Raw genomic sequence first — 144,179 nt, 5'->3', positions numbered from 1 at the left:
AAATGCTGATTCTGAATGCCATACTTTTTTTCTTGTGTAGAGAAACTGAAAAAGCTGTTACTGAAAAAGCAGCAATGAGAGGGCGTCGGCAGCGATTTAAACCTAATGTAGTAGGAGCATCTGGGAAGAGAGAAGCTCCTGTCCAAGGTGAAGGAAAGAACAAAACTCCTCAAGAGCCTGAGGGAGCAATTGAAAAGGTATTTAACAGAACAAAACTAACTGGAAATGATAAACATTTGTATTTTGTCAAGTGGCTTGAAAAATAAGCCTCTATACCTAATCATGTTGTTGTTTGTCCTTTTGTTGCTGAGTGTAACCAGAAGTCTCAATCAACAATCCGTGTAATGGATTTTTGTTCTACATTTATCACTTATATTGTGGTAGAACCTAGAGACCAAAATCAGGTTGCGAGCTTGATTGTGCTAGGCACTGTACAAACTTACAGTAAGTGACGGTCCCTGCCCCAAAGAGCATACCATCTAAAAGGGTAGATGTTGGCCTGTTGGACATAGTTCCCATTAGCTTTCACAGTGCAGTGGCCTCAAGATGTCTTCTGTGACTGATATGAAGACATCTCTAAGGTCCTCTGCTGTGTAGGACATATCCACACCTTAACCTACAAACCTGGTATCTTTTAGGCTCAGCTATTATCAGTTCTAACACGATTGTTTATTACATCTTTTATATAGCTATGAAAAAGTTTAAATTTCTTCATTTTAATTTTCTGCTCTTCAGCAGAGTACTGACCAAGGTAACACACCTGACAGTACCAGAGGGGAAACTACAGAAAAAGATGGGAGGATCTCAGAGACTGAATCTCAGTAAGTATGTACAGAGCAGGGAGACGTATCCTGCTATTTTCAGCTCTTTCCCTGCCTTCTCCTTTCTGATAGTGTTGCATAGAATGGTGAATATAAAAGCTTTTGCTCTTAAGTTATATTTTTGGCAGTCTTTTCCAACTTGCATTTTTATAAGTGGAACAGATAGTGTCACTGCTATTCAGATGAAATTTCGTGGACTGTTTACAAGGTGCAGGTAAGATAAATGCCAAACAGTTAAAGGAAAAGCTAGTCCCTTCAAAGAAAACAAATTGAATTGCTAAGTGTAAAGCAAGTTACAATAATGGATTTCTTATATTTTTATATGACAGAAAATAACAGGATTTGACATTTACAAGTGTAAGAAAATTCACACGTAAAGTAACATATTATCTGGCATAACTCCTCGTGTTTCAAGGCACAAGCTAACTGCAAACTATCTAGGGCTGGGAAGAAATGTCCTATAGTGTGGGCAGGTTATTCTTTTTTTTTTTTTTTTTTTTTTTAAACATAGTTTCTTGCACTTTTCTTCCTCAGCCAAAATCATGATGTGTGTAATGTGTCTCCTGTGTGGTGGTGTATGTTGTAGGAAGAGTGTAAAGTAGTAAAAAAATGAAACAAATTCTTAAGACTCAATAAGGGATATGGAGACTTGAAGAGATGAGAAGGTGAATAAATAAATTGTAGCAGGAAGAAATATTCAAACTTTTTGTCAGAGAAGTGAAAATCTGTCTAGGGTATATAATGATGATAATTATACACGTTAGTTGCTTTTTAAAACTATACTCTCTGTAAAACTATGCATCAATCTTATTATACTAATGTAATCATGTGCTTGGAGTAAGGATGTAAGAAGGCTTATTGCTGGCTAAAAATATGTAACTCTCTCATAATGGCAGGGCAGAGGATGGAGTTTATCCATGCATTCTATAAAAATGTTTGCAATTGAACATTTCCAACTTAAATTTTAGTAGAGTCAAATGTCGTTTTAGTCTAGAGTATATAATTCTAACTTTCATTAAATTTGCAATAAATAATATGTCTGTGTGCCCGTGGTTGTTAACAAACTGAAGAACAGTTTGCTATTAGATTTGAAGGCCCCCCTTTAGCTTTCAGAAATCTGGGACATTGTTATTTTGAATGTGTGCCTTTTCAGGTCTAAAGAAATATCCTGTTTTCAAGAAGGTGGCAAACAGAGTGTACTTAAACCAGCACCACTAATGAGGGGTCGAATGCAGAGGCCAAAACCAAATGTAGGAAGGGCAGCTGGAAGGCAAGAAGTATCAGCAACCAAAAAAAATGTAGAAGATGAAAAAATGGAAGTTGGAGAAGCAGTGAAGAGTTTGATACATTGTGAAAACAAAAGTGGTGTACTCCTCACCACAGGGGTAAGTTTCTTTCATCTGATCTCTAAGACTTCTTTGCAGCTGCATGGGCAGAATTCTTGTGGTAGCTTGTAGCCACCTTGCCTTTTTAAAGGTGACCTGAAACTTGTTAGGATCCGAATTCAAGGACTTGGAGATTCTGTGTTTCTACCGGAGCAGTAGATTACATCCCAAGAATCTAAAGTGCTGCGAGTTGCATTCCTTACCTTGTCTGTGATAACAGCTTAAAATGGGAAATACAGAATCCAAACTCCTATCTTTCAGAGACATGAAAGACAATTTGTAATATTTTAAATCTAAACAAATATTAAGGGTTTGGAATCTTAAATAGTTTTCTTTATTTTACAAATACCTAGTGATAGTATTTGATGTGTCTCTGAGTGAGGGGAGGCTTGTTTAAGGGTATGTTAAATGTTAAATTGCTTTTGCAAAACATATGTTATTTTTCATTACTTTCCTTCCTACAAAGAAGAGCTTTTTCAAATCTTTTTAATGAGTGAAATTGTTGTTCCTTTTAGGATGCAACAGGTAATGAAGACATCCTGCTGTGTTCTGAGATATCAGAAAAAGAAACCACCGCAGGAGCTGAGAAGGTGGTCTCAGTGCATGTAAAACAGCGTTCCCAAGAGAAACTCTTGGGATCTGAGAGTTGTGAACAAGAAAAGGAGTCATTTTCTGTGGATGATTTGGAAGATGGTTTGGATTTTGGTACAGGGTAAGATTAAGTGAAGGAAAGGGAAAATGCAGAAGCATTGGGTGTCTCCACAGAACTAACACATTAATCTTCAAATTCAGCACTCACATTTAGCATCATCAAAGTAAACATTAAACTGATTTTTAACCGAGCATATCTAACAGATCACTTTAATGTTGGATTTTTAAAAGTAAACCTGAAAGCAGTAGGATTTCAGACAAGATGGCTAATAACTAGTTCCCCTTTTATACATTTTATTTCTTTTTAAAGCCTAAAAATTCTTTGAATAGCCCTTTTTAAAGTGTAAATGCTATAAAAAAGGATCTTAGATTGTGAGTCCAATTTTCAAACTTAAATATGTTTATAGGATGCCCGGAACCTGTAGGTGTAGACTTCAAAACAGTTCTTACCTATGAATACTTAAGTACTCATTTGAACTCTTAAAATATGGAATTTGAACTTGCTTTTAAGATTGAGGTGCCACATTTTGAAAATTGGGTTTAGATCTTATATGAGGTTTTAGATGCTGTGAGACAGTTAAACTTGTAGTGAATGACACATTCCTCATAAAATAAGACTCAGGACTGTATTAATCCAAAAGTTGCTGCTTTTAGCAAGACACCTCTTTGCTTGCCCACCCATTATTTTATACTTTTGTGATGTGCTTGCTTCCTTTTCATATCCCTATTAACTAAGTAATTGGAAGCTGCGGATTGCATGCTTAGCTACTATATTGAGGAATGCTTGTTTTATAGAGGGTCATGTGTTAGTTTTAGTTGCACTGTTGAGTGCTTTACCATGTGTGGGACCTAGGCTATATGGTTGTCGCCTGTATTGCTTCTTTACATATTTTCTTTGGTCTAACAGAGACGCCAGTTCTCAGCAAGAAGAAGAAGTGGCTGTTCAGACAACACATCTATTGAGGAATCAATTTCAGAGGCCAAAATCAAATTTAGGAAAGGAAGCTGGAGGAGGGGAAGTGCCAGGACTGAATAAAGATGTGTCAGAGGACAGCACTGAAAAAGACAACAGTTTGATACAGTGTGACAGTAAATGCAGCATGCTTCCTGACCTAGATGTAAGTTTGGATTTTTTAAATTAGAGCTGAGACTTTGGGGGTGTCTTTGAAAAGTTGCATTTATGTGCATTATTGTAGGTGCAACTGAGGAAAAACATTGGTAGAATTTTTACATAGAAGTTTATCCTTGTTGAACCAGGAAACCTGTAAAAGCTTAAAAAAATAAAAATTTCCATTTAGTGCTGTATGAAAATGTACTGTGAAGAACAAGCCTACTGTGGCAGAGTAATAGTTCAAATAGTCAATTATTTTCCATCATTAGCAGTCCAGGTATCTGTCTTCATTCTCGCCATTCCTTCTGCTCAGAAGTCCACTTAGCTCAGAAACAAAAGTGCTATCATAAAATATCAAAGAAATAATCCACAGTAATCTCCAGTTCAGTTTTAAAGCAGACATGGGTCATTCCCCTGAAGTACAGGACTCTAATATTAAGCTGTTGTGTTGGGCCCCATGCCAGTTCTTGCTGACAGACATTTAAATTTCTGTATGTCTCAGTATTGGGCAAAAATTGGGGCTCTTCATTTGTGGACACTGGACAGCCATGGAAAAATTTAGACAATGTTTAATAGTAATCTTAATGAACTTTGTGTCTCTTCTGCTTAAATTATAAGTATATATTTTTTCAATTGTGTAGCATAATATATTTGAGTGTTTTAGTTCAGATGTTTACACTCTTAATGTGTCTTTTAGAAAGCAGCAAAATGTGAAGTCATGCCATCCTGGCAGTCATTAGAAAAAGAAGACCCTGCAGACTCTCAGGAAGTATTTGCAACCCCAATAAGCCTTCAGTCCCCTAAGAAGCTTTCAGGATCTGAGAGTGGTGAACAAAATGTGTCTCCTCTATCTGCAGATAACCAGGAGAAGACTTCAGCTGTTGCTGCCAGGTAAAGGTTCTGTTCCTTTGTTTTATTTCCTGAAAATAATAGTGAGGGAGTTACAAAACGAAATCAGTCTCCAGGTTTTCAACTGGCTAAGAAAATTAGCTAGAAGTACCTCTTTACATCGAACTTCTTTATTTTTACATAGTAAATGCTGAACAGTCTACTAATTGAATTATTTCTACCCTAAACTTAGAATGAGTATATATTAACTTCAGGGTGGTAAATGTGATATCTTCAGTGGAATGACTTACCTCAGCATTTTCATGAAAATTGGATGTACAGTAGAACCTCAGAGTTATGAACACCAGAGTTATGAAGTGACTTGTCAACCACATATCTCATTTGGAACTGGAAATATGTAGTCAGGCAGCAGGGACCAAAAAAAAGCAAAGTACAGTACTGTGTTAAACATAAAGTACTTAAAAAAAAAAAAAGTTTAATTTTTTGTTGTTGTTGGACAAAGTAAGGAAATGGTTTCTGTGCTTGTTTCATAAGAAAATAGGAATGGCCATACTAGGTCAGACCAAAGGTCCATATAGTCCAGTATCCTGTCTTCTGACAGTGGCCAGTGCCAGGTGCCCCAGAGGGAATGAACAGAACAGGTAATCATCAAGCGATCCATCCCCTGTCACTCATTCCCAGCTTCTGGCAAACAGAGGCTAGGGACGCCATTCCTGCTCATCCTGGTTAATAGCCATTGATGGACCTATCCTCCATGAATTTATCTAGATCTTTTTTGAACCCTGTTATGGTCTTGACCTTCATAATATCCTCTGGCAAGGAGTTCCACAGGTTGACTGTGCGTTGTGTGAAGAAATACTTCCTTTTATTTATTTTAAACCTGCTGCCTATTAATTTCATTTGGTGACCCCTAGTTCTTGTGTTATGAGAAGTAGTAAACAACACTTCCTTATCTACTTTCTCTACACCAGTCATGATTTTATGGACCTCAATCATATCTCCCCTTAGCCGTCTCTTTTCCAAGCTGAAAAGTCCAAGTCTTGTTAATCTCTCCTCATACGGAAGCCGTTCCATACATTTTTGTTGCCCTTTTCTGAACCTTTTCCAATTCCAATATATCTTTTTTGAGATGGGGTGACCATATCTGAACACAGTATTCAAGATGTGGGCATACCATGGATTTATATAGAGGCAACATGATATTTTCCGTCCTCTTATCGATCCCTTTCTTAATTATTCCCAGCATTCTGTTCGCTTTTTTGACTGCCGCTGCACATTGAGTGGATGTTTTCAGAGAACTATCCACAATGACTCCAAGATCTCTTTCTTGAGTGGTAACAGCTAATTTAGACCCCATCATTTTATATGTATATAGGTGGGATTATGCTTTCCAATGTGCATTACTTTGCATTTATCAACATCTGTCATTTTGTTTCCCGGTCACCCAATTTTGAGAGATCCTTTTGTAGCTCTTCGCTGTCTGCCTGGGTCTTAACTATCTTTAATAATTTTGTATCATCTGCAAATTTTGCCACCTCACTGTTTACCCCTTTTCCCAGATCATTTATGAATATGTTGAATAGGACTGATCCCAGTACAGACCCCTGGGGGACACCACTATTTACCTTTCTCCATTCTGAAAACTGATCATTTATACCTATCCTTCGTTTCCTATCTTTTAACCAATCCATGAGAGTAAGGAATGGTGTCCCTAGCCTCTGTTTGTCAGAGGATGGGGATGGATGGCAGGGGAGAGATCACTTGATCACTGCCTGTTGGCCCACTCCCTCTGGGGCACCTGGCATTGGCCACTGTCGGTAGACAGGATACTGGGCTAGATGGACCTTTGGTCTAACCCGGTACGGCCGTTCTTATGTTCTTCCCTCTTATCCCGTGGCAGCTTACTTTCCGTAAGAGCCTTTGGTGAGCGACCTTGTCAAAGGCTTTCTGAAAATCTAAGTACACTGTATCCACTGGATCCCCTTGGTCCACATACTTGTTGACCCCCTCAAAGAATTCTAGTAGATTAGCGAGGCATGATTTCCCTTTACTAAAACCATGTTGACTCTTCCTCAACAAATTATGTTCATCTATATGTCTGACAATATTGTTCTTTATTATAGTTTCAACCAGTTTGCCCGGTACAGGCCTGTAATTGCTGGGATCACCTCTGGAGCCCTTTGTAAAAATTGGCATCAGATTAGCTATCCTCCAGTCATCTGGTACAGGAACTGATTTAAATGATAGGTTACAGACTACAGTTAGTAGTTCTGCAATTTCACATCTGAGTTCTATCAGAACTCTTGGATGAATACCATCTGGTCCTGGTGACTTATTGGTGTTTAATGTTTCATTTTGTTCCAAAACCTCCTCTAATTGATACCCCAATCTGGGACAGTTCCTGAGATCTGACACCTAAAAAGAATGGCTCAGGTTTGGGAATCTCCCTCAGATCCTCAGCCATGAAGACCGATGCAAAAAATTCATTTAGTTTCTCCGCAATGGCCTTATTGTCCTTGAGTGCTCCTTTAGCACCTCGATCATCCAGTGGCCCCACTGGTTGTTTAGCAGGCTTCCTGCTTCTGATGTACTTAAAAAAAAAAAAAATTTTTTTTTGCTATTACTTTTTGAGTCCTTCACTAACTGTTCCTCAAATTCTTTTTTGGCCTTCCTAATTGTATTTTTACACTTCGTTTGTCAGTGTTTATGCTCCTTTCTATTTTCCTCACTAGGATTTGACTTCCACTTTTTAAAGGATGCCTTTTTTCCTCTCGCTCCTTCTTTTACTTTGTTGTTTAGCCATGGTGGCTCTTTTTTGGTTCTCTTACTATGTTTTTTTAATTTGGGGTATACATTTAAGTTGAGTCTCTATTATGGTGTCTTTTTAAAAAGTTTCCACGCAGTTTGCAGAGATTTCACTTTTGGCACTGTACCCTTTAATTTCTGTTTAACTAACCTCCTCATTTTTGGGTAGTTCCCTTTTCTGAAATTAAATGCTAGTGTTGGGCCGCTGTGGTGTTTTTCCTGCCACAGAGATATTAAATTTGATTATATTATGGTCACTATTACCAAGTGGTCCAGCTATATTCACCCTCTTGGACCAGATCCTGTGCTCCACTTAGGACTAAATCAAGAATTGCCTCTCCTTTGGTGGGTTCCAGGACCAGCTGCTCCAAGAAGCAGTCATTTAATGTGTCAAGAAACTTTCTCTGCATCCCATCCTGAGGTGACGTACTCAGTCAATATGGGGATAATTGAAATCCCCCATTATTATTATTTTTTTTTATTTTAATAGCCTCTCTAATCTCCCTGAGCATTTCATAGTCACTATCACCATCCTGGTCAGGTGGTTGGTAATATATCCCTACTGCTATATTCTTATTATTAGAGCATGGAATTTCTATCTATAGAGATTCTATGGTACAGTTTGATTCATTTACGATTTTTCTTCATTGAGTCTATGCTTTCTTTCACATACACCTTTACCCCGATATAACGCGACCCGATATAACATGAATTCGGATATAATGCGGTAAAGCATTGCTCCGGCGGGGGCGGGCTGCGCGCTCCGGCGGATCAAAGCAAGTTCGATATAATGCAGTTTCACCTATAACGCAGTAAGATTTTTTTGGCTCCCGAGGACAGCGTTATATCTGGGTAGAGGTGTATAATGCCTCTCCCCCACCAGCACAACCTGTTTTGTCCTTCCAATATATTTTGTACCCTGGTATTACTGTATCCCATTGATTATCCTCATTCCGCCAAGTTTCTGTGATGCCTGTTATATCAATATCCTCATTTAATACGAGGCACTCTGGTTCACCCATTTTATTATTTAGACTTCTAGCATTGGTATATAAGCACTTTAAAAACTTGTCTCCTTTTAGCCATCTGCCATTGCACAATGTAATTGAACGGGGCTCTTTTTTATTTGGCTGTTTCTGATTAGACCCTGCCTGTATTTTATCATTTTCCATCCTTTCGTCCTCACTAGGACATAAAGATTTTCTGTTAATGGCTCCTCCCCTAAGGGATGTCCGAACCACGTGCTCCTCTGCAGCTGTCGGCTTTCCCCCAGCTCTTAGTTTAAAAAACTGCTCTACGACCTTTTTAATGTTAAGTGCCAGCAATCTGGTTCCATTTTGGTTTAGGTGGAGCCCATCCTTCTTGTATAGGCTCCCCCTTTCTCAAAAGTTTCCCCAGTTCCTAATAATTCTAAACTCCTACACCATTGTCTCATCCACACATTGAGACTCTGCAGTTCTGCCTGTCTAACTGGCCCTGTGTGTGGAACTGGGAACATCTCAGAGAATGCTACCATGGACGTCCTGGATTTCAGTCTCTTACATAGCAGCCTAAATTTGGCCTCCAGGATCTCTCTCCTATCCTTCCTTATGTCGTTGGTACCCTACATGTACCATGACCACCGGCTCCTCCCCAGCACTACACATAAGTCTATCTAGATGTCTCGAGAGATCTGCAACCTTTGCACCAGGCAGGCAAGTCACCATGCGGTTCTCCCGGTCATCGGAAACCCAGCTATCTATGTTTCTAATGATCGAATCACCCATTACTAATGCCTGTCTCTTTCTAATAGCTGGAGTTCCCGCCCCCAGAGAAGTATCCTCACTGCGAGAGGATACCACAACATCATCTGGAAAGAGGGTCCCAATTATGGGATTGTTTCCCTCTGCTCCAGTTAGATGCTCTCCTTCCCTGGGACTTTCATCCTCCTCAACAGAACAGAGGCTGTCAGACTGGGGGTGGGACCGTTCTACTGTGTCCTGGAAAGTCTTATCTATGTGCCTCTCTGTCTCCCTCAGCTCCTCCAGTTCAGCCACTCTGGTCTCCAAAGCCCATACACGGTCTCTGAGGGCCAGGAGCTCCTTGCACCGAATGCACACGTACGCCACCTGCCCATAGGGCAGGTAATCATACATGCTGCATTGGGTGCAATAAACTGGGTAGCCCCCACTCTGTTGCTGGACTTCTGCCTGCATTCTCTTTTTACTCCTGCAGCTGGTTCCTTTGTTGTTGTTTTGTTTATATCAAGGGGGTGTTTTTGGCTTTTAAGTTTAAAGAATGTTGCGTTCTAGCCACTGCTCACACTCCCCCGGAGAACTCCCTTGCAAAACTCCCCTGTTAGCCGCTCCAGTTCATTTAAATTAAAATGGTTAAAAGCAGCATTTTTCTTCCTGCATAATAAAGTTTCAAGCTGTATTAAGTTAATGTTCAGTTGCAATCTTTTGAAAGAACAACCATAATGTTTTGTTCAGAGTTATGAACATTTCAGACTTATGAACACCCTCCATTTCTGAGCACTTAAGCTATAACAGAAACTCACTAATTTGCTTTTGTATTGGAGACCTGTTGAAAATCACTACAAACAAAGCTAATACCTAAGACAACTTAATTCTATAATGGATGCATGGAGGTAATGAGGCTTCTCTAATGCTCTTCTGCAAAATTTCTGCTGAGGTGAGGAGAAACTGCAATTTTTTTTGTTCAAATTACTATCTGCTATGGCAGAGGTTCACAACCTTTTTCTTTCTGAGGCCCCCCAACATGCTATAAAAACTCCACGGCCCACCTGTGCCACAATAACTGGTTTTCTGCATATAAAAGCCAGGGCCGGCGTTAGGGGATAGCAAGCCGGGTAATTGCCTGGTGCCCTATGCCACAGGGGCTCCTGCAAAGTTACATTGCTCAGGCTTCAGCTTCAGCCCCGCATGGCGGTGCTCAGGGCCATGGGCTTCAGCCCCATGCAGTGGGGCTTCGGCTTTCTACCCAGGGCCCCAGCAAGTCTAATGCTGGCCCTGCTTGGTGGCCCCCTGAAACCTGTTCACGGCCCCGCAGTTGAGAACCACTGTGCTATCGTATTTGTTTAAAATTTAACATCTGCACTGTTAGAGAAAAACAGAACAGAAAGACTTTATTGATACAGATGTAACTGACCTATGAATACTAGTATTATGTCTCTGCGTTACAGAGGATTTCAGATATCATGTTGCTTTTTTCGCAGGCTCCACAGCAAACTCATCTCTCAAGGAGAAAGTAAACCAGCCTTTCTTCAGCCAGCCCAGCTAGTGAGGAGCCGATTCCAGAGGCCCAAGCCAAACATAGGAAGGGCAGTTGGAAGGAAAGAAACACGAGCAACAGAAAAGGATGAAACTGAAAAAAAAACTGAAGTTGAGCAATCAGCTCTGCAAAAAGATGAATCTGCTGGCATCCCCTACACTGTAGTAAGTTGTAGTACAAGTAAACCACTTCAAGGCATTTTCTTTAATATTTCTCAAAAAGGAGTATAATGCAGCAGTTAAGTAGTGAACAGATTGAAGCTTAGAGGGTATAATATGGTAAACCCTTACCAGGTTGAGCCATTACAGACATTACAACAATGAACTCTTTAAAATCTATTTATTTTTAATAAATAAAAGCCTTATTATGGAAAACGAAGGGTATGGTTTTGGTTGGATTTGCAATAGAAGGAAAGATTAGGCACAATCAAGTAACTCCTGGCTGGGCTCATATCAACTACTTAAAAATAAGGGTTTTGCATCATCCTTCCTGATTAAATAAACTCCATGTTGGGGAAACTAAGTGAGGGAGGCCAGAAGGGCAAGGAAGGAACAGCAGGAAACAATCAGTTCTTACATACAAAGCTACATTCTATTTTTTAAGCTTTTTGTGGCACAGCACTACTGCCATAGAAGTAAGACTATGCCGGCTGACTTTATTATAAGCTGGTTAACCTTAGGCAAGTCACTTAGCACCTTCCTACCTCTGTTTAAGCATCTGTAAAATAGAGGATATTTAGCTGCATTTTGTTTACTGATTCTTAGGTTTTGTAACTTGCAATGAAATACTCTGAAAGGCACTATGTGCAAAACAGCATGCCCCAAACTTTCAAACTTGGGTGTCTATAGTTAAGCTTTTAAATCCCCTAAGGTGCCTAAATATGGATTTAGATGCCTACCTGTGGGCACTCAGATTTTAAAATTCTGTCCTATGATTGTTTTTCTGCCTGCCCATTAATGGAATTACATGTTCAAATAGTTTTCATTTTCATATTTACAGAGAGCCTTAGTTTCTGTGATTTTATAAAATGCAATCCTATTTTAAAACATGGGACATTTTAGTACTTGTTTGCAGTACATGACCACTATTGATGATAGTTATATTTTCAGCACAAGCCAAAGGGTGAAAATGAAGCTGTCTCTTCTGAAGCTTCAGGAGATAAGTTGTTGGGCTGTGAGAAACAGACACCAGAAGGAGAATCTCCAGTGCCTGATATTTACCAAAATGTGTCAGATGAACAAAGCAGGTGAGCTGAAGTTTAGGAAACAAGTTTGAAAGCTTTTCATGCAAACATTTACCTATTGTACAAATGAGATCCCTGTGCATGTATCAGTACCTTTCTTCCCAATGTTTTCCAACTCTCTCTGGTCCTTTATTTCAGTGCTAGCATCTAACATTTTTATTCTGTGGCTTTCTTTAGTTGAGCCCAGGTGCTTGATATTGTTTCTCTGTGGGGCTGTCTTGAATATATTTGAGTTCAAAGTTCTTTCCTACCAAGTTTTGTCTTCCTGGGGGTAGTTTTTTCCAAATGCATATAAATGTCTAATACATTAATACTTGCATGTTTTTTCAGATAAGATTTCCAGTATTGTTAATGGCAAAGTCCTTATTTGTTTCCTCTGACCCAGTGTATTCTTATGTTGTTAGTCTAGGTGAATGCAAGTACTAAGTATGTGTTTGGTTACTGGTTTCCCTGATGTTATTAGTGTTGCTAGCAACAGAAAAACTAAAGTTCCTGATTACATAAATAACTAAAATAGCTAGATCTCCAACAATTTTATGCCTCTTATAGAAAAAGAATACCTCCAAAAATACTTACTTTAAATAGATCTTTTTTCAAACCACAAGAAATTCTACAAACTTTTTTAACATTGCAGAAACACTAATTCTTTAAAACAACTTCTTAGCCTTTGCCAGCACTTGCAAGGCAACACATTCTATCCTTGGAGCCAGGGAACAATGCATGTGGCTGTTCCTTTTGGGGATTCCAGAGGAAGTCACATTTTTCCAGTACCCACAGGCAAGGGGAATCTGTTGGCTTGACACATGTATCTTGATTGGGGGAGATGGGAGGGAAGTAAAGTAGTAATGGTGGGATTCTAGAGACCCACCATCTTTCAAATACTTTGCTCCTGCCCTTAATTATTACTCCTTTGTTATCTCTTCTCTTTTATTTATAAGAAATTCAGAAAGATTGAAAACCTAATCTGAGTACCCCTGGAACCAGAGTAGCTATAATGAAATGCCCTCACTTTCCCTTCTTGTTATTGATGCACCTCTATGTTAAAAATGAAATAACAGGGCACTAATTAACCTGAGGTATTGGGGTTCTTAGCTCCTGACCAATTACAAGCAAAGGGGTTGGACTAACAAAATAAATTTTGGAGTGCTTCTTTCATTGTGGTGCTTTTTAAATCATTGCACAATTTCAAACATTCTAAATTTTTATTGGCAATATTGCAACCTTTCTCATCACAGAAGCAATACGTGGATTTGTTTACATCTTATTTTTAAATTAAGACGCATAAGGCACATGTTAGTTTCTATTTACAATTGCAACTTAATGTTGTTAGTATTCATTATGAATTAACATGAAGTATTGTTAGTGTCACAATTTAAGACCAAGTTATGAGGCCTTCTCACCCATAACCCTTAGAATCAAAAAAGGGTTTGCATATAACTGATACATTCAGGTAGAAGTATTGTCACACAAGCATGGCCAGGATTTAAATATTTAAATTCTGGAAATTAGGTATCTAGAAAGCCAGAATTTGTTGATTCCCTTCACACCGCTTCTTTTCAGCTTGGGCTACTTCCTAGTAGTATGAAAATAGCTAGCAGTGATGTGTATGACACACAGCAGAAAAATAATAGCAAGAAAAATCTTGACACTGGGCTTTGGCTATGTTACATGTTCAGAGTTACTCCCCAAATGCTGAAAACTAGAAACTGTAAATGCTAAAGGAGCACATTTTCCTGATCTTAAACCAAAAGGCACAGCATGGAAAAAAATTGTAACTCTTTTGTATAAGTATTGATTTTAAAAAATCTGTTAACAATGAGTGCAGTAACAGGTTCCATTAATTGTAACCATGTGACATTTTCTGTTTTTAAATCATTGGCACTGAAAAATCCAGTTCCCAAGAAGATAAGCCATGTGCTATCAAACCAGCACAGCTAATGAGGAGTTGGTTCCAGAGGGCTAGATCAAACCTGGGAAGGGCATATGGCAAGAAAGAAGAGCCAGTGGCAGAAAAAGTTACTGCTCCAGTTGAAGGGGAAACAGGAAAAGCAGAGGAGAGCCCTTTACCACATAGGGATTCTGATGTACATCTCTCTCCAAAAGTGAGAATTTTACTGAGATCTTTTTGTTTATGCTTATTGATACCTGTCTTTTACCTGCAGCTTTTATGAAGAAACTGCTTAAGTAGGCTAATAAACCCACATACTAGGCATGAATTAAATCATTTTTTTATCCTTATGCGTGATACTTACAATTTAATATAAACCACTCAGGAACACAGAACAAATGCCTAGATGTTTATTAGGCAAATGGTAAGATTTATCCTGTTTCTTTACCTAAAAACTAAAGACATTTTGAAATTTCAGATATTTTCATGACACTCGATGTTTAAAATGCACAGGCATTTTAAATGCATTACAGACTATTCGTTATTGCCATGTTTTTATTCAGAGACCTCTAGTAACTGATCAAAAAGGAGAGTACTGGATGTTTTTTATTTTCCCCAGTGGTTCTCAAACTTTTGTATTGGTGACCCCCTTTCATACAGCAAGCCTCTGAGTGCGACCCCCCACCCCCCAATACATCAAAAACACATTTAAAAAAAAAAATTTAACACTATTATAAATGCTGGAGGCGAAGTGGGGTTTGGGAGTGGAGGCTGACAGCTCGCAACCCCCATGTAATGACCTCACAACCCCCTGAGGGGTCACGACCCCTAGTTTGAGAACGCCTGTCCTAGACGTTGCCTTGTCTTTATTGAAGGAATAGCAGCAATGACTAGTTACCATAAGATGCTTAAAGCCTTTAGAAAGAAGTTCTGATTCAGATTAATTTATGGATAATAACTCAGAACAGGGCCGGCTCTAGGCACCAGCAAAACAAGCTGGTGCTTGGAGCAGCACATTTTTAGGGGCGGCATGGCCGGCGCCAGAATGCCGCCCCTAAAAATGTGCCCCGGCCGCCCTAGCTCACCTCCGCTGCTGCCGCTCGTGCGCCATGGCGCGCGAAACAGCTGATTTGCATGCCGCTGCTCGCCCTCCCTCCCAGGCTCTCAAACCTGGGAGGGAGGGGGAGATCCCGAGCGGCTGCGGCGCGCGAAACAGCTGATCTGCGCGCCGCTGCTCACCCTCCCTCCCAGGTTTGAGAGCCTGGGAGGGAGGGGGAGACTCCGAGTGGCTGTAGCACGTGCGCCGCTTCTCCCTCTCCCTCCTAGGCTTGAGAGCCTGGGGGGGAGGAGGCAGGGCTGGGGATTTGGGGAAGGGGCGGAGCTGAGGCGGGGCCGGGGGTGGGGTAAGAAAAAAACGGGGGGGCGGGAGGGGGCGGCCAAAATTGTTTCCACTTGGGGCGGCAAAAATCCTAGAGCCATCCCTGACTCAGAATGCTTTTTTGTTCTTTACAAATACCATATGTAATATTAATATTTTTGCTATTCTAAAATAATTTAAAGGCTGAAGTGGATTTGGCCCAAAAAGATGGTTCAGATTCCTGTGGGGTCACCTCACCAAAAAGAAGCATTCAATCAGAAAAACTTTGCTCCCTTGAGAAATCTTTGAGCTGCAACAATCAGAGCGATCAAAGAAAGAGTTGTATGTCTACAGATGTTGAGAGCAGGCTTCCGAATTATTCTGAAAGGTAACGTTCATATTTCATAAATGAATGGTCTTTAAAACACTGTTGTACTAATCCATTCACGTTTAAAAATTGTAAGTATTATAAAGCTTTATCAGTAATATATAACTTTTGTTATGGCAGGGATCACCAGGTGGCACCATTACATAGTCTTAAAGTTTGTTTTCTTGCTGTGCGAGCACATTTTTAATCTTGGAAGAAAATTGCCCTGATAATATTGTTTAGCTTTGGTTTGGTTTTGTTTGTTTTTTCCCTGTATGTGTCCCTTTGGTGGAGCTGTGGCAAGCAGCAAGGGAGTTTATTCTCTGCCTCGATGTCACCAACTAGTCCACTTTTTGAGGCATAGTTATTCTGTGGGAACCAGGCATGGATGTTTAGGCTTAGGCCTTTGAAAGTTGGGACTGTCTGCATGCCATTTGTGCCCACCTCTGATCAAGGACTGTGTATGTATAAAAAGAACAAGTCGTATTCATGCTATATCCAGATTCACTTATTTCTTCTCTTATGGGATGTTGACCTGCAAAGCCCTGACATCTGCTACCATTGCTATTACATTAATTTTGCCAACCTCCTTGACTAGTTTAAGGATTTATTCCTTGTGTTTGAAGAGGCATTTGTAATCTGTATAGTTCTTAATATAGCCAGACTGAAGGACCACTTCTTGGCAGCCTCTTGGCCATAGTGAAAGCAACAAAATCAGAGGTAGGGATGAATGCCAACCCTTCATTTTATCCAGTTCATCAGATTTCTCATAACCTGATTTGATTACATTCTGAATTCCTGCAATGTTATCCTGCTTCTGTTTGCCATAAAATATTACTCCACTGGCCAGTGTTGTTTGCTTTAAGTCATTAGACAGTGCATCATGCCAAGATGCGATTTTTCTCTACATCAGTAACACGTACCTCCGTATTAATTTGGCCAGACCTTGGATTCTTTCTTTTTCTAATTGCAGAAACTTTCCAATCTTCAGAACCCTCAAATCAATTTTATGGAATAAGTTCAGACTCTTCATTACCAATACCCTAGTATCAGAGAAGACTTTCCCCTCTTCTGTCCCAAGAGAAACAAATGATGATAATAGGACATCTTTTCATCCGCTATCTATTTGTTCGGGGGGGGGGGGGAAAATTCGACTTGCACTTGGGTTAGCTTTGGGCACCTTGAGCCCACAGTGGCTTGTCCTCTCCTGCACCCCCCCCCCCCCAAACATTCCCCTTCCCCTCAAAAAACCCAGTACTGCCACAAAGAAAACTGAAACATCCACCACTGAAAATGATGTGCAGGCAATTTCCCTTTTCATATCTTCCTTTTTCCCTGAGTGGACCTCTTAAAATACTGTATGCGATTAACATTTATGGGAGTCGACTTTTTTTTCCTGGTTCACATTGTGCAGATGTTACATATAGTTAGGCTAGTACAGTAGATTTGCAAAAGCTATTTTAATGGTCGGTGACTACTAATATGTACAATCATAATATTTTCCTAGGTCCAGTTCTGGAGAAGAAAGTAAACCAAGTGCTATAAAACCTGCACAGCTAGTGAGGGGCCATTTACGGAGGCCAAAGCCAAACCTAGTTAGAGCAACAAGAAAGAAAGAAGCCCTTGAAGAGGGAGAAAACACAACTGAGGAAAAGACTGAAGCTACAAATACGGAAGAAGGTCTGGTATCATGTGGTATAAAATCAGAAAACCTAACCTCATTACTGGTAAGTACTGAACATCAGATCTAGGTCAGCCTATTACGTCAGTGAATGAATTCTTTTCTTCTGCTTTCTTCTTCTTATGACCTATGGATTTTGGAGAATCTACTTTCTGGATATCAGAGGTTAAATTGGTTCTTTGAATCTCATTGCCAGTGGTGAATTGATGTAAAAATAACGAGCACAAAGCCTACGTAGTTTAGAAGTATTTTAAAAGAAAATGTTTCATCTTTTATGTTTTACTGCATTACATTTTGATTTGCCATCAGTGACTTCATTCACTTAAATATTCCGTAATTTCATTACCTGCAAATGTAAATAAGTGTCTTTTACACACTCAACAATACAAATAAAGGCAGCTGTTCATAACCACAACTGCTTAAAATCTGTATGTATGCACACAAGGTCTTTTGTGGCTTATATATTAAATACTAGTGAATGTGGAACTACATAATTCAGGCAACCTGTTGAGGCTTTTATTTTTTATTTTTATTTCCGGGATAGCACTGAGCTGACATAGGTAGGGTTACCATACGTCCGGTTTTTCCCGGACATGTCCGGCTTTTTGGTAATCAAACCCCCGTCCGGGGGGAATTGCCAAAAAGACGAACATGTCCGGGAAAAATACCGCCGGCCGGGCACTTCCCCTCCCGCGGCTGCTGTGCTCCTCCCCTGACTCTTCGGCTCTGTTTAAAGCCGAGCTGCCCGAGCGCTACCGGCTTCAGGCAGCCCCCGTTCTTCCGGACCCTGAACCGCCGGCCGGGCACTTCCCCTCCCGGGCTCCGGGGGCGCAGGGTCCAGAGGCATGGGGGCTGCCCGAAGCCCGAGCGCTACCGGCTTCACGTTTTGCCGGGCAGCCTCCAGACCCTGCGCCCTCGGTTGGGCGCTTCCCCTCCCGGGCTCCAGCTGCGCTGGGGAAGCACCGGCTGGGGGCGCAGGGTCTGGGGGCTGTCCGGCAAACCATGGAGCCGGTAGCGCTCGGGCAGCCCTTTTCGCGTGGCTGGGAGGGAGGAGGGGGAGTTAGGGCGGGGACTTTGGAGAAGGGGCGGAGTTGGGGCGGGGCCGGGGGTGGGAAAGGGGCGGGGCCAGGGCCCCGTGGAGTGTCCTCTTTTTTTATTTTTTAAATATGGTAACCCTAGACATAGGATGCTTCACTCTATTTCTGTTGTCTGCAATGTACAACTCAGACTTTTTTTATTTCCTCCTCAGTATATGATTCTGTCACAGCATGGCTTGCCCTTGTAACTGAAATAGGTCCGGTGCTTCTGTGCCAGTTGGGCCAATTAAGGGGGCAGGGCTGCATCTGGGTCTATAAAGGGTCAGCGAGAGATCGGGGGGATGGGGTGTCAAACTGGCTGAGAGAGCTAGGAAGCAGCAGAATTGCTAGAGTCCCCTGGAATGGGAGACAGTGAGAGCCTGAGATGTAAAGGGTGAGCTGAGTGCGGGACTGTTTTGATACATTTGGACAATAAAACTGTGTTAAAAGAGACTGTGGGCATGGCAGAGAGTCCTTAGCAAGCTGAAGAGAAGCCCTGCCGTCTGACAGATTCACTAAATATTTTGGGCCTGTAAATTATTCCAGCCAAAGGCCTGTAGCTGATGATGTACAATTATTGATACATATTTAAAAAGTGAGATGTTCTTACTGAACTGAACCAACCGATGACTAGTTGAGATTGTGATTTACTGGATAAAGTGAAGATTATTCTTTCACCCCCTAATAATTTTCTGGGTTTTATGGTGGAGGTTTCTCAGGGAACTTCAATGGCTAATGGGTTTTTGCCATCATCTCGGAAGAACAAGTTCAAGGGTTCTATGTCAGCAGAGCTCCTGAAGGAAACAGCAACAACAAAATGCTAGGAGTGGCCACTTAATGTAGGGATCTCTCTGCTCTAGGCAAACTTTCTGGTATGTCTGAATGAGGAAAGGTTTTAAAAAAACAAAAACAAACAAACAAAAAAACCTGGGCATGTTTAGTCTTCAGAAAAGAAGACTGAGGGGGATCCTGATAAGTCTTCAAATACGTTAAGTGCTGTAATAAAGAGGACTGTGATCATTTGTTCTCCGTGCCACTGAACGTAAGACCAAAAGTAATGGACTTAATCTGCAGCCAGGGAGATTTAGGTTAGATATTGGGAGAAACTTTCTAACTATCAAGGTATTCCAGGTATTAACTAGGCTTCCAAGGGAATCCCCATCAGTGGAGGATTTAAGAACAGTTTGGACAAATAACTGTCAGGGATGGTCTAGGTTTACTTGGCCCTGCCCCTTTATAGGGGGCTAGGCCTGATGATTTCATGAGGTCCCTTCCAGCCCTCCGTTTCTGTGATTCTACTGTTCTGTTTAAGTCACTTCATCTAAATTGCTGTAGCATTCTCTCTTCATTTCATGCAAGGGCAGAGAAGAAACCATCCTTCATTCTCCTAATCCCACTGTCTTTGCTTTGTCAGAAAATACAAGCAGTTTCCTCTTCCTAGGTGGATCTAGAACAGGGGTAGGCAACCTATGGCACGCGTGCCAAAGGTGGCATGCAAGCTGATTTTCAGTGGCACTCACACTGCCTGGGTCCTGGCCACTGGTCCGAGGGGCTCTGCATTTTAATTTAATTTTAAATGAAGCTTCTTAAACATTTTAAAAACCTTATTTACTTTACATACAACAATAGTTTGTTATATACTATAGACTTATAGAAAGAGACCTTCTAAAAACGTTAAAATATATGACTGGCACGTGAAACCTTAAATCAGAGTGAATAAATGAAGACTCGGCACATCACTTCTGAAAGGTTGCTGACCCCTGATCTAGAAAGTGTGTAGGCCCTGAGTGTCAATCTTCCTGATTGCTGTAATTTGGCATGGGCCACCACAGGTGTGGCAATTAGCAGCAGTAACATGAAGTTGAGTACGAAGGGTTATACGGCTGTACAAAAAAACCTAAAACACAACTGGGAGCAGTAGTCAATAGTTATTTCAAGTGCTCTTCTGGTTCAGCTGGGCAGCCAGGTTAGCTTAGAAAAAGGTTGTCTAAGAAAGAAGCAGAGGTTACAGTTTTGGATTGTGTTCAAGAATTTGACTAATGCTTTTTTTTTTTTTTTTGGAAAGGATCTATTTAGAGATAATGGAAAACTCTTAATACCATTAGTATAGCATTGTCCACTATCAAATATAAACTTACTTTGGCAGTCATTGTCTTCATGTCTATTTAGCACACATCTGGTAACTTAGTAGAAGTTGCATCCTCCACAGAGGTTCCACGGAAAAAAGAGTCTGCAGACAGTATTGAGGCAGTGCCTCCTAAAAGGAGCAGGCAGTCCTGTAAATTCCAGTCTCCAGAGAGATTGTCGGAGAGTGAAAGTCAAATAGAACAAGAGGAAGATTCTCAGCCTCTTTATGCTCAGGAGAAGACCTCAGACAAACTGATAAGGTGAAGTAACTAAGGGTTTAATAATGATACTAGCCCAACTAAGATCCCATAGTTAAGTTTCTCACTTTTTCTGTCTGCCCACTCTTCTGATGTGGGGTGGATGGGGGTGTGTGGGCATGCGCACTCATACTTATTCCCCAGATGTTTTTTCATGGATGGAATTCTCATCTTAAAACTCTTGACCACTTCTGTCACCCAACTGTACTTGAGTCTTTCTCCTGCAAAGTCAGTGTGGAGAATAGGCTCTTTCTTGACTAAGCTGCCTGCTGAAGGGTTCACAGATTGTAAAATACACATGCGCGCACGCACTCTTGATTCTCCAAAATAAAAAGGAAACAATCCCCTCCTCGCTATTGCCATAAATTACCAGGTCCTTTAAATTTCACTGCACAGCACAGTTTTCCAGTATTTCTGCCTGAAGTTAAAAGATAAGGAAACTAATTATATCCACAATACAATATCAGTACTTGGAACATTCACAAAGGAATGGGAATGCTGACCAAGGAAAGTACTGATTTTATTTTTCCCAGTGTATGATCGTAATTAATTATCATGTCTCAACACTGGTCATAATACCAATTACCACATGAGTTCACTGCGACTGTAACATTAATTCCTTTTTATGTTTAATATTGCTATTTTACTAAAAAGTGAATTTCTTTTTTTATATCCATTTAGAAGGCAGCCTAGAAGGTCATCCGAACAGGCAGGCCTGCCAAAACGTGTATCTGAGCTAAGAACTTCTTCTGCCTCTGAATGTGAAGTTGATCGCTGTGAAAAGGGAAAACCACGTCGAAAGATTAAACCAACTATTACCAAAGGCAAAGGCTTGAAAACGGCCCACAGCAAGAGATCTGGGAAAGAACATGGGAGTTCAAAGGTAACCTTGGTGACCCTCCGAGCTTCTCAAGAGGAGGATGAAGATGATGCAGATGAATTTGAGCTGGATGATGAAGATGAATGTTTTTCACCAGAAGAAGTAAACAAAGCTCCAGTGTTTGTTCCTGTAGGTCTTCGATCTCCAAAACCTATTCCTGTCCAGATTGAGGAAACCATGGAAGAGGTATGACATGTTGACTTGTTTTGTAGAGTTCTGGTGTTTTGGAGTGTAGTCTTTCCTTTTGCCACCAGCTTTTCTCACACTTGCCTTCGCTTGAGTTGTAGTAACAATAGCAATTTATTTTACAAACATGTTGTGGGTCAGCAGTTTTTCTGTTTTGTTTAATTGACAAATGGACTGGTGGTGGAGTGGCATTAATATTTGTGGCATGTGTTCTTGGTTCAGGCTGCTCAAGGAACTTAGCCTAAAGCCCAGTCCTGCAATGAGTATTGTGTGGGAGGCTCTGGGTGAGTCCTGTTTCATTCAATGGGGCTCTCTGTGAGCACAGGAATCCACCTTTGCAGAGTACATTGCAAGCTTGCGGCCTAAGACAGAATGGATGCAAACGTTTCAATTTCATGTTTGAGTGTCAGAATCAGAGCAACCTGTGTTCTTCTGTTTGCTCTCTCAAGAAACATACCTGACCATAACAATCTTGTCTCATGACATTATACATATTTACATTCTAATTAATGTATGTATTGCACTCAAAAAACTGTTAAAAGAATGTTAAGGTTGCAAAGTGAAGCACCCAAAATTAGAAAATGCTAGAATTAAAGTTGCCTGTGCAGTCTGAATTTGGGCCCCTTGAGTAAGTTCACCATAATCATCTTTAATTACATGACCACATATTATTTTTTCTAGGCTTTTTTAAAAAAAAACCCACAGAAAACAAATTCTATCATGTCAAACCATTGACACTCACATGGGTCATGAGCTGGGTTGGAACCTTTAGGGCCACATCATAACTCTCTGCCACTTGAGCTAAGAGTAACTGGTAGCAGTAGTAAGCTGTCATTCTCCGTGGACCAACCACTAGAGGGAGATGAGACAGAGAGACACTTTGCCACTGGGTTTCACGTGTACTTACTGACATCAGAAGAATGTTGAGACTCAAAAATCTTTTTGGTTCCATTCTAGGTTCTGGAGGGAAGTATGCTTCTGTGGTCATGGACCTTTCTGCCCCACTCCCTCATTGACCCCTTCAAGTTTGTCCCTTCCACCCTGTCCTTATCTCAGTCCCGTTTCTCCTCCTCCCCTGCCTCTTCATCCTAGTCTCTTTGCTCAGTTTCCAGTCTTGCTCCCTTGCTCCTTGTCCTGGTCCCAGGTTCCTTGCCCAGCCACTCCCAGACTTGACCCCCAGCTCCTTCTCCCAGTCAGTCATCTTTCCACCACAGCTGCCAATCGTTTTGCTCTGCAAGTCAAGTCTTCTTCCTTCTTCTCCTCACTTCCTTGGCTTCTTGCACCCCCACCCTCCTTCCAAAAAAATGAAAACAGACCCACAAAAAATAAGCCACCACTTTGACTCTTGTTCCCTCTGCATTCAAGTCAGATGTTTCCTTCTCCAAGTTGCCTGGGAGTAGGAGCAGTAAGAGCATAGGAGAGACTCTCTTAGCTCTCAGTTGTGTAGCCCAGAGAAGCAATTGCAGAGAGAGCCCTGCTCAGTCCCTGCAACACTGGGCTGGAGCATTCTCAGCTGCTTTGTGGGGATGGTGGATGCATGGTCCGGTTGGCGCACAAGAACTCTGAGGGGATGGAGCATGCTCAGTGCAGACAGAACATTCAGAGAAATTACCTGCCAGATTCTAGCAAGTGTCTACTGAGCCTGTGCAGATGGAAATTTTTCTTAAGTTTATAGCTTGGCCAAATTGAGCAGGTTTTCAGTACAACAGCAAAAAGCCTTTCCCTGACTCAAAGGCAGTCCTTGCCAAATTTCAAATCCCTGCTTCAAAGTGTGGAGGTATAAGAGCTTCTCAACAAAATGGTTATTTTTTTTTAACCTGTCAAAACTGTGTTTTTCCCAAATCTCATTCTCTGAAATGTCTGAATTATTTTTGCTGAAACTTGAAAAATCTAAATAAATGTCAGCCTGGGGCAGGCACCTAGCATGGAAAATTTCAGCTGGAACAGTTACGTTTAGCTGAGTTATAAGCCACTGAAAACCGGGTCTTATAATGGGAAATTTTGGACAGTCTTAATAATAGGCGGTTCTACCAGCTCCATCTCTAGTACATAGTACTGTTGCCCCTTATCAACTCAAGTAACTAGTCAAAGTTTTGGGGCCCTGCGAATGTTCCATTTTGGAGTAGAAATTGGTTTTGGGTATTTTTTTATGCAGTTTTGTTTATTTACAGAAAATGCACAAATTCCTGTTTCTCTGAACACAGGAGGAACCAAGAACAAAAGAAGTAGTTTCTTAGGCTTTGTCTACACTACCGCTTTTGTCAGCAAAACTTTTGTTGGTCAGGGGTGTGAAAAAACTGACTGACATAAGTTACACCAACAAAAGTGCCAGTGTGGAAAGTACTGTGTTGGTGGGAGATGCTCTCCAGCCGCCATAGCTACCGCCTCTTGTTGGGGGTGGTTTAATTATGCCAATGGGAGAGCACTCTCCTGCTGGCATAGAGCAGCTACACAGGAGACCTTATGCCGATGCAGCTGCAGCGGTACAGTTGTCTGCTGTAAGGTCCGTAGCATAGACATAACCTTAGTTTACAGCCGCAAGCCTCTTTAGCCAACGCCAGACCCAAAAGTGCTCTCTCTAGTGTTTCCCAGTCTCACTGTGCTTACTGGCTGCTGCTTGTCTGTGTCCCTCTCCACCCCTCCTTGGGTGAAAAAACACACCCCTGAGCAATGCAAGTTTCAGCGCTGTAAAGTGGCAGTGTAGATAGTGCTACAGTGCTGGGAGCTGTGCTCCTAGTGCTGGTGGCTATTCCCCTCGTGGGGGTGGTCTCTCCCAGCGCTGGAGCCGCGACTACCCAGCCACATTCAAGCGCTGCCGCGGTAGTGCTTTAACATCGGCTGTGTAGACATACCTTCAGTTTCTGTGCATTCTGCCTTTCCACCACCCCATCTCACCCACCCACCTGGACACAATGCCCAGTGGAACCCCCCTTGCCCACATGGTGCTTGTTTCTATTAGGCCTTGTTGTAGGTGTGGTCCCGTAGTTGTAAGAAACACTTATCTTAAGAGAAGAGTGGGTACACGCATCAGTTTCGACAAAGGTTTTAACTCAGTCCATAACAAGATTTCATCCAGCTCATAACAGTATTTTTCCCTTTCAAGTCAACTGGTAAATTCCAGCGGGTTAGGAATTTTTCAACTAAATGTTTTTTTGTTGTTGTTGTTGGAAAATGCTGATTTGTCAAAACTGAAACTTTTTGAGGAATCGTATTAGTTTTGGGAAAACTTTTTTGTCAGGAAGGTTTCTCAGATGCAGGATTAGTGAGAGAGAACACCCCCTGAATAGCCTAATTCAGAGCAGGGTCTGGAACCTGTGTCTCCTACATCCATATTTAATATGTTGTCGAGTTCAAGTCCATGCACTGAATTTTTGGGCAGTCTGAATTGATTCAGATCAGGGACTTGAACCTGGTACTCACCTGGGATGTGGGTTTCCTCTTGATCTTTTCTTATTCCATATACATTCTAACATCCTTTGTATTCCTGCTAGGGTTTTATCTGAGATAATCTCAGAAAGATTTTGAAACAAGAAAGAGACTATTGGCAAAATGTTCATTTTCACTCTGGCTGTTTTTCCCAACCAAGAAATTGCATACTTCCACCAGCATCCCAGATCGTTTGTCATTTGCTGATGTTGTGATTTGACATTAAAATCCTAGAGCTCTTCTAGGTTATTTGAAATTTGAATTCACAGGAATCGTATAGAATTTGTTGCCCATTTGTACCCAAGTGTTTTCTGGAGGAATGACTTTTCAGAGTCTGGCAAATTTGCAGCTAGCATTTCAGATTTGGCATAATTTACTTTAAATCCAGACACTTTCCCAAAATCATAGATTACTTTAGATACTAATTTTAATATTTGGTTTAGAAGAAAATAGTATTACATCATGTGCATATACAGCCATTTTCTTATGTGTTCCTGCAAGTTTTAGACAGCTTTCTTTTTTGAATAAATAGGAATAACTTTGATTTTTGCAGCTTGAAATATCTGTGAATGTCCCAGATGTGCCCTGCATTACTACTGCTGAATATCTGTCTCATGATTTAAATGTGGTTGTCCAGCCTGTGATGCAGAGAGATGAAAATCTGAATGCCTCACAAATTGTAAGCATTCCTTTTTAGTAATATGCTTATGGTTATATAGTATGTTTAATTTTTATAGTGTTAAACATCAGAGCACATGTAAGATAGTAATTGTATGGCATAGTATAGTATAATAGACGGGCATGGCATGAGCAGGAAGTGTGCAAGTTTTCTTTAGATGGCTTTGTCAGTCCAATGTTGATGCTGTACAACCCCATTCAATCAGAGCAGATTGCTCATGCTGAACTTTGCAGTCGAGAATTGGCCATTGGGGACTAAGTTAACATTGAAGATTAATTTTATTTGGGATTTTGGCTGTATTTGACAGATCATTTATATCTTTTCTTTAAGGAAGTGACTACACATGAAAATCCAGAGACTGACACAGGTAAATACAAGAGACACTTATTTTTGGTTGTCCCTCTGTCTTAACATAGACCAAGCCAGCCAACCGTGAGTTGATGAGGTCTTATACATAGTTTTGGAGGAGCTGAGCTAACTGACTACTTCTTCAGTGAAGTCCATCAGACAAACCAAGAGTTACAAGGCTGTTGGCTTACATCCAGATTGTGGCTGTCCTGTGCCCACTCACTCCCATGCACTGGTTACCCATGCTGTTGGTAGCTGTGCTAGGGGAAAAGCAACCTTTTCAGGGGCTTGAAACAATGCCTGAAAGGTACAGAAATGGGCAAATCCATGGCTCTGGTACCAATCACCATCACTCTCGCAGACTTGCCAGCCAGCACATACTATGGGGGAAACAGGGAAACATCATGACTGAGTCAGAAATTGCTTCCTGGTCTGCTCCTAGGGCAGTAAAATATTTTTTCCCCATTGCAAAAAGCCCCAAATGGATCCATTGGTTTTTAGAATTGCATTTTGAAACTTTGCTAAGAGATGGCTTTGTTTAAAGGTAAATAACCATTTTCAGTGAAGAGGCAAAACCCTACTGGAGTTTATGGGCTTATTTCAGTGTGATGGCTTTGGAACACAGAAATATTGTATCCTATGTTACCAAGTAGTGGAAGATGAAAGAAGGGGGGTACTGTCATCCAGTGGATAGGACACAGAAATGAGTCATAAGACCTGGGTCTAGACCCAAACATCTGTGTGACCTGAGCAAATTGCTTCCTCTGTCCATATGTTTCCCTCTCTATAAAATGAGAATACTGCTGCTTACTCAATGTTTGTAGAACACCTTTAGTTTAGTGGATGACCATCACTATATGTGTTAAGTATTGCTACTAATGTCTGGAATCCCCAAGAGGAAACAAATTGAAAAAATATGTTTTGTTTCAATTTAGCAAAGACAGTAACATCCGCTTTTTGATCATGTTTTAGTTAAACTTCTAAGGAAATGACTGTGCTTATGATTTTACATGTATGTGAACAATTTTGCAGGGATTAATGATGGAAGCACTGAAGCTGCCATGACATTACTTGCAATGGGAGATCCAATGTTTCAGTTAAAAATAAGCACTCAAGGTATGATCTATTTATTTGCCAAATCCTTCCGTGTGTGTCTTGGGTTCACTTGTGGGTTGGGGTTTGGGTAGAGGTCATCATAACCCTTCCTTCATATCCTGTCGCTATAGCAGCAGGTCTGGATTCTTCCTTAGTGTTCAGTATGAAAGACAGGAGGATGTATTGGGCCATGATTCACTATCTAGTGAGGTAAAGTGGTCCAGCCCCTAGCCAAAATACTGCCAACTGCATTACATGCTCGCCAGAGGTGCGTAGAGCTCTTTTTCAGTGAAACACTGATATGTACCTCATCACATGGAATACATGCCCTGATCAACTCATTTCATACCGGCACTATGACTCTTGTACATAATGGGCATTCAGCACCTTTTTTTCTCTGCTGTCCTCTGTTTGTACCACTAAGAAGGATTTTGCAGGTGTGTATGTGGATATGTTCACTGCTATGTACTACAGTTACTTCAGACTCAGGCTAATAAAGTACTCATGCCACCACACACCCAGATGAATCATTTTATGATTTAAAAATTTAAGTCTAGGTCATTTTATTGTCTTACCTTTTCTGAGATAGATCCAGAACTTGTTCTCAGGTTTGGTCTCTTGCTTAGAGTTAGCAGCAGTTGGCAATACTGCAGAGGAGGAGTGGGGGAGCAGAATCAAAAAAAAATTTTTTTTAAAAAGAAGCCAGTATAGATGGCAACACCACTGCCACCCATATTGAAAGAACTGTTGCAGCACTATGTAACCGTCACTGGTAGCAAGGGGGCAGAGGAAGTAAATTAATTTTCACTTCAGCCTTCAGCTCTTCATAGAGGTTCAATTGGCTGCTGAAGCTTTAGGAAAATTCTTACTGAATTCTTACTGTTCTTAACTGATCTTTCAATGGATAAAATGTATTAGTTCTTTCTTTGATAGGACACTCAGGTTGTTCACCTAAGTGTTTTTGTTAATTTTTAAAACAAAATTGTACAAAAAACAAACGGTGATTCAAAGGTTGAAGATTTGGTATCCTCATCCAGTCTCTTTTGGGAGATGAAACTTGATCTATTAAAAGCATTTTAATGACAGTTTTTTTTTTTGTTTTTGTTTTTGTTTTTTAAGTATTAAACTAGTACTAAGATTATTTTCATTATCCTTGAATCCCCAAAACCTGGTTATGCTCAGTAGTGTGATTGGTGCAGCTGAGACATAAATATCAAGTCACTCTATACCCTGGAGAGCTTATACTCTAGAAAATAAACATGGAAAGACAAGATATGCTAAAGGAGATCCAGAAAAAGCATTAGCCCCCTAGATTTTTGTATTGTGATTCTTTTTGTGTTTTGTGTAGGTCTCACAGAGACTACTGTCTCATGAGTCAGACCAGGGAAGAAGAGCCAGGCTTATGTGGTCCATAGTAGTCCATCATCTGTTTTGTCTTACTTCTTTAACCAGAAAAATTGTTTTCCATTCTGTTTAGTTATACTGTTAAATCATTGTTTATTAACCTGGCATTAGGTTGACTTTTAACATATGTAGAGGTAATCCCTGCACTCTAACCAACAAAAAATCTAGACATCGAGATGTGCTTTTACCCAGGATTTGAATTTGTATCTCTGTAGAATGCCGTTATTCAAAATGAGGCCTATGGTTGATCTACCTGTAAATGGCTTCATGTGGAGACATAAAACTTGCATCTTTTTAATTATGCCTTTATTTTTAAACAAGGAAGGACACAGGTGTTTCCTGATCAAGATGAATTGCACATGGCTGATAGCCTCATAAACCAGCCTAATACAGAGCAAAATGCGGCCCCAAGTAATCAGTCACTTTCTTCACCTACTAATAATGAACTGGTTCCCTCAGAGGATGGAAACAAAGTCATTCTACAGGACCAAAGTTCTGGAAAAGAAGCAAGTGTAGAAATTTTTTTTAAGGAAGATGCTGCACCCAGCAGGTTAATTTCACTGTTTTTCTTTAATCTTCCCCCCCAGTGATCTATTCTTTGACAGGGCTCCCCTTTAAGGCTTCTGCCACCATACTTTTAGGTTGACAAGTAGTCTTGTTTTAGCTATTACGGCTCATAGGTTATGTAGTTCCACTTCATATGGATACCTGTCCTTTTTTCTTCCCTTTTAAATAGGGACTTTATGTTTAGGTTAAAATAAGAGTGATGGAAATGTACAACTTCCAATTCCTGAATCCCCATTTTAAAATAAGGATATGCTTGAAAAAATGAATTTTAAAACTTACCTCACATGTCTGGCCATTATTTTATCTGGCCTTTTTTTCTGAAGACTTTGCGTCACTGGTCAGACAAAGGCCAGTGGTTTAAATTTCATTGCTTCCTGTCACTTGTCATGCAGCTTAAAGGCTTTCAGGTGGCCACTGTACATCTATAACTAATAGCAAAAAAGGCTTCTGCCACAGCTAGAGCACGTGGCTCTGCCCTGCTTTCTGTTGTGGAATATTGTTTAAAGATGAACTTCAAGTTAATGAAGTAACTCAATGAACTTATTTTCAAAATGCAATTGGTAATCATGTCAACTTGTTTAGAAAGTTCTTGAATTTTTTTAGCTGCTTGCAAAAATGATCAAACGTAGGTTCCCTGCAAAAGTTTAAGATCTTTACATTGAAGCAAAACCCGACAGTGCTAATGTGTAACTTCACCTGCTTGTTTTAACCCAAATTGACCCCTCCAAAAATCAACCCCCAAACCTTCAAAATTAGATGACCTACTTCTACTTTAAGGTTAAATTTAATCAAAATATTACATTTTTTAAAGATTTCAGTTGCAGAGTTAAAATTCTGAGTTACCTAGCTGCTGTAAACCTACTTGTTCTGGTCCTTGTTGATCACTATGATTACAGCTGTACTCAGGCTCCAGTCACTCAAAGTTCTCCTAGTTCAACTGGTCTTTCTGCTTCTCTTCTTCCTGCCAGCCTGCCCAATTTTCCTGCTAACTCCATCACTACTCTTGTTCATGGGCCCAGCTGCCTCCCCTGCCCCCCTCCTCCCACCATTACGGCCCTCATTGCTGGTATTAATTTCTTCTTGACACTGAATTCAAACACATTAAAGAATGGAAAGGTTAAGTTACATTTTATGGTGTTTTTCTATTTCTTTGTAGTGATCACCCTGTGCCCAAAGTGAATAGTACACCAAGGTTTGCAAGATGCAGACTTCCTAAGCCTAAACCAAATCTTAGCAGAGTACTGGGAACAAACAGGAATGTTCATCAGAAATCTCTTAGTCCAAATGCTGATGTGGAGCAATTCAAGCAGGTTCAAAGTGGTGAGCTTCTCCTTTATTTCCAAGCTTTAGAAAATAGGAGCCTAAAGTTAGGCTCCTAAATATGGAATTAGGAGTAGATCTGGGTGAATCACCTTTTTTGATAGGCTGGCATATCTGAAAAATTGGATAAAAAAATTGTGGGTCAAATCAAATCCAAAAATTTCAGTGAATCAAAAATTAGTTTGGGTTCTAATGAAACAACGTATTTACAGGCATTTTTAAAAGGTGAGGAGGCAGCAGCCTTATAACTTTAAGCCCAGTGGTTAGGGCATTCATCTGGGAGAGAGGAGACCTGGATTTAAATCCAGCTTCAGAGTTTGGATTTGAACCTGACTTTCTCCCATCCCAAGAGAGGTCCCTTAACCACAAAGCTGTAGGGTATTCTGGGGTGAATTTGTCTCCATCTCTTCCTTTGAAGCTGTTCCATGTTGTAAAAACTACCTTAATAGGCATTGGGCCAGACAGAGTGGGTAAGAATAACTCTGCAGCCTGATGGTTAGGGCACTGATGTGGGAGACATAGGTTTGGATCCATGCTCTGAATCAGGGACTTGAACCCAGGTCTTCCTTCACCCAGGTGAGTTCCATAACCATCGGGCTAAAAGTTAGAAGGTGGCTTTCTCCTCCTTCAGTCATTTTGTGACTCTAGGCCAAATTTTTATTTCTGGATAAAACTATTTGGCACATTCATGGCAAATTTGCAAATTGTTTCAGATCAATTGAAACCGCGTTTTTAAACTATTTGTCTGAAATATTTTGCCCAACCCTACTTAAGAGCCTAACTTTTTAGGTGTCTTTTTTTCTGAAAATCCTGGCCATATAACTAAAACAAATTGAAAACTCAGCTTCCTGTTCATGTCTACAGGCATGCATCAACATTTCAACAGCAGAGTGTCCAACTATTAAATTCCATATCTGTCTCCTGTTCTTGTATCTCTTCTTTAAGTGTAACTATATTTGTCTTTGTAGTATTTTTGTAAGTAGTCCCATAAGCTAATGCATACATGGTAGTGTAAAGCATTCAAACAGTAAGTCTTCTTGCTGTTGGTAGCAAAATATTACACACAATAATGAACATGATTTAATTTAATTTTTAAAATCTTAGAGGGGAAAGCTCTAAGAGAGACCACAGAAGAGCAGGAAGTGGATTTAGAATGGAAGGTCAGACCAGCTGAGAACAGTTCTGCAGGTCTGCAGAATTTTGGATCTGGAAGCACAGACCTTGCTGAGTAAGTAGATGAAGTTAACAGATATGAAAAAATCCTTTATTCATATGCTAATTGGTATGTGTCTTAAATGTTTTGGACTAAATTTTCAAAAATATGAATTTCAAATGGATGCATAACACAGGGAGATGTACATACAAATATACATTTAAATTGTGGGAAACTGGCAATGGTGTCCGCAGTTGTTTTGGATGCACGACTTTAGTTCCACAGTGTGGCGGGGGGGTTTTGGGTAGGTTTTTTTTTTTTTTAAAGGCCTTTATGTACTGAATATCCTTTATGTAAGGCTAATGGAATCAAAACTTTTATTTGTATGTTTGGCAGAGTAGCCACTATTGAGTCCCAGGAACTGAGAAAGCAACTAGGTCCATTTTTCTGATAGATGCTTCGGATGAAATTTATGGAGGTCATGGTACACTTGTGGGCTGTTTGACTGTGCTTGCAGCTAATGTCTCACTTTGGATGCCTTGTGAGACTGAGCTAGGAGAGGTTTTGTCAAATAAGGCATTCCCTAAAATATTTTACCCTTAGGAGATTTCTGTGGAGATTTTTAATATTTTTCCTTAATAGAGGAAACTATTTATGGTATAAAGTGTTTGTTTTTTGTATGATTTGTTTTACTTTTTGCATAAAGGAAATATTTCAGCACACAGTAGCCATAACAGCCTTGCGGACTGTCTGATTTACCCCATGTCACAGTATATGTTACATATTCTTTAATTGGTTTCAAATTAACTGTATACATTTTTCAGGACAGAAAACAAGACAAGAGAGACTTGGGAAGCTTCAGTGGAGTTAAAAACTCCTATAAAATCTCCAAAAGCAGAGATTTTCCTACCTGGGCTAGAGAATGATCCTAATCAAAGTTCTACTGGTGTCCTTCCTGAAAATAAGCCTGGTACTGTTATGCACAACTTGCATGAAGTTCAGTTGACGCAGGTAAAAAGAACTTGTATTTTTTAAAACATGTGATGTATTAGAAATGCCTGTTTTTGTAAGAGGCTGTAAAAAGAGAAGTTATTTGGAGAAACTATAAAGAAGGCAATGACATTTTTTTTTTTTTTTAAGTTTTCATCTATTCTGGGTAACTAAGTGAAATTTAATGGCCTGTGGTATTCAGGAGGTCAGTTTAGATGAACTAATGGTCCCTTCTGGCCTAAAAAAATTCTATGAATCCTAAATCACTTTTTCCTGATCGGATAATTTAGCCCTGAACTACCATAATATGCATATACATAGCATAGATATGCAATGTTGGGATTTGCATGCACCCATAGATATGTCCACACAAATATCCCAAATTGTGCTCCCCCTTTGAGGTGTGCATGGTTAAATTGTGCACATTTGATTCTTTAGCCTTAGATTGTACTTTTAGTTTTGCCAAAATGCTATTATGATCAGACTTACATTTCTATACCTACTTTCTCTCATTTTATTAAAAATTATTATTGGCCTTTTTCTGGCAGGATTTTAGATTGACAAGGTGGGTGAGGTAATATCTTTTATTGGACCAACTTCTGTTGGAGAGGGAGACAAACATTCAAGCTTGCACAGAGCTTTTCTTCGGGTCAGCTTGTCTGTCTCACCAACAGAATTTGGTCCAATAAAGATATTCCCTCCCCCATCTTGTCTCTTTAATATCCTGGGACCAACATGGCTTCAACAACACTGCATACAAGCTTTTAGATTGAACTTTCATGCTATTAATTGTCTAACAATTAACAAACAAATGAAAAAACCAAAACCCTCCTAGCTATTCTTAGTTTCTTAAACCTTTTGACTTCGGTTATTGAATATACAGTACTTCAATCTAATGAAGGGCATTTTAGAGATCCAGTAAATTGCCAAGCTCTTGACTTCCTTCTTGATGCTAGCAGGGACTAAATTATCACAGCTCTTTTGTTTTGCCCTGTGCCAGTCGGTTCAGAGCTCAGCTGACTACCCAAGTGGAACCAAGTGCAGGACTGAATGTGCCCTCACAACTCTCCACCCCCATCAAGAGTGCTATAAAATACTATTTTTTTAGCAACATAATCTGCCATGAAAGGGAAGGGGAAGGAGGAAGAGTGACTAAGCTCAATGTTTTTCTCCAAGCTCCAGAGTGTTTCCGTAATAGGTAGGGGAATTGATGCTCTTTGCACTGCTGATCAATCCATTATATGAGTCAGCTTTGCAGGGTTGTGCTGTAGGAAAAGTAAACTTTTTTTTTTTTTTTAAACAAACCATTTCTAGAGGGAATGAAGATAAAGTACATATAAGCAGAACACACAATAATGCTTATAGTTAAATTACCCAAATGTTTCCAGTCCCCATCATCTTTATATCCTTCCATCCTAAATACTCAGCATAGTTTGGGGAAAAAAATCAACAAAATCTGAATAGGGTGTGGTTAAATTACTCTGCATTGTTACTCTAACACTTGATAAGTATTTACAAAACAAAAGTCAAGAATTTTTCATAAAACTTTTGTTCTGTTTTCTAGAGTTGTTCATCAGGCTTGTTAATATTTCTTTTGAAATACTTTTTCTAGACTGAGGCAGTTACACAGGAGTTTCAACAGCAATACATAACCAGCACAAAAGAAACTTCAGGTACAGTACATGAATGGCCTAAAATAGCAAAGCAATACTTGCTAGCCCAGCTAGGTGTAATATTAAGTCACTGTGTCTCAGAACTGCTTTTCATAATTTTTTTTTTCGTGTGTGTGTGTGTGTGTGTGTGTGTGTGTGTGTGTGTGTGTGTGTAAGTAAAAATAAAATGAAAACAAAATTAGTATGGTAGAAGTACTCATGCAAAGATGGATCAAGAAATTAAGAACTTTCTATGATAACATTGATGTAATTGATCTTTTATGATTTGATATTAAAGTAGCTTGTGTTAGTGATGTGCAGATAATTGATTTTTTTTTTTTTTTTTTATATTTAAATTCATGCCACAAGTCACTGAAGAGACTTAAGTTTTGAAGCATTTTTAGATGTTGCCTCAGCAAGCTTACATATTTGAATGCAGCAGAAGATATCAAGTGGATAGAACAAACTAAGATGAATAAAAACAAAATTCAGAACCAATACAGTTTGAATAAGGAAAAAAAAATCTCTGAATTAGAAATCTGAGACACTTACTTTAAAGGAATTAGTCTGACTGCTAAGGTTGTAATTTACACTTTCAAAATGGAGGCATATGTGACTCCAGGCTCCTTATCTCATTGTGCCTTGTTATTGCAGAGGTCTTGCAATAGTGAATCATCTTTCAAAACACATTAACTGAGATAAAGAAGCAAAGTGAATTAAGAGTGGAGTAGTACTTTTAAATCAACAAAAATCAAGGAGTTTCTGCATTATATTAGAGTTGTAGCTTTTTTGTATAATTTAGATTTAATTTTCAGTCTTTTCCTTCTAAGCCATTCTTCACAAACTTTGTTTGGGGTACTCTAAATTTAGTGATACATTAAATATACTACATACAGCATGCTAATAGCTTGTTACTGTATAGTTCAATGTGAAGAGCTAATTGGATAATGCTGATGTCTGCTAGATTTGGAAACTAATTCCCTGTCTTTAATTGTCTTGTTAAATTCATCCTAACTGGTGACAATTGGCTGCTATCTATCTGTTAATGTTTGACTGTTGGAAAAATCATATGGACTTGTAGAATGTTAGGATTGATGCCCAATCCTTCTGTAGCAGTGTACCATCACAGGTTGTCTGTGGGACTAGAACCTGGGACTTCTGCCAAAATAACAAGCTTCCACTGCTTTCACTAAAGGAGTAATTGTTAGCTACTGGTGGTGGTATTAGGTTCTTTTCTTTGTGGATAATGGATGATTTGACTGATTTTAATTAGCGTAGCACAAGCTTATAGAGCGTCTGCTTATTATTGTGCTCATCTTTCTGAGTGAAGAGTACTGGCTGGGGCTCTCCTCAGACACAAAACACAGCTCTCAATCAGCTAGAAGGATCACTGTGAAGCGATGCTAGGTTCCTCCCTTCTCTCTCTGAAGAGGCCAAGCATGTTTCCACGATACTCCCAGCCTTTTCTGGCTTGAGAAACAAACACTGTGACAACCTAACACTAATTGTAGAGAAGGGCATGATACAACACACAACTGTTAGCATTTAAATAGTACACTTTAAATAGTAGGGTTTAATTATCTGTTTCTTGTCTTCAACATGTTTTGGTAGTGAATGGAAGTGGTAATGAATATCCAGAGGAGGCGGAGGAACAGACTTTTATTTTAACATTGGTGGAAATTCCAGCTGACTCTAGAGAGTACCATGACGCATCTATGTCACTAGAACAAGCTTTGGAACCATTGCTGCCAGCCCCCATACTTCTCACTCCAGTGAATACAGGCTTAGCTAATGTGATGGGAGAGCAGAGGTAAATGATCAATATACTACAAGATAAATATGCATTTATTTCTGAGCCTCTCAGGCTAACTTATTGTAGCCTCTAAAGTTAAATACATTGGAACTAACTAAAAGAAGAAATGCAGGAGAAACCACTACCTGGCTCATTTATCAGCCTCACTAAAACAGTGAAATGTGATCGTGATTCCGTGAGCAATAAATCAGTTATGTAAATCTGCTATGTTTTAATTTGTTAAATATTTTGGTCATGTGCCAGCAGCACCATATTTAGTTTCATCTGAATTTTCTTTTAGTGGGACTCTTGTAAAGTATAGTTCTATATTGACTTGAACATTTCTGGTGAAAAGTAATGGAAATTATAAATCTGAGCACCTTTATATTTTCTAAAGTACTTTGGATTCCATAGCTAAATCACTTTTTCCAGATTTTTAAGGTCTCACCTTTTTTGGAACACTTCGGTGAAAATGACAGAACGTGATAAGAATTCTTTGTTTTAATTTTTTCATTCTGTTGATTAATAATACTTTCCTAGAATAAAGACAGACAAAAATATTTAACTGATGTCAAACTAAGCTTACAGCAGTACAGGAAAACAACAAAGGGTTTGAGTATGCCTATTATATTGATCTAATACAGGGGTGGGCAAACTTTTTGGGCCGAGGGCCACATCTGGGTGGGGAAATTATATGCAGGGCCGGGGCTGGGGTGTGGGAGGGAGTGTGGGGTGTGGGAGGGGGTGTGGTGTGCAGGAAGGGGTTCAGGGCAAGGGATTGGGGCAGAGGAGGGCTGCAGGGTATATGGGGGGGCTCAGGCAAGGGGGTTGGGGTACAGGAGGGGTGCAGAGTGCAGGAGGGGGCTCAGGGCAGGGGTTTCAGGAGGGGTGCAGACTGGGAGGGGGCTCAGGGCAGGGGGTTGGGGTTCAGGAGGGGTGTGGGGTGCGGCAGGGGGTTGGGGTGCACAGGGATGCAGGGAGTTGGGGTGCAGGAGGGGTGCGAGGTGCAGGCAGGGGGCTTAGGGCAGGGAGTTGGGGGGCGGGATGCAGGTGGGGTTCGGGCACCGGCCCAGCGCCGCTTACCTAAAGCGGCTCTGGGGTGGCAGCAGCACACACCGAGACTGGGGCAGGCTCCCTGCATGCCTGCCCCGTCCCCGTCCCCGTGCCACTCCAGGAAGCGCTGCGGCCCTTGGAGGGGGGGACTGCTCATGTACTGCCCTTGCTGCACCTTCAGGTACCTCCCCTGAAGCTCCCATTGGCCGCGGTTCCCCATTCCCGGCCAATGGGAGCTGCGGGGGGCGGTGCCTGTAGGCAAGGGCAATGCACGAAGCCCTCTGCCTCTCCGCCCGGGGGCCGCAGGGACGTGGAGCCGGCCGCTTCTGAGAGCGGCGCGGGACCCACGGGCCCACGGGGGGCAATCCCGCGGGGGATCCAGCCCGCGGGCCCTAGTTTGCCCACTCCGATCTAATATGACAGTGCATATTTTCACATCACATTTGTTGAAATAGGTCTCACATTTCCATGAAATATTGCAACAAAAAGTACACATAGTAAGTTACAACAATATACTGTAAGTTAAGAGGAAGGGAAATCTTCCTAAGAATAACATAGTAATACACTTTTAAAACTTTGACATGCTTTCTTAATGTATAGTTCTCTTTCCATGTCACAGCATGTGTGAAACCGAGCTCTTAGGCATTGAATTCGCACTGTAAGCTCAGCTGTTAAGCCTGCTCCTCTCTCTATTGAAGATCCTCCCCCCTCAAGAAGGAGCCTCAGCCATACAGCTCTGGAGCTCCTGCATCAAGGAATTACTGCCTGTTTGGCCCCTTGATGATGATAGGCAAAATTATTGAGGGCCTGTAATGGAATATGTCTCTCAAGGCCTCCTGTATCCTTGTAGGTTCACCCTGCTCCCTTAATTCCCTTCTGTGGCAGGCCAATTTTGTCCTGGTTGTTCCACAGGACTATCATCCTCCCCCAAGGGTGTGCAGTGGAAATCTAATAGAGATGAGGCTGCAAGTATAAATACCTCAAGCATCTAGAATACTGTAACCATTACAGTAAAATGCAGTTAATAGTAATGCATGGATTGATTTATGTTCTCACGGAAATGGAGTTTAATTATATTTGACAATTGCTAACATGATTATAGCTGTATCTTTTATCTACTATAATTGACAGGAAGAACCCCATTCCCCTTGGTGGTCAGGGATAGTACAGCAAAATGCAGATCTCAAAATACATGTTTTATTAAAAACGTAATTGTTCTTTTTCTACAACTCGCTGGAGCAAAAACATCTTCTAGTATGTGATATTTCACATACAAGTCACCTACTAACTCATAGATGTGTTCATATATGGAACACTTAACAGGCATATTAAGGAAAATATGCTATTAGACTGAGTTAAGTGAAATGTACAGTTCAAGCAGAAAATGAAATAAAATGTTAAAAGAAAAGAACAAGACCTTCTTTAAAAAGACTGACAGAAGATGTCATGAGAATTCCTAGTTCCTTGTGGTTTTAAAAAAACAAAAACTTGCAAGGCTTACCATCTAAATGATAAAAACCTAAAAGGGTTTGAAGCGGTACATGTTGTAGATAAGAATATAAGCAAAGATTTGTGTCTTAATCATCTTATAACTTTGCTGTATACACTACACATTTGATTTTTAAATTTAATTTTTTTAAGATAGTAACTTTTCACAATGGTATTTATAAATACAGCAGTGGATCACTGACCACTACAGTTGATAAAGCTGCTACCTCTTTAGACAACTGTACAGGACCAGAAGGACTGCAGAGAGCATCAATAGAGACATTTACTAATTTGGATCAGACATCTTGGAAAAGGCATGCTATTGATATTGAAGAAAGTGACACTCCTCCTGCCAAGCGAACTCCTTCTACCTCAGCAGAGGATAATCTGGCAAATACTTACAAGGTCAGATACTAATTCAGGAAATACCGTTTTATGGGTTCTATGAGAAGTATGCATTTGAAGTGTCTAACTGACTTCAAAGTAATGACTGTATTAACTAGATTAATTACCTCATTTGAAATTTTGCCAAGAAGCTTTTCAGCAGCAAAATGGAAGCTGTACGTTGCTTTTTGTTTCAAACAGTGGGAATGCTAAATACTCTTTAGGTTCTAGTTTCTGTATTCACTTTGTTGGGTATACTCATGGGCCCCTTTTTACTTGATATGCTTGCTAATAGTTTCTGTGCATTCACCCACTTTCACTTTTTTTGATGGTGCACTTGCAGCAGGGGAAGCTTCAGGCATATGCTGGTCATGTGGCTGTCTTGTTTCTGGGAAGAGAGCATCATGATTCTTGGAGGAAATTCATTACAGGAAAAAGCTGTGTGGCTAGAAATGTCTCCACCCCTCTTTACTGGGGCATTAGCCACAAAATGCTAGCTGCAAAGGGAAGCTGGACAAATTTCCCATACTGTGAGGTGACCAAATTATTGGGAGTGACTTTCATGTATTTTTGCTATTGAATACAATATGTTTTGTGGTGTGGGGATCTCTACACTATGTTGTCAAGGACTCCAGTGAGAATCTTGAGAATTCTCCCACCTTCCTTGCGTTTACGCGCTCTGAACTTGAGGCCCCTGTCATGGCTATCTGGTAGTACCCTCAAAGCCTGCTTTTCAATTAACACTAGGGGTCACAACTGACATGAGGTCCCATCACATTCCTGAGTGTTGAAGACCTTTTCCTTCCTATTATTTGTCCCTAGTTGATTTAAGATCTGTAAATATATAATAATCTTATTTCTGTACTAACTTTCACTGTGCTTTTTCTTTGAAGAAGAGAAATTGACTTTTAAATGTTGTTCAATACAGGAGTCTTCAGTTAAATCAACACATGCTCCAAGGAAAATTGCTGGTAGGTGAATTTTTTGAGATCTAATGCATATGGAGTCTCTTCTAAATGGTAGCCAACATTAATTGCCGTTTTGCTAACTAATCCTACCTGTGGCAGTGTATTCATAAGGGGAAAATTGTCTTCTATTCACTTTAATTGCCAATTACCTGCATTGGGATTAGGTGTCTGGCAAAATTTTGTATATTCATGTTATAATTCAACTGGCTTCAAAAACAGAACTATAGTTGGAGCCTTAAATAAGATGATTTTCATGAATTTTAAGAGCTGCCTCTTATTTGTACATTTCTGAAAGTAAGATTTTTATTTTTTTTATGGTTGGTGGGTTTAAAAGAAAAACAACCACCACAAAATTAACCAGCAAAAGATACCTCATATATATTGAAGTGACTCCCCATTCAATGTACTTTTTAGAACTTGTGCACAAAGGCCTCAGATACAGAGCAGAAAGAATTTGTTGTTAATTAGCTGACCTGGTTAGGGATTTTTGCTGTGACCAAGTTTAGAATCTGTCTAAAGAACATACCTCTCTCACGTTGATTGGTGCAGTCTTGTTCATACTGAATTATTGTCAATTAGAGGAAGAGTTGTTACATTGTTATTTAAAGATACTGAAACAAAACTGTTAAGTTAGCTAAACAAGGGAGATCAAAATACTAAGCTCTTAAATTGGCAAAGATTTATTTTACTACCAATTTTGCTGTTTTCCATTTGGCAAATATGTTTCCGCCTGTTTTGAATGGAGCAATTAACCGATGATCTGTATTATGCCAAACTATCTTTTTGTGCATTTGCAATTCTAACCAGATCAGCAGAGGTCTTGTCTTACCTGCTATGAAGTTCCAGCAGAGAGAATGCAAAATGTTTGTGGGACCTTATAAATATAGTGGAGATGCTTTCTTTTTAATATTTCTGTAGTTGAATAAAGAATCTGGATAATACAGGGCTTGATGTGAAGCTCATTAAAGTCAATGGAAAGACTTTCAATGACTTCTGTGGGCTTTGAATCAGGTCTACAGCTTGCATGCACAAAATGCATCATGTCAGGAATGATAGTCCCCCTCTATACAACTTACAACAGTGATTTTATTTTTGGTCACCTTGTTACTAAAAATATGTGAACATGTTGGAAGGGATTCCAAGAAGATCAACCAAAAAAAGAACAGGGGACTGGAGGGACTGACGAATGAGGAAAGACCAAAGAAACCAGATATGTGTAGTTTCTTAGTTAAAAGGCTTTAACTGAAAGAAGGATTAGCCTACAAATATTTGAAGGATGGAAACATCGGAGACCTAATATTTGAGCTAATGCAAAGGGAAGGGATGTAATTGTAAAAGAAGTGGAATGAAATTGAGGGGGGAAAAATAGTAGATTGAAAATCAGAAATTTCCTGACAGTGAGATCTGTTTAGCTCTTTGCACTTCTATAGGGGATTTCAGAGTACTACTTTTAAGTTGTGCAGTAGTCTCCCAAAAGAAATTATGGGAGCCCATATCTTGGAAAAATTCAGGGTGATGGGGCTAAGCCCTAGAAAGTATAATAGGGATCATTCTGCCCTATCAGAAGATGGATTGCATGACCTAATTGATCTTTTCCAGTTCTAATGTCTGTGTGATCTGGTAAGGTTTTCAGGCCCAAAATATGAAATATTTAAAAAAATTAACTATTATCTTTTGAGAAACTTAGCTTGCTCACATTTATTTAAATAACAAACAAAAATAACACTAGTGTCAATTGTAATGCCCCAAAACACTACGTCTTTTAATACCACCACCACACTAGTTTGGACCATGATGTAGAATACTAATATTATAAAAATATTAAGAGTATAAGTTCAGTCAATGAGAATTGTAAATTTCCCATTTATGCTTAATATTAATTTTTTTCACTTAAAGGGAGAATTTCTGAAAAACGGAAAACTTCCAAGAAGAAAAAACTACCTACCTCTATATCTGTATCTAAAACTGCAGAAAGAGGGCAATCTGAATCGTTTCAGAAATTAGGAACTACACCAGTTGAGGAATCGGCATGCAAGTGTTCAGATGAGTTGGTGTCTGGAATGGACCATGAAGGAAAAGAAGAAGCAAATGAGCAAGAAAGTTCTATGGATATTTGTGAATCTGGACGTTCAGGACATGTTGAGAGCACAGCTGCCCTTTCAAGAAGCCCGATGCTAAGGTATTTCTAGAACATCGGTTCTCAGCCTTTTCATTCTGAAGACCCCCTTCTTATCGGGACTCGCACATGGTGATCCTTCTACTTAGCATTGTGGGAAGAGCAGGATAGATGTAATCCCAGGTTAAAAAGCCCATACACTAGAACATTGTCCGTCCTTTCCTTCAGCAAAAAACTAGAAAGGATCAGCTTTGGAATTTGAAATACTCTAGCCATGGAATGGTAACAGCGTAGTTAATGGTGATTCATGCTGTCCCATGCTTTTCTGGCAATATGCCTCAGTGAACAGATTGCTTGTGCCTATTAAGTATTTGGCTTCTCTATTTACACAGCCAACACAGCTGCCTTTTGTGATGTAGACTCTGTTCACTAGGATCTGGACTTGGGAAAACCAGATTGGTAGCTTTAATAAACCATTTATTTTAATTGCCCCATCCTGTGCTGTAATATACTGTATAAACATATCTGTTTCTTTGAATTTTTCAGTTAAGTAATAGTAGTTAATATGCTCAGTGTGCTCGTTCTTTAAAGCTGTATTAAGACATGTCACTGCCCCACAGAGTGTACAGTCTAGACAACAAACAGAAGATGCAACATGACTTTTATTCCTTCGTATGTTCCTTTTTATATTTTTTAATTTACCTTTCCCCTTATATTTTAGTTCTATTCCTCTAAGCATCACTTATTTACTCACCATTTTACTTTTCTTACAGTCATACATTTTTTGTAAACCTCTGCTTTTCCCTGTCCTAGTAACATTTACTATTGCCTACTGGCCCCTGATGATTTCTCCCTTCCTCTCATATCATTGTGGTGTGTGGGGTTTAGTTGTTGCTTATTTGTATTCCAGTGTCAACCACAATATGTAGGTGCTGTCCATACATAGAAAAAGCCAGTCCCTGCCTTAGAGATTACAATCTAAAAAGTGACTCTGGGCCTTTGCCCCAACTTTTTTGTTCTTGAATTAACATTAAGTAACAGTTCACTGTGATTGGCTGTGCTGATGTTGGTAGAGTGAAAATCTGGTGCTGTTCCTGCTCCAAGGAGTGTCTTCCTTCTGTATTCTGGGACGCTTTCTAGGTTGCCCTTGGGAGAGTGGGATTCCTCCCTCATGTGGTGCATTAGAGGAGGCCTGTGGAAATGACACATGAAGGAATTCCCTGCTCTTTTGTGGGTGAGAAGCTGGCAGATCTCCTCTGCAGCTGTTCTTGTTGCTAGGAGTATCTTCTGCCTAGAGATCTGGGAGCTTATATTGGCCACTCTTGAGTAGTGAATGGTAGGCTCCATCTCCCACACTGTGCTGGCGTGGAGACTGTTGAAGGCTTTTACAGCTCTACGGGGAGCTTTCTCAGGTCTGTGCTGCTTAAATAATCTGGCAAAAATGTTGATATTTTCCAATTCAGAGAATAAAAACCAAAACATATTAAAAAACATAAACAAATTCTGGGGTTGATTTAACCTATTCCAAATTATTTATTTTAGAATGTTTTAATCATCTTCATATAATTTAGAAGTGTTTGCTGCTAGATTGTAAGTCAAACTCTCATTAAATACAAACAATATTTCTACTCCATTTTCATTAAGCAAGCTGACAATATTATATAAACCGTGAAACTTTATTGTTAATTTTTGTTGTTTTGAATAGGGCTGGCCGAAGACCTCTGGGATTTTTATCTTTAATTTGCAAATCAAGTAATGCTGAACCTGGAGAGGGTGCTAAAGGGAATAGACAGAGACCCCAAAAACCTCTCATAGCTGCCTCAAAGCGAAGTCTGAAAAGACCCACTCCATCTGCTGAGAACAGTACAGACACTCAAGAGTCCTGTTCTCTTCCCTCTACAAGCATGTTGACGTCTGCTGAATGTGAGAATATAGGCACTGCTGCAGTTCAGGTACATACAGTTACCTCTGAACATCATGTCTGTATGAAATGTAAAGCACTACTAGGAGACAACCACGTGTGTGTGTGTGTGTGTGTGAAGTGATCACTGTGACATTCTTTTATAGATTTGTGGACTCTTTTTGCTTATCTGTATGCTGTGAAGCTGAACAAAAGGACTATGTTGAATGATAAGAAAAAACAACCATAATTACGTCAACTTTTTTGAATGTTGGAGTGTCCAACATTTGCTCCAATAACAGCAAAGGCATCTTCAATTTTGGAATTAATGTTTCATTTTATATGAAATTTTATTTCTCCCAGTTTCTGCCTTCACTTCTATCTTAAATCAGGAACCTGAGGTCACTGCTTTGAGCACATAAGATGGAGAGCAGACCCAGGGAGCTGACCACATATGTCTCTAGAAATTCCCCATTTGCTACTTTACCTAAAGGAGCCAGCTGTGTAGCTTTATATTTCCTGCAAAGTGTAGGGGGGGAGCCATAACTGAATGGTTAAAAATGCAGCTGCTTGATTACATCCCATCTCATTTGTACTGTTTATTTCCTCTCCCTAAGGAGGAGATTGTGTTTGTTAATATTAAATCTCCCCAGATTCTCTGTTCTGATCTCTTGAGGTCACATTACATTTTCCACATTAAGCAAAACTGAAACAGGACACGTATCCCAAAGTGTCTGCACACAGACTTGCACCAAAATAACAAAGATTTAGTTATTTCAATGCAAGTTTGTGTGTAGACCAGACCGACTGCCTTGCACTTTAAAAGTGTTTGTGTATGTTTTGACCATAACTTCCAGAAACGTGACTCATGTGTGCCTCAGAAATGACCAGGTCTGGCTGGCTGTGAGGTAAGATTTCACCATGACCGTAAATGAGTCGGTCCCAGAAAGATCTGTTGATGGCTCATGGTGACATGTGTTATACCCTGATATGAAGCCAGCTCAGCCTTCAAAGGCCTTAAAGTTAAGACCTTAGGTTTGATAACAAGACTATGTGCTTTCGCCACCAGCTCCAAAGGTGACAGGCCATTAACTCTGTCCTATGCCACAGAAGCAGAGAACTAGATCCCTATGTCACACACAAAGATGACCTTAGTGTCTAAGCACATGCTGCTGGTGTGCTAGACACTCATTAACCAACGCATCACCTTTTGCTGAAGCACCAAGCTCCGTCAGTGACGAGAGAATGAGTCATTAGCTGATTGTGTTCAAGTCCTGGGTACAACTGGTCAGACTTCCAACTAACCTAGCACCAATAGCATCTATGCCACCAATAGTCCAGAAGACATAGCCTTGATGAGGCAGGATGTGTATAGATTTGATGTCCTAGCAGCTGATTGCCTCTGTGGTTTTGAGATCTGGGTGGTTCTTGGTACACTGAAGCACTGAGCTGTCTGCAGATGAACTATTCTATCTTCAAAATCGTAATGAAAATTAATGTTAATGTTTGTAAAGCACTTTGAATATCTAAAACACAAGATAAGGATAATTGTTTGAAATCCCCATTAAATCCCCAATAAATTGTTCCCAAAGGTGGTTTGCCTTAGTCACTTGTCCTGCCAACATTTCCCACAAACTTGAATGTCCTTCCTGACAAAACTGTGTATGAAAAGGTCCCTAGGCTTTTATTTGGAAATGCTAAATCTCTCAAAGTCCACACAGCTTTTATTACTTGACACTATGTTGTGCTTGTTTCCAAGAGAACCATATCTGATTGCATCTTGCTGCAGCAGCCTGACAACTCTGTTTTGAGGGTTATGTCATCTCATGTTTTGTGAGAGGCATGTCTGCTACATGTCTGCCTCTGATTTATATATATCTTTGAAATTTGCAAAGCAGCCACATGGTCTTCTCTAAAAAGAACAGGAGTACTTGTGGCACCTTAGAGACTAACAAATTTATTTGTTAGTCTCTAAGGTGCCACAAGTACTCCTGTTCTTTTTGCAGATACAGACTAACACGGCTGCTACTCTGAAAAATGATCTTCTCTGTACGAGTTTACTTACCACTGTTGCTTGAGATCAAATTTCCATTATTACTTTAGCAGAAAAAGCATGTGAACCCCTCCTGTGAGATTTTGTAGATCTATGCTCAGGGCATCCACTCAAGAGTAGGATTCCATTACGTTTTATATCTTTAAAGAATAATTGTTACAGGTAATAGCTTGATCAGTTAAAATTAATCTACCTGACCAAGTAAATGAATTTAAGATTTGAAGGATGGTTTTACTACAGTTTACTTGGTGTATCCCAAATTATTATCTGAAACAATTTTGCTTGGGGAAATAATCTTTATTATGTTGGTTGTGGGAGGCCTATTGCTTTTACATTTTAAGTGAGTGCTGAAACTTACCACGAGACTCTAGTTTGTACACAAGATGAGGCATAGATGCATGAGAAACAACAAATCTCAGTAGATGTCAGACGTGTAAATGCAGCCTTTTATTTTTTTGTAGGCTTCTTCGGAGTCTTCTGAAAAGCAAGCTTCCTATACTAAACAACAGGAGAAAGAAGAGGAGCCAACCAGAATCTCAGAATATTTTTTCAGTGATATCTTTATGGAGGTGGATGATTCAGAATAAACCTCTGGGATCCAAGAATGCAGTGTAACAGCAGAACTGTATATAGATGAGTTGCTGTGAATTCTCCTTTGTTCTTCCTTAGTCCTAATTTATTACCAGCCTCACTAATGAAGAATAACAAGCATTTAAGAACTAGATTGGCATGATGAGACTAAACGGTAGCTGTTGGCTTACACTGTAACTTTTCAAGATGCAGATGCTGGGTGCATGACTACTTTCTAGAAGTGCAATGAATGAATGACTATCCACGTGACAATATCCCTTTAAATCATAATGCTGAAGCTTGTGGGGCTGGTTATAAAAGTTATTTGCTATACTTCTTTTTGTGAAGTTCCACTCCAGGAAGGAGAATTAACCTTCATATTTATCTCTATAGATAGAGAAGCAATTCTAAAAGCTTAGTGTAGTAAATACATAGAAATGTTTTTTATTATCGGCTATTTTATAGTCTTCTCCAAATTACGTATTTTTGTAATGACAAATTCAGAGGTACATAGGCTTAAAGGCCCTGATTGAAAACAAAATATCTAATCCCTTTTAAATGTACAGAGATAAACATGAGACTGTATTTATTTAATTTTAATTTATTAAAAGATGCTATCCCGTTAATCCTTTTTCATCTGTCTGATTTGGGGGTGAGGAAAAGATTAACTTATCTCCCATTGTAAATGCTGATTTATTTCTAAATTAAATATTTAATACAATAGGCTGGATTCTGCTCTTGCACTGTCTTTTATATACTCATGTAACTCCATTGACTTCAGTGGAATTTCCCTAGTATAAATCAAGAGTAACTGCGAGCAGAATCGAACCCAGAACAATTGAGTGAGGATGCTTTGAGGATTTGCTACTTTGAGACGGTTTAGTTACAATGGTTTTCCTCATGTTTCCTGTCTAAGTTTTGTTCACTAGCACAGTGTAACTTAGTTTTTAGGGTGATATTAGGTTTGTCACATGAAGACTAATTTTCCACTTATGTAATAAGGAAAAATTGCTGTGACAAGTTAACAGAGTTACATGGTCTCAATCTTAAAATCAGGCATTCTTCTAAAAGATAAATATATTTTCATTCTTAAAGTCTTGACTTCTTGAAATGAGTAGGTAGATATTTTAAATTAGACTTAGATAAAGTCTGCATTTTTCTCCTTGCTTAAATGTTCGCCACTGGAGATCAAGGATACAGAATAGACCTTTCAGAACATGGGATTTACATAATGTCACATACTTCAAGATGAGTATATCCCTAATTATGTTCCTTAACAGTTCTGTACACCCTTGCAAACCAGTTATTTTTTTACTCTAGCTTCACTTGCCACAGGTCAGTCAGAAATGCATAGTACAGTATATGTTTGTTTACCTTAAGGTTGTGCTTCTACCTTTAATTTGTATTTTGTGAATGGGTCTTGCCAAAACGAAAATGATTCTTAATGAGAGAGTAATTTAAAATATTTTGCTAAATTTGGTATTCAAACTATTTTTTAAGATTATTTTGCCTCCCTCTGCAAAGAAATATCTACTCTGTAGAGCTGGATGGTGATTTACTAGCAAATCCATAATTTATTTTCTAATTATAATGATTATCAGATTTCTCTTGAATCGCTTGCTGAGACTTGAATTTTTATCCTTTCAGAAGTTATTTTTTGACTTGTTGCTTCTAAAGGTGCCCTCAAGACGGAACAATAATCAAAAGTAGACCAGCTATTAGGAATCATTAAAGTAGAAGCCCAAATCACTTACTTTATAGCAGCTAAATGTGAGAAGCAATTACAATTTTAATGCTGTGGTGGAAAGGGAAAACTATCCTACAATAGAATGGTTTTCCCCTGTTTTTCAAGTAAATGACAACTTAAATTTAAAAAATGACTGTACAAATAGATCCAATCACATTTCCAGTTTCAGGCCAGTGTCTCATGGTTTGACTATTTCATTTTAACTTGAAATACCCATTTTTATGTTTTTCTCCTTCTACTGTAAACATTGCAGTAATAGATTAACACTGTATACTTGTAGCTAAGGCTACTGTACATTTTGTAGGGTCTGGTTCTTGTATGCCAGTGGTCCCCAACCTTTCCGTGTAGCGGGCGCCGGACTACTAGCCGCCCAGGAGTGTGGCCACCGGACAAGCAGCCGAGAAGCAGCAACGCCAAGAAGCGTTGCCGCCGAAATGCTGCCAGTAGATGAGCGCCATGGCGCCCGCGGGCACCACATGAGTGCAAATATTTTGTTAGTTATTGTTACATGGGGCATGTTGCATTTTAGAATCAGGTAAACCAGTTAGATCACCCCCACTAATATGTTCTCAAAATTGATTTGTGGAGGAGGAGGCTATAAAATAACGTACTCTAAGTACCTACTAAAGTGGTAAAGACTCATTCATAGTATTTCAGATGCAATTCAAATGACAAGGCAAAAATAATTTGTATTTCATAAATTATAAAGAGACGACAAAATGTATGGTGCCTTATTTATCCCTAATAGACGGAAGGGACAACAGACCTTGTTCTTGTTGTTTTTTCACAGCAAACCATGTGCACTTTGTTATCAATCTCTTTTGAAGTGAATCCCATTTCTTTAGAGAGATAAGATAATGTGTGTTTTCCGTGTTGGATATGAAAGTTGTATAAGTCATAGTGATGGAAGGAAACAGAACAGCATCCTGTGTTAAGTTCCACTGATCAATGGTTTATCATTTCTATTAAGATGTGGCAAAGGACTGTTTTCCTTGAAGAGTTCTTTGACAAACATCCTATGTAATATTGTTCATGTGTAAGCTTTCGGGTTCAAAGAAAGCAGTCTGTTCTATATGTAAATTATGTGAATAAATACTTTTATATCACTTGTGTATTTGATCTTACTTGAGTTGTCTTCACAAAGCTTTTAGCAATAAACAAGTTTATAATGAGCCAAAAGAATAAACTTTTAAAGGTAATGAGAGTTGAATGGCTAAGATTCCCACATTAGCACTAATGCTATGTTTTTCCGCCTGTTCACCCTTGCAACATTTTACTTACATTATTGTAATGGTGAGTGAGTAGATTTTATTCCTTGATTGGCATATTTAAAAGAATGTTACAAAATTGCTATAAATTACATTAAAATTTTTTTATTTTGAAAACTTTAGTTTTTCCATTCACCGCTTAATTTAGAGCCTGATATTTCTAGTATGAAAAATGTTCCAATGTTTTCTTCATGTAAATACTCTAGACCAGTGGTTCCCAAACTTGTTCCGCCGCTTGTGCAGGGAAAGCCTCTGGCGGGCCAGGCCGGTTTGTGTACCTGCCGTGTTCACAGGTTCAGCCGATCGCAGTTCGCTGCTCCAGGCCAATGGGAGCTGCTGGAAGCGGCGGCCAGTACATCCCTCGGCCCGACTAACTTTTCATTAAAATTACAAAAATATTAGGGGCAGATCATGTCCCCAGGTCCTTCTAAAGTGGTTTTTTTTTGGGGGGGGCGGAAGGGGTGGGGAAGAGAGGAATGTGGAAGTCCATGCTATAAATTTATAATCTGATTTTGTATAATTCCATCTGAAAAATTAATTATGCAAAAATCTTTTTTTTAAGCACTGGACTGTACTCCAATAGTTCTGTAACAATGTTACATTTGGGCATATGATAATCAGTATAGGGAGAGGTAGATACTTTCAATCTTCTTGTAAAAGGACTTCTATGTGTGGAAGTCTTGCGCGTGCGCGCACACACACACACACGTAAGACTTCCATATAATATATATATGACTAAAATACAAAAAGTAGCTGAAAGGTTTCACTAATTTTTACCATATTGAATTACCAGAGCTACAGTATTTATATTTAAGGGATTGTCCCCTCAAGCTCATTATCTTATTTACTCCTGCAATAAATTTATAATGCTGCATTTTTATAACAGTCATTTCTGTAGGAATAAACAATATCAAGGTATTCTTTCTCTTCAGGATAAAACTGAAAAGAACCTTATTCAAACACATCTTCAATAATAAAGGAAAAAACAGAAAACTACTGTCCGCAATATACATTTACTTTATTGCAATGTGAAACTAATTCAGCTTGTTACTACAAGTAGGAAACAGCTTCTTTTTGGAAAATCAGGACCCAATTGCCAGTTGAAGAAAGCTTTTTTCCAATACTGGACCAGAGATATCAGTAGACAATAGTTTTATACAACATCTGCACTTTCCTGATGGTAACAGAGAAGGTTATTTGCCAGTAGGATAAGTACTAGGGGGGGGGTCAGTGATAAAGTGACTAACCTACACAGGTTAGAGGAGAGTGTGTGTGTGTATAAACTTAGGGAGAAGGCTCTCTTAGTTATGTCACAAGAAAAGCACTGATATCCTTTAGGTGCTACTGAATTCCTGCTCCACCATGACCTTCCTCATCCCCTTTGAAACACTACTTTGGATAAACATCCTAGTTTTAGGCCTGATCTACACTACAAAGTTAGTTTGATGTAAGCTGCCTTGCATTGACCTGGTTGTGCACATATTTACATTTAAAGTTGTCTCCCACTGTTGTAAGTGCCCTATTATGCTGACATAGTAACCACCTCCTTGAGTGGCATTGAGCCACAGTTGATGTACGTAGGTCATTGCAGTGTGAGTAGACACTGCATTACCTGTGTTGACATTAACAGTCCTCCAGCCACTGTCCAACACTGCCTGACACTGACTACTCTGGTCACAATTGTGAATTCCACTGCCCAGGGACATGTAGACCGGAAGCCCCCCTCCCCCCTTAAAACCCCTGTAAATTTTTGAAATGCCTTTTCTTGGTTGTTCAGTGAGCGAGCATACCCAGCAGCTCTCCATTGTGTGCAATGGCCCAGCTGCCCATGGTAGGTAGGCACTCCAGTTGTGTTCCTGCCTGAACTAGAGGGAGATACTGGATCTCCTGGGCCTGTGGGGAGAAGAGGCTGTGCAAGCACAGCTCTGAACCAGCCATAGAAATGTCAACATCTACAGTAGATTACTCAGGGGTGCAAGAAAAGGGTTTTGACAGGGACAAGCAGCTGGCAGGCATTATAGAAGGCCAGGGAGGCCAACCATTGATTTGGTGCCAAGCCGCAGACCTGTTGCTTTTACAAAGAGCTGCATGCTATACTTGGCGGAGACCCTACTACCAGCCTATATGCCACTGTGGAAACCTCCGAGAAGCCCGAGTCACAGGCCTCTGCCACAAACAGCGAGGAGGAGGAGTATGGGGGACAGGTGACTAGGCTGTGCCACAAGCCAGGACCTCCACTGCAGTAAAGCCAGTCCCTGCAATTGAGCACTGGTGAGCCAGATGCAGGGGAAGGAACCTTGGGTAAGTGTTTAAATTTATTTCCCACTACTGTTATGACTCCCTGAACTTATTAGGACGCAGCTACCAATTTTTTTTTAATTAATCTACTTGTACTAGAAAAAGCAGTGGTCCAACAGAGAGGTAGAGTTATCGGCTTTTAATTCCCCTTTACAGTTATAGTGGGGTGGAGGATGCATACAGAGCAATTTATGTATCCAGGGATGTCCTTTGAATCCTGAGAGATCTCGATGAAACTTCCATGAAGGTAGCTGCCAGCTCTCCTAAAGGTTTCTATGGATGAGAGCCTTATTTCTTCCTCTGCAGTAGGACACTTTCTCACACCATTCATCAATAACTTCAGCAGACACCTGTGATGCTAGCAGACCAGATGCCAGCTCATGTCAAGGCCCCATGCCTCACTGAAAGCTTACAGATGCATAGCTAGGAACCAGTCTTGCTTATTAGATCTTAAGTTCATAAGGATGTGTTTAGTGTTTTATAAAATGCTTAAGGATGCTGCATGTATTGTTCTCACTCAATACCCTGTTATAAAGTGATAGCAAGTATTTGCATAGTCTGTGACTATGTAACTTATCAAACAGGGAAAAAGCCTTGTGTAATGCAAATGATGGTCTCTAACAAGATGTTAAATACTGTTCGTTAAACGCAAATGAGCCAGTGTGCGAGATCAATGATCAGACTTTAAATGCATTCCTCCCTCCCTTTCCCCCATGAAGGGACCTGTGTGGCAACTGTTGTAGTCAGTTTGGTTTCTGTGACACAGAAAAATCCTTCATTTCTGGACTGTTTGGCTTCTAACTGCGCAGAATAACCAAACAAGAAGACAGAGATCCCTAGAGTTACTCTGCACAACCCTAAAAGACTTTTGGGAAGCTGGCAGATTACTACATCTCTGCTATCTTTTGAAATTATAGAATGATTCACCTGTACATATATTTTTATCTGCTTTAACCTCTCAATAACTCTCATTCCTTTTTCTTAGCTAATAAAGTTTGTTAGTTTAGTACAGAATTGGCTACCAGTGTTGTCTTTGGTATGAGAACTAGTATGCAAATCGACCTGGAGTGACTGGTCTCTTGGGACTGGATGTAACCTGAATACTTTGATTTTTTTCTTTTTAATAGAAGTGACCATTTATCACTAAGCCCAGCTTGCCTGGGTGGCAAGGTAGACTGGAGACCCCAAGAGGACTGTCTGTGACTCCATGGTAAGATTATTACAGTGACCCAGGAGTTCTGGTTAAATTTAACTATAGAACATACCACCAGTTTGGGGTTTCTGACCTGTTTTTGACAATCTGCTCTAAGGTAGGCACTCATGGTTGTGAACTACTCCAGACAGCATGACACCATTGCCTTAAACAGGCTAGTGACATATGGGCCTGGACAACTTCGGGATGCCAGCAGCAGCTGTGCTTTCTCTGCCTTTGCCACCCCCAGGGGTGAGATATCAGCTAAAACAACCACTATCACTGGAAAATGTTGCCATTATTCAGTCCCAGTGCCCTATACTCAGTTTCATGCATCCCAGCAATTCCCTCTCCATTTCCCTCCCCACTGGCGGGTCACAGTCACCATGGCTGTCAGCTGTGTCTTAATCAAGCACTCCAAAGCAGAAGGACCAATAAGCATATCTTGTTTCACACTTTTTGTAACTGAATAAAACGTTTATTTTGAAAGTGATTCATCTTTACCAGTTTACAACATAATGTACAATGCCTGCTGGCAGTGAAAGTAATGGTCTTGTACACTCCCAATCCAATGGCAAACAATGTAGTCGTTATAAGTGTACAGCAAACACCTCAACATTATTAGCCGCACTGGCAGTGACAGATGTGCAGCAAGCACCACACAATTCCTAACAGGTCCCCAAATTGTAGGGCCAGTGCACCAAAGCACATTACTGTGGCTCCTTGTTCACATGCTCTTTCAAATCCTCCCTGAATTGTATAGCTCCATGTTGAGCTCTTCTGATAGCCCTTGTATCTGGTTGTTCAAACTCAGCAGACAGCTGCTCAACCTCTGCCCTCCACCCAGGTGGGAATTTTCCCCCTTTGCTTCACAGATGTAATGCATGACACAGCAGGCAGCTATAACCCTTGGGATATTTTTTGCACTGAAATTCATTCTGGAGAATAAACGACGCAGCACCCTTTCAATCTACCAAAAGCTCATTCAGCTATCATTCTGCACCTGCTGAGCCTGTAGTTGAATCTCTCCTTGATGCTGTCGAGGTGGCCGTTAAATGGCTTAATGAGCCAGGTGTTTAAGGGGTAGGCTGGGTTCCCTAGGATTGCTACTGGCATTTCAATATCGCCAATGGTAATCTGCGGGTTGGGAAAGAAGGTCCCTGCTTGTAGTTTTCTGAACAGTCCTATGTTCTTAAAGATGTGAACATCAGACACCCTCTCTGCCTTGCCAACGTTGATGTCCGTGAAGCATCCATGATGGTCCACCAGTGGTTGCTTAACCATGTAAAAGTAGATCTTTATGTTGATGTACTCTGTGGCAAGATGCTCTGGGGCCAAAATAGGGATGTGTACACTATCTATTGCTCCATTGCAATTCAGGAAGCCCATACCTGCAAAGCCATCCACGATGTCCTCCACATTGATGAATCACGGTCCTGCAGAGCAGGAGACAATTAATGGCCCTACCTACTTGCATGATTATGGACCCCGCAAGGGATTTTTCAACTTCAAAATGACTTCCTACTGCCCAGTAGCAATCCAGCATTGCAAGTTTCCATAGCGCGATCACCACTTGCTTCTCAACTCTCAGTGCAGCTTGCAGTTTGGTGTCCATATGTTGGATTGCTGGGCAAGCTAACCACACAGATCCAGCAATGTGGACTTGTGCATCTGAAAGTTATGTAACCACTACTCATCATCCCAAACCCACATTATGATGCAATCCCAGCAATCAGTGCTCATTTCTTGGGTCCCGAAGCAGCAATTCACTACCTGCAGCTGCTCCGTGACCAACACCAACAACCATGAATTGATTTGTGCTATGTCCCATGGCAATCACTCCTCCAAGAAATCGTCATGTTTCCCTGCAGTTCTTCTTTTGGCTCTGCAAATACTGGAAGACCGTGTGTCCTGTGCTTGCAAAGCTCATGACAATCATTCAGAACTGTGCAGGCTCCATGCTTCTGTTAAAATTGGCAGACAGAGTCTAGCGTGGGATCATGGGAAATTGAAAATAGGCATGAAAATTAGGGACTAGAGAAGACATTTTGGGATGGAGAACACTGCATTATGGGAAGCTGACCCCTTGCTCCCAGTCACCCCGTGTGACTTGTTTCTGCCACAGCATGCATTGCCAAACTACCCCTGATGCACTGCTCTGTATCAACACAAATGCTCCTGGTGAGTATGCACAGTGCCGATGGAAGGAGCCAAGTAGGCAGGTGCACAAATGATGTACTAACTGCAGTGGCTGTATGCCAATGTAACTTGTGTTGGCAAAACTTTGTAGCGTAGACATGGCCTGAGTATGACTGAGCTGACCAAACTTCCTACTCTGCTTTCTTCTAAAAGTCAGTTCATTTTTTTTCTGCATGTGCACCAGCCACCACCTGCTTCAAACAAGTTGTGTAGCCAAATCAGCATGGTTTATAAACAAACATTTAATGAAAAATTTAGAAGGAAGGAGTAATATAACCCCCTGGACAAATACTAGCTAGTGCTCATCTCTCTTGTAACTGAAGTGGCCAGCTACAGAATGCTGCAAAATGACCTGGATTTAAAGCAGGGGTGGGAAACTACGGCCCACAGGCCGGATCCAGCCTGCTGCTTCATGTCATCCGACCTGCGGCAAGTCTCTGTGCCGCAGGCCAGAAGCCCTGAGCATCGGTTCGCCAGATTGCCAGAAATCCGGTCAGCTCTGTGCAGCTCCTGGCAGCAACCGGCATGGGGGCGGATCAGGGAAGCTCCATGCACTACCCCCGCCCCCAGCGTGGCCAATGGGAGCTGCGGGGGTGGCACCTGTGGGCACGGGCAGCACGCACCGCGTAGAGCCCCTTGGTTTCTCTGCCTCCAGGCTGGACATAGCGGCCACTCTTGGAGCACTGCGGAGCCCCAGCAGGCAGGGAGCCTGCCTGAGCTCTGCTGTGCCACCGGGCGCTGCCTGAGGTAAGCGCTGCCCAGCCGGAGCCCGAACCCCCTGCCCCAGGTTGGAACCCCCTTCTGCACCCTAACTCCCTCCCAGACCCTGCACCTCAACCCCCTGTCCTAAGTCTGAACCCCCTCCTGCACCCTAACTCCCTCTCAGACCCTGCACCCCCACCTGCATCCCAACCCCCTGCCCCAGGTCTGAACCCCCTTCTGCACCCTAACTCCCTCCCAGACCCTGCACCCCAATCCCTTAGCCCCAGCCCAGAGCCCCAAATCTCTCAGCCCCACACTGGCACCCACATCCCCAGCCAGAGCCCTTACCTCCTCCCGCACTCCAACCCAATGTCCCAGCCCAGAACCCCCTCCTGAACCCTGAACGCCTCATTTATGGCCCCACCCCAGAGCCTAGGAGAAGCCTTGAGCCTCTGTGCCCTCCCGTGGGGCTGTGTGTGGCCTCCGACTGATTTTTTTCTGTGGGTCAATGGCCCCTAATAGAAAAAAGGTTCCCCACCCGATTTAAAGCGTTCACAGCTCAAATCAATGTTTCTTTCCTTGTCTGTGGGATAATGTTTTGTCCCTGCTGCTCAGTTTTAAAGGTTTTCCCTTTTTCTTATCGAGATACCTGCCTTTACATTATTATTTTATGGCTCTGTTCACAGAGATACTTATGCATTCTGATGCTGAGTGTCACAGTGCCTAACTTCCGGGTTTCTAGGAAAATCACAGCAACATACTGCAATTTACAAAACTTGAGTTTGGTGCCAAGGCTCCCTCTAATGAATGGGAAGAGACAAGTGTCTTAGACCCCAATTCACAAAAGCCACTAGTTAGGTGGGGGAAATGCCTAAACCAGGGAAGGCGAGAGGCCAATGAGACGGGTCTGTTCAATACCTTGTGGTCTTAGCTGCATGTTTTAAGTCTGGTTTCCACTCCGCTGCTGCCTGCAGTTGATTTGTATCGGCAGTGGTAGGTGAGGGGAGATTTAAACACAGCATTAGTGACTGGCATTAGATTTAAATACATTAGTTCCATTAGTAACTGGCAGGCCCTGGATTGAGGCTGGGTCACTAGACGGCTTGCCCCTGCCGGAGGGGCTGTAGTTCAATGGGCGCAGGTCTGGGGCAGACACGGCCAAGCTGCCCAGCCTCTGGTCCCCTTCCTTCTTCAGGGCGGGGCCCGACAGCGGTGTGAGGGGCCGGGTGCATCCAGGCTACTGCCTCCCTCCTGCGGGGCAGGGGCGGCCGGGCCCTGGGTGACCGACCTCCCCGGTCGATGCTGCAGCCCGGCGGGACGGCTCCGTCCCCGGCAGCAGGAGGAAGCCGCAGCGCGGCCCCGCGCTTTCCATTGGCTGCAGCAGGGGGGGAGTGGCGGGGCAGCCGGCTCCAGGCCTGGGAAGGTGCCGCTTCCGCCCCGTAGCCTGGAGCTTCCGCGCCGCGATGCTGGTGGGCCTGAAGTGGCGGCTGGGGCTGCGGCTCTGTCGCCCGGCCGCGACTCTGGCCCGCGCGTACCACGGGGACAGGGTGGCCGCGGTGGGCTCGCAGCCTGACGCCGGCTCCCCGCTCTACCAGGTAGGCCGGGCCGGGGCAGCCTCGCCACCAGGCCGGGCTCGCGGGCTTGTCTGGGCCCCGCTCCTGCTCCCATTGAAAACTGCGAGGACGGTCTGGCCCCTGCTACTCGGGCTAGCTCGGCCCGGGGCCCTGGTGCCTGTGTCCCGGGCCCTGCAGTGTAGTGCTCCCCTTGCAGGGCCACCCACGTGGTGTCAGCCCTCGCCCCATGCAGCCTGAGGGAGACCCAGAGAAAGGGGGAACGTGTCCCTGTCCTCTCCCCGCAAACACACACCTCAGGTTATTTATATAATGGGGGTGGCGGTAGCGCCCGCTAGCTGCCAGGAGCGCCTCGGGCTTTCAGGAGCAGGTGGCCACTGCTCCAAGCAGCTTCCAATCTAAGAGCGCACATTAAACGTCCTTTCTTCCATAGTTCCCACTCCTCTGCAAAGGGATCTCTTCGGACAAATGGCCAGATTCTGACCCTTGGTACAGCCTGAGTAAATGGGCTTTGTGCAGGAAATCCTACAGTAGTATAGCTTCACTAGTGAAACAGAGGTGGAGAGTTAGGGTGCCTTAGAAGGCATTGACTGATGTATTGAAAGCTGGAAGCAGTGATTTGCTTGGAAATTACATGTGAATCCAGGGTGTGAACAATGTTTTTACAAGTCAGTCAGTATCTGCAGAAAACAAGGAGGAAAAATATCTTTATTTTGGAAAGAATGGGAAGTTTGGGTTCATGTAAGTTAGCTAATGTGTGCATCATTTTAAGAGAGCATTGTTAACTTCATCACACTGCAAACAAAGCTGTGTACTAGTAAACTTGGATTACTTAAAACTGTACGTTAGGATTCAATTTACTTTTCATTAATTAATCTGTTTGTGTACATGCATTTTCCCCTGGCTTGAACACTGAAAATCAATCACTTTCACTTTTTGATTCATAGTGCTGGAGTATGTGGGTTGCAAACCCTGCAGAGGAATATGCATTTATTTTAAAGTGTTTCCATTGGAGTTAAAAAACAACAACCCAAACAACAAAATGAAAAACTGAACCAGCCAACCAAACAAAAACACGTTATAGAAAGATTTCCATTAATCTTAGGTTTTGTTTTGCAAAATGTAAATTTGAGGATGAAACAGCTGACTGTGACACTTTAGTAAGTATATATGATAAACCAAAGGAGTCAGAAATATTGTAAGAGTTCAAAAGTTATTTACTTTAGTTAACTAAATTGGTATTAGGCATCTGTGTGTGCCCTCTAAATTCAAACTAAAAATGAGACCTCCCTCAGTATATATATTTTTTTAAGCAAACTTTTCACTGTTTTTTCAAATGTTCATGTATTTTGGCAGCAGTTTCCTATGGGACGTCAACACAGGCCAGGTACGTCCAGCTATAGTGGACAAGCACATTTACTCGGATACATCTGGTACGTCATTCAAGCAGTAAGGTGGCAAACAGTGTTAACATTTTTGTAGAAGTAATTACTTCTAGAGCACTATATGTGTCTGTGATGTTTTACAAACACAGAAAAGCCAAGGTCCCTGCCATGAGGCACTTACAGTCTGAAACAAATGTATTACATGGGATAACATTGCAAACACAAGAAGGCACAAGGTGAATGATGAAGGTTACACTTCCCTTAGCTAATATTTGTCTTTATGGCTGTAAATTCAGCAAGACAGGTTGGCCTTCTAAATGTAAACTATCTTACAAACCAGAGGGATAATTTTAAAAAGAGAAAAGGAAAATTTAAATTCTGGAAAAAGACCCAAAGGACCAGATCCTGTAGCCATTTTGCAAGTGTGGCTTCAAACAGAGGTCAACAGGAGATCTCAACCATGCAGTAATTGCAGGATTAGTTTTCAGAGTAGCAGCCGTGTTAGTCTGTATCCACAAAAAGAACAGGAGTACTTGTGGCACCTTAGAGACTAACAAATTTATTAGAGCATAAGCTTTCGTGGGCTACAACCCACTTCTTCGGATTAGTTTGTAATTTCTGCCACCTCAGATTTGCATTGCTGTATCTAGAAGTTATCATATTAACAACAGATGTGTATAGTATTCATATAAAGTAAAGACAGTTTTCTTCTAGAGAAGAATGCATGGCATCTTGCTTGTCCTTTTAGCATTATATAACAAAAGTTCAGAAATATATGGTAGAAGTAATAATGCATACTGCTAAGAGCAACCTTTTATTTAAATTTTTATTATTTTGCTCAAAGCGTAAGATAAGATTTAAAAGTATTGCTGTTGCTGCTTCATATGGTAGAATGATTCATTGTTCTAGTTAGAGAACTAGGATTAAAATGGAGATAGTCAAGTCTCAAATTCACTAAATAGTTCCATTTGGTATGATATATTCATCCATGGCCTAAAAACCCTTCTACCATTGGCAAATGGAAAGGATGGGTCGCTAAATGATCTGATCCCACAAAGACTTAAGCATGCCTGTGTCTTTATGTATGAGAGTAGTCCCACTGAATTCAATAATTCATATACATAAAATTATTTACATGCTTAAGCCTTTGCAAGTTCGTGGCCTAACTTATCAGTTTATGCAGCATTTAAAGGGATGTGGTCAACTCAAAATCTAGTCAATTTAAAAAATGAGTTTAGTTTCAGCTGGTGTATCTGTTTCCAAGTCCGTCTGCCAATATTTGTGGTTTTTCAAACACTTTTTTTAAAAGGGGGTTTTATCTCCCTGATACTGTGAGAAAGAGACACTTGTGGGGCAACTGACTGAATAAAGGAGAAAGCATCCTGGCAAATGACCCACATAAGAAAACAAAGAATACAGAAAATATTTTTTCTTAATCACAGTTACACTGATTTGGGGTGTTGTAACTATTGTAGGCTTAAAAATGAAACAGATGTGTGATGGTTATTTTATAACATTTTAAAAATTTGGGGAAGCTCCAGAATACTGGAAGAAAGCTAATGTTGTGCCAATATCTAAAAAAAGGTAAATGGGATGATCTGGGTAATTATAGGGCTGTCTATCTGACTTTGATCCCGGACAAGATAACGGTGGCTGATGTGGGACTTCGTTAATAAAGAATTAAAGGAGGGTAATATAATTAATGCCAGTCAACACGTTTATGAAAAAGAGATCCTGTCAAACTGGATTTTTTTTTTAAAATGAGATTACAAGTTTGGGCATTTGACTTGTTACTTCGTGATATTTTGATTAAAAACCTAGAACGATATAAAATTCATATGGCACCTGTATCATGGATTAAAAGCTGGCTAACTGATAGGTATCAAAATGTAATTGTAAATGGAGAATCATCCTTTTCCTTGAATGGATGTATTTCTAGTGGGACCCTGCAGGGATTGTTCTTGGCCTTATGCTATTTAACATTTTTATTGGTGACCTGGAAGAAAACAAAGTCATCACTAGTAAAGTTTGCAGGTGACATACAAATTGGGGGAGTGATAAATAATAAAGAGGACAGGTCACTGATTGAGAGTGATCCACATTGCTTGGTAAACTGGGCTCAAGAAAACAATGTGTGTTTTAATATGACTAAATGTATATATCTGGGAACAAAAAAGGTAGGCTATACTTACAGGCTGGATGACTCTAATCTGAGAAGCAATGGCTTTGAAAAATATTTGAGGGTCATAGTGGATAATCAGTTGAACATGAGCTCCCAGTGCGCTGTAGCCAAAAGGGGTAATGCAATTCTTGGATGCATAAATAGGAATCCCAAGTAGGAGCAGAGAGGTTATTTTTCCTCTGTATTTGGACTTGGTGCGACTGCCACTGAAATATGGTGTCCAGTCCTCGTGTCCACAATTCAAGAAGGATGTTGATAAATTGGAGAGGTTTCAGAGAAGATCCACAAGAAACAATTAAGGGATTAGAAAACATACTTTATTTATAGTAATAGACTCAAGGAGATAAATGTATTGTGACAAAGTTCCTCCTCTATCTCGGTGGGTCCTGCGCTTATTGGCAGATTTTCTTGCCTAAGAGATTCACCATGTGGGTTGGGGAACAGCCCAGAGATCTTCCCCTCTGGAAGAACCCACAGTCCAGGTCAATTGGGAGGTTTGGGGGGAACCCGGGCCCGCCCTCTACTCCAGGTTCCAGCCCAGGGCCCTGTGGGCTGCAGCTGTCTATAGTGCCTCCTGTAACAGCTGCATGACAGCTACAACTCCCTGGGCTACTTCCCCATGTCCTCCTCCAAACACCTTCCTTATTCTCACCACAGGACCTTCCTCCTGGTGTCTGATAACGCTTGTGCTCCTCAGTCCTCCAGCAGCAGCAGCACTCACTCTCAGCTCCTTGCACCTTTTGCTCCCAGCTCCTCACACTCACACCACAAACTGAAGTGAGCTCCTTTTAAAACCCAGGTGCTCTGATTAGCCTGCCTTAATTGATTCTAGCAGCTTCTTAATTGGCTCCAGGTGTCCTAATTAGCCTGCCGGCGATAACTGGTTCTAGCGGGTTCCTGATTACTCTAGTGCAGCCCCTTCTCTGGTCACTCAGGGAACAGAAAACTACTCATCCAGTGACCAGTATATTTGCCCTCTACCAGACTCCTGTACCCCACTGGTCTGGGTCTGTCACAGTATACAGCTTAACAGAAAAAAAAAGGGTGTCTTGATTATTGTCTGTATGTACCTACATGGGGAACAAATGTTTAATAAGTGTGCTTCAGTCTAGTAGAGAAAGTTATAACACGATCCAGTGGCTGGAAGTTGAAGCTAGACAAATGCAGAATGGAAATAAAGTGTAAATTTTTAACAGAGTAAATAACCCTTGGAGCAATTTACCAAGAATTGTGGTGGATTCTCTATCACTGACCACTTTTACATCAAGATTAGGTGTTTTTCTAAAACAGCAGTTCTCAAACTGTGGGTTGGGACCCCAAAGTGGGTCGCAACTCTGTTCTAATGGGGTCGCCAGGCTGCCATTAGACTTGCAGGGGCCCAGGGCCGAAACCAGAGCTCCAGCCCCACCACCTGTGGTCAAACCCCAAGCCCATTGCTGGGGGCCAAAGCCTGAGGACTTCAGCCCTGGGTGGAAGGGCTCAGGTTACAGGCTCCCCCCACCTGGGGCAGTGGGACTCAGGCTTTGGCTCCCAGCCTGGGGCAGCGGGGTTTGGGTGGGCTCAGGCTTCGGTTCCCCTTCCTGGGGTGGTGAAATAATTTTTGTTGTCAGAAGGGGGTTGCAATGCAATCAATTTTGAGAACCCCTGTTCTAAAAGATATGCTCTAGGAATTATTTTGGTGAAGTTCTATGTCTTGTGTTATATAGGAGGTCAGACTAGGTTATCACAGTGGTCCTTTCGGGCCTTAGAATCTATGATAAAAGAAAAAGCTAATCAATAAGGCTACAAAGAGAATCTTTTGGATGTGAACTGAATGCAGTTTTGTCTCCCTTAGTCTGCTGACAGCTCTTGCGCAGCTGCTGCAGCAGAGCAATGAAATTAACAAGACTGGTCAGTTTTTTGCTTGCTATTGGGAATCCTGTGACACCAGTAAAACTAGCAATAATCAATTGCAATGTATACTTACTATTTAGGAAAGTGGTGAACAGTAGAAGTAGGTACTGGAGCTATTTGCAAGGTGAGGGGATTAAAATAAAATTTAAAAAAAAAAGTCTGAAAGAGGAATGAAGCATAATAGACTACTTCCCTTCAGGAGCCTGGAAAGTGCGGGGAGAGGTGTAGGGTTGTGGAGATGCCCCATACTCACAGCAGCCAGTAGGCTATAGAATGGTAGTATGTGAAAGAGAGAATCTCTCTTCCAGCAGCTGAGGGTAGAAGCTTCAATCTTATCAGATGCTCATTAGCCAAAGGGTGATAAATAAAGATGGCACATGTAAGCAGTGTCCCAGGAGAGCATCCTGCTAAGAATATGAACCCTTTTCCAGGAGCTGGTATGCGGGGTTCAGAGCTGGATTTTTTAATCAAAGTGTGTCCTTGGATCTTGCCGATGGGTCCCCACACATCTTTTATATCAGCTCTGACTAGTAGGTGACTGGCAAAATTTTAAAGCCCTGTATTAAGACTATATGTTTTCACTTTTCAGTAAAGATATTTTAAAATGGATTTTTCACCTTCCAGTAATAACTTCAGAATGTATGTCATGATCTTTTGCGACAGAGTATGACGTAGTATGAAATTAAATTAACTAAAATTAAAATTGTCTTTGTGTTTTCTTTTTTCCTGCATGTGCGCACTTCATCTCTTTCTTTTCCTTTTCCCCTCCACCACCCTTGTGCCCTTTCTGTGACTAAAAGAGTGAGTCAGGTTATTTGTGTTGACCTGAGAGAGCCTTATTGTTGTGAGACTCATTAGATATCTGGGGGAATCTTAACCTTGACTGGCAATTCTACGTTTTCAGAATTAAACAGAGTGGTTCTGTTGATATTAAAGCAGAGTTCTATATTTTCTAACTGGGTAACAATAAGATAACTCAATATGAATGAGTGCACAATAGCTATTGTCTTCTTTCTTTGTCTATCTATCTATCTATCTAGAGCGACTCTTATTAGAGTCTTTAAAAAGCCAGATTGGAACATGGTTGGATAATATCTTTAATTACTGAGGTTTGCTGCACTAATAATTTTGTGCAGTGACTCTTTGGCAAACAGGGAAGTAATTATGAGCTCATTAATGGATTACTCACATCCAAAAACATTAGAGCCCGTTTTATTAAAAGAAGGGATGTTGGCTAGGCCACCAGGATATTTTTATTCTTTCTTTGATAAGCATCTTGGTGTCTTTAGCTTATACTAGGGCTGTTGATTAATCACAGTTAACGTTAAAAAAAATTAATTGTGATTAATCGCAGTTTTAAACGCACTGTTAATAGAATACCAATTGATATTTATTACATATTGTGGATGTTTTCCTACATTTTCATATTTATATTGTATTCTGTCATAATTGAAATCAAAATGTATATTATTTTTTATTAAAATATTTGCACTGTAATGATGAACAAAGAAATAGTATTTTTCAGTTCACCTCATACAAGTACTGTAATGCAATTTCTTTGTCATGAAAGTGCAATTTACAAATGTAGGTTTTGTTTTGTTACATAACTGCACTCAAAAACAAAACAATGTAAAACTTCAGAGCCTACAAGTCCACTGAGTCCTACTTCTTGTTCAGCCAATCAGTAAGACAAACAAGTTTGCTTACATTTATAGGAGATAATGCCGCCCTCTTCTTATTTACAATGTCACCAGAAAGTGAGAACAGGTATTTGCATGGCACTTGTATAGCCGGCATTGCAAGGTACTTACATGCCAGATATGCTAAACATTCATATGGCCCTTTATGCTTTGGCCACTATTCCAGAGGACATGCTTCTATGCTGATGGCGCTCATTAAAAAAATTTGTTAATTAAATTTGTGACTGAACTCCTTGGGGGAGAATGGTATGTCTCTGGCTCTGTTTTACCCACATTCTGCCATATATTTCATGTTATAGCAGTCTCGGATGATGACCCAGCACATGTTGTTCATTTTAAGAACACTTTCACTGCAGATTTGACAAAATGCAAAGAAGGTACCAATGTGAGATTTCTAAAGATAGCTACAGCACTCGACCCAAGGCTTAAGAATCTGAAGTGCCGTCCAAAATCTGAGAGGGACGAGATGTGGACAATGCTTTCAGAAGTCTTAAAAGAGCAACACTCCGATGCCGAAACTACAGAACCTGAACCACCAAAAAAGAAAATCAACCTTCTGCTGGTGGCATTTGACTCAGATAATGAAAATGAACATGCGTAAGTCCACACTGCTTTGGATTGTTATCGAGCAGAATCCGTCATCAGCATGGACGCATGTTGCCTGGAATGGTGGTTGAAGCATGAAGGGACATATGAATCTTTAGCGCATCTGGCACATAAATATCTTGTGACCCCAGCTACACCAGTGCCGTGAGAACGCCTGTTCTCACTTTCAGGTGACATTGTAAACATGAAACAGACAGCATTATCTCCTGCAAATGTAAACAAACATATTTGTCTGAGTGAATGGCTGAACAAGAAGTAGGACTGAGTGGACTTGCAGACTCTAAAATTTTACATTGTTTTATTTTTGAATGCAGTTTTTTTGTACGTAATTCTATATTTGTAAGTTCAACTTTCATGACAGAGATTGCACTACAGCACTTGTATTACGTGAATTGGAAAAATACCATTTATTTTGTTTTTTACAGTACAAATACTTGTAATCAAAAATAAATATAAAGTGACCACTGTACACTTTGTATTCTGTGTTGCAATTGGAATCAATATATTTGAAAATGTAGAAAACATCCAAAAATATTTAAATAAATGATATTCTATTATTGTTTAACAGTGCGATTGGCAGCCCTAGTTTATACCTAAATAGTCTGCTGGAATAAGTATAGAGAATCTGAGTTTTAACTTCTCCTTAGGCTGGGACTTGAACCAATGATCTTTTGGCACAAAGTAGGAGTACTAGCATTTGAACTGAATCCTTCTGATGTGTGTTATAATGATTAGTTAAAAATAAAACTTAAAACTTAGGGGAAAAAACCCGAGCACCCTTCCCCCCCATAACCTCCTTTTATGGATAAGCTGATTTCTGATTGACTGAAACATAAAACAAGTCTTTTGAGAATCTAACTCCACTAGCGCTCTTGTGAGGCTTGTTTGAAAGCACTTTGAGATGCTTGGATAAAAGATAAGTGGAAATATTGTTATTAGTGTAAAGAAAATATAAATTTTTTTGAAGAGGAACAAACAATGTGATATCACCAGTAACTAATAAATTTTCCTGTGACATGATTCTCTATTAAAATATTACTATTAGTCTTGATTAAAGTTTAAATGCTCACATTTTCCCCCTCATCTAGGAAAACTATGAACGAATGAAAGCACTAGTAACTGAACTCCAAGAGCTAGCAGAAAAAATCAGATTAGGTAAGTTCTGTGTGTGTGATTTTAGAACATTATTTAAAGTAGCTTTGGATTTATTTTTTGTACAGTTTTTCTTTACTGATCTTAATTTTTAAAAACTGGACAAATTTATGAGTGTGTTTGTTAGTAGGCTCAGGGCTCATATATGTTCCTAAAAGCTCATGCTTTAGGCTTCAGCCAGCCACCTGTAGGGGTCAGGAAAGAATGAATAAAAAAATATTCTGGAAGGGTTTTTGGTCTGCTTCCTCTGAAGCATCAGAGATGGCCATGGTTGGAGATGGGATACTGGACAGGGTGTGCCAGTGATCTGAGGTGGCATTCTCTCTCTCGGCTGGCTGATTCTTTCTCACATGTATTCTAGTAGATGTATTGAAATGTAGGGCTATTCCTATTTGAGTCTAGTTCTGCTACCTTCCATTAGTTGCAAACTTTGAAAGGATAACGTCAGGTCTAATTTGGTTCAAAAATCTAGGTTTTGCCATAATAATAATAAAGCTTAACAAAAATCTACCACCAATAACATGTTTCCATGACATTTTAAAAAATCGCAATAGTTTTTAAATTAATGTACCTTATGTTTGCCATTCAAATAGCACAGCAGTGTGCTATTGCATAAGGATCTGAAAGTGACTAGAAACAGACTCTAAATGAAAGTGAAGCTGACTTAATGAAACTGTATCTTAATTTTATTGTCCAAGCTGAGAAAGAGGCAAAAAGTAAGCAAACTGAATAAATAGTAGAAAGTTGATTATTAAAATAAAATAATTTTAAATTCCTAAGTATGTTGTTTTAATGAATTTAATGACAGTATTCCTTTAAACAAATAAGATTGTTAATAAGAAACGTTTACTGATATGTTTTTCACTTCATCTGTATTCCCTTCTTCATTCCAATCTGTTGCTATGCTTTTTGCCTTTCTAACCAATCAGCTGGGCAAATACATTTCTTTTCAAGTTGTCAATTACTGTATCAGGCCTGGTCTGCACCTAAAAACTAGATTGACATCGCTACTTTGCTCAGGGCTTTGAAAAATGTTGTGCCCTATGAGACATAGTTACGTTGAACTAAAACCCGGTGTAGACGCAGCTAGGTCCGTGGAAGAATTTTTCTGTTGATTTAACTACTGCCTCATGGAGACTTGGATGGAAAAAACCCTTCTGTCAGTGTAAGAAGCAACTACAGTACAGTGCTACAGCCATGGCTGTGCTGCTGTTGTGTAGATATACCCTCAGTTTGCAGAGATGATCTTTGAGGAACTTAGCCATGCCTTGTACTATAGGAAAACTACAAACACAGGGATTAATCTTCATGATTGTAAAATCCAAATTAACTAATTCCAACTAAGTGAAGAATATAAAATTTAAAATACTACATCAGGGCTGCACAACTAATTGTGACAAGGCTGGACCTCCAACTTCAACTCTGCCCCTTTGTTTGTCTGCATTATGAGAGTTTATTTGTTAAATTGCTATTTCTCAAATCTTACAATACAATTTCTTTCACAACCTTGGAAGGGAACAGAGTTAAGGTTGCATGTTTAATTTTATCGTTATTAAATTGCTTGCAGGATTGCAAATTTTCGTCTGGGAAATGCTGAATATCCTTGTCTCCCACTCATTTCAATGGATGTGAAGGATGCTCAGCACCTCCCAGTGGTGCTCATGGCTAATAGGATAGGGCTGTTTGTTTCTGTGAATCTTCCTATGTTTTTCCATCAGATGGGGATAGGAGAAAAGCAAAGTATTGCACAGTCACTCTCCTTCATCCTGCTCACTTATATTCCTCCTGAGCATTAGTTTACCCTTCAGTCTGTGGAATTCACTGAAGTTGTGAAGTCTGTAGTGTAATGAAAAGGCATAGAAGCATATAAAAATGATCAGGTGGCTGTCTGGCATAATTCTAAAGGGTAAGTGTCCCTCTTTCACCCTATCGGTAGGAATGGCTCTCACTGAATTAGCCTTCACTGACATCTGCGGGATTAGTTTCTGAGGAAATATAAAATGGTACATGCCACTGCTACTAAGAGGGTGAGAGATGTCAGCTGGCAACAAGTGTTGGAATGGTGTTAAACGCCAAGGAATGAGAGGTATAATTTAAGGTAGTGCAAAGTGAGATAACAAAGTAATGGATGAAGAGGAGCAAAAGGAAATGTAGGCTGAATGTTAAATGCTGCACATCCCAACTGTGAGGTCTTCTACACTCTAGAGTAATCTCCCGAGAAATCTCCCATCAGTTGAGCAATTTAAAACTGAACTCAGCAAAACAATTTAGAATGTGCTGTAGGGAAATGAACACAGCCCAGTAGGTTCCTGTCCATCTCTCCTTCCTATGATCCCTAAAAAGTGAGTTTTTGAGTGCTCTGTTAGTTCATTGTCAAAATGAAACCCCAGGCAGCAGTAGATAAGCTCTATTAGCTGAGAGTTTATTTGCTTTCAAACTTTGTTAGTAAAGAATGTAGAAAAAGTAACTTAGAATATATGACAAACTGATTTAAGATGATGCAGATAATCTGTCATCTAAAATATAAGCTCTATTAAATATGTTGTCTCTTTAAGGTCTGTATTTTTGTAATTGAGAATTCAGCTCTGTTTTCATTCTAAGTTAAACGTTAATAGTGATTTATTCATTTGTGTGTACAGTAGATCTAATTAATGATCTTGTATCACAGGGGGTGGAGAAAAGGCACGGAAGCTTCATACATCAAGAGGAAAACTGTTACCCAGAGAGAGAATTGACAGACTCATAGATCCAGGGTGGGTAATTTATTATTGGCTATAAAGCATCAAATACTCTTTTGTGTTGTGTAAGCTAACAGAACTGTCTCTTTTTTTGAAGTTTACTAAACTACTGGCAAGCAGGGTAGATTTGATTTAAATCACTAGTCAGGAAGACTCGATTTAATCACGGATTTCTACATAAAAGTGCATTCTTGTTGGTTGTTATAACCTTAATACATATTCTTCACAACTTAGAGATAGATGTAGGTTTCATTTTTAGAAAGTACACATTATACACACATTTTTAAAGTGATTTATTTTGAAAACTTTTCAGATTAGTTTTACAGCTATATCAGAAAATGAATGATTGTTTGGTTATTTCATTTACCAAAGGTAATTGAAGCAGATATTTATTAAGTCATTGGGAGGTGAACTGTCTCCAGTTCAACAGGTTAATCATTAATATTTGGAGGATTTTCTTGCCAGGCTGTATTAGGAGGAGAACATCACAAGACAGACATTTAGATTGTTTTATTTAACTAAAACAACAACGTTCTGTATTCTGGATTTTTTTCTTCAACAACAAACATATAATATTTTAACAAAACAAGCATATGAATTTTTGAATTTAGTTAAACATTCAAGTTTTTTAAAATCAAGTTTGTTTTTGTTAAAATTGTTTTTAACTAAAATAGTTAAATGTATTTTTAAAAACAAAGCAAAAATTAAATCGACTATGTCAGACAGGTCAACATGAGAAACTTAAAATATTGGCTTCTGCAGCTAACTCAGTCGTCTTCACCTTCATTTTCCATTTTGTTCATAATCTGGAAAAGAAAAACAAGCTTTCCTGCTTTTTCAGGTCCCAAACGATTTCTCAATTTGGAATGAATTAGTCCAAAGGAAGAAAATATTCTTTCTACACTAGCAGAAGAAGCTACTGCTGTTAAAAGTGAGATTATCACTTCAACAGTCTCTGAATCCAAGTGCTTAAGTGACTTCCACCAGTTCACTGGTGTGACTTTCTTTAAAACATCATCAGCAAACTTTTTTCTTGAATGGTTCACCCTTAGCTCTGAAGTTTATTATAGTTGGCATTATGGAGGGATGATTGCTGGATGTCCATGTCATTGTCAACTCCCAAAAGTTAAGGTTTGACCCTGGTACTGAGTATTGAGAATATTTGCAAGAAAATGAGCTGGAGATAGTGCTTTTCCCATTCATTTTTTTAATGCTTGTAATTTAACTCTGTCATTGCATATTTCTCTTTCTAGGATCTCACTCAGTTCCTTCCAAATTTCAATAGCTTCAGCAATAAAACAGCTATTTCCCTGCATTTTGTTCAAGGCTACAGAAATAGGCTTCAGGGTACTCAGCATGTGTTCAACATTTCTCTTAAGCCCAATGTTGAGAACTTTGGCTGTGACAGTGCCATCTATTTGTTCACGATTTTCTTCACAAACTGTCATCAGATTAGGCCAGTGCTTGATACAGTGCTCAAAACAGTCCACTACTAAGTTTATTGCACGTCTTGTGGGAGAGTTAGCTTGGTTCCTCCCACTTTTTTCAGAGCAGCTGCTGCAAAGTGGTTGTTATGGAAGTATTTTGCAATTTCAACAACATTAACCTTTATTTCTGGAACACTGAAGTCTTTGTCTAGGAGGTGCATCAAATGAGCACTGCAACGGTATGTTATTAGCTTGGGACTCTCTTCACTGTCTTCTAAATTTCTTCTCATCTTGGATACATTTGCAGCATTGTCTGTGACCAAGCTGCGTACTAGACATTTGATTTTTTTTTCACAGTTTGTTACAGCTTTTACTGCTACTTCTTGTAAGTATTCTGCTGAGTGTGCATTTCCTGATGTATGAATTGTTTCTGTAAGGAAGACATTCCCTTCTTCTGTTGTCACACAAGCACATACAACAGGATCATTGTGGACATTTCTCCACCCATCAAGACTCAGGTTAACAATTTCACCCTCTAGACCTTTTGTACACTGCTCAATTTCTCTTTCATACACTTTATCCAGCATTTTGCCTGCGACATCTGCTCTGTTGGATGGACTGTATCCTGGTCTTAATGACTGAACCATGTCAATGAAGTGTGGGTTCTCAATCATACGGAAAGGAGAGTTTGTTGCATAAACAAACCGGGCAGTTTTTTCATCAGTTACCTCATTTTGTAATCTGCTGGTTCTTATCACAAATTTATCTATGGTTGTTTCTGGATGATTTTTTTTTCTTTTTTCTTTTTGCTACAGATGATATACTGTGGCTATGTGACATACATGATGTGACTGAAACACTATCATTGGCAGATAACTCTGAAACTATAGAAAACGATGGTGATCTTGAAAGTGGATAGTCTTCAGAATCCTGTATGTTGAGGATGGATTCTCCTAAACAAAATAAATCAATGCAGTTATTTAAGTATTATTACCGTGTCGGTCATTTAGTATTACTCATTGCATTCACTGACACTTAGTACTACTTTAAAGGTGAAATTGTAAAAGGAAGATCTGCCTATTTCAGCTTTTTTTTTTTTTATCACAACAGCATCTAAAATGATAGTACCATAGAGTAACAACTATATTTTTTGCTCAAACATGATAATTCAAGAATAGTCCAGAAGGAAGTCCTTGGGAAAGAAGTATGAAATAAAAAAGTTTACTATCCTGAAGATCCTGCGTGTTCAGACATGTTCCTTTCATCATCTTCAACTCAGCTTCCTCCTGAGAAGTAACACTTCTCGTGATGATGTTTCATTTGGGCAACCAGGCCTTGCATTTCTTTTTTGCACTGTTTGCATTTTGCATGCATGCCTCTCTTACCCACAGGTAGAGGAACTTCATTAAAATATTCCCAAACTGGGTCTCTTTTATGGCTTGCTGCCATTATAGGTTTTCCCTTCTAGTGAGAGAATGGTATGGTAGATCTCAAATCAATGAAGGCTACACTCAGAAAGACCTCAAGACTTCTGGAATATGCTGCTCAAACAGTTTCACTTTTGTTTCTACTGCCTGTCCCTCCCTTCTCACATTTATCTCCAGACTTCTTCTCCTTGTCCAGATCTATTCCGCCCCCAACCATCTTCTATTCATTGAACTTTTTGAAACTTTGCACTTTTAGAGAGAGGTAAAGGATTGACTCTGTGTACACAAATTTGCAGAGGAGGAATAGGGTTGAGGTCTGTTATTTCTTACCTCTCTATATTATTTATTTAAAAACATTTTTGCTGTTAACAAACAGGTTATCTCTGGAGACACAAATCCACAGTTTGAGAACTGCAAAATTAAGCATCTCTGATGGTATCTTTTAGACTAAGCACTGAGTCCCATTGGGTAGATAGAAAGATTAACCTAAATAATCTATACAGAAGCCCCTGGAACCCCATAAGATTGGGTCCCTAATCCATAAACTATTGGAACTCATTTACAAAACTTTTCTTAAACTTATATTAGTTTTATATATTGTCTCATACTATAGAATTAGAATTTATAATCCTTATTCCATGATGAGATATCTTTGAGCTATAATGTATCTTAATTAAAACTATCCTTAGATAGGTTTTTTCCTCAAAAAAATCCGATTTAAATAAAAAAAATCGATTTTTTTTTTTATTTAAAAAAAAATCATTCATTTTTATCCACCCTGCTGGCAAGTAGTGTTGGTTTGAAATCTTGACATATCTATTGTTCGGAAGATGTATTGCAAGAACACATTTTAAAACCATGAACTTTATAAAAGAAAATAATGTTTGTCAGGCTGCTTCCGGTTAATAATCCTATCAAAATGTTTGTCATTTTTTTAGGTCTCCATTCTTGGAGTTCTCCCAGTTTGCAGGTTACCAGTTGTATGGTAATGAAGAGGTACCGGCAGGAGGAATTATCACAGGCATTGGAAGGGTGTCGGGGTAAGAAATTGCCAGTGATCTACATACACCTCTACCCCGATATAACGCGACCCGATATAACACGAATTCGGATATAACGCGGTAAAGCAGTGCTCCGGGGGGGCGGGGCTGCGCACTCCAGTGGATCAAAGCAAGTTCGATATAACGCGGTTTCACCTATAACACGGTAAGATTTTTTGGCTCCCGAGGACAGCGTTATATCGAGGTAGAGGTGTATTATGTCTATTATGTGAGCGAGAGGATGTTTTTGTGTGGTTCCTAGTTCCAGCTCTGGGAGCCATCTAGCACTTTGTTTCCAATATTAAGTTGAAGGTTTTCTGGTATTTGACTCCTATGACCCAGAAGATTACTAAAATGGCTATTCTGCCTATTTAGTTTTGACTTCAGGGAAAGGATTCAGCTGGATTCTTATTATTCGGGCTTGTTTACACTTAAAATTCTGCAGTGGCATAGCTGTGCTGTCTATGCCAATGGGAGAGGTTCTCTCGTCAGCGTAGGTAATCCACCTTCCTGAGAGGTAGTAGCTAGGTTGACAGAAGAATTCTTCTGTCAACTTAGTGCTGTCTACATGGGGGTAAGGGGGTTGTGGATTTAGGTTGGCTGTGGATTTTTCACACCCCTGACTGATGTCATTAAACTGATCTAAGTTTCTAGCGTACCTCAGACCTTAGACAATACATGTATCAACATCCCTATTAACTCATTTGGAGGCTGCATTGTTATCTTTCTGATGAGAAATAAATGGTTAAATGTGCAAGGACATAGGTGAGGTAGAAAGGCAATTTTAAATATGTGGAAAGATGTCTTGGAGTAAGAAAGTCTCTCTAAGGGAGAATGATGCACTTGTTCAAACTAGTGTGACGGGATATTACTTTAGGGATGATGAGCCAGGAAGCTGAAGGAACCCCAGGAGGGTAATGATTTTATCTACTGCCTTCTTGTGCTACCCACAATGTATGGCTTAATGGCCAAGCTCCTCTCATATTTCTTTCTTTAAAAAAAAAAATTCTGAACAACCATTTACCTTTCTTCAAAATAAAATCTCTTTTAGTAAGGACGTTCAAATGGCTTGTGGCTTTAAGGGGATGCCACTGAGGCGGAACTGTTCTTTGGGTTGGTTTCTAATAATGAGGAGAGGTTTTTTTTTAGTTTCAAGTACCTGGGTCACTCTGGGAGATTTCTGGTGGTTTTGGATTTCACCTACTCTGTTCTCACATAAGTTGGCTGATCAGTGAGTAACTAACTGTTGCTGCTTTGCTTTCACAGTCTGTCTGGGTAATTCATGGACTCACTCTAGGTAGAGCCACTCACAGGCTCTTCTAGCATGAAGGTATGGTGCTGCAAAGACAGAATGGCTCAGAGTTAAGTCAATAACAAAATTTAAAAAAATCAACTTAAATATTTTTAAGAGTCTTAGTGATTCTCAGCCTCAGCTAAGGTCCTGAGGGGAAAGGCAGATCACATGATTCTCCGCTGATCTAGACTGGTGCAGTGGTCCCTGTGGGATGACTGCAGCTAGTGTAGTTTAGAGCATCCTTGAACAGCCCAGAACTGGGTGGTTGAAATGTATCTTAGAAACACCTTTTCCACTCCACTACTACTAGCTTTCCTCAGCTGCTCTGAGCCGGAAAACCTGTCTCTTGTTCTCTCAATAAGCCAAGAAATCAAGTTAGTTTATCTGGAACTGAAAAGAAATAGTTAACAAAATACATTACAAATTCATAGTTCCTTGGTTCTAAACTCCCATGTTGATGCTAACACACCGAGAGCTTCATTTCTGCCATCAAAGATAATACAGGTATATCTATCTAGTCATGACTGTTGATTACTATTTTCATCAGGAATGATGATAGCAAGTATTTCATTTTCAACCAGGTGCCTAAGTACAGTTAAGAAAACCAAGTATTTTTTTCTTCCAAAAGTGTATTAGACTGAGAATTTCCAAAGTGTATTTAGCTACAGTTGGTTTTAAATCCAGCATGTGTGTTGTGTTAAAATAAACACTCCCTGTTTTTGTTAACTTCTTGTGGGTGGCCTTATGTTGAAAAGTAATATCACTGTTGACATGGACAGTGTGGGAGCCCTGCATTGTAAACTATTTTTTTCCAATTTACATACTGCTAATCAACAGAACAATTGCTTCGCCACATGAACAACAATTGAAGCTATAAAGTTGTTCCTTTAGTTGATGCAACTGTAGAGAAGGTTGGGGAACTGCTTTATATTTTGACACTGGACTGTCATGCTACGGGTCCCCTTCTCAGAATATGAATGCTGCCAATACAGAACACAGAAATAGGGATTTTTCGAGAGGGACATGCACATTGCAGCAGATTTTGAGAGAGTAAGAAAACGTTAAACAACAAATTGTTTCCTTTTCTATTACATTTCTGTACAGTTATGCTCAGTAAAATGGGTGCAGCTTTCTTTAAAACTAGAGATTTCAGATGCTTCTTCATTAATATTGTTTTTTCTAAGAACTTAAAGCAAATATGACATGAAATCACATGCAGCCTTTAAGAGCGGAATCTAACAGTGGAACAGTTTTAAAGCGATAAACATTTAATGCTGATGGAAATTGTTGCAGATATCCTGGTTATAGTGGTAAAGTAGATCAGCTGGGAAATATGCTTGGTTCTCATAAAGTTTCTACTTTTCAGAGTGGAGTGCTTGATTGTTGCTAATGATGCAACTGTCAAAGGTGGTACTTACTATCCAGTCACGGTGAAGAAACATTTACGTGCTCAAGAAATTGCAATGCAAAATCATCTCCCTTGTCTATATTTAGGTAAGTCCCATTACAAAAATAGTAAATGGCTATTGTTAAACAAAGGTCAGGGATTCTAGCTAGAAGTCTACATTTTTAAATGGACACTATCAACATTATATCTTGACTTTAATAAGGCTTTTGATGTCTCAAATGACCTTCTCATAAACAAACTAGAGACATATAGCCTAGATGAACCTACTATAAGGTGGGTGCACAACTAGTTGGGAAACTGTACTCAGAGAGTAGTTATCAATGGTTCACAATCAAGCTGAAATGGCATATTAAGTGGAGTACTGCAGGGATTTGTCCTGGGTCCGATTCTGTTCATTATCTTTATAAATTATTTGAATAATTGCAGAGAGAGTACATTTATAAATGTGGACAGTACCAGGCTGGGAGGGGTTGCAAGCCTTTTGGAGGACAGGATTAGAATTCAAATGATCTGGACAAACTGGAGAAATGGACTGTAATAAATAGGATGAAATTCAGTAAGGAGAAATGCAAAATACTACACTTGGGAAGGAACAATCGGTTGCACAAATACAAAATGGGAGTGCTGCAGAAAAGGATCTGGGGTTTATAGTGGATAATAAACTAAATATGAATCAACAATGTAATACCATTGCAAAAAAAGTGAACATCATTCTGGGATGTACAGTAGAACCTCAGAGTTAGGAACACCTCGGGAATGGAGGTTGTTTGTAACTCTGAAATGTTCGTAACTCTGAACATAACTTTATGGTTGTTCTTTCAAAAGTTTACAACTGAACATTGACTTAATACAGCTTTGAAACATTACTATGCAGAAGAAATATGCTGCTTTCCCTTTATTTTTTTAGTAGTTTGTTTAACACAGTACTGTAGTGTATTTGCTTTTTTTTTTTTTTTTGGTCTCTGCTGCTGCCTGATTGCGTACTTCCAGTTCCAAATGAGGTGTGTGGTTGACTGGTCAGTTTGTAACTACGATGTTTATAATTCTGAAGTTCTACTGTATTAGCAGGAGTGTTGTAAGCAAGCCATGAAAAATAATTCTTCCACTCTACTCAGCACTAATAAGGCTTCAGTTGGAGTATTGTGTCTAGTTCTGGGCACCATACTTTGGGAAAGATGTGGACAAATTGGAAAAAATCCAGAGGAGAGGAACAAAAATGATTAAAGGTCTAGAAAACATGACCTCTGAGGAAATACTGAAACAAGTGGACTTGTGTAATCTTTTAGATGGGAGTATCTCAGTGTTGAAGAATTTATATGGTAGCTCACTGGCCTCACAGCAAGCACATTTAGCATGCACATTTAGCACACAGATGAAGAGAAGACTGAGGGGGGACATTACATGCTAAGTCTTCAAGTACATAAAAGGTTGTTATAAAGAGGAGGTTGATAAATTGTTCTCCTTAATCACTGAGGACAGGACAAGAAGTATTGGGCTTGAATTGCTGCAAGGGAGATTTAGGTTAGACATTAGGAAAACCTTCTAACTGTAAGGAACAAATTACCTAGCAATGTTGTGGAATCTCTGTGATTGGAGGTTTTTAAGAACAGGTTAGATGAACACCTGATAGGGATGGTCTAGATAATACTTAGACCTGCCTCAGTGCAGAGGACTGGACTAGATGACCTATTGAGGTTCCTTGCAGTCCTACATTTCTAAGACTGATATACCCCCATATTTGACAAATCAAGTGTTTTGGATTTCAGACATGTTCACACATCCAGTGCTTTTTGATGATATGCTTATCTGTTCATTCCTTTTATAAAGGTAGTAAAGTGAACTAAAGACCCAGAGGAATGGGTTCTTTCATTTTACTACCTGTATAATAGAACAAAGCAAAATAGCCCAGTGGGGAAAAGTTGTGTGTACACGTCAACAGTAATTCAAGTTATATGTAAAAGACAGGAACTGAAGTCATTTTGTTGTTTTATCATTTCTGTTGAACGGTTCTCTTAGAAAGTTACTTACATTTTTTGAAATACTCCCATCTAAAAAAGAATAAAAACACAAACTTCATCTATAGTTTCTGTTAATAGCTTTTTACCATTTGACATTTTTCTTTTAGTATTTTCCATCTCAATGTGTTTTACTCCGTGTTTGTTTAATCAGTCAAAAAAGTCAATGGTTGAGTAAATTATTTTTTTAATTTTAGCATGCTTAGACATTATTTTATTAAATAAGCAAATGTGTGTGCTAAATGTGTTTGCTGTAGTATAGATAGTATATTTTTAATATAAATTCTTCAGTTTAACTTCTTAATAAACAGTATTTGGCTTGTGAACGTTTACTATCAAAACGAATGGGTTGCCAGTGAACAATTCTGTGTGATCCTATTCTTTGAAATCAAAGGTATGCTCTTCTGTGATTTATCGAGTTATAAACAAAGCATCAGGCTCTTGCAACCACTCATGAAGTGAGGGGTTAAGCAGTGCCTTCTTTAGAATGTCTTTCCTTATATATTTTTTTAATTAAGTGTAGTTTTAATTTCTGCAGCTACAGTGAATGATATTAGATTGTATATATTTAGGAAGGAAATAAGTTTATCCTGGAACACAGAAAATTTAATTTTTAATCTCCAGTTTTAAGGCCTATAAGGGAGTGTCTTTTAAAACAAACAGGTGTTTGTCAGATGAGTTTAAAAAGTTTTGTAAAGCCAAGTGTAATTACATCTTTAAATGCAGCTACCGTTAGTTTACCTAAAATTTTTTAGGATGCATAACAGCTTCTCATGTGTGGTCATCAATTTTCCTTTAGCAAGTGGAGAAGCCTGATCTGTTTTTCATGATTAGTATATTAAGTATAAATTTTTTGCAAACAGGTGACATTTCAAGTAATTTTTAAATAATATGAAATAATATCTCTGTTTAAAATTGTGCAGAGATAAATTGTATGTAAATCTATTTTTCATTCCACTTGACTTAGTTGACTCAGGAGGAGCAAACTTACCCCGCCAAGCAGAAGTATTTCCGGATCGAGATCACTTTGGTCGCATTTTTTATAATCAAGCACTCATGTCCTCACAAAGAATTCCACAGGTAACTTTTTTAAAGCAAAAATTGCTAGCTACTCTGCATGCCTACTTCTTCTATCTGGGTTTAAGGCTCATCCAGCACCTCAGGTTTTTGGCAGCTTAAAGTTTTGCTGACCTGATGCTCAGTGTGGGGATTTGGAGACATTGTAAACACCATGACTGTTCACAGAATGGCATTACGGTTTACAAATAGGCTGTCTTCTCAGCCTCAAGGTTACTGATATGACTTAGCTGCTCCTGGAGTGGGAGAAAAAGAGAAATTGTCAGCCTGGGATGAAGGGGTGAAAGTGCAACATGATTATTCTGAATCATTGCTTGAGAGGTGAGGACCCCTGTACATGATGGTGAGTAGAGACACATATTTTGCTAAGTGGGGTAGAGGTGTGTGTGTGTCTGTGTGTACCATTTTTGTACTGCTGTTGACAGAGGTCATTTTCTATTGTATTAATGATTCATAGAATTACTGTTAGTCATGATGTCTCAATTTGAAATGTTTTGGGGGTCTTCATTATTTTAGATACTGGTATTACTGGTAACATGAGCACTTAATTCTCTGTATTCATTGCTGCATTCAATATATTGATATCTAGGAAGGAAGGAGGATTAACAAACTTGGCAGAATAGCTCACCTAATTAGAAAAAACGTACACATGGAAATGACAACTGGAATCTTGCGCATATTAGAGGAGTGTGGGTTTTGCTAATTTTTTGCTTTCTGTGGATATTATTACTAGGCCTTTTTTCAGGATCCTATTTTTGGTGTATTTTTATTTTGAACCCGGTTCATTAGAATAAATTTTACAGTGAAAGCACATGGGTTTTTCTCCTTCCTTTGTTTGACTGAGGCTATGCCTTCTAATCAAGAAGGACAACTTGGTCCAGCAGAAGCCATTTTTATTGAGATTGAAAGAGAGAGAGAGACTGATAAGAGTACAATGTTACATTTGCTATTTTCCCTGCTTAGCAGTCAGTGTTTCTTTTTATTATGATAAAATAAAAAACTTTATTCCAGTTTTACAAAGGGAAATCAATTCCCTTGAGAACAGTAAGTTCTTCTCTTATTGAAGATGAGGCCTAGTCCAGCCTTCAGTTCCAGCAGACATGTGAGTGGGCACAAAGCTGATGAACCTGAACCTTGGCTATGATTTACAATGAAATTAGACCATAGACAGGAAAAATTGGATTCATTTAAATTTAATTCTTGTTTTTAACTTCAGGGTCTGAGAACCTAAGTGAAACAATTCTCACATAATATTAGGGGGGGAAATTATGAAATTATTCTCTTGTGAACCTATTTCAAACTGAACTTGGAAGATCTCATTCAGCTCTACCATGACATATTGAGGAATGTCACCAACTGCTAGTATTGATATTAGTAAGTTCTGCTTTCTACTTTTTTAGTTTTATTCTTTCCCAATACTCCTACATATGATTGTTACTGAATGCTTCCTCTATGGAAAACAGGGCAGAGGCAGCCTCTGGCACCCCTTTCTGCTAGGTATAATTGGTGTCCCACCAGCTCAGTGGAATAACATGAGTCAACAGATAGTTACATTGCTATTGTGCTGAATCAGTGAGTGATTTGTTTGGAAGGAGTTTTAACTAACTTTATTCTCACTCATGGGTTCCTTGTAGTTCTTGAAAGAGACTAGAAGGCTTTAGGGAGCATAGAAAGAATCAGCAGCCAGGCGGGAGACTGAGAATGCTGTGGAAGTGGTTCCATCCTGTGTAGATGGAGTACTTTGCATTAAGCAGTGTGTACACTACAGGTGCTATAGTGACATAGCTATGACATCGTAGTTATGCCACGGTAACGCCATAGTGTAGACACAGACTATGGCAATGGAAGGAGTTTTTCCATCGCTATAGGAACTCCACCTCCTCACGAAGCATTCTTCCATTGCCCTACTTGCTTCTACATCAGGCGTTAGGTAGGCATAGCTGCGGTGCTCAGGGGTGTGGATTTTTCACACACCTGAGTGTTATAGCTATGTCGATTTAAGTTGTAAGTGTAGACCAGACCTCAGTCAGTAGAAGCCTAGATGATTAGCACCAAAGTGACTCCAGTCATTATCCAGCAGAGGGATTGTAGTCTGAAGGTAGTGACTCAAAATGGGAAAGTTCAAAGCAAGAAAAACAGAGCTGGAGAAATCTTGATTTTTTTTTAGCAGGGTCCCTGCTTTTAAAGCATTTTTTTTTAAATCATGTTCAGTATTTTCCTTAATACTCTGAAGTAATCAAATGTCTAACATTTAAACACATTCAAAATATAATACATTTATAGCTATAGTTTTCATAGATTGACCATTATATGGCATCAAAATAGAGGAAACATATTGGGTTTTATATAAGCAAAACACTGACTGCAGGAAAGAAATTACTTTTGATCAAAACATATCTATCCCTCAGTTTAATATGGCAACGGTGATAGTTTTCTGAAAGCATTTACAGAGGGAAAGAAAAGTAGAAAACATTTTTACTACAGCTCTTATTATTTAAGGCTTATTTTAGATTCTCTATCAAGATCTCTTTGCTTTCCCTGAAAGTTTTTGTTTTTTATCCTTATTTCCAAGGGCAGCTATTTGTGTTTTGAAAATCTGTTAATGCGTAGCAGTGACTTAGATTATCTTCCTTGTCTGACAAGACGTTTTCTTAGACTGGTATTGAGAAAATACGGTGCTAGATTATTTTTTTTTCTATCCATGTTAATCATTTTGACATGGGAGGTCATTGTTCTTGGCTTGCTGTCCATTGTTGGCAATGTCCATACTAAAAAGTTGTGTTCTGCAGAAAATCAGACTGTTGCTGCAACTGGAGTTTAATCTAATTTGGCGACACTAGAAAAGAATCTTATTCTACTTGACTATTCTTATTTCTCTTTGACTGAAATGAATCCAGAGTGGGTGCCAACCTTGATTATACTCCGTTACTAATTAAGATAGAATTTATTTTTGAACATGTTTTTCACTGTGAGTGCTACTTTCAGCAGCCTTGTTTTTTTTCTTTTCATTTAGACAAAAAGCATTTGTGAAATAATATACTTTAAAATTTCCTAACAAAGCACTTTGACCAACTAAACTTGTGGTTCTCTCTCAATTTACTGCGGTTAGACAGGCAAAACTGTTTCTCTTGGGCAAGAAAGAGCATCCTCTAAAATAACTTTTTAGCTCACATATTGCCTTCGCTTTCTATAACACTGGTGCTGTCCCTGACACTGGTGTCACAGTAGAACGCAAACGCTTCTCTTTCTAGATTCATAGATTTTTAAGTGTAGAAGGTTCTACTATGATCAGGGCCAGCCCTAGGCCAAATGGTATCCCAGGTGAAGAGCATGTTCAGCGCCCCATCCATTTGTTAAAATTTTGACTACCTTATTTTTTATTGCATTTATAGCCCATTTCATGACTTTGATGCATGATTTGCATGCATGAGTTATCCCTGTCTTATAAAACGACAAATTTGCACGCTAGGATCTGTAAATCTGTATTTATTCATGCCATATATAAGCAAATAAAAAAAAATTGTTTCCTCTAAGCTTATAGAAACTTGAATTTTAAGAATAACTGAAATGTATTAACATCAAGAAATTGAACTATACACCAACATTGGGTGGACCAGTATTAAATGGTGTTACAATAGGTGACAGCCTTAGAATGTTAACCCTAGTCCTTTAGTTCAAAAAGTTGCTTTTCTCACCTTTGCCCTCACAAACTGAAGCACAGCATCGGAGAGATCCAAAGACTGGCCAATGGCATTTTCAGGCGATAAAATAGCAAGTGATGTCACTCGTTGGCCAGCATCGATCGAAAATATGTTTTAATGAGCTGAGCTTCAAAAACCTGCACTCACCGCTCCCAACTGTGACCAGCAGCATGAGAAGAATCCTCAAAGCTATCCAGGAAAAGTGGATTAGGAAAAGTGTCCTTCAGCTCTGCATCATGAATGAATTGGAGAACTTGGAGGGGAGAGTGCTTACCATGTGGCAAAATGTGATGGATGTTGTCCAATTTGACATAGAGGTCTTTATCAATGACATCTAAAGATTCCCAGGTGTCAATGTCCGGTGAAGGTCTGTACAATTGTTAAAGAGTGTTTTTCTGTATGCCGAAAGCTTACTAAGGTCATACAAAACCCCCAGGTCTTTTTGTGGTGCTTCATTTGTCCGAAATGTTCTTCGATGGGCACTCGAGCAGTGTCAATGAGTGAGCAAAAAAAGCTCCCTCTTGAATTTTTCTTCTTAGCTTCCCATCACCTCATCTTTGCCCTTGAACCAAACTGTCTCTTCTTCCAATGAATATGAGTTTCCTTGAAGACAGGCTCAACTCCTAAGTTTTCCGCCATTTCTTTCGCAGCAGTTATGGCATCTTCAAATCTATTGTCTCTGTAGGCCACAACGAAATCAAGGCAGCTTCTCCTCATAATAGCAGTCTCAATGTCCATTGACTTAGTTTGTAATGCCTTGCTCACAATGTTTCCTGTAATAAGATATTGTGCCAAATCACACTGAGACTAGAAATTTAAAGTCAGTGATCTGGTTTGCCAGGCTTTGCGCCTTGTGTCAAATTCTGGCCTGGTGATTGCGCCAGTTTCATCAGAGCGTCATAAACCTCAGTCACTTGGTAGCTCACTGGCCTTATGCTGTCAATGCAGCTTTCCCAGCGAGTATCACTTAGTGGCTTCACAGTCAGATCTGTAACATTGTCCATGAGGATCTTCCACCTGATAGTTGATGCTGAAAACAGGACATATATCCTTTGTAGTAATCTGAAGAGAGATACACAATCTAAAGAAGATGCATCTGACACAACCAGATTGAGGGAATGGCAGCCACAATACATGAAGAAAGCTCTTGGATTCAGCACAAGGATTCTTGCCTGGATACCACTGTTTCTTCCCTTCACGTTCACACTGTTCTTGTAGCCTTGGCTGTAGCTTTTATTTTGTTTTCATTCAAAATGTTTATAAATAGTTCTATTAAGCCTTTTCCAGTAGAGTTGTCCACTGACCTTATGGCAAGGAAGGTGCTTGATAACATAAGGTCAATCAATTAGTTTTGAATTGTTTTCTTGCAGTAATGGTTCATAGCTTCTTTACGAACTACTTGACATAGGTGCTCACACATGACATTGTATTTCCCAAGGAGCTCTACCAAACTGAGGAAATTACTGTTATGTTCAGCCTGGTCTGTGTTCTGTTTCAGATATTTTCCCATCAAATTTGCCCCTTGCTGCAAACTAGATTGCAGTTGAGCTTTTCACTTCCTATACTGAGCTCATGAAAGCATCTTTTATTTTCTGCAGGGGAAAACAGACAGTATTAGGGAGAGCAAAAGTCTATGTTCTGCAGTCTTAGAAAGTCATCAAATATTATGTGGTAAGCATGGCAAAAAAAGTAACAGTATTTCTTTTACGTTGTTGCGTAGATAGGGGTTCGATAGATATCTCTGGCATCTCATTTAAATATTTTCTTTATTAATCACTACTTACATTCTTCAAGTCTTAAAACACAAGTACACTTTCACAGTTATACAATAAAACAAGGTTTGCAATATTGCTGCTGGGCTTTCACTTCACTTCAGTTTGTTCTTATATCTCACTGACCTGAGTCGCGATTCCCTCGCCCCTTATATACCTGTGAGGGCATGACTGACAACATTCTAGGAGATTTGAGGAAAATGTAGTTCTCAGTTAGTCTGGAAGGTTTCATGAGATTCTACAAAGGAATGCAGTCAGTTGACTAGCTCTGTAGTCTAGTGTTTTGGAGATCTGTTTTACTTTGGATCCCAGAATTTTGAAATCCCATATTTATATTGAAAAATGATTAACACAACTTGTATATCAAACACAACAACATCATAAAAAATAAAATTTGTCATTTTGCAAAAACACAAAACAAAAGCCTCTGGCAGAGGGATATGGTGGGGGATGACCATTATAAGTGGTACTCTTAAGGAGTCTTCCGTTAGGCTTGTGGATACCTGATGACGTCTGATAAAATGTGTAAGAGAAAGTCCCATTGATTCATCACTCTGTCCTGGGTGTAATTTGGTGTACAAGATGCCAGCTGCTGAAAAAGCTCCTTTTGACTCCATGCTAGGAGGCGTGATGGCATCATTCAGTCCTGTTTCAGGTGCAGGTGAAGCCCCCGACCATCTGTTTTTGAAGAGCGCATTTGCTTTTTAATAGCAGCCAGTGGCAGATTAGCCACTGGGCCTACGGGGCCCGTGCCGGGCAGGCAGGGTGGGGGAAGCCCCCACGCTCCCCCCAACTCTGCTCCCCAGCAGCAGTGCTGGGCAGGGCAGCCCCCACGCCCCTAAACCGCTCTCCCTGGCAGAAGCTGGTGGGCAGCGGGGAAAGCCCCGAGCGCCCCCCATCCCTAGCAGAAGCCCAGGACTGCAGGGGAAGCCCCCTCGCCCTCCGTCGCCGGCAGAAGCCAGCGGATGGCAGGGGAAGCCCCTGTGTCCGACCTCGTTCTCCGGCAGAAAAATAAAAATTTATCCAGAGCCTGGTCCCTTGCAGAAGCGCGGAGGGGTGGGGGTGGGTGGCAGGGGAAGCCCCAGAACCAGGACCCCCGCTGTGGCTCGGGGACTAGAGGAGCTCTTGCTACCTGCTGCAGCCTCAGGACTGAGGGAGCTTTCACTCCCTGCTGGGGCTGTGGCGGGGGGACAGAGCTTCTCTGGTCTTGGGGCTGCAGTAGGGGGTAGTGGGGGCCAGAAAGTAGCAAACAGGTTGCAGGGCTGCAGTTGGGGGCACAGAAGGAGGGGGGGACCCTGGGTGGAACTGGGCGGAGCCCTGGGGAAGGGGAAGAAAGAGGTGGGGCTGTGGGCGGGGCTGCAGGCAGAGGGGGCGGAATGGGGGCAGGACCACAGGTGGAATGGGTTGGAACGGCCCCCCCCACTTGCTCTGGTCAGGGGCCCCAGGAAACCTTAATCCACCGCTGATAGCAGCCATTAAGTTATTGCCAATGTGTAACAGTGGAAGATTGCATGTTTTCACTTTTTATTAATATTATTCCAATCTCTTTTTGTGGTTCAAACTGTATTTTCAGTAGGTGTGAGAGCAAATAATAATACATTAGACAATGGTATGCTTTGCACTGCCTGGTATTTCTGTGCCTGCATCAGTGTGCCTGGAAAGGATTTTCTTTTCTTTTTGAATCCTTCTTGAAACTGGAGCTGAGAGAAAACTTCACTCTAGTATCACAGGCTGCTCCATTTTTTTTTTTGTATATATACATTTGTTTTTGGATTTTTAACAATCCACCCCTCACTGTGGTATCTGGGGACAAATCAGTTCTTTTAAAAACGCCACTAAATTAACAGTGTGTGGTGTAATAATAACTAGACTTTACCTCACCATTAGAAATAAACATGACACCAATACCTTATCAGGCAAAAGCCTGAGAAAAGAGGTGTGCTTTATGTTTTGCTACTAATGTCAACAAACGTGGGCTTTGTAGGTAGACCCCTTGGTGAAGCAAATTAATTCCCACTGAAATTGAGGCACCTCCTCGAAAATGTCCTGCCATCAGTCCTCAGACACTTAAACCTAGGGACTTTGTGCTTGTGTATATCAGCTGATCTCAGCTGTTGACTTCAGTGTAGCTATGCTGATTTTCACCAGCTGAGGATTTGGTTTAAATAATGGGGAAGCCCTCAGATGCTTGGACTATGTGGGTCATAAACATACCTACAGAGATTCCATGTAGTTTCCAAAGAAATGCTAAAAAAAAAATGAGAAAAAGGTCCTATCTGCTCTGCATGGACGTTAATGATCCCATGTCACTTCTAGAGAGCCTTTGATAAAATCTGCACAATAGAGATTAGTGAACAGGTGCCTTTGAATTTCAAAGAGTTTAGACTGATTTGTTAATATATATATTGCTGTTTTTCCTTCAGATAGCAGTGGTAATGGGATCCTGTACAGCAGGAGGAGCATATGTACCTGCAATGGCTGATGAAAGTATAATAGTTGGCAAGCAGGGAACAATTTTCTTGGGAGGACCTCCATTGGTAAGTAGACACATTTTTTTAGCAACATAATTTAAAACAATTTCTGCCTTTGCGTGTCTGAAAATTGTACAGCTGTACAAGTAACTCAGCCTTTCCCTATGACCTGTTTTGCTCCAAAGAAATGAGTAACTATTCATTTTTGAGATTACTTTTGACCTTTTAAAATTTTAAATCAAACCTTTTCTTTCTCGTACTTGTCTGCAGTAGCAGTATAACAAGTGTATAAATGAGATCACGTTAAGCTTTTCATAAGAGAGAAGTAAACTATCCTGGCAAAAGCGCTTTTTGCCAGTATAATTGGATCTACTCTAGGGCTTTTACTGGCGTAGCAGTGTTGGTTAAATAAAACAAAAAATAAAAAAAATCAGCCCTAACTGACATAGTTTTGCTAGTATAAATTTTAAGTGTAGGCCAGGCCTTGGGCAGGCAATTCTACTTTAAATTAACTACAGGATGCAATTTAGAAAAAAAGTTAAGATGTGGTATTTGCTGAATGTTAACTGTTAAAAAATCAATAGAATACAATTAATTAAATAAGGAATTAGGTAGACTCCCCACATTACAAGAAGCACTGGAAATAGATGACATGCTAAAAACAATAGATAAAATCTTGGCCCCATCGAAGTCAGTGGGACTTTTGCCATTAACTTCAAGGGGGCCAGGATTTAATGTGTAGGACCTTTTAGAACTAAGGGCTTGTCTGCATGGGGAAGTTGAGCAGAATAGCTATTCCATTTGGATGCTGTATTTCAGAATAAAAGTCACTTTATTCTGGAATAATTTGCATGCTCACAAAGCACATTAATGATTCTGGAATATATTGTTAAACACAGTGATGTGATGCAGCACTTTGCTGCGAGATGGTGGAGTGTTTTGGGAACAATCTGAGGGGCTACAGTTGCCTAAAATTAGTAGACACCAAATATCTCTCAAAAGTGCTTGCACTTGAGTATGTATAAATGGGAAAATCAGCTGTTAACTCTATTACTGATTACATCACACTACCCAATTCCTAGGGAGACAGCGATGGAGGACTCTGGTGAGGGAGTTTGCTTGTGTCAGCCAGTTAGGTCACAGGGAACATATAGCAATATCATTTCTAAGTATAGCTAGATGGAAACAAGATTTATTTTTTTTAATGAAAATTTTTCACGAATCATTTGTGCATGATTCCATAACTTTTCTCTTCCCAGCACAAAATTACTGCTACTGGCCATTTTTTCACATTCTATGTTTATTTGAATGGCATTGTTCTTATTCCCACTGTCCACCCTGGCATTTGAAGCCATTCCCTTCACTTTCGTTTTATTTAGTCCTATTAATCAGGTACTTCAGCATTTTGTAAATTTACTTGACTCCATGTATGGAGTAAGTTTATAACTCCTGTGGGGTTCAAAAATAAGCATATATAGTTATTAAACATATTTCTTTGTGAACTTGATAGTTGCTGAACGTTAACAATTCTTTCCAAACCTGTCAGCAGAAACATAATTGGAATGTGTGGGTGGGAGGGAAATGAAGCACAAAATCATGTTGGTGTTTAGCCTGGGAAAGTATTTTCTATGTTTTTATTTCAATGGAGATTTTCCAGTTTGAAGAAAAGAACAAAGTAATCAGCATAAACAAATGTAATAATCAATAGCAAGTCCTGAATGACGAAACTGTGCCATTTAGTGCTAATTGATTTGTTGTTCATTTCCTTTTAGAATTTCTCAGGCACTAATTATGTCATTTAAAATGCGTTAATCCAGTCTTTTTTCCTTTTTGTACCTTGTGTTAATCCTGTTCACCAGAATGGTAGCTTATTGATTATATGTAAACTGAGAACTTTCCTCAATTAAGGATTTTTATGTACACTTATTTTATCTGTCTTAATTGGAAAGATGATTGGGATTTTCTTGTGGACAATGGCATAAATGTGAACAGACATGTTACTTGAAAACAGAAATGTCAGCAAGACCTGATGACTCTTTCCAGATACTCCAGGCAGGGCTTTGGAGCTGTGCTCTGGCTCCGCTCCAACTCCAGGCAAAAATGTGCAGCTCCACTGCTCCGGAGCTGCTCCGCGCTCCAGCTCTGGGCTCCGCTCCAAAGCCCTGACTCCAGGTAACCTTTTATTGAGGGAAAAAGCTTAGTAGGATTAAAAAGAATTAGACATTTATATGGCTAGAGATAACATCCATAATTATATTAGGAAGGATAAATTACTTCAGGGCATAAGCCACCACTGTTTAATGGAAGTGATCAAGAAGCTTCTCTTATTGGCAAGTAATTCCATAACTATCTACTGTGAGGTTTGTTGCATCTTCCTTTGATGCATCTGGCACTGGCCACTGTCAGAGACAACATTTTGGACCACATGGATCACTTTTTGATCTAGCATGGCAATTTCTATGTTTGTGTTGAATTAACAATTACTTTATAATATATAAAATTCAGGTCCAAAATCTTTTATTTTCTTTTTTCACACTCTAGCTTTCCATAATGATCAGTATAATTATAATAAATGAACTAAACACTTCCTTAAAACATTAAGTTTTAGATTATTCTGAGCCCCTTCTATGTCAGATGGTCTGCACAGTGGGCTGTTCTCCGTCTCCATGGCAACTGGGGCACACCAAATCTTTGCTCTGAGCCTGGGCTTAGGACTACCCCTCAGAAAGAACTGTCCAGAATTCTCTGCCTCTAAGCAGCATACATGGCAGACTCTAAGCCCTGGTCTACACTATGAGTTTAGGTCGAAGTTAGCAGCATTAGATCGATTTAACCCGTCCACACGACGAAGCCATTTTTGTCGACTTAAAGGGCTCTTAAAATCGATTTCAGTACTCCTCCCCGACGAGGGGATTAGCGCTGAAATCGACCTTGCTGGGTCGAATTTGGAGTAGTGTGGACGCAATTCGACGGTATTGGCCTCCGGGAGCTATCCCAGAGTGCTCCATTGTGACCGCTCTGGACAGCACTCTCAACTCCGATGCACTGGCCAGGTTGTCAGGAAAAGCCCTGCGAACTTTTGAATTTCATTTCCGGTTTGGCCAGCGTGGCGAGGTGATCAGCACAGGTGACCAAGCAGAGCTCATCAGCACAGGTGACCATATAGTCCCAGAATCGCAAAAGAGCTCCAGCATGGACCGAACGGGAGGTACTGGATCTGATCGCTGTATGAGGAGATGAATCCGTGCTATCCGAACTCCGTTCCAAAAGACGAAACGCCGGAATATTTGAAAAAGTCTCCAAGGGCATGAAGGACAGAGGTTATAACAGGGACCCGCAGCAGTGCCGCGTGAAACTTAAGGAGCTGAGGCAAGCCTACCAAAGAACCAGAGAGGCAAACGGCCACTCCGAGTCAGAGCCCCAGACATGCCGCTTCTATGATGAGCTGCATGCCATTCTAGGGGTGCCCCATCAACTACCCCACCCTTGTGCTGGACTCCGTCAATGGATTCTCATGCAACAGGGATGCGGATTTTGGCGCACAGCATGCAAGCGGAGAAAACGTTTTCCCCGACAGCCAGGAACTCTTTATCACCCTGGAGCCAGTACCCTCCCAACCCACCCAAGGCGGGCTCACGGACCTTGAAGGCGGAGAAGGGACCGCTGGTGAGTGTACCTTTTTGTACATGGTTTAAAAGCAAGCGTGTTTAATAGTTAATTTGCCCTGAAGACTTGGGATGCATTCGTGGCCAGTACAGCTACTGGAAAAGTCTGTTAACGTGTATGGGGATGGAGTGTAATTCCTCCAGGGACATCTCAATGAAGCTCTCCTGGATGTACTCCCAAAGCCTTTGCAAAAGGTTTCTGGGGAGGGCAGCCTTATTCCGTCCTCCATGGTAGGACACTTTACCACGCCAGGCCAGTAGCATGTAGTCTGGAATCATTGCATAACAAAGCATGGCAGTGTATGGTCCCTGTGTTTGCTGGCATTCAAGCAACATCCGTTCTTTATCTCTCTGTGTTATCCTCAGGAGAGTGATATCATTCATGGTCACCTAGTTGAAATAGAGGAATTTTATTAAGGGGACATTCAGAGGTGGCCGTTCGTGCTGGGCTATTTGCCTGTGGCTGAACAGAAATCATCCCCGCTGTGCGCCACGCGGTGGGGGCAGGGGTGAAGCGAACATCCCAGAGAATAGGGTGGGGTGGGGGGATTTAGTTGGGTTTGTGCTGCACATTAACCCAAAAACCGCAGCCCCTCCTTTTAAACGGCCAACCCATTTTAAATGGCCAACCCAACGGGTGCTTGGTATGGGACACGAGGGTGCTGCTGGTTGAAACCATTCCCACATGTTATGAAGGTTAAAGAAGCCAAAAGACTGTGGCTTACCATGTCTGCCTGAAAGAGTCTACCCATTGTTCTCTAAAATGTGTCTTTTAAAATATTACTCTCCCTTTTTTTCCCTCCCGCAGCTGCAAATGTTCCAGTGCTCCCCATATCATCTCCGTCCCAGAGGCTAGCGAAGATTAGAAGGCGAAAAAAATGCACTCGCGATGAAATGTTCTCTGAGCTCACTGAAAGAGCCCAGCAGAATGCATGGAGGCAGACACTGTCAGAGTGCAGGAAAGCACAAAATGAACGCGAGGACAGGTGGCGTCAACGTGATGAGAGGAGGCAGGAAGCAATGCTCAGGCTACTGGAGGATCAAACTGATATTCTCCGGCGTATTGTTGAGGTGCAGGAAAGGCAGCAGGAGCACAGACCGCCGCTACAGCCCCTGTGTAACCAACCGCCCTCCTCCCCAAGTTCCATAGCCTCCTCACCCAGATGCCCAAGAACGCGGTGGGGGGGGCCTCCGGGCACCTAACCACTCCACCCCAGAGGACTGCCCAAGCAACAGAAAGCTGGCATTCAATAAGTTTTGAAGTGCAGTGTGGCCTTGTCCTTCCTCCTCCCCTCCTCCGCCACCCCACCCGGTGCTTCCCTCCTCCTCCACCCCTCCCGGGCTACCTTGGCAGTTATCCCCCCCCCATTTGTGTGATGAAGTAATAAAGAATGCATGAATTTGAAACAACAATGACTTTACTGCCTCTGCAAGCGGTGATCAAGGGGGGAGAGGAGGGCGATTGGCTTACAGGGAAGTAGAGTGAAGCAAGGGGGCGGGTTTTCATCAAGGAGAAACAAACAGAACTTTCACACCGTAGTTCCCTGGCCAGTCATGAAACTGGTTTTCAAAGCTTCTCTGATGAGCAGCATGCCCTGCTGTGCTCTTCTAACCGCCCTGGTGTCTGGCTGCATGTAATCAGTGGCCAGGCGATTTGCCTCAACCTCCCACCCCGCCATAAACTTCTCCCCCTTACTCTCACAGATATTGTGGAGCACACAGCAAGCAGTAATAATGATGGGAATATTGGTTTAGCTGAGGTCTAACCGAGTCAGTAAACTGCGCCAGCGTGCTTTTAAATGTCCAAATGCACATTCTACCACCATTCTGCACTTGCTCAGCCTATAGTTGAACAGCTTCTGACTACTGTCCAGGGTGCCTGTGTATGGCTTCATGAGCCATGGCATTAAGGGGTAGGCTGGGACCCCAAGGATACCTATAGGCATTTCAACATCCCCAACGGTTATTTTCTGGTCTGGAAAGTAAGTCCCTTGCTGCACACAGACCAGAGTTCCTAAAGATGTGAGCGTCATGTACCTTTCCTGTCCATCCCACGTTGATGTTGGTGAAACGTCCCTTGTGATCCACCAGTGCTTGCAGCACCATTGAAAAGTACCCCTTTCGGTTTATGTACTGGCTGCTTTGGTGTTCCGGTCCCAAGATAGGAATATGCATTCCGTCTATCGCCTCACCACAGGTAGGGAATCCCATTGTAGCAAAGCCATCCACTGTGACCTGCACATTTCCCAGAGTCACTACTCTTGATAGCAGCAGCTCAGTGATCGCGTAGGCTACTTGGATCACAGCAGCCCCCACAGTAGATTTGCCCACTCCAAATTGATTCCCGACTGACCGGTAGCTGTCTGGCGTTGCAAGCTTCCAGAGGGCTATCGCCACTTGCTTGTGAACTGTGAGGGCTGCTCTCATCTTGGTATTCTTGCGCTTCAGGGCAGGGGAAAGCAAGTCACAAAGTTCCATGAAAGTGCCCTTATGCATGCGAAAGTTTCGTAGCCACTGGGAATCATCCCAGACCTGCAACACTATGCGGTTCCACGAGTCTGTGCTTGTTTCCCGGGCCCAGAATTGGTGTTCCATGGCATGAACCTCCCCATTACCACCATGATGTCCAAATTGCCAGGGCCCGTACTTTGAGAGAATTCTGTGTCCATGTCCTCATCACTCTCGTCACCGCGCTGCCATCGCCTCCTCGCCTCCTTTTGCAGGTTCTGGAGCTGCATATACTGCAGGATAATGTGAGTGGTGTTTACAGTGCTCATAACTGCCACGGCGATCTGAGCGGGCTCCATGCTTGCCGTGGTGTGGCGTCTGCGCGGAAAAAAGGCGCGAAACGATTCTCAGCCATTGCTCTCACTGAGGGAGGGGCGACTGACGACATGGTTTACAGGGTTGGCTTACAGGGAATTAAAATCAACAAAGGCAACTAATCGCAAACAGCCTAGTCAGCAAACAGCGCCAGCGAGCTTTTAAATGTCCAAAGGCACATTCTACCACCATTCTGCACTTGCTCAGCTATAGTTGAACTGCTCCTTACTACTGTCCAGGCTTCATGAGCCATGGGAGCAAGGGGTAGGCTGGGGTAGGTGCGACCGTGCGGTGCTGCCAGCTGGGAGAGCAGCCTGAGGCAAAAGTCTCCAGCTCGCATGATATTCCAGGCAGGCCTGAATCTCCATTAGGCGAAACTTAAAGAAGAGAATGACCTGGAGTCATTCCCATTTTTGTCCAGGCGCCCCCGACCGACCTCACTGAGGTCAGCCAGGAGCAACCAGGAGACAGCAGCAGATGGTACAATACGGCTGCTAACTGTCTTTGCTAATTTGCAAAGGCAAGGAGCTGCTGCTGTGTAGCAATGCAGTACCGCGTCTGTCAGCAGCACCCAGGAGACGTATGGTGACAGTGAGCTGAGTGGGCTCCATGCTTGCCGTGGTATGTTGCCTGCACGGGTAACCCAGGGAAAAAGGCGAGAAACGATTTTTTGCCGTTGCTTTCACGGAGGGAGGCCTGACGACATGTACCCAGAACCACCCGCGACAGTGTTTTTGCCTCATCAGGCATTGGGAGCTCAATCCAGAATTCCAATGGGCGGCGGAGACTGCGGGAACTGTGGGATAGCTACCACAGTGCAACGCTTCGAAAGTTGACGCTAGCCTCGGTACTGTGGACGCACTCCGCCGACTTAATGCGCTTAGTGGGGACAGACACAATCGACTGTATCAAATCGATTTCTAAAAAATCGACTTCTATTAAATTGACCTAATTTCGTAGTGTAGACATAAGTCTCTCTTTGGAGTGGACCTTTGACAAGATTTGTAAAATACTTTTAACTAATTCTCTCTGTTTCTTCTTTGACATTGAGGTTCTTCTCCTCAAAACTGCTAAACTAAAAATGTGTATCTTTTGGCTTTCTGAGAAGGGTTTGAAGGACAGCACCTCTCCTCCCCTCCCATTCACAAAGAGCAAACGGGTTGTAGGGAAACCTGCTCCCAGCTGGCGTGTGCAAGGTACATGCTGAGGTGGTCAAGCGGGCCACAGAGATACTAACCCCCAGCCAGCATGTGCGTGAGGTCGATGACAGGCTGCAGGGAGCCAGGCTCCCAGCCAGAGACTGAGCAAGGTCCATGGCAAGAGTCAAGCAGGTTACAGGGAAAGTCCTTTTACTGAGATCACGCCAGAAAGAGTGGTATAGAGACAGGTGTCTGATTTTCAGAGCCCTCCTGAATTTTGGGGAAGGCAAGGTCCTCCCAGAGCAACCGGGAGTAAAAGATTCCTGCCCCCAGCCAGCACTGGCAAGGTCTGTGATCAGATGGTTGAGAAGGTCATAAGCATCCCCCCTTCCCATAAACCATTTTACTTGCAAGGCCTCCACTGCCATGATGGGGCCTTTCTGATACTGATGAGTCATTTGTCACCAGTGACTCTGTGTGGATGGTCCCCAGTCAGTACAGACCCAGCAGTAGGGAGCATGGGGCTGAATGATTCAGATCTACTTCCCTAGGAGATGGACCTACCTCCTTTCCCCTTCCAGCCTCCAGGGGTCCTATAGAAGACCATAAAGGCTCAGGTCCTCAAAGGTATTAAGGCTCCTAACTTATTAAAATCAATAGAGGTTAGGAGCCTCAATACCTTTGAGGATCTGGGCCAAACTGGCTACTATTCTCCATAGGGAGACGTACAAGATATTTGTCTGCAGGCTCTCTTTTCAGTCTCCCTGTTAACATGCTCTTCCCCTCACAGGGCCCCTTCCCTCAGGATTTGGCCCAGGGACTGGTGAAGGAAATTGCCCCCAAAAGGGGCAGCGTAAAGTTTTAAAACCTCTCCTGCGAGATTCTGCCCTTTAGATCCTCTACAGAGGAGAACTTTGTAAAGCTGGGGCTTTCGATGAGATACTTCAGACTCAGCTAAGCTTCCTAGAATTAAGCACAAATGGGAATCTAATTTCACAGGTGCTTATGTTTTTAGAAAATGAAATAACAGCAAAACCCTGCAAAACTGAAAAAGATCTGTGCAGTTCTTCAACTGGTTTATGAGGGTGTCATTAAGGTGGAGTGGGAATTCCCTATCAAGATCTACTTGTACCTAATATTAAACCTGCTTCTGTCTCATAACAGTAAAGGGCATAGTCAGATCAGCCAAGGGAGTATTCCTGCAAAAGCAACAGAGACTAAGATCAGCAATTAGGTTAAAGCTGGATACAGGAGCCTTAGCCATGAGAGTAATGACTGCAGTCTCTATGCAGCTCTGTGCTCACCTGGAGGCCATTGTGAGCATGCACTAACACCCAATCTCCCCACTCCAAGCAAACAAACAAAAGCCCTACTCCATAAAATCTCCTTTAAACAAGATTTTCCTAGCAACTTTTTCAGGACTGTTGCTTTACCTGACTGACTTTCTGTACATTCAAAACTTCCAAAGACATGGCTTGGGGGTAACTATAGGTCCACTTGAGGGAACTGGAATTGCAGGCTACCATCCAATATACTTCCAAATATTTTGTTGGTAAGCTCTTTGGAGAGGATAGAGACAAAAGTCACTGAGGCACCTTTAAAAGTCGCTCTGGATTTTGGGTTTCCCAAATATTGGCAGATCTTGCACTCCATGAAGGGAGCTTCAGGGCACGCCTTCCTCTGTGGGTGATTGACCTCAGAAAATGAGTGCTTGAGATAGGGAAGGATATTTGATAGAACTCACTCATTCTCCCAGTGACAAGTTTATCCTTTACTCAAGGTAAGTTAAAATAAACAAATACTATCAACAAGACCTTTGTAGCATCAGAAGATGAAGGGTGCAATGATCACAGTTTCTTACACTCGAAAAATACAACACGTTCTGTGGAGAGACTGGTATTTTGGTAAGGGCTAAAGATTCTATATAGTACAAAGAGAAACAATGTCATGCAGCCCATTTTAGATCTCAGGTCTCTCAACAAGTCCATAAGATGGTCAATATTCCATGTGGAAATATTGGGCATTATCTTCTCAAAACTTCAGAACATGAAAATAAGCCTCCTGGAGAGCTACTGAAAATATGATTGGGGAGAGTCGCCCAGAAAGTATTTTCAATACAGAACACTCCTTTTCTGGACTCATAAATTCTACATGGCTTATTCACAAATGTCATATGATCCCTCCCTTCAAGTGAAAGTCTAACCTTATCTGACAACCTTCTCGTCACATTATGTAGAGCCCAGCAGTCATCACTTAAAAACCTTCAAAAACATGGGTTTGAACGAACAAGTGGAGGGACCAATTACAGCCTTCATAAAAGTCCAGCATCTCAGTTGTTGTCCATGACCATCTTTGTTTAAGAAGAGAAAGAGAAGAAGATGATTTGCCAAACATTAGCACATCTCTCAAAAGATAAAATCTAACTCCATTCCTGGGATAGTTGGTCTCATGTCTCAATACCTGGCACAATTCTTGCTTTGCTTTCAGACCACAATTACAGCAAATCAATATATAAAGATCTTGGTCCAGATCCAATACTAGAATCTCTTGGTGAAATCATTCTTAATATTTAGCATTATCTGATGTCAAATCCAAAGAAGCCCGTTCATCAGCACAGATACTAGAACCCATATAGGGGAACATATTGTGACTCCTATATGTCTTTGGGAAGGTATAATAGAAGGAGACATGGAGTATAATGTCTCATGTGATGGACCCTCAAATTGACTACTCTATTTCTAGTAGATGATTCTCCAGAAATGTGATGTGTATATAACTGCAAGAAGACAGAAAACATTCACAACTGCTTATAGTACTAGCCTTGTTCATGTTCTGGGCAGATACTGTCACTCTGTCTCTCAGGAGTCTGTGCAAAGAAGGAAAGTCAGGCTGGCTCAGCAAGACACACATAGAACTGAGGGAATGCAATCGAGACCATCTAGCCTTTGTGCATCACAGGCCAGGTTGGAAGCCTATGGACACACACAAAACACAGTGTGTAACAAAGTGTGAACGAATGCACCCTGTATTCACACCCTGAACATTATTGTAATAATCTTTGTACAAAATATGCCTTGTGAGGTATCACTTGAAAAGTAATAACTCACTGGTTAGTAATATGGTGACATGTTTGTAGCAACATTATATGTAAAGCTATGAACATAAGATGAAATTATGACTGAAATGTGGTTACCATAATGGATAAACCTGTTTCTCAGAGAGAAGGGACACGCTGACGGCTCTAGTCAGGAGTCATCAAAGTTGATGGATAGTCATCTGTCAAGTGACCATTTTTTGACAAAGAAAGGGTACAGTAACAGATCGATCTATATTTTAGCAAACAGCATAGAACCTCTTTCACCATGAGACTCCATGACTCCAACCTCAGAGCAGGAATGAACTTTACTTAGATGTAACCCTCAGGAAAATGCATTTCAAAGGGTGCCTGGACTATAAAGTGAGGGGCAAAACCACCTCAAGGTATCTCTCGCTATCTCTTTCTCTCTTTCTTTCTCACCTAAGAAGGCAAAGGAAGTAGCCATTTGACTTTGGGAGAGATCCTGCCCTGAAATTTGTTCAGCCCTGTTGCTGAGAGCATGTGGTAAGGATTTGATCTTGAACAAAGTCTAGTTTAAGTTTTAGCACTAGAAAGCATTTTATCTTGTAATCATTTCTGACTTTAATGCCTTGTACTTGTAGTCACTTAAAATGTATCTCTTTGTAGTTAAATAAACTTGTTTTATTCTTTAATCAAACTAATTCAGTTTGAATGCAAAACTGGATTGTGTGGGTCATTCCCTTTAAAGTAGCAAACTGTTGGATATTGTTCCCTTACAGGAGCAATGGACCTATAATATCAGGACTGTCCAGGAAGGGGCTGGACAGTGCAGAAGACACATTTTGGGGGACAATTCAGGACTGGGAGTATGTTGGGTCACCCTGCAGGTAGTAACCAAGGCTGCTGAGGTCAGTGTTGCTGGCAGGCTGCAGCTATATGCAACACTGCATGCTGTTTGGCTGTTTGTGAGGCGCTCAGGTTGAGAGCTATAGCAGTAAAGCATTGTGAGGCACCCCAGGTTGCAGAGCAGGTGCTGACACAACCCCTTACTGGTCTAAATTGCACCCCAAATGTGATACAGGGATTTTTCCTGAACCAAAATCCAGTGCTGCCTAACTCATCAGCTGGGAAGCTGAAAGGAAAGAAATAGAGTGTCGCATTCTAAGAAGGTGATTAACGCCCTCCTAGCATCTCAGAGGAAATTCACAGATGATGTCTATATATCACTTGAGGTTTAGGTGGGTGTTAAAAGGAACACACATCAAAGCAAAGTCAGCTGAAGCAAAGGACAGTCTAGTGTTTTTACAAGATAGCCTGACCATGGGGCCCAAGGACAACACTTCTTGGAAAGATAAGTCATCAATTGCCTGCACATTGCACTGTAAGAAATCCATCCATCACATAACAGATTTCTTATCAGTCATCTGGCAGTGTACAGATTCTTGTCATAATCTCAGTCTGTGTACCAATAAAGCCACTTTTCAGTTTCATAGCTGGTAGGTATCTTCCTATTCTCACTGAAAGTATCTTCCCTACACTCTACCTCTTTGTCCAGTGAGGTGTCAGAGCTTGGTGTGCTGCCAGTGAAACTTCAGTTACATATTCTATCAAACATTTTATGAACTAGCCAGATGTCCATCCCCAACGTCACCACAATCTTCCTCATGTAATAGGTTACTTCACACCTCATGTAATAGGTTACTTCACACCTTCTAGTTATTTTTAGGAAAATCACACTTAATTCAGATAGTTTTCTTTTATAAAGGTGCTCTTTTTAGAAAAAGTTTCTTGTTAAATTATTTTGTGGGTGTGAGACAAGACTCAATAATGCATAGATGGATTCAGATTGTTTTAAGGTTAATAATAGAATAACTAAATTAAACATTTGAAATTTGTAGAAGAGTATGTCAAGAAAATAACTGAATATTAGAGTAGATTTTGAATTAGAAAATGTATAAGCTAGTACCATGTGCAAGTAGGGAAATGGTTTGTCTAGTGACATTCCATTTGAAAAAGGAATTATTTAATTTTGGCATTGGTATCTTCCAGGAACTGAGGGCAAGCCTGACATTTGTGGTTCTCACTTTGAACATTTATGGATACAGCAGAGCATCCCATTTGACATTAACTTATTAGCTTTGTGAAAAAGAGCAGAATACCTGTAGCTAGATTAAAAATGGTTTACACTAATAATCTATTGATGAGTAATAACTTTTACAAGGTATGCATTAGGTGATGGTTTCAATCTAAAAAATAATGGTCAGGTAACACATATACCCACACACATTAGTATAGGAAAGAGCTTTGTGGCTATAGAACTTAAGTGTAAATGCTGAATAATGAAGGTATGAATTCCATGAAATTTGGGTAATTTAAAAAAGATCATCATAGCACATTTTTAATACTATAGTGGGAAAATATTGCAGAAACATGACTGAGTCTAATTAGTGAAGAAACATTTGGAGAGGAACTTTTTTTATTACTAAACTTTTCTAAACATTCATGTGAAGTAAGTGCAAACTCTTTCCCTGATTCTACTGTTTATATATTATAGGTTAAAGCGGCAACTGGTGAGGAGGTATCAGCGGAGGATCTTGGAGGTGCTGATCTTCACTGCCGGTAAAACAAACAAAACCCCCTGGGGCTTGTCATTTTCCACACACCCCCTTTAGTTTTTAATGGGGCTAAAAATGAACTGATCAAAAGATTTTCTGTAGCAGGTTGGTCCACCTAGTTTAGTATCCTAGTCCAGCAATGACCAGTTACTAATTCTTCTTCGAGTGCTTGTTCATGTCCATTCCAATCAGGTGTCTGCGCATGCACGGTAGCCGGAAGATTTTTCCCATAGCAGCCTCTGTCGGGTCGGCCTGGGCACCCCTGGAGTCATGCCTTCATGGTGCTCAATATAGAGCCCTGCCAACCCGCCACCCCTTCAGTCCCTTCTTACCGCCAGTGACGGTTAGCTGGAATGTCCCATAGCCCTTGCTTAGCAAGTGCCTTTATCTCTGTTTTTTGTGTATAGTTCTCTGTAGTTCGTTGTATAGTAGTTAAAGTTAGTTGGGGGTTCCCCCCCTTCCGACTCCCCGGAACTGGAGTATGCCGTGGTCCCCGGATTTCAAAACCTGTGAGGTCTGCGCTAAGCGCATGCCAAAGAGTGACCCCCACACTTCTTGTCTAAGGTGCCTAAGGTAAGGTCACCAAAAGGACCGGTGTAGGATCTGCTGCAAGTTCCCTCCCAGAACTATTAAAGAAGGGGAACAGCAGCTTAAGGTTCTCATAATGGAGGCAGCTCTTCGCCCCCACTCAAACCCCGGGTCGGGAGACCCCACACACAGCACGTTGGCGCGGAGTGCCCCGGGACCGTCATCCCGGGAACCGGTGCCAAAAAAGGATGACTCCTGAGACCGGCACGGCTCTTCCCACGGCCAGTCGGCCAGGCACCAGTTTCAGTCACCAGTGCCACAGAAGAAGAAGACGACAGAGGGAGAGCGTTCTCCCACAGCTAAGTCTAAGGAGCGAATGGCTGTGAGACCCCAGTTGGGCCACAGCACTAGATCCCCGGGCAGGGCCGCATTGACTCCTGCCCAGGCGAGGCAGTTGAGTCCGGGCCCATTGCGATCGCCGGACTCTACTGGCCAGCAACTGCCGCTCCCCTTGACACCGGAGGCTTTCGAAGCGGCTCAAGACTTGCTGCATCTCACAGCGCTGTTCTCGCCCCCTAGCACAGAGGTGGCTCCGACCCCAGGTGTAATCAAGAGGGAAGCCAGCGATAATGTCCCGGCGCTCTCCTCCTCCATGGCACCCTCCGGCACCGACACCTCTGGACGCTCCTCCGTGGTCTTCGTTTTCGGAGACCTCAGGGTTGGAGTCAGATACCTACCGTTCTGATAAGAGCAGGAGCAGGAGGTCCAGGTCGCAGCGGGACAGACGGGCTTACCCGGCGCCGTAGCCACTGCAGTGGCAGAACCCCTCTCAGTGGCCCTTCTGGACTCCCTGGGCCTTTCACCAGAGCCAGGGAAGAAGCCAAGGGTCCCGCTCAGTGGCGATTTCGGTGGCTTCGGCCATCTTTATCCCACCGGCTGAGCGACCAGCCACTGAACCACTGCCACCGACGTCAACACCATTGGCTGCAGCATCATTGCCGGCTTCGGCACCAGCCATGGCTTCGGCGCCAACATCAGCACCGGCCTCGACAGCGGCTCCAGTGCCACCAGCAGTACCAACAGCGACCCCGGTACTGACAACGCCACCAGAGGCACCGCCGCCGCTGACACCGGCACCAAGTTCGGTGCCGACAGCCCCATGACCAAGCACGGCACCGTCCGTGTCTGCTCCTGCACGGGATCCCCGAGAGTCACGGGATCCATTGGATGCTGATGGCAGGGAGCAGACTAGCTGCCTATTTACTTTTAAATACAGCAAAAAATATCCACCTCCCTTTCCATTTCTTATAAGGAGTCTTGAAGTTTAAATCTCCTTAGTGTGATAGATAGGCTTGCTTTGATCTGGTTAGCTCTTGGAAGTCCAGGGGCTCCAGGCCCCGTGCTCCCTATTGACAGCTCTGTCCGCCATTAGGGATTTTTTTCCCAAGAACCCCCTGTAACATTTCATGAACCCCCAGGGGTTCATGAACCCCAGTTTGGGAACCACTGTTCTAACCTAAGCCACACTCCAGCGGCAGGGGAAAAGCTTCACTCATTAGATGTCCGCAGAGCGCTAACCTTTTACATCGAGAGAATTAAGCCATTCTGAAAGACAGTCTAGTTATTTGTTGCAGTGGTGGACAGAATGAAAGGTCTTCCTGTCTCCTCTCAACTTATCTCATTATGGATCATGTCCTGCATCCGTGAGTGCTACAACCTGGTGAAGGTGCCCGCTCCTCCAATCACTGCGCACTCCACCAGAGCTCAGGACTCTTCAACGGCGCTCCTGGCACCCAGGAAATCTGCAGAGCAGCAACGTGGTCCTCCATATACACTTTCACCACGCACTATGCGATCACCCAGCAGGCCAGACACGATGCAGACTTTGGAAGAGCAGTGCTCCAGTCAGTGGACGGCTCTGACCCCACCTCCTGAACTTGGGCTTGTGAGTCACCTAATTGGAATGGACATGAACAAGCACTTGAAGAAGAAAAAACTGTTACTCGCCTTCTCGTAACTATTGTTCTTGGAGATGTATTGTTCATGTCCATTCCAATACCCACCATCCTACCCCTCTGTCAGAGTAGCCAGCAAGAAGGAACTGAGGGAGTGGCTGGTCGACAGGGCTCTATATTGAGCGCTATGAAGGCGCGACTCCAGGGGGCACCCAGGCTGACCCGACAGAGGCTGCTATGGGAAAAATCTTCCGGCTACCATGCACATGTGCGCGCACACACCTGATTGAAATGGACAACACATCTCGAAGAACAACAGTTACGAGAAGGTGAGTAACCATTTTTTCAGAGGAAGACAACCCACTTCCATAATTTACCAATCCAGTAATTTAAATGTACACATTTAATGCCCATAGCCCCCATCCAATGATAGTAGTGGAAATTGTACTGAAAATGGTGTCCCTGTGCAATAACTAAAGAAACTCTAGGAAGTCTCTAGGTACCATGTTTGACCTCAGATCCCCAGACTCTATGGTGTTATATTTTACTGGTAATACTTTATCATCGGCTATTCAAAATTTGTTTTTTATTTAAGACTTGGTATTTTTTATTTTGGCATTTTTGAGATTATGGAATTGGTAGTATTATAAGAACTTGTATGACACCCACACTGCCATACTTACAATAGAATGAGTCTATCATATGTTGGAATAAAGTTTTTGTTATTATATATCAACTGCAATAACATGCATATTATAGGTACATTTCTATTGTGCATTCTGTGTTTTATGTTATTAGGTTATTAAATCATAGAAAAGGTCATACATCTTATACCTTCTAGGATTCTTTCCTTTATGGTCAACTGTAGCTTATTGTACACTAAATCAAAATGGCCAGTGATAAAAGGAACATTTTTTAAGAGTCTATACCATCAAAATTGAAATAACTATATACTTTCATGTTCTCAGAATGGAAAAAAAAAAAAGCAAAATTTAAGCATTCCTTTATAATACAATGAATAAATAAGCTATTCTTGTACTTCAGTTTATTGGTGATTGAAGTGTTATTATTAAGGCAATTAATAGTATTTTAAAATCACTGTCAAATTTCCCCCATAATTTCAGTTATTTTCATTCACTGTTTTAACTCATATTTTAGAAGTTTAGTATTGAAATTTTTCTTCCCTAATAGTTCTTCATTCTTCAACATGCATTGTTTTTTATTGTTCACTTACTCATAAGTGTTGGGCTGCTCAAACTAGATTTTATTTTAAATATTGAAACACTTAGTATTTTAAATCCATGTAAGGAACTACATGGATGGTGCAAAAATGTATAAGAAAAGAGGAGTGCAAATATGATGTCTGCCACCTTTGTGGTCTCTTTACAAAAGTAAAAAAAATTGAAACTGTATGTTAAGTTAAGTTCCTAAATATGGATTTGGGAGCCTCGTTTTAGGCATCTAATTTTTAAAATCTTGGCCAAAATATTTTAAAAACTCTCATTTTTATTAGTTTTTGTGTGTATGTGTGGTGTATATTACATATATATTTATATTTATATATATATTTACATCTGTGCAGAAAGTCTGGTGTAACTGATCACTATGCTTTGGATGACAATCATGCACTTCATCTAGCTAGGAAAGTTGTGAGGAGTTTAAATTACCAAAAGAAAGTAGATGTAAGTATATATGTGAATTTTTTGAACATAATGCATTTTCTAAATTAAAATGTATAATTTTTCCTTTTTTTGCTGTGTTATAGCCGTGCTGGGCCCAGGATATTAGTGAGACATGTTGGGTGAGGTAATGTCTTTTATTGGACCAACTTCTGTTGGTGAGAGAAGCTTTTGAATAACACAGAGCTGGAGAAGAGCTCTGTGTAGCTCAAAATAAGAGAGATTATCTTACCCACCCTGTTTATCTAGTTTTTCCTTATTATTTGTATAGTACATTGGTATGTCTGACATTAAATACATTTTTGACATTGAAAAAAGACACAGTTCCTGTCCCAAAGAGCTGTCTGTCTAAAGGTCTAATCTTGCAAGTATGTGCTTCTATATTCAGTCCCAGTGACACTGATGGGACTGCATGCAGGCGTAAGCAGGGGTTTGGGGTAACTGTTTCAGAAATATACTCTAAATTAAAGTAGGCCCAATTCCACAACATACTTAATTTTAAGCGTATGAGCAGTCAGTCCCATTGACTTCAATGGGACCTCCTCATGCTTAAAGCCAGGTACATGCTGAAATACCTCCTTGAATCTGGGTTTTAGAACAAAGGAAGTGGAGAGGGAGGGGGTGTAGTCAAATCATTAATAATTCAGGTTCATCATGTGTCTTGTTGATTTTAAAATAATGGGGTAGGTTCGATGTAAAGGGTGGATGGCTTGTAGTGGAGGCAGAGGTGAAAGTAAGTCGGTACGCCCCAGTGCGGTGTACCGGCAACAGCTGGTGCACCGTACGGGGCGGATAGGCTTCCCCTGGCGGCGATTTAAAGGGCCTGGGGCTCCTGCCGCAGCTACTGCCCCGGGCCCTTTAAATCGTCTCCGGAGCCCTGGAGTAGCAGCGGCGGGGTTCCGGCGGCTATTTAAAGGGTCCGGGACTGCGGCAGCCGCTACCGCCCCGGCCCTTAAAATAGCCGCCGGAGCCCCGCCGCCGCCTCCCCAGAGCTCTGGCAGTAGGACTCCGGGGATGATTTAAAGGGTCTGGGGCTCCAGTAGCCACTACCGCCCCGGGCCCTTTAACTTGCTGCCGGAGCCCCACCGCCGCCTCCCCAGGGCTCCGGCAGCAGGGCTCCAGGGACAATTTAAAGGGCCCAGGGCTGTAGTGGCAGCCGGAGTGGGCCCTTTAAATCACCACCCAAGCCCCTGGCTGCCGCTGCTACCCCGGGGCTCCGGCAGCAGGGCTCGGGTAGCGATTTAAAGGGCCCGGGGATCCCACTGCCGCTACCCTCCGGGGCCCTTTAAATTGCCACCCGAGCCCCACTGCCGGAGCCCTGGGGTAGCGGCAGCGGGGCTCTGGGGTGATTTAAAGGGCCAGGGGCTCCCAGCTGCTGCTACTGCAGCGGAGCCCCAGGCCTTTTAAAGCTCCGCCAGAGGCTGGGGTCCTGGGGTAGCAGTGGCAGCCGGGAGCCCCCTCCGATGGTGATTTAAAGTGCCTGGGGCTCCGCTGCGGAAGCTGGAGCCCCGGGTCCTTTAAATCAGCCCCAGGGCTCCCAGCCGCCTCTGCAGCTGGTAGCTCTGGGGTGATTTAAAGGGCCTGGGGCTCCTAGCTGCTGCTACCACAGCCCTAGCCCTGGGCTCTTTAAATCCTGACTTAAAGCGCCTGGGGATTTAAAGGCCCCGCCTCTTCCGGTTGAGGCCCCGCCCCCTCCTAAGGACTCCGGAGTACTGTTAAATCCTTTAAGTTACTTTCACCCCTGAGTGGAGGAATTGGCTTAAGTCAGAGGGTCAGATTGAGGAGATAGAGTCACTGGCTGAAGGAGGAGAGGGTATATAAACATAAGTAGTGGCCTGGAAAAAATATTTTCCTGTTTATAGTGTGCCAGTCACCCTGGTATCTAGTTGGGGACAAGGGTACAGATATGCAAATGAGAGAAAGATGCAAAAGTTTTGGTAAAGTGGGAGGAATCGTCAGTGTGGAGTATGGGCAGAGGTGAGGGGTGCAGTAGTAGGAGTTAGGGAGAGAAAGAAAGTGAGGACTGATGCTGTTCAGACCCTTCAGTGTAAGGGGCTTGAACTTGACACAAAACAAGGTGGGAAGCGAGTAGAGTGATTTGAGCATGAGTGGTGAAAGGGTAGCTATGAACAGGGTAGTTGGGAAATTCACTAGGCTGTTTTGGCTTATTATGGTGTGAAATAATTTCTGTGTCATTTTAATAGCTTTATTAAATTGCTGCAGGTGACAGTGGAACCATCAGAAGAGCCTTTATATCCTGCTGATGAATTATATGGAATAGTTGGGGATCAGCTTAAAAGAAACTTTGATGTCAAAGAGGTATAGATAAAAATGTAGCTGCAAAATATACACACAAAATACTTTTTACACTCAGTTTCCTTGCAGGAAGGCATGCTTCGTTTATTCCTCAACATTTGTCTTCAGAATACAGTACTGGGCTTTCTAATGTTTTAAATGTTCTTGTTTTGGTAAGCCCGGTAAAATGTCAATGCATTGTTAAAAATGTAACTCTTTTCTGTTATTCTGTTGAAAAAAGCATTAACAAAGGTTAGAGTTTAATAAGTATTTTAAAAAGGTTGCCAAGACTACAGTTAACTAATATGTTTGCAGATCTTCTATACCACGTGGCCACTGCTCGGATACAGTATTTTAGCTTTCTTTTTTTGCTAATTCTGTAGAGCTAAATACAAAGGATTCTGTCCTGATTTAAGGATTCTGGAGGCCTCAAACATAACAGAAATAGTTCAGCTCTCCCAGCCACACAAAGGGGTCTCACCCTGCAGAGTGCTGCTCCACAATATGTAGCACTACTTTGCACATCTACTGATCACAACATGCTCTTAGAGGACCCTAAGGCCTCAGTAACAGCTGCACAGTCAGTTTACACACTGTTTATGGGTTGGGGAGGACTGCATTCTCTCCAAGCCCTCCTGCATAAGGTCCCATGTGCAAAGCCTATTTACTCAAACTTTGCCTGCAAGACCAGTATTTGGTCTGTAGTTAAGAGTCCTGGCTTGAAACCTCCTTTAAATACTTTTCCAGGAGACATGAAGTCTCACTTTCATTACGGGGACACTGAAGTACTTTAATACTCCAGTTTCCTATTCTTTAAAGTTGACATTTCTTTTGTCATGTGTCTTGCTGGTTATGCTCATATGATTAGTCACAAAACCGAATCTTGGTAATTTTAAAACTGATCATCCATTGTTGTATGACAGGTCCCAAACATAAGCAAAGCTTCATATGCATGTACCTCTAAAGAGACTGGCAAATGCATGTATGTAGCTTTTTCTATCTTTGAAATATATAGTGAGTGTATCCATTTGTGGTTAATATGCCTGGAAAATCCAGTTTTTCTATCTGATGTGGGAGTAAACAGAAGAACTTGCTTAAAATTCAGTTTTGAAGGTGTGTAAAGTTTGGGACCTGATGTTGTCAAGCTTTAAATCTCCTTTAAAAGAGAGACCCTCTTTTCATGAAAATAGAGGTAAAGCATAACTTATAAGGTAAAAGGGTTCTTTTCCCCCAGCCTAACTTTTGCCTGCCATCAAAATGAAATGGTTATTTCAAAATCCCTTGAATACATGATGACAAGTTAAATGTCAAAGTGCACCCTGTCTTTCTAAACAAATTTTAGTGCAAACTAAAATAAGGAGGGGAGCCTAATTTTCCTCTTTTTCCCCCCCCCTTAAGGTCATTGCTAGAATTGTAGATGGAAGTAAATTTGATGAATTCAAAGCCTTATATGGGGATACGTTAATCACAGGTATTTAGAACATATATATATATTTTAATTATTCTGTAAATATTTCTCCCAGTTTTACAGGTGGGATCATTTTGTTTGGCTCACCCATTGTGCTGAGCTTTAAAATTATTTAATAATAAAAAAAATTCTTTCCTCAAGAGACACATCATTGCATCAAGGAAATAGTATTAGCTCTGCATTTTTTATAGTGAAATCAATGTACCTGAAAATTTGTAACTTTTTGTTGTTTTTCTTTTTTCCCTATTCAGGATTTGCTAGACTATTTGGTTACCCAGTAGGAATTATTGGAAACAATGGAGTTCTCTTCTCTGAGTCAGCAAAGAAGGCAAGTTTAATATATTATTGAGCCTCTTTTCAAATTTTAATTGAACATTGTTACTGAGAATTCAACTATTGAACCAGAATTTCCAAGAGGAAAAATGGTCTTTTTTTGTAATAACTGATGGACTTGTCTGTGTGGGTATCTGATGTGAACATGAAATGACCAAAATTCCTTGATAGACTTTGAAAGTAATTGACTTTATTTTATAAAAGATGGTGTTACCATAACTGTTTCAGATAAGAGGTAGACATGGTAAGAGGAAAGTATAGTTACAAGAAGAGCAATCAGAGCTGTATGGATATGACACAGTTGAAGTAATAAATTCTAAAACCTCCAGCTGTTACAGGAAAGTCAATACAAATGCTTTAAAAAGTAATTGTTAGATGAAATTCTAACCCTTTAAAATTGAAATGTTACAGTAAATCATAATTTTTCTAGTGATTGGCAAGAATTTAGTCCCAGTCAAAATTTCTAGTGTACTCTTATTTCTCATTCTGGTATCCAATTTGTTGGCTTACAATAGGTTTGCTTTTCATACTTCTTGGTAACTCCTGAAATAAACTAACTAATAAAATAAATATATAATGTACATCAGGGATCGGCAATCTTTGGCACGCAGCCCGCCAGAGTAAGCACCCTGGTGGGCCGGGCCGGTTTGTTTACCTGCCGCGTCCTCAGGCTCGGCCGATCACGGCTCCCACTGGCTGCGGTTCACCGCTCCAGGCCGATGGGGGCAGCAGGAAGCGGCGGCCAGCACATCCCTCGCCCCGCGCCGCTTCCCGTAGCCCCCATTGGCCTGGGACGGCGAACCGCGGCCAGTGGGAGCCGCGATCGGCCGAACCTGTGGATGTGGCAGGTAAACAATCCGGCCCGGCCCTCCAGGGTGCTTACCCTGGCGGAGCGCATGCCAAAGGCTGTCAATCCCTGATATACATCCTTATATCTTCTTTACAACCTCGGTACAATGTATTTTTGCTCCTTTTTTTAAAAACAAAAGTGTTACTCCAATACAATGTTCTGAATATGTCAGTGCTTTTACAGAAGGATCAGGGAACAGAGAGGCTCTTTAGGTGAGAAGGTGGCTATTGGCCAAGTTCTGTCTTACTTAAATATGGGATTCTGGATTCTTTAAAGAAACCAGTAACAAGGCCAAACTGAATTTCTGTTTTGTGGGGAAGAAGGGCAATAGTTATCCTATATCCTGGTCTCTTTTGGTGAAATCCTCACAGAACTGGTGAGGAAGTTGTGCAGGAAGACTGGGGGAAAGAGAGAGCTTTTGGGAAAAAGTTGAAGAAGGGAAAAGATTTTGCTTGGCTCATAGGTGTCATGAAACAAGGCACAAAGTTGAGCTGCGTGTAATGGAGAATACTTTGAACTTTAAGGATTGCAATAAATAAGACCATTTTCTAGTGACATTTGTTTTCTACAGCTCTCTGCAGCTTGTAAAGACCTCATTACCCTTTTATACCTTCAGTATTCTCTGGTGATTAGTATTGCAAAAGCTTTCCTATCAACAAGAAAGCAAGGGAGTACTTTTTCTCTCTTTCTCCTTATTATTTATGCCATCGTATCTGGCACTATAAGAGTAGTTTATCAAAATCCAATCTCCAAATAGAGTACATGTTCAGAACAATGGAATGATAGTGTTCAGAGTCCTCCCATGAAACTTGGTGGTAACTCTCAGCCACTTCTGTCATCAGACCTGTCCAACTCATATTCTCCTGTTAAATGGCAGAAAACTTAATTAACACAGAGTTACGGTTGCCCAGTAACCGGTGACCTTCCAGAACATCAAATTCAGCACAATTCAGACTTCTGAAAACCGGGAAAATAAAGAGTTACGGTAAATGTCCATGCAACCTCTATTCTGCCGTCTGGAGCTGGCAATAGCTACTGAGAATTATCTGCATTCACTCCGGCTGCATTAACTGTGTGAGGTGTAGCGTACTGAATGGTGAAGGAGTGAATTGGAGCAGTCATAATGATATGAGCAAAGTCCTGAGCAGGATCGGCTCCAGCTTTTTTGCCGCCCCAAGCAGTGAAGAAAAACAAACAAACAAAAAAACAGGTTGAGCTGCCACCAAAGTGCTGCCGAAGAGGAAGAGACGGAGCGAAGAACCCGCCGCCGAATTGCCATTGAAGACTAAAGCGGAGCACTTGAGCTGCCGCCAAAGTGCTGCCGAAGACCTGGACGTGCCGCCCCAATCACGGACTGACTGCCGCCCCTTTCTATTGGCCGCCCCAGGCACTTGCTTCCTTCGCTGGTGCCTGGAGCCGGCCCTGGTCCTGAGAAAATAACAATTTAAAAAAAATCCACAGCAGCATCATGGGTAAATGTTCAAGTTTCACGGGCTATGTATGGCCATCGAGACACCCCACCCCAAGGTTAGTAGGGCCCCCAAGATCCCAGAACACACAGTGGTCAGGGAGAAGGGCTCAGACACCTGCAGAGGGATCGGGCTCTCCCAGATCCCAGTGCACATACAGAAGGGAAGAATTCAGAGCTAACAGCCCCCCCATTCCTAAACCCCCAACTTCCTGTGCTACCCCTTCCCTTTCACCTGAGACCCCTAAAGCCTCTTCCTTGCCCAGCCACCCATTCCCACTTATCCCATAATACCCCCATTCCTTGCTGCAGACCCAAACCTTTTTTGAAGCCCTAATCACCTCTCCCCTCCTCATGAACATTCACATGTGTATTTTGTTTTCTTTTAAAAATAGTTGAATATTCTGCTGTATTCAGATTACATTTCTAACTCCCCCCCCCAAACCAAAATACCAACACACACACACCACCCACTCCCACACACACACACCTCTGGACAGAGGCAGATTTTTCACAATTGTTCATAGTTCATTCTCAGATTTCTGCCCAGGGTGCGTTTCAAACTTCAGAGTTGCTAGAATCTGTGAACTCAATGAAATACTGTTTTTTTTCCCCTTGTGACTGTATTTTGGGAACACCTTGCTCAATGACCCCACATGTGGATTGCTAACCCTACAGTACCATGAGGCATAGCAAATTTTAAGACAATCTGTGTAAGCACATGTATTTTAGAGCATTAAGAAGAGTAATCCTTTTAACAAGAAGGACTTCCCAACAATAGTGAGGGCCGAGTTGGTGCTCCATTATAATATTGTATGAAATTAGGAGGAGACTATAAGGGAGAGCCTCTATGCATCCATCAGCTGCATAGCCGCTTCAGAGGTGTTCAGTGGCCCATTTGTCTCAATGAGATGTTCTCAGATGAAAGAGAACACCTAGATTAGTACAGCCTGAAACAATAGCTCTGAGACATGTGAACTGCTCCTTTCATGTCCATGAGTGCTCTCCTGCACCAAGTGCTGGAGAGTTTCTGATACCCATTCTTACTCCTCACTCCTCAGCCAGTCTCAGCAGTGTGTTCTTGGTGCATGACCCAAGCATGCCTGTTCTAAGCTCCCCACCCAGAGGGCAGGGCTTCCCCAGATCCTGGCTCACCTGGGGGAGGTATAGGGAGAGGCAAGGGCCCTCCAGAACCATACTCCCATGGGGAGGGGACAGGGCCGGCAATAGGATTTTTGCCGCCCCAAGCAAAAACAATTTTGGCCGCCCCCCCACCCCCCGTTTTTTTCTTACCCCACCCCCGGCCCTGCCTCAACTCTGCCCCTTCCCCAAATCCCCAGCCCTGCCTCCTCCCCCCAGGCTCTCAAGCCTAGGAGGGAGGGAAGGAGGGAGGGGGGGAGAAGCGGCGCGCACGCCGCAGCCACTCGGGATCTCCTCCTCCCTCCCAGGCTCTCAAGCCTGGGAGGGAGGGGGAGCAGCGGCGCGCGAATCAGCTGTTTCGCGCGCCATGGCCGCTCGGGATCTCCCCCTCCCTCCCAGGTTTGAGAGCCTGGGAGGGAGGGCGAGCAGCGGCGCGCGAATCAGCTGTTTCGCGCGCCATGGCGCGCAAGCGGCAGCAGCGGAGGTGAGCTAGAGCGGCCGGGGCACATTTTTAGGGGCGGCAGGGGCGGCATTCTGGTGCCGGCCATGCCACCCCTAAAAATGTGCCGCCCCAAGCACCAGCTTGTTTTGCTGGTGCCTAGAGCCGGCCCTGGGAGGGGAGCAGGAAAGGGAAGCTACACCCTTCCCCTGATCCTGGCGCACCCATGGGGACAGAGAGCTGGGCTCAGAGACCATGGGGGGGGGGAGGGGGGAGGAACCCTCAGATCCCAGCTCACATAGCAAGGTAGGGAGAGGGACTTTCCCCCAGAATAAAAATTCCCCTTTGACAGAGGCAGATTGGAGCAATATGCCTGCTTTTTTTTTTTTTTTTTTCCAGATTTTTGCCCTAGGTTGGATTTGAGCTCACAGTGACTAGAGTGTTGCTCAGAATTGGTAACCATAATGTGTCCTTGAAGCCATCCTGGTCCTGTGACATAGAGATAGTTTTATGGACAGTTAGCACTTCACTCTGTATATTCTCAGTGTAATCCATGGGGTGCATAAACCTTAGGCCAGGTCTACACTACAGACCTATGTCAGTATAACTACACCACTCAAGGGTGTGAAAAATCCACACCCTTGAGCAACATAGTTATACCCACCTAACCCCCCCATGTAGACAGCACTATGTCAACTGGAGGGCTTCTCCCACTGACATAGCTACTGTCTTTCAGGGAGGTGGATTAATTAGGCTGATAAGAGAAGTTCTTTTGTTGATGCAGTAGAATCTTCACAAAAGCCCCACAGTGGTGCAGCTGTAGTGCTGTACGTGAAGACAAGCCCTTAAAGTGCCTAACTGGAGAAGCAAACTCTATTTCAAAAAATGTTTTAATTTGATTTCCCACAAAGGGAAGGTGGGTGCCATGCACTCTGTTGAGGTAACCTTCAAGCATCTGAGATCCTGATGTGATGATTTGAGCCCTGGTTTGGTCTCTGTATGTGAGCAAAAAATGTTGCCAAAACATGTCAACTTTAAGAAAACCTTTTTTTTCCCTCTAGGGGCAGTATCTTGGGAACCCCTTGTTCAAATGGCCCCAAATTTGGATCACTGTCTGTACCCTGCTTCTCCATGAGGCACACCAAATTTCAAGGCAATATGATTAACTATACAGATTAGAGCATTTAGAACAGTCAAACTGCGACCAGAAAGCTGGTCTTAACCTTAACTATAGCAGAACTGTTGCTCTGCTCTATTTTTTTTTTATAAATGAGACCCTGACCTAATTTTTAGCTTAGTCTGTACAACATGTGATTTATCTTCTGTAATGGCCATAACCTGATAATGTAATGAAGAAAGCACACACTATTAGTAACAGTTCCAAAACTATACAGACCTATTTAAAATGGCAGACCTTGCCTACTGTGGCTTTTCCCCAAAGTGATCACTAGTCTTTTGAGTGCTTCTATGTGTATTATCAGTTTTCCCCTCTTTGCTAGCAACTAGGGGTTATTTGAGTATTGTGAACAGGTCAGGGTTTTTCCAGTTGCTATGGTGCACCTCTCAGGGGTTTATAGTCTGAAAGAATGGTCATTAATTTAAACTCTATCAGCAGAGGATAAATACGGTTTTTAAATGAAGGAACAATATGTAATATTGACTGAAAAGCCAAGTCTTTCATTTGTGTCAAGTTTACATTTTTCAGTATCAGTACGACCACCTGCTTCGTGCCCTTTCAGGTTATTGTTTACTGTTATCTCACAGAATAGATTTTGTGTTACAGAATTAAGGTTTTCCCCTCACCCCCCAAAAATGTGGCAAAGCCATTTCAGCTTGTTGATTATTTTTTCATGTTCTCCATGAGGCATAAGAATGTAAGAATGTAAAACATGCTCTTTTTATCTTCGCATGTGATAAAACTAACCATATGTAATAGGCTGAAAGTATGAAGCCTAAAATATCCTTGGCAATGACTCACAGGCATAAATAATCTTGTGGACTATCTCACTATTCTGATGCTTTGTAAATACTCTGCATTTTTGCCTTGCCTCACTGATCTTGGCCATGCTCAATGAGCTAGTGGGGCTTCTTTGGCCTCCTGACCTGCTCTCCAAGTCAGTCAGCATTTCAGTCAGCATTCAAGTTCAATCAGTTGTATGGGATTCCTCCAAACATAATACAATAAAATGTTTTTGTACCTGAACCCTGCATCACTCACCCCGCAACAACCAGGCCTTTGGAAGTGCTAGAGTGGGGCAGATAGGGATGGAAAAATTCCCAAAGGCTGCGTGACTGTGGGTAGGTTTGCCAAAGATGGTTTAGGCACAGTTGTTTAATGTGCAAAACAAAACATTTAATGGACAAAGCCAATAAAATTAAGAAAAAGTTTCGTAGTTTCTCAAATTCTTGAGTGCAGCCCCAAACTGCCTTTGCTGCTGAGGTTATCCTGGAGTCTTTCCTCAGGCTGCCCTGCCTCCCTGGAACTACAAGGAGCAGTGACTCAGGCTGTTAATGGCTTTCTATACAGCAGCATTGTTCTTGTTGCCTTAGGCAGTACAGACCTTACAGCAGCACCGTTGTACCGCTGCAGTTGCGCTCCTGCAAGGTCTCCTGTGTAACCGCTCTATGACACAGCGCTGTTCACACCAGCACTTATGTCAATCAGGGGTGTGTTTTTTTTTTCACACCCCTGACTGACAAAAGTTTTACTGACAAAAGTGCTACTGTAGACATAGCCTTAATTTTATGAAGTTGATGGATTTCCACTCCATACGGCTAAATGCAGTAACACGGCTGCTACTCTGAAGCCTTAATTTTGTTACCTTCTGTTTGCTACATCTGTTCTTTAAATTAACCCCACCTCTAATGGCAGCAATTACCAGAGTGTAACTGATTGCAGAGGAATCTGCTGCCATTTCTTCATTAGGTAAAATAGCCCTTAGTTAGGAAGTGAGGAGAGGGAGGAAGAGAGAGAATAAAAAGACAGAATTTCCTCTGTGCTCCATGGAAATGATGGAGAAATCGAATACTGCAGTAGTGTGGAAGAATAAGAAAGGTAAGGCACTGAGGATTTGGGTAGATTTCACTGGAAGGAATGTAAAAATGAGGTTTCACTCATAACTGTGGTTTTTATCTGTTTATTTTCCATTATACAGTATTAGTTGTTACTTTTATCTTTGAACCTACACGTTATTCACAGGCTCCTGTTTCCATTGAAGTCAGTGGAAGTTTTGCTATTGACTTTAGTGGGAAGAGGGTCCTGCCCCCAGTGTGTCCCCTATGATGAAGGGGACAAAGCAGGGCCTGGCCTTGTTCCCACTTGAAGCCTATGGCAAAATGTCCATTGGAAGCAGAGTGACAATAACATCAAACAGAGTGACTGTAGATATTGCTTCACTCATTCATCTCTTAACAATTTACCTTTACTCTGTTTGCAGGGAACTCATTTTATTCAATTATGTTGCCAAAGAAATATTCCCATTGTGTTTTTGCAGAACATCACAGGTGAGTAAACCTGACTAATAGGCTTTGTTGCTGGTCATTCAGGTTCAGGCATTGAGGCAGCATCTATGTGTATATTATCTGTATCTCTCAATTGTCAGAAACCAGCCTGTCTGAACATATAGGCCCATTCCCATCAATGATTTATAATAATATGGTTTTGTTTGAGTGAATGATGCATAGCTAGTATTTAGCAACTGAAAGATCTTGTTCATCTTAAAATGTATTAGGTTTCATGGTTGGTAGAGATTATGAAGCTGGAGGAATAGCAAAGGATGGAGCTAAGATGGTAACTGCTGTAGCCTGTGCCAGTGTACCTAAAATAACAGTAATTATTGGAGGATCCTATGGTGCTGGAAACTATGGTATGTGTGGAAGGGCATATAGGTAAGTATCACTCCTGATTATAATAGGAAGTAAAGGTTTCATATGACTTTCAAATCCCATTACCCAAAAATTAATTTTAACCCTGACAGAAATTGTGCTGCCTTTGTTTAGAAAGCATCTTGCACACAGTGGGTGCGACCAGAAGTAAATAATAGCTGTAGGACCTTGTGGAGATTGTTAGGCTCATAACTTAACTAGTCTTAAAATTTTGTGGTGGAGGAAATTCTCAGGAAGATAAATAGCTAACTTTTAAAAAACAAAACAAAACTATTTCTCCATTGCTAAAAAAGGAAAAATGTCTGCTGTTTTTTGTGCATCCAACAGCAAACATAGTGGGCTGGGCCCTGTAACCCTTACTCATACAAGTAGTGCTTATTTGTGTGAAAGTCCCATTGGCTGCAGGGGGTCTGTTCGTATGAATAATGTTTATAGGATCCACCCAAAAAAATTGTTAGTTAGTTTTTTAGTCTCTGTTCACACTATTCAAATAGTGTTTTTGATGGCATCAATGCCTCTGGTTCTATTGAAGCTGCAGTTGTTAACTAAAGTAAAGAGTCATGTGACAGGTTTATTTGTTCTGTCTTGTGTGCTTTCTTGTTTGTTTTCGGGGTGGGGGGATGGAAGAGAAATGTTTAAGAAATGGAAACACTAGAGCCTTTAAAATTGGAAACAATGGAGCATATTTTTCAAACCCTATAACATGATGTTACAAACAATGGAGTATTGGTCTAGCTTAATTTACACTTCTAAAATAAACCCTGTCAATACAAATAACAGAATTGTTCACCTCAACAGTGTATTTTTAATTCTCTGGTAAAAAGCTGATCTTTGTGTTTTGTTTTAAGCTTGTTTAATGTTGTATTTTTTCAGTCCAAGATTTCTTTATATGTGGCCAAATGCTCGCATCTCAGTGATGGGAGGAGAACAAGCCGCAACTGTCCTGGCCACAGTAGCTAAGGACCAAAAAGCAAGGGAGGGGAAACAGGTACCGTCACTCTCTTCTGCTTACCCCTGATAAGATCCAGGCAAATGCCAAATGAAAGTAGAGACTCTTGGCCTACCCCTGGTATTATGGGTAGAATCATAGACTTTAAGGTCAGAAGGGACCATTATGATCGTCTAGTCTGACCTCCTGCACAACGCAGGCCACAGAAACTCACCCACCCACTCCTGTATCAAACCCCTAACCTATGTCTGAGCTATTGAAGTCCTCAAATCGTGATTTAAAGACTTCAAGGTGCAGAGAATCCTCCAGCAAGTGACCCGTGCCCCACGCTGCAGAGGAAGGCGAAAAACCCCCAAGGCCTCTGCCAATCTGCCCTGGAGGAAAATTCCTTCCCGACCCCAAATATGGCGATCAGCTAAACCCTGAGCATGTGGGCAAGACTTACCAGCCAGACACCCAGGAAAGTATTCTCTATAGTAACTCAGATCCCATTGGGCATATTGGGCCATTGGGCATATGAGTTTACCGCTAATAGTCAAAGATCAATTAATTGCCAAAATTAGGCTATCCCATCATACCATCCCCTCCATAAACTTATCAAGCTTAGTCTTGAAGCCAGATATGTCTTTTACCCCCACTGCTCCCCTTGGAAGGCTGTTCCAGACCTTCACTCCTCTGATAGTTAGAAACCTTTGTCTAATTTCAAGTCTAAACTTCCTGATGGCAAGTTTATATCCATTTGTTCTTGTGTCCACATTGGTATTGAGCTTAAGTAATTCCTCTCCCTCCCTGGTATTTATCCCTCTGATATATTTATAGAGAGCAATCATATCTCTCCTCAGCCTTCTTTTGGTTAGGCTAAACAAGCCACGCTCTTTGAGTCTCCTTTCATAAGACAGTTTTTCCATTCCTCGGATCATCCTAGTAGCCCTTCTCTGTACCTGTTCCAGTTTGAATTCATCCTTCTTAAACATGGGAGACCAGAACTGCACACAGTATTCCAGATGAGGTCTCACCAGTGCCTTGTATAATGGTACTAACACCTCCTTATCTCTACTGGACATATCTCGCCTGATGCATCCCAAGACCGCATTAGCTTTTTTCACGGCCATATCACGTTGGCAGCTCATAGTCATCCTGTGGTCAACCAATACTCCGAGGTCCTTCTCCTCCTCTGTTACTTCCAAATGATGCATCCCCAGGTTATAACAAAAATTCTTGTTATTAATCCCTAAATGCATGACCTTGCACTTTTCACTATTACATTTCATCCTATTACTATTAGTCCAGTTTACCAGGTCATCCAGATCTTCCTGTATAATATCCCGGTCCTTCTCTGTATTGGCAATACCTCCCAGCTTTGTGTCATCTGCAAACTTTATTAGCACATTCCCACTTTTTGTGCCAAGGTCAGTAATAAAAAGATTAAATAAGATTGGTCCCAAAACCAATCCCTGAGGAACTCCACTAGTAACCTCCCTCCAGCCTGACAGTTCACCTTTCAGTACGACCCGTTGTAGTCCCCCCTTTAACTAGTTCCTTATCCACCTTTCAATTTTCATATTGATCCCCATCTTTTCCAATTTAGCTAATAATTCCCCATGTGGAACCGTATCAAATGCCTTACTGAAATTGGGGTAAATTAGATCCACTGCATTTCCTTTGTCTAAGAAATCTGTTACCTTCTCAAAGAAGGAGATCAGGTTGGTTTGGCACGATCTACCTTTTGTACCATCATTCTCATCTAATCTTGCATTCTAGCTGGCTCACATTGTAATACCTTTCCTTTGAACTGCTAGAGTGCTATCACACAACATTTTAATTAAAGAACTAGAACAATATAAAATTCACATGGGACCCATTAAATGGATTAAAAGCTGTCTAACTGATAGGTCTCAATATATAATTGTAAATGGGAAATGGTCATCGAGCGGGTATGTTTCTAGTGGGGAGCCACAGGGATTGGTTCTTGGCCTACGCTATTTAACATTTTTGTATATGACCTGGAAGAGAACATAAAATCATTATTGATAAAGTTTGCAGATGACATGAAGATTTGGGGAGTGGTAAATAATGAAGAGGACAGGTCTCTGATTCAGAGTGATCTAGATTGCTTGATAAACTGGATTCAAGCAAACAACTTGCATTTTAATGTGGCTAAATGTAAATGTATATACCTAGTAACAAAGTATGTAGGCCATAGCTACATCTATCCTGGGAAGTACTGACTGAGAAAAATCTGAGGGTCATGGTGGATAATGAGCTAAACGTGAGCTCCCAGTGCCATGCTGTGGCCAAAAGGGCTAATGCAATCCTGGAATGCATAAACAGGGGATTCTTGAGTAGGGATGGAGAAGTTATTTTATTTTTGCATGTAGCACTGCTGGAATACTATGTGTCCAGTTCTGGTGTCCACAATTCAAGAAAGATGTTAAACTGGAGAGGGAACAGAGACGAGTCATAAGAATGATTAAAGGATTAGAAAACATGCTTATGGTGATAGACTCAAAGAGCTCAGTCTACCTAGCTTTACAAAGAACATTAAGGGGTAACTTGATCAGTTCATAAGTACCTACATAGGGAACAAATTTTTAATAATGGGCTTTTCAATCTATCAGACAAAGGTAGAATATGATCTAATGGCTGAAAATTGAAGCTATACAAATGCAGACTGGAAATAAGGTGTGCATTTTTAACAGTGAAGGTAATTAACCATTGGAACAATTTACCAAGAGTTGTGATGGGTTCTCCATCACTGATCATTTTTAAATCAAGATAGGATGTTTTTCTAAAAGGTTTGCTCCAGGGATTATTTTGGGGAAGTTCTATGACCTGATTTATACAGGATGTCAGACAAGATTATCACAATGGGCCTGTCTGGCTTTGGAATCTATGAATCTGACACTTAACAGTTTAAGGCTTCTGTTAATGCTGCTCACTGGTTTGACTAGCAGGGGGTGTTCATGAAATGCTAGTGCTTGCATCTTCCATATAGCAAGTGACTTGCCCTGTTACCACTGGCTTAGGAGACAATTACTTAAAAAAATTTTTTTTTTCAGGTTTTCTATCTCTTTGGGCCCTAGGGCCAGATCCTCAGCCCTCCCTCAGCTTAGCATTTGGAGATTCCCCGTGTGGGCAATTAGAGGAATATCTGAGAGCACAAAGTGTCTTTTTCCAATTACGTTTGCAGTGGCTGATTTCACCATTTTCATTTGAAATTTGTGGTATTTAAATAAGCCTGCAATTGTTTTGATTTAATAAATAAGCAAAGGAATTAGAAAACATCACTTGTGACTGTTTTTATATGATATTTCTTATGGTTATGTCAGGGCATCTTGATCACTAATACGAAATGGGAGACATCATCTATAGTTGCCATGGAAACTGAATACATCCTTAGATGTGAAATGATCTGTTTCAGTGTATTACAGAATAGTTTGGAGTCAAATGTAGAAACTCAATATTAATAATGAAACAGAAAATGGACATTGTCATTGGCTACGAACATTTTCCTTATTATCTATTAAACTAATATTTTGCATTAAAGTGTTTTTATTGTAATATTCATACTCAGAGTTTTTTATTGTGAATAACGATTAGGATAACGAGGCTTGTGGATTTTATCTCCCCATCTGCTTAGCATTCCAATTGCGTATAGCCTGAATACTTGGGCTGTATATGGGTAGAGTGAAATTCACCCTTCCTCTCTCTTCGCCTCGTTTTCCCCAATCTGTAGAATAGAGATAATACCATGAAGAGAAGTTGTGATACTGAATTAAAGTTAGTTTGTAAAATGTTTTCAGAACCTCAAATGAGACATGATATAAGTGTCATTTTATGTTTTTGTGGTTATAGTTAAGGAAAGCCAGAACTTTGTATTTATTAGCATTTATTTGCTGCCAAATACTGTAGTTGCCTTACAAAGCTTAAATTAAGAATATCAAGATGACAGTAAGAGATCAAAAACCATTCTCCCCTGTAGTATATCAGTCAGCTAGGCAACCAGGACAGGCACCCCAGTTCAGCAAAGCACTTGAGCATGTGCTTGAGTTTCATTGGTGCAAATGATTACACGAGGCTCAGGCCAGCTGAGAATCTGGACCATTGACTTTAATGGGACTGCTCACGTGCTTAAAGTTAACCAAATGCATAAGTGCTTTGTTGGATCAGGATCTCAATCATTTGGGAACATCTGGCCAAAGAAGTGCATCTTAAGGTCTTTCTGGAAGTGGCTAGGTTCATCCTTACCCTTAATTTCACAGGCAGTGAACTCCAGCGGTGTTGGGCTCAAGAGAAATAAAATATTGTGTATTGACAGAAGCAAATATATATATGAAAATAAATAAATGATCAAAATATTAACATAAGCACGATGTGTTTTGTTTACTTTTCAAAGTAATGGCTTGCAAAATTTGTTTTATTTTTTTAAAAATAATGTTCCAGATTCTCAGCTGATCCAACAAAGAATTTAAATACATGCTTAACTTTAAATGTAGGAATAGTCCCATTAACGGAAGTTGAGGAAGCAACACCAATTTGTGACAGCTGAGAATTTAGCCTGATATTTATATTTAATTAAAGATTTAAAAAAAGGGGGTATGAGATCCTCCTTCCATTCTAGTCCCTTTAGACCATGTGAAAGGTCTGCAGTCACAGACTAAAAGACCTGGATTGGCCGAGGGAGGATTTCCCCACTACAAGCACTGCAGATGACAGCTGTAAGGCTGCCTGCCAAGCATCCCCTCGCAAGCTCTGGTGTAGGCGGCATACTGGGATAGCAGGGGTATATTGGGACTGCAGTATGGGAGGTTGCCATAATTTAGGCTCCCAGGGCTGTTTAAATTACATTGTGTCTGGAACAGCCCAAGGTTAGGAGGGTTAGGAGATTCTGGCTTAAAGCAGAATCTCAGCTGAAAGAGAAGTCCAAAACCTGGTTTATTTTACTATATTTATCATTTAAAAAATAGTCTCAATAATTTTAAAATAGCTAATCTCAAATTACAGCACTTAAAAACTCTTAAATACATGACTAATAAGCAACTGAAAATGGAGATTGTATTAGACCTTTTTGACATGCATTAGGATAGAGTTGTTTTATCCTTTTTTACCCCAAAATTGTCAAGGTGCCTGTTTTAATTTTAATGCATGTCACTTGATACACTAAATTGAGAATTGTGGGTGGAGCAAGGTGAAAAATGCCTGGAGATGGTTTATGCAGTGTAATTCTAGCCGTGTCGGTCCTAGGATATTAGAGAGACAAGGTGGGTGAGGTAATGTTTTTTATTGAATCAATTTCTGTTGGTGAGAGCGACAAGCTTTCGAGCCACACTAAGGGGGGATATGATAGAGGTCTATAAAATCATGACTGGTATGGAGAAAGTAAATAAGGAAGTGTTATTTACTCCTTCTCATAACACAAGAACTAGGGGTCACCAAATGAAATTAATGGGCAGCAGGTTTAAAACAAACAAAAGGAAGTATTTTTTCACACAACGCACAGTCAATCTGTGGAATGCCTTGCCAGAGGATGTTGTGAAGGCCAAGACTGTAACGAGGTTCAAAAAAGAACTAGATAAGTTCATGGAGGATAGGTCCATCAATGGCTATTAGCCAGGATGGGCAGGGATGGTGTCCATAGCCTCTGTTTACCAGAAGCTGGGAATGGGAAACAGAGGATGGATCACTTGATGATTACCTGTTCTGTTCATTCCCTCTGAGGCACCTGGCATTGGCCACTGTCGGAAGACAGGATACTGGGCTAGATGGTCCTTTGGTTTGACCCAGTATGGCCGTTCTTATATTCTTACACACAGCTCTTCTTCAGGTCTGGGAAAGGTACAAGCATCGCAGCTACATGAAAGGGGGAACAGATTCTTTAGCATAAGTAGTTAGCACATATTCTAAGGGGCTATTCAAGGTAGAGTGGCCTGTTAGTACCTCTACAGTCATAGGACACACCTGAGGAAAAAATCCAAGACTGTTACCTGGAAATCATGCAAGAAATCCAGAACAACTGACCTCACCCCACTCCCACTGACAGCCATCCAACACAAAAATAAATAGTGGGGCAGAAGTACAGTCCCTTAGGCCTTGGCTACACTTGCAGCTGTACAGCGCTGTGAGGTAAACCTGTCTTCGTACAGCTGAGTAGGGAAAAGCGCTGCAGTCTGTCCACACTGACAGCTGACAGCGCAGTGGTGTGGCCACACTTGCCACATTTGCAGCTGTGTTGGGAGCGGTGCATTATGGTCAGCTATCCCAGCATTCATGTGGCTGCAACGTGCTTTTCAAAACGGGGGTGGGGGGGGGGGGTGGATTGTGACAGGGACTGTGGAGGAAGAGAGAGTGCTTTTTGGAGCATGTCAGCTCTCTATTTTGCAAGTTCCGAACTCCCGGCCCCCTGCTCATTCATTTACTCACTCAAAGCAAGCTGCAAACTGTTTGCTTTTCTCTGTGGTACGAGCTTTGAAACCGGCACTTCCGCATTCCTGCAGCCGGTCACAACAATGCAGAGGATTGGCCACTTGACAAGGTGATTAGTACAGCGCTGCAAGCGTTTACACTCACACCCGTGAGTCGTAGCCACTCCGCTGCAGCTGTTATTCCTCTCGGAGATGTGGAGTACCTGCAGCGGTGTACCCAGGGAGATACAGCGCTGTGCGTGCCCTGCCAGTGTGGACGGGGAGTGAGTTACAGCGCTGGAGGAGGCTTTACAGCGCTGTAACTTGCAAGTGTAGCCAAGGCCTTAGAGAGTAGAGATAATTCAGCTCCAGTGAGTGGTAGTCTTGATAAAGTGATGAAGTTTGGGTGTCGTGTAGTATCCATGTGTTGGGTATGGTGCCATGGTTGCTCCCAGAGGTGGTGTTCCGTGGGTTGTGGACACCACCACTCCTTCCAACCTCCTACCCATAGTTGTCACTTCCCACCCCATACTGTAACTCATATGGGTATCATCAAACTACAACCCATACTCAATGGGGACCACATCCTGAAAGAAATCTTTCCTGAACCACCCCTTCTGGCCTTCAAACAGCCCCCAACTTCTCCAAGCTCATAATCAGATGCAAGCTCCCCACAGACTAGAACGCACCAATTCAAAGCAGCACCAGACCCGGCCAGAACAACAGATGAAAAACTTGTAGACATATTTCCACTGCTACAATGATCAGTACCCCCCACAACACACCTTTCAAGATCCATGGATCCTACACATGCCAATTACAATATGTGGTATACCTAAATGTCCCAATATCAACTATGTGGTTAAATGAGTCAATCACTATGCTCTCTAATGAACTCACACAGGAAAATGATAAAAAACAAAAACACCCTATCACCCGTGGGTTCACACTTCTTTCACAAAGTGATCACTCTAAATCTTACCTATCCATTCTCATCCTCAAAGGAAACCTGCACAACACTTTCAAAAGATGAGCCTGGGAGCTTAAATTCATAACTCCGCTAGACTCTAAAAATCATGGACTGAACAGAGACACTGGATTTATGGCTTATTACAACAATCTGTAACCCACTAACCCCCTATTTTTGTATGTGCTAATTACTTTTGCCTAACAATCTGTTCCATCTAGCATTTAGCTGTGATGCTCTGAGTAACTTTCCCAGATCTGAAGAAGAGCTGTGTGTGGCTCGAAAGCTTGTCTCTCTCACCAACAGTAGTTGGTCCAATAAAAGACTTTGTCTCTGGAGATAGTCTAGCAAGTCACTTCTTGGCTGTTGTTTGAGGTGGGGATCTGATGTCATTGTGTAAGTAGGTATTTTGAAGAATTTCTTGTATAGACAGTGTTCAGTTACTTGCTTTATTCCCTACAGTTATCTGAGGCAGATGAAGCAGCTTTGAAGGAGCCAATCATTAGGAGGTTTGAAGAGGAGGGAAACCCTTATTATTCCAGTGCAAGGTAACATATAAATGACTATTCCCAGAACTTGATGATATAACCAGAATGTGTTAACACCTTTTAGATCTTAATGCTGAACAACAGACCAGTTACATATAATTTAAAACAATCTGGAACAAGGGTTTTGTTTAGTGTCCACAGGTACTATGCAATCCAAACCGTGGTTCCATCTATCTTGTTTCTGACAGCAGCCAGTACCTGATGCCTTAAAGGAAGGCGCATGTTTCCAGAATGCAGCAAGTTAGTTGTGTACCGCTATGTACGTGGGGATGTGGTGGAGAGGGAGATTCTTTATAGATTCCTGCAGCTGGTCATAGTATCCTATGAAGCATGACATTTGATTTCTCATATCATTGTTGTAGCTTGTAGAGCTATAAACATCAAGGATGATAAACTTACCCACTTTTTTCTGTGTCCAATTTTGTATTTGTGTATATCTGACCTTCCACGGGTTATTTGTGCACTGGGTAAAGGGACGTTGCTTTAATAATTCAAAGTATGCTTCCTTTTTCAACAGGTTATAAAGGATGGGTTTATATATTTTGAATACCTCAGTTAAATCCCTTTTAAGTCAAATGCCCTTACAGGCTAAATGATCATAGTCTGTGCAACCTTCCTTTTCATGTAAACCTCAGCATGTTACTATTTGTCCTCCTTCTTGGGTTCTTTTTAATTCCTTTTTATAGCTTTCTTGAGGTGAGGTGATCAAGTATATGGGCACGCTATTCTGGAGTAGGGCACATACCATTAAAATATAAATAATGTGTTCTCTTTTCGTTTTATAGTGAGCATATATACTGCAACCTTCTGACATGTTTGACACTTCTCTCCACTTCCAACTCCATATTTACCGTCTTGATAATGACTGATACTACTTTTTTGATGTTACCAAATTCTTTACTGATGCCACCACTAAAATTTTGTGCATGTGTTGATCTTCTGTTGCATTTATTATTGTAAATCATTTTCGTTGCCCTCCCATGCCTCTCATCACTCAGGTCTGTTCAAAATGCTGACAGGAAAATCATCTTCTGATCACATCAGTCCTCCCATGAATCCTTCTAAAGGGTTCCTTACCCTTAGGCTATCAAATTCAAGTTCTTTGTCTTTACTTACAAAATACTACATCATTTTTCCTTATATCTCTGGCTATGTCTACACTACAGATGCTGCAGTGACACAGCTGTGGCATTGCAGCTTTGCTGTTGTAACACCACAGCGTAGACATTCGCTACAGTGATGTAGGGTTATTTTTCCGTCACTATAGGTAATCCACTCCTTCGAGAGGCGGTAGCTAAGTCAACGGAAGACTGGGTGTTAGGCAGACCAAATATGTCACACAGGGCACAAAATTTTTCACAGTCGTGAGTGACGTAGCTAGGTGAATCCAATTTTTAGGTGTAGACCAGGCCTCTGTTTCTATTTCCACTACTCCTAACCATTCCCTACATCCTTCTCTCTTTCTTTCTTTTGCCATATGGTACCGTTGTAGTCTCTTCCCTGGCTTGCCTTATCTCTCATCATGCTGCCTGCTTCTCCTTGTTCTCAATTTCACTAATGGCAACGTACACAGCTTATAAAAAGAATTGCAACACAGTTAACAACAAGCATTATTCCAAAATCTAACGGTCTATTCCTTAAGTCTTACAAGTTCTGATTAACTAGCTACCTGTAGTGGGTCTATGTTGTGACCCCTGGTGTCTTCCTTCAAATCTCTCCTTAAAACTCAAGTAATTTGCTCCTACCCTTTTCTCACCAGTGATTCCTACACCCAATTATTTTTAATGGCAGTGACCCCAAGTATTGTATTTACTTTCATCTTTTGCTTATGGTAGTAAATAAATGAATACATTTGAATAAAGATATAGACTATGCTAAAAGTTAGCAAGAAGTTTCTCTTTTGGTAAATCCACAGAGTATGCTTAGAATTCTTTAATTCCAGACACACTCTGTCAGCAGGGGTAAATTTGCATTGTTACAATTGTAAATGTGATCAGTTTAAACACTTTAATAAAAGTATGTTAACAGGTGTTTGTAAGCATTAAGCTCCTATATTGAAGTAGTTTCTATCCATATGTCAACTCCTAGTAATTATGTAGACACAAAGCAATCTGTTTTGTTTGGGTTTTTTTACTCTCAGGTTAGGGTATTATTTATGAAGTCATAAATTATTACTAATATGTATTGATCGGTGACATGATGACTTGCACGCTTCATCTATTTTTTAGCCAATTGAAGTTTTATAAGATTTGCTTTGAGTATAGATAGAGACTGTGGACCAGGTCCTCAGCTAGTATAAATCAGTGTGGTTCAATTAAAGTCAATAGAGCTAGTTTGGTTTGTACCAATTGAGGATCTGGCCCTATATCACTCTTACAAAGCCTCGGATTTATCCCTCTGGCAGAGAGAAAAATTACAGTAAGGATTTTAATTTTTTATGATTGGATTGTAAGCAGAAGAATTTTTCACTGAACTAATTACATTAAAAAATTACAGTCAGGGTATCTGTATTTAAACCAAATCCATAATCTCCTGGAGGAGAAAATGAACTCTTTGATTTTGTTAATATCCACTGGAATCTCATTCATAATCTCTTTGAACTGAGGACTGAAAAATTATTGGATTTATTAGGCGTGCAACATGTGTACAGTTGTGATGTAAAAAACAACTCAATTTCCCCCAAAACAGCCCACAGCTCATTGTTAATATTTAGAGCAGTAGTTATGTGTAAGGAGAGAGATTTAAATATTAGCCTAGGGCCCACATTTTTAAAAAATGGCTGTTTACATTCTCAAGGATGTCAAGTGATTTTTGGGTGCTTAGCTTGCGACATCTTAAAGGGTGCTCAGCAGTTTCTGAAAGTCAGGCTCCTGCAACTTGGGTACCTAAAATAACTAGTCATTTTGAAAAATTTAGGCCCCAAACCCATATTTGGATACCTAAATAAGTGGTCTAATTTCAGTGGGAGCTGCTGAGTACTCAGCAAGGAATCTAACTTTAGGCATCCTTTTAAAAAAAAATCTTCACCTAATTCTTCAGTCAAGGGAGGGCAGATAGTTTGTTTGTTAATAAAATACTGTCCCAAAATGAGCTAGGAGCTTCACAGTCATAAAATAAGACAAGTCTCTGGCCTGAAGACCTTACAGTCTAAGGGCAGGCCTACACTTAAAACACTGCATCAGCACAGCTGCATTACTGTAGCGCTTAAGTGAAGACTCTCCTACATTGATGGGAGAGCTTCTCCTGTTAGCATAGTTAATCTCTTCCGTGAGAGGCGGTAGCTATGTCGATGGAAGAAGCTCTCCCACCGACATAGCGCTGTCTACACCGGAGGTTAGGTCAGTATAATGATGTTGCTCAGGGATGTGGATTTTTCACACCCCTGAGCGACTTAGTTCTACTGATGTAAGTCTATAGTGTAAACCTGGTCTAAGACCCTGAATATACATGGTCTGGGAGCCCTCAATTCCCACCTATTCTTTTTTTCCTGTGGAAAGAATTGTGCACCTTAATAGGGTCGTCTTCTAACTGTGCCCAGTATTCATACCTGTCCCCACCAATCATGTCGTTGTATGCCTACTCCCTTCATACACTTCATTTTCCTCAGTAAGATCTCAGAGTTTGGATTAAGACACTAAGCTTTACACTACAATTTTGGCAGTTTGGTGGCCTAGTCCAGTCACCAATGATATAAAGTATTATTTACTCCTGAGGGAATTCTGTGCCAAAAAATTAAAAATTCTGTGCACAGTATTTTAAAATTCTGCAAGTTTTATTTGTCAATAAATAAATGCAGAGGCTCCAGCATGGCAGTGGGATCATAGGCCACTGACTGCTTGAAGGTGGGAGATCACCCTGCAGTCCCTCCCCTCCCCGGGACACGGACTCAGTGATGAGGCTGCACACGACCCTGACACAGCACAGTGGCTGGGCCTGCCCCAGAAATACCCTGGGCCCCTGCCCCTCTGCGCCAGGTGCACCAGGTGTGGGGCAGGCAGGCTCAACAAGGCAGGATTCAAGTGTGGAGGGGCTCAGTGTGGGGGGATCCAGGTGTGGGGTGAGAGGGTTCTGTAAGGGACAGTCTGGGTGCAAGCAGGTCAGTGAGGGGTCTAGGCATGAAGGAATCTGGATGCACAGAGGCTCATTGGGGGGATTCCAGGTGCAGGGGCAATAGGACTCTACAGGGGCATCCAGGTGAAGGTGGTTGGAGCTCAGCAGGGGGTCTGGGTGGGGGGAGTCTCAGTGGAGGGGTCTGGGTGCTGGGGGAATGGGGCTTGGGGGGTGGGAGTCTGGGTGCAGCTAGTTGCGGGTCAGTGGGGTGGGGGTCTGGATGTGAGGGCTCGGGGGTGGGGCTTGTCAGAGTGGGGGTTTGAGTGCAGGGAGCTCAGTGGGGGGTGGTCTGGGTGCAGAGGTGAGGGTCTGGAAGCAGGGGGTCTTGTTGCAGGGAGGCTCCAGCTGCGCAAGGGTTGAGGTTCAGTGGGATGGGGTTCGGGTATGGAGGGCTGAGGGGGGGTCTGGGTATACAGGGTGAGGTTTGGCAGGAGGGGTCCAGGTATGGGAGGTCCGGATGCATGGGGGTTGGGCAGATGAGGGAGCAACTCCTGGTACAGTGACCCCTCCCCCTGTGGCTGAGGAGAGATAGGGGCAGGAAGCAGGGGAGGATGCTGAACTTCTTGCAGCCGGCGGGAGGATTCTGGGGGTGGGTCTGACACAGCCCTATTACTCAGGGGAAGAGGAAGCCCTGTCCTCTCCCACCTCCAGCTCAGCTGGGACTGTCAGCTGATCCCGGCGCAGGGTAGGGACCACTGGCTGGGGTGTCCCCAGCCCTGCGGTGATTTACCTCTCCGCTGACTGCTCTGGGTGCCTGAAACGATGTACTTGTGCTGCTAGGGAGGGGTGCATGACCGCTCTTGCAGCTTGCCTTTGCTTCCCTGTCAGAAAATCCTTTTTCTGCAGGAAAGCAAAGAAATCTGCAGAGGATATGAATTCTGCGCACGCGCAGTGGCGCAAAATTCCCCCAGGAGTAATTATTACAAGCACTGCAGAAATTGATGTTTCCCCTGCATGAAGTAGGGGCTAGAGACACTTTGCTTCCATTAGCCAACAAATTTGCATGCAGGCATAACAATATGTTTACTGAATGTCACATGCTGCAGTGTACGAAGGAAAAGTAACCCACTTCCTCAGTGCAATGGTCAGTTTTCTGGGAGGAGATAATTCCTTCCTGACTCCAAACATGGCAATCAGTCTTGCCACCTGTGTAGTCAAGTGAGAATCAACCCAGCCAAGTGCTGGGCATCAGGTCATGAAATCAAAACTGGATTCTGCCCAAACTGGCTTTGTCTTGTGCTAATCAGACCAACAAGATGCCTCCAGTAAGGGGACAGGGGGTTGTAGGCGGAAATAATGTCTGAATTCGTTTTGATCACTGCATGAGACAGGCAGTGTTTGAATCTACCTTGCACTGTCCTGTTGGTAAATGTGTATGAAGTTATATAGTCTCTGTCCACGCTCTTGGGGCCTGATTCAAAGCCCATTGAAGTCAGTGGGATGCGTTCAATTGACTTCTGTGGGCTTTGAGGCCCTTGAGCAATAAATTTGAAAGTAAAGAAGAAAAATGCTTTTATGGTCTTAAAATGGAAGCATATTTCCCTATTTGCTTTGTGTATGCAATTTTGCTTATAAATTATAATTTGTTATCTTCAGGATGTCAATATACTTCCCCTTAGTTGTGTTTTCTAATCAAATTTTAATCAATTGTCTGAATAGAACCTTTCACTCTGAACAGTCTTAATTAACGAGAGTCGTTAGCCAGCTCCCTTTTTAATGAGCTATATTAATCTGCTTACAGGTTTCCAAATGGAGTTTAATCAGTTTATGTTGTAACAAATTACATGGGCCATTTTCTTTTCTGGTCTGTTTGTTTCTTTTACTCAGAGTCCCTGTTCTGAATATTTTATGAACATAGATGTGATTCATGTTCTAGCATTGGGTTTTTAATAGGATGTTTAATGTTATGTCCCAATACAGAAGACAGTTTTCTTTAAACAAAGAAAAGCAGAAGGTAGTGGTGACCTTGAAAGCAATCTTTACCTTATACAGTGTAAAATCTTTGAGGCTGTCAATAAAAGCTAGTTTGTCATTACAAAAAACAAGTATTCTATTAAAAAAAAAGGGCGTGTAAAGTTTTGAAAGGTCTTTATTACAGCAATAGCCTTTTATAAGGCTGAACTTCTGAGGTTAATTGCTTTGGGCCAGCAACACTTTCTTAATATAACTTATCCCACAAAAATACAGTTACATTAAACCTCTTTAATGGATTTGAAATATTTCATTCAATTTTGATGGTTTTACTAAAAGAGATTGAAAAATCATTACACCAAATAGTGCGGTACATCTGAATACTGCAGGTCCCTTCCAGAAGGACCAAACAAACATGTAACTATCAGAAAATTGAAATGAAATCACACTTAGAACAAAGAGAAATCACTATAAATAGTTAATTTTTATTATCCTTTTAAGATTATGAGGAGCAGGGTGACTGAGGGTTTGATCTCATGAAACTAGTTCACTGAGATATCCCAATGATTATCCCACTGTGCCAAGAAATTAAGCTGATCAAAACTAAATCAGATTCTAATGGGTAATAAAAATAATAAATAAAAATAATGATAGCTCAGTGGTTTGAGCATTGGTCTGCTAAACCCAGGGTTGTGAATTCAGTCCTTGAGGGGGCCATTTAGGGATCTGGGGCAAAAATCTGTCTGGGGATTGGGCCTGCTTTGAGCAGGGGGTTGGACTAGATGACCTCCTGAGGTCCCTTCCGACCCTGATATTCTATGATTCTATGAATGCATTTTTATGTGAAATTTGTAGTGAAAACTGCAGAAGTGTTCTTGGTAACATGTATTCTCTGATGTTACAAAATGTTGGCCATGTATATCTTAGACAGTGATCCCATTGACATTTTCTTAAACTGGGGTTTTATGCATAGATATGGGACACACTCATTATTCCTGAAGAGTTTAAGGCCTGACATAACTTCCATTAAAGTCAATAGAAACACTAGTCCTGTTGACTTCAGTGGGGGTTAGATTGGTCCTCTAGCTCTTCTGAGCTCAAGAGTTTTCTAATTATACTTTTGTTTTGTGTTTCACTGCTGTGGCTTAAGGAGAAAAAGCACCTAATTTGAGCACTTAATTTTTCAATGTAACACTATTGTTAAAATACACCAAAAGGTTGTAATTAATGAATGATTATTATTAAAAACCCCAATTTAGAAAAGCACTTAATCACATACTTAGCTCAAAGCATGTGCTTACACTCTATCAAATTTAGTAGGACATAAGTGTGTGCTTAAGTGCTTTCCTGAATAGGGATGCTTTCCTGAATCACATCCTAACACCCTGACAACATGTGTTATGCTATCCAGCACACAAGCACAGACAGTGTGTCGCTATCCTACAACAGGATCTGCTAGTGTGACTCCATGTGGGTGTAAGAGTGCCTGCTAGCAGCTCTCATTGGGGGATAGGAGCCAGAGGGTACATCTACATGACAAAAAAAGCAACCAAACAAAAACGCCAGGGAAGCTAGTCTCAGAGCCCAGGTTAACTGACTCAGGCTCATGGAGCTTGTGCTACAGGGCTAAAAAGAGCAATGTAAATATTACTGCTCCGACTGAGGGCTGGGCTCAGAGGCCCTGCCTCCCTCTCCAGATTTCAGAACCTGGGCTCCTCCCTAAGGAGCTATTTTTAGTCCCTTAGCATGAGCCCTGTGAGCACGAGTCAGTTGACCTGGGTTCTGAGACTTGCTATCATGTAGATGTACCCATAGAGACAAACAGAGAGAGGACAGGATACAGACTGGAAAATCCAGAGAAGGGAAAAGGTTAACTAATAGGTTTGTTGAGTTTTTATATTTGTTGGTTTTAATATACACCTCTACCCCGATATAACGCTGTCCTCGGGAGCAAAAAAATCTTACCGTGTTATAGGTGTTATATCGAACTTGCTTTGATCCGCCGGAGTGCGCAGCCCCACCCCGCCGGAGCACTGCTTTACTGCGTTATATCCGAATTCGTGTTACATCGGGGTAGAGGTGTAGTTTGTTTCTTGGGAGCATCTTGGAGAAGTGAGTTTCTGGATATCCTGTTTTGAGTGTACCCAAGTTGTAATAGAGAAAATGTAATTAGATATTTTAAAAATTATTTGCTGTGACTTGGTGAAAGTGACGCTAACAACAAATGCTAAACTAAAACAAATTTACAAAATTGTTGCAAACTTCTATTGGTGACTAAGACTCATGAATACTTATTTACATACACTATGCAGTTCTCTTTATTCTCTTCTTTTGTATTGAGGTAAGTGTGCTAAATGTTTTCTTTCCTGTGTAATTTGATTTAAAAAAACAACAAACTAATCCTCAAACAATATAAAATTGACAACTTGAAACTTTAGCCAGAAGGGAAGAATATTTTTGTTCTTGATTAAAAATTCAGTGTTGACTACCCATTGTTTTAAAATAACATGAAAGGATCATCACTTTCAAAAACTAATTTACCAAAAGCAGAGCAGTAATTTTAAAGACACAGAATAAAATTGTCAGACATGACAACAATGTAATAATCTCAGAAAAGATTGCAAAATAAGTTGCTCTCTTTGGGCATGGGGAAGGGAATCCTTTTTTTTTTAGATATTTCATGTTGTGTTGCAGTCCCTCAGCTGGTTAAAATTCACATTGATTTAAATGGGACTTTAGCTGCAATAGGACTTCAGCATCTGGTTCTAAACAAAGTACCTAGGGAAGGTAGCTGTACAACATATACAATTTTTAGGACGTTTAGAATTTTTGCTAGGGAGTTCATTTGGAGCGGGATGGAACTCTTTTGGCGCTGAGCTTGCAAACAGTCCCATGTGTGCTTAACTTCAATTGCTTGCATGCTTAATATTAAGCAGGTGCAGAAGTGCCTGTCAATTGGGAGGTTAGTTGTTTGGAATTCAAAGGTGTTTTTTTGTTACTGTGGCATAGCTTTATGAATTCATTGCTTTCAGGGACTTCACTATGGCACAGATTAATTTACAACTGTTTAGAAATAGACTTCAGTAAAGAAGATTAGTGAAATAATTGTTGGCAGTCCATAAAAAATATACTCCAGCACTTTAAATCCTTATGCTTTCATAACTAAACATCTTGAGTTGACAGCTAGGATAAGCCAAATAATGTTTATTAATGATGTTAATTTACTTTTTAGAATATAGTTACCAACAGGATGGGGAGCCATTTTCATGACATTTTTTTCTCTCGAATTTAGGATGCCATTTTCATACTGAAAAAATAGTATGAATAATCCCATTTAAAGTAGGTAGAGATTATTCTAGTCATTTATTTTGAACTGTATAGTTAAATCTAGAAGACAAATTATACAAATAATAAAAAAGTAGGCACGAAATTTTGCTTTGTTGTATCAGCATAAATACGAAGTAGCTCAATTGTCTTAAATCAGAATTTGGCCCTTTTTTTATCCACTTCCTCCAATAGAAATATTTATTTACTTCTGTGTGGCTGAAGGCCTATCTCTTGTAAACTGTTTATATAATTCTTCTTTTCTTGTTTGGTCTAATTTCAGATTATGGGACGATGGAATTATTGACCCCGCTAATACAAGACTTGTTTTGGGTCTGAGTCTTAGTGCAGCACTAAATGCACCCACCAAGAGGACAGAATTTGGAGTTTTCAGGATGTGATCTAAATGACTTTTCAGAACACCCTTGTACATTTTTAATCAAGGTTAAAGATTAAATGTACACAGGTAATTCTGAGGAGTTCATACATTTAGATTTTTGATATAACAATTTTCATACTTTCATGCTTAAGTATTTTTTTTAATATCGTCTGGGATCAGTGCATACATCGTTTCTGTAATACTGAATTTTGCATTTGGGTGAATAAATTGTAACTATCAGCATTAAGCTAGATCTGTTTGTCAGAGAATTACTGCTATGATCTCTTAACCATTAAAATTACATCCATGAAATGAGTTCTGTTTCTGGTGTTTCTCTGTGTTTGCTCCTTTTAAATCCACATTTTACCTCCAAAATGTAGAAATTACTCTTGCAGTCAGACAAACCACCTCCCCCAACTGCCACATATTCTGCTTTTCTGCGAAGAGAATTACAGTGAAGACAGCCAATGGGCATAAGACAGCATGAAATTGTATATTGTGTACCTATTAATCATTGGCATTCTGGTCTTTCTCTGTTGTCTTTTCCCCCAACATACATTACTTTTCTGTATTATCACCTGAAATTAAAACAATTAACAGTGAATCTGATGGATGCTAGCCAAGCTGCATTAAACTTGTTGGGAGAGCTAACAAAGGCATATTGGTGTCAGTGGGTGTTGTTGATGCTCAGCACTTTTGAAAACTGGACCACTTTCTCAGGTGCCTAAGACCCCTCTGTGACGGGTTTCCCCCTCGGGTGCCATCTAGAACTGGGGTATCACTGAGCGTGCCTGACCCACCAGCCTGAGCTCCCTTTACACTGTATTGCTGACAAGCTCTCAAGCCCCTTCTAGCACACATACAAATAGGGACACACCCAGCTGCAGTTACACACCGACTTTGTGAGCAGCTCTGCATGGGAAGACTTCAGCTAAGGAATTTCCCAGTTACTCAGGTACGCCCCCCTGAGGTGTAAACCCAAAATTATACCATCTTGCGCTGCACAGGGAACTGTACAGTGTAAGCTCATGAAATTCGTCCCCTCCCTCAGTGTGGAGAGGAATATACATAGCTTTCTGCCCCAAGTTATGATTCCCACACTCACTGGTTTTAGACAAAGGAAAAACAAATTTATTAACTACAAAAGATAGATTTTAAGTGATTATAAGGGATAGCAAACAGATCAAAGCGGATTACCTAGCAAATAAACAAAACCACAATCTAAGCTTAATATACAAAAGAGATTGGATATGAATAGCAGATCCTCACTCTAAGAGATGATACAAGCAGGCTGCAGATTCTTAAGTGGCAAGCTGCACTGGCTTACAGCTTGGAATCCCTGGGTGTTCCATTCACAGGCTAAAAATCCCTTTAGCCTGGGTCCAGCACTTCTCGCAGTTCCCTCTTTGTTCCTCAGGTGTTTCCAGGAGTCTCTTTGGGTGGGGAGTCAGTGAAGAGCCACAATGATGTCACTCTCCTGCCTTATATAGCTTTTGCATATGGCGGGAACCCTTTGTTTCAAAGCTTGATTCCCACGTCAGTCAGTGGAAAAGCACTGGTATCTCAAGATGGAGTCCAGCACCAGTTCCTTGTAGTCTCACAGCGGCCATGAGTCGGAGGCTATTTGTAGCATCCTCAGGAAGCCCCCCACGCACACACACGGTGGGCAATAAGCGCCTTCTAAGGCCTATTGTTCTTCCTAATAGTTCATTAACTTTAATGGGCCCTTCCCAACCAGCCATCTAGACTGAGAGCATTTTGTCTAGTCGGCGTTCCCCATGTGTAAACACGATTGTAATACAGATACATAGTCAATATTCCTAACTTCGGATACAAAAATGATACATGCATACAAATAGGATAATCATATTCAATGATTCCAATGATATCTCACATGACCTATCCTGCATAAAATACATTATGATTGATATATTCATATAATATCTCTATGAAGAATATGGAGTGCAGTGTCACACCCTCCCTGGCAGTATGATCCTCCTGGGTAATTGTGGCTCCACATGGGCTCAGCAGTCTGCCCACATGGCTCACGATGCCAAATTTTAAGCACATGCTTAAATCTCATTGACTTTAATGGGTTTAAGCACATGCTTAAGTGCTTTGTTGAATCAGGACTTAACATTTCAGTGTAATGTGATGCTTTGTTAGAGTTCTAGGGCTAACATATTTTTGTGTATATTTAATATAATGTAACTTGCAGAGCCTAAATGTCAAGCATGGCAATTACTCTTTCCAGAGTTAGGGGTTGAAGATTGTGCCATGTGTCACTGGAGAAAGGTAATTTTTCCTTAGCTTGGTATTCTGAATGCCCAAACCTCAGGTAGGTGAATGCCAAATTGGATGGCTAGTGCTGTTACTCATGACTGGGGACCAAATACCTGCATAATTCAGCTACTCAGATGCTGATCCTATTTAGTCCCTACCCTGGCCTGTGGGGAGAAGAAACCACCAGGAGAGCATGCCAGTGCTGGCTTTCCCTGGCTTGTGGAGTAGAGGGGAGAAGTTCCCCTGGTCCCAGAAGGGTGAAGGAAAGAAATTCACCCGGCTACCTCTCATCTAGACTCCTTGGGGAATGGGAGAGCAAACTGAAACAGGCAGGTTGTCTGGAGACGTGATGGTTATTGAGTGGGACATGAATATTGAATACATGTAGCCCAACACTGGGCCAAATATTAGGTCCCATGCATACCCCCGCTTTGCACAAAAGTCTAAGATTTTACCTGTGTCTGTAAATGATCAGATATCAATTCCTTCCAGTCTATAAGAAGTTGTTCATTCTGCATCATTTAAAGGTTATTTCCATAGCTATGGATATATTCCCCTCAACGCTATACTAATGTGGACATTCTTAATATTGTATTTTGACCCTTACATGTATAGTTATAAGAGGAATATTTTAAATTTTTGTAGTTAAAACTGCAATAGGGAAAAAAAATCTGTATTTTGTTATTTATTCTTGTACTTGTTATTGCATAATAAGGTTTTATAACCGGGGTTGGACATGCTCTTTGCCCCAGGCAGCTTGCTTCTGAAAATATGGAGAGGCTATCCTTTAACCCCTATGAAAATAGCAGCAAGACTGTGTATAAAATAAAGCCTAGCAAGCATGCTTGAAAACAAAAGTGAAGGTGAATATATATCACCAATAACTGCTCAAATAGCTACATTACTTCAGGCTTTCAGGCTCTTGCCTCCTTTTTTACTATTTCTGTCAGATGATCTGTCTTTCAGCCACCTGATCTGGTAGACCAGTTATTTGAACAGCAGGGGATCACTTTGGCATAATATACTATGCATGGAAGTATTCCCACAGAGAAAATAGTAATGAAATAATTCTGAGTATGGAATAGTAATCAATAGTGTTGAGATGTAGCTAATGAAAGTGGATACATTTATATGGATTCATGCCTCAGAGAATGTTCCCTTCCTCTTGCTTGTTATAATGTGAAGGAATAGTTATTTACTTTCGCTGCAGTATCTTCAGTCTAATATATGTGTAGCCGCAAGTCAAAACATGTCTCTGGATAAATGGGACTGTTCCGTTCTAACAAAACATATCTCCTGAAACAAGCTCGCGGTAGAATTAACACAAGCTTTGGCAAGCCCCACCAACGTAGGTCTATCAAGAGGAAGATATGAAGCAGAACTTAATTAAATAATTACATTAAATAATTGAATTAAACACTAATTAAATAATTAGCCTTTCCCCACGATGTTGAAAGTGCTTCTTAGATAATCTTTTCATATTAGCATCCTGTAGTTTGTACATGGACATTTTCTACATAGTGGATAGAACGTGAAAAAAATGACAGAAGAGCCACCGCAGAGTGCAGTCAAGCAGAGAGCTGCTGAAGTAACAGCTTGTTCTACTTGGACCCACTGGCTGTGAAGCTTGGGATGCATCTTTCATGCTATAACATCTGATGATTATGTGGAGCATGTTTACACTGGGGGCCTGATCCCATAGTATTTGTATGCTTATAATTTGCATTGAAATCATGTAGCTGTTTCGGTGTGAAAAGAACATGAGATCATGAAATTAAATGGTAAAGAAATAAGTAGTTTTGTAGGAGAGGTGACTGACAAAGATGACAGGCATTGTTTGCCCGATAGCCATGCCTTGGGAGGATTTTTAGTGGATGACAGCTTTAAAATGCAAGTGTAAAGACACAGGAGTCCAACCAGTAGAGGAAACTTAATGGGTGCACTGAAATATGATATCCTCTGGCTGCTCTAGCCTGGTCCTTTCCTTCCTGTCAGTGCTGCCCACTTTTGGGAGCTGTGTGCTCACACTATGGGAGCGGTACACACCTTGTGCCACGATTGCCCCTGGAGTTTCCCTTTTCATTTCTATAACCTCTGGCTAAATCTAGTTCTAAGTCTTTAAAACCTTCAGTGTACATCCCATATATATATATAACACATTTAAGAGAGGAAAAAGTATGAGTTTAGAAAGGTTGATAAGTGTCCCTTTAGTCAGTTTTAAACCCCAAAGAAATACAGAATTATGGCTGAGACAGACTGTACTTGTCGTCCTGTCCCTTGGTATTGCATATATATATGACTTTAATTCGTAGGTTTCTTGACATAACACAATGAATTGATAGATCAGCCATGGGGTGTATTTGACACCCACTGTTGGTAATACTTTATGGCATCCAAAAGTGTACTAAGGTAGAGCTGGTTGGAAACTTTTCAGCCAAACATTTTTTGACACAAAAATGCTAGTGTCAAAATCAAAACTTAGAAAATTTAGAAAAACGTGTTGATTTTGAAGAAATTTCAGTTAGGGGAAAAAACAGAATGACATTTAAATTTTTTGTTTCAGAATGGCTTTTCAAAATGAAATGCTTTTTAAAATATAAAATCAAGACAAGGTTTTGAAGAAAGTCACAGCTGGAATGTACTGTTTCAATTTTATCAAAACAAAATGTTTTGACTGACCCAAAACCCCCCCCTCAAGATGTGATTTCATGAGAAATTTTGAATTTTGGGGGGTTTGTTCCATTTTGGATTCTGCCTCCTCCCCCACAAAAAAATATGGTATTTCCCATTAAATTGAAAATCCACGTCCTGCCCCATCTCTAGTACCAGGTTCCTTAAGGAAACTGAGAAGTGGTTACTTACCCAAACTACTTAGTCTATGTTGAAAATGTCACAAGGGGGGACATTTATTCCTGCCCAAAGAACCTAAATGGCTGTTTGGAAGATTTAAGCAAGACTTAATTGGTGCATAGACTCCGTGGTGGCTTTGTGCACAGGACCGAATAGCAAATTTGTACAAGTCAGCTCTAAGAAGTCACTGGTTCTGTGGTTTTCCCCTCAGGATTTTTCTGATATGAAGCTTGTAACTTGAATATTCTTGATAGTTTTTATGTGGCTGGAATCCCATGAGAACTGGTCTCTTCTACTAAGAGAATATTTCAGATCTCTTGCTCATGCAGTTGAATTGGTATCTCTTATTAAAGCAGATGTTATCTTTCTAGTTTGCCTCTGGTTTCAATTAATTATTACTTCAAACAGAAGAACCCTCAATTTAAATTAAATTTCCTTTGCTTTTGTAGATTTCAGTGAAAGACCATCCATTTTACTGTGCTGATTCAGAAAGCCAATAGCAGAGCATTTTATTAAAAAAGATTTTTTTAAATTGAGGTTTCTAGATTAATTTGCAAAGCATTTAAGCAAGTCCATTCCTGTTCAGCAAAACATTGAAGCATGTGCTTAAAGCTAAGTGTCTGCTTTCAAGGCTCTGATTCAGCAAAACACTTGAGCATATGCTTAACTTGAATCTTTAAAACCTAATAATCTCAAAAAAAGTCCAGCTGTGTACATACTTCAAGCAAAAGAGTAGAATAATCCACGAATGCTTATAACCACACTACTGAATAAATACTGTGTTACTTTGAGTTCTGCTTTAGGAGATTAGGATTGCAGAGCAGAAATTTGCATTATTTTCTAACAGTAGAGGTTTATGAAAAGCTCACACAATGGTTAACTAGGAAATGGACTTTGTATCTAAATGCTGATAGTCATTACATGTATTTCCTATTCAAATTTAATTTGCAATGAGTGTAGCATAAACGTAAGGATGTTTGAGTGACTTTGATATTTCTGGAGATTAATATTTGGTAATAAAAGGCTTGTTTATAGTCCATGACTATCCTTATTGATTGACTGTAAAGTACCTGGAGATAAGGAGGTCTGTGATGCTACAGCACTCAACTGCATTTTTAGTGATAGGACTCATTAGGTCTTGGTGCCAGAAACTGCTTACCATATTTATGGATTACAAAGAATGACATTGATGTTATTTTTGCCATGGGTCTTCTGTTGCTCATGCATTTTTTATGCTAGTTGATTATTTTATTTGGTATTTTCCATATATACATTCCCTTGAACTGTGCATACCACTCTTTAATTATTATTGTGGTAGATGTGCACAATGCACAAAAATATTTGAGTATGAATCTAAACACAGCAATAGGTAACACTGTAATTATAGATTTGGGGCAAATCATAATCTTGAATGTGGAGAAATATGAATTACAATTTCAATGTTTAAATTAAAGTGCAGTCCCTAACCTGAAAATAATGCAGTTTTTTTTTTTTTTAAGAAAAAAAAACAGCTAAGGTTTTGGGGTTTTGGCCACCTCCCTCTTTTGTATAAATCACACCAAATATATGTTCTTATTTCAAAATACAGGTCAAGCTTTACTCTTAGATTGGTAGCTAAAGGACAGGTCAAGTTCCACTGATCCCCTTTTGCATCTGAGTAAGCTGATTTTCTGTCCTTCTGTATTGTGGCTAGTTTGTCTCTCATCTTTCGTTTTGCTTTATTTAGTTTAAAGTTTATCTGGATCATCGTTTCCCCTAAAATACTCCTCCCCACAAAAGCAAATACATGAGTAAAAGCCATGGAATAATTATATACTAAAGTTGGGGAGCAGAGAACCAGGAGTGAGAATGCATTAGTGCATCAGGGGGACAATTAGGATAGCAAAAATTGGAGTGGGGTGAGAAGAGACATGTCCCCTTCAGCCTCCCTCCTGTATGCTCACATGTATGATCCTGAATTTGCTATGAGTGGCTCACCCATCCTAGAAGCTGAAATCAATTGTATTAAAGAGACAAGGTGGGTGAGGTTATATCTTTTACTGGACCAACTTCGGTTGGTGAGAGAGAGACAAGTTGAGCAACGCAGTTAAACCGACCTAATCCCTGGTGTAGACAGTGCTAGGTTGACGGGGGAATTCTCCCTCAACCTAGCTACTGACTCTTGGGTAGGAGGAGTACATACACTGAAGGGAGAACCCCTCCCATCTGCGTAGGGTAGTGTCTTCACTGAAGTGCTACAGCAGTGCAGGTGCAGCATTGTAAGTGTAGACAAGTCATGGGGAGAGATGCTGGGAGGGTTGTTAGTGTGTTATAGATTGTTGTCAGAAGCCATAAATCCAGTGACTCTATTCGGTCCATGATTTTCAGTGTCTAGAAGAGTTATGAATTTAAACTCCCAGGCTTGTCTTTGAAAGTGTTGTGCAGGTTTCCTTTGAGGATGAGGACTGATAGGTCAGATATAGATCGCTCTGTGGAAAATGTTCACCCACAGGTGATACGGTGTTTTTGTCTTTTATCATTTTTCTGTGTGAGTTCATTCAAACGCGTAATGATTGTCTCATTTGCTCACATAGTTGTTGTTGGGGCATTTAGTGCACTGGATGATAGGCTCATGTTGTGATAGGCTCATGTTCTGTGTAGAACCTAGAGATCTTGAAAGGTGTGTTATGGGGGGTGTTGATTATTGTAGCAGTGAAGTTTTGTCTACAGGTTTTACATCTATTGTTCTAGCCGGGTCAGGTGCTGCTTTGAGTTGGTGTGTCCTGGTCTGAGGGAAGCTTGCATCTGATGATTAGCTTGGAGAGGTTGGGGGTTGTTTGAAGGCCTGAAGTGGGGGTTCAGGAAATATTTCTTTCGGGATGGGTTCCCATCGAGTATGGGTTGTAGATGTTTGATCATACCCCGTGTGGGTTCCAGTGTGGGGTGGTAGGTGACAACTATGGGTGTGTGGTCGGAGGGGGCTTTTCTGTATTGAAGTAGGTTTTTTCAGGGTATTTGGGTGACCTGTTCCTTGATGTGATTTACTTCTCTGGTGGAGTGTCCTTGTTTGGTGAAGGTGGTTTTAAGTGTGTTAAGTTGTATATCCCAGACTTTCTTCTCTGAGCATGTTTGTGGTATCCAAGGGCCTGGGGTAGATATCAAATTACTTGATGTGTTTAGCTGATTACTGGATCTTTGAAGGTAAGTGGGTGATCCGTGGCTTTCTTGTATATAGTTGTCTGTGGGATTCCATTGGTGAAGCTGATGTATAACCCACTAACGGCCCCCTACTTCCTCCTCCTCTCCCAATGACTGGAGAGGTGTTAATGGGCCACTTCACCTTGAATGATCCCTTGAAATATGTGTTAATTACTTATGCTAACCAATCTGTTTTACCCTGTATTTAGGTGCAACACACTGAGTACCTTTCCCAGTCCTGAAGAAGAGCTCTGGCTGCGTAAGCTCAAAAACTTCTCTCTCACTAATAGAAGTTGGCACAATAAAAGACATTACCTCCTTGCCCTTGTCTCGCTAATATCCTGGGACCAAATCAACTACAACAACATTGCATATTTCAACTGTACTGCAGATTTCTCTTGGGAATGCTAATAGGTGCTGTATAAACACACATGTAGACATAGTTCCTGCTCCAAAGAGCAGGGAAAAACCAGACTCAAATAAATGTGGCAAGCAAACAAGAGCATGGGAGAAAAGAAGGTAACAGTAATGAGATCATGCAGTTACATCAGCAAGCAATGAGTATGACTTAATGGTTCTGAATCATTTAACTGACTTAAAATATGTTATAAATTCCCAGTCAAACCATAACTCTCTGTGCTCCCTTTAATATTTGTCTCCCCATTTGAAAAATACAACCCTAGGCTTTGTGCCTCTTATTTTTCTATTATATTTGTTTTCTCTCTTTTTATAGGCTGTTCCTAACTGACACCCTAGCCA

At 41.1% G+C, this 144,179-nt stretch overlaps 2 protein-coding genes across 2 annotated transcripts in view; both read left to right on the top strand.

Annotated features, from left to right (window-relative positions):
* Window positions 1–47,052, top strand: part of BDP1 (B double prime 1, subunit of RNA polymerase III transcription initiation factor IIIB) — a 72,770-nt gene extending 25,718 nt beyond the window's left edge. Inside the window, exons 16-42 of the mRNA XM_026649145.2 lie at window positions 41–197; window positions 736–821; window positions 1,975–2,206; window positions 2,722–2,918; window positions 3,765–3,975; window positions 4,666–4,859; window positions 10,840–11,059; window positions 12,005–12,141; window positions 14,033–14,240; window positions 15,587–15,771; window positions 17,258–17,477; window positions 20,677–20,894; window positions 21,573–21,957; window positions 25,937–26,062; window positions 26,393–26,429; window positions 27,443–27,526; window positions 29,231–29,459; window positions 30,633–30,796; window positions 31,901–32,024; window positions 32,774–32,960; window positions 34,552–34,612; window positions 36,203–36,401; window positions 39,113–39,329; window positions 40,237–40,279; window positions 42,173–42,455; window positions 44,098–44,344; window positions 46,807–47,052. Coding sequence (XP_026504930.1) covers window positions 41–197; window positions 736–821; window positions 1,975–2,206; window positions 2,722–2,918; window positions 3,765–3,975; window positions 4,666–4,859; window positions 10,840–11,059; window positions 12,005–12,141; window positions 14,033–14,240; window positions 15,587–15,771; window positions 17,258–17,477; window positions 20,677–20,894; window positions 21,573–21,957; window positions 25,937–26,062; window positions 26,393–26,429; window positions 27,443–27,526; window positions 29,231–29,459; window positions 30,633–30,796; window positions 31,901–32,024; window positions 32,774–32,960; window positions 34,552–34,612; window positions 36,203–36,401; window positions 39,113–39,329; window positions 40,237–40,279; window positions 42,173–42,455; window positions 44,098–44,344; window positions 46,807–46,932 — 4,777 coding nt within the window. The 3' untranslated portion in view covers window positions 46,933–47,052. The remainder of the gene's footprint in view (window positions 1–40; window positions 198–735; window positions 822–1,974; window positions 2,207–2,721; window positions 2,919–3,764; window positions 3,976–4,665; window positions 4,860–10,839; window positions 11,060–12,004; window positions 12,142–14,032; window positions 14,241–15,586; window positions 15,772–17,257; window positions 17,478–20,676; window positions 20,895–21,572; window positions 21,958–25,936; window positions 26,063–26,392; window positions 26,430–27,442; window positions 27,527–29,230; window positions 29,460–30,632; window positions 30,797–31,900; window positions 32,025–32,773; window positions 32,961–34,551; window positions 34,613–36,202; window positions 36,402–39,112; window positions 39,330–40,236; window positions 40,280–42,172; window positions 42,456–44,097; window positions 44,345–46,806) is intronic.
* Window positions 47,053–57,752: 10,700 nt separating this feature from the next.
* On the top strand, window positions 57,753–135,425 carry MCCC2 (methylcrotonoyl-CoA carboxylase 2). Its single transcript, XM_024219623.3, has 17 exons — window positions 57,753–57,917; window positions 66,748–66,814; window positions 69,480–69,564; window positions 73,342–73,443; window positions 76,104–76,231; window positions 79,128–79,240; window positions 87,134–87,247; window positions 100,421–100,485; window positions 104,547–104,646; window positions 106,867–106,962; window positions 108,337–108,409; window positions 108,658–108,734; window positions 116,074–116,140; window positions 116,368–116,524; window positions 117,395–117,509; window positions 125,301–125,386; window positions 135,015–135,425. Exons 1-17 carry the CDS (start codon window positions 57,786–57,788, stop codon window positions 135,130–135,132), a joined length of 1,695 nt encoding a protein of 564 aa, XP_024075391.1. The 5' UTR covers window positions 57,753–57,785; the 3' UTR covers window positions 135,133–135,425.
* Window positions 135,426–144,179: the final 8,754 nt, after the last annotated feature.

The sequence above is a fragment of the Terrapene carolina genome, unplaced genomic scaffold (assembly GCF_002925995.2).
Source record: "Terrapene carolina triunguis isolate 2854851 unplaced genomic scaffold, T_m_triunguis-2.0 Scaffold69, whole genome shotgun sequence".
NCBI lineage: Eukaryota > Metazoa > Chordata > Testudines > Emydidae > Terrapene > Terrapene triunguis.
This window is presented reverse-complemented; position numbering and strand designations above follow the sequence as displayed.

Excerpts from the sequence above, each read along its gene's own strand:
- MCCC2 (XM_024219623.3), top strand. The coding sequence starts at position 57,786 with ATGCTGGTGGGCCTGAAGTGGCGGCTGGGGCTGCGGCTCTGTCGCCCG. Across the intron at positions 100,486-104,546 it reads GGTGCTGATCTTCACTGCCG|AAAGTCTGGTGTAACTGATC; the intron begins GTAAAACAAACA and ends ACATCTGTGCAG. Across the intron at positions 106,963-108,336 it reads GAAACTTTGATGTCAAAGAG|GTCATTGCTAGAATTGTAGA; the intron begins GTATAGATAAAA and ends CCCCCCCTTAAG.